Here is a 144,179-nt window from a genome sequence, read left to right as displayed (position 1 = left end):
TAAAGAAGTCTATTATGCAAATTTATGTCCCAAAGTGTCTTTTCATATTTTACCATGTGTACTTGGTGAGTGATGTTGGTATCATTTATAAAGTTTATGAAGCAGTGCCAAGTATTTAATGCTATAGTCTTTATCAGGTGCAATTTAACTGCAAAAAGCTATTCTCCAGAAATACCACCATGCAAGTACTGCAAATCGTTCTTACATATTTATACATCCTTACATATATATAGTTTTACAAGTGCTTCAAATTGCATCCTTCCAATGCAGAGCATAATTTGAAACACATTTTCTTGTTCATTAAATTCCGTTTTGTTCTCTGTGATCTACAGAGACCAGCAGACACAGCGAGTGTATAAACTAGCACTGGAAGTTCACTATTTTTTTGTTAAAATGAGTAACCCTCTGAAAGCCTGTTCCAAGGAGAGGCTGCAGTAGGATGCAGGAATGTCAGAGGACAGGTCTAAACCTGAAATGAGGGCTAGCAGTCCAGTGGATTGGAGGGAGAGTTAGATTTGTCTTAGACTAGGAATGAGAAAACCTGGAGATTTAAGGAGGCATGTCGGAATGAACGGTGCAACACCATCGGTAGGAGGCAGTAATAGGACCGTTGGCCTGGCTTTGCCAATAGAGACCAGAGGAGGAGGCAGGTGAGGAAGATGACGACGGCAAGGAAGCCTGTGCAGCTTTTTCTGCAGTGGCACCCTGACTCTGGAACGAGCTCCCCAGAGAGGTTCACACGGCACCTTCACTAAACTTTTTTTAGGTGCCAGGCAAAGATCATTTCATTCTGCTTGCTAATTTGCTTTAAGTAGTATTTTAACTGTGGGGGGTGTTATCATTTCTGCACATTTTATGCTGGTTTTAATGTTTTATTATTATTGGTAATTTCTGTTTTTATACTGTATTTTACTAAGTTTTTTGTTGCTGTAACTTTCCCAGGGAGCCATATGGCTAATGGGGCAAGTTAGAAATCTAATTAACAACAACACCAACAACAAGAACAACAAATACAAGAGGGAAAGATGTAGCCATGGCAATGAAAAGCAGGAAGGAAAGCCGGTGTGTTCTTGCGAAGGAGAGTCCTTTCTTCCTTTATTTTTCTCAGGTTATAAGGAATTTAAGGGGCTATTATGAGCAAATTAGGAGACTCAGGAATAGAGGACCACAGGAGACTGGCTTATTCAGATTCAGACCATTAATTTATCCAGCCAGTTTCTGCAAGATTATTTGAGCATTCAAGGAAATTTTCCTGACATTGAACAGATATTCAGAATAAATTCAGGCTTTGCACTTAAAAATAAACTGGCTTGTGCCTTATTGGTCAGAAACTATTCTCCTTTCAAGTAACCATATTTTGAAATGCCCAGTTTTAAAATGCCCCACTTTAACCCTGCATTTTAAAAAGTGAATTTTAAAAGGGTATTAAAAAGTGCACACTTTAAAACATTCTTGTGTTTGTGCTTTAATCAAAGGAGAAAGTGCACACTTTTAGAAATACATCAGGTTTAAAATACACAATTTAAATTCATGTTTTTTAAAATTTACATTTACATGCTTTAAGCAACTGATGAAAAGTGACCAGTGTTCTCTCTCTCTCTCACGTGCGCGCGCGCGCGCGCACACACACACACACACACACAGAGAGAGAGAGAGAGAGAGAGAGAGAGAGAGAGAGAGAGAGAGAGAGATCCCATTCAAACGAATCAGAAAAAGATGACTGGACTGAGCCAAACTTTGGTGAACTTCAGCTTTCCTGCTCTTCCAATCCTTAGCAGAAGAGTTCTGGGCCAGCAATTCATGTAGAATATTTTAGATTGTTCTATATTAGACTAGGAGAATAGTTTAAAGTGCATCTTAGAGTAGAATAGTTCAAAACTATTTCAAAAATAATTCTAAACCAAGGAGAATAGTTCTAAAATATGGAGGATGTCTTCCTATTTAGACAGATAGATCTCTCTCTCTTTCTGTTGTGATCTCTCTCTTTGTCTCTCTTACATTCTCACTATAAAACAAACTTTAATTAGTATTTCTAACAGGAATTCCTTGAAGATCCTCTGCAGGGCATTTCCAGTTCTCCCTTCCAATTTTGCTAAAACAAGTGCATTGTGGAATAGATACAAAACTACATAGTGCATTTGGGGAGTGTCTCTTGGGGATGGGGGTGAAGATTTCCAAAGCTACATGCCCCCTATTCTGATTAACACCGCCTCTTAAATTTCAGCAGTTTGAAAGGAAGGAATGGATTCACACCTTTTCCTTCTGCACCCCTGCAGCGATGCAGTCTAAAGTTACCATGTTTTCTCATTTATAAGTGTTGCTAAAGGAAGCTCCCTGGAGATGATGTGCCACACTGAACATGAAAGCTTTCACTGAATGGAATTTGCTGGGAAGAGAAATCTCAGCAAGCTGCAGCGGTAGGCCAGATTATGAAGCTGAGTTTGGATAATTAGTCTGGAAGGCTTCCCTTCTACGTGCAGCCAAATGCTGGCCAGATATGCCTGAAAGCATGTCAGGACTGGGCCAGGTGACCATGGAGGAACTGGGATTCCTCAGGATTGGAAAGCCCTGTGCTCATTGGCTCTGGAAGTGGAGACTGTGGTACAAGCTTTGATCAGGGAGCCAGAGTTAAAATCCTGGCTCTGTGAGGTGGCTTGGGCTGAGAGTCAGTGACTGGCCCAGAGTCATACCGTGAGCTTCATGTCTGAGCAGGGACTAGAACTCAGACCCACCAGGTGGCCAGTCCTGCAGTCTCATTGCCCCGCTGGCTCTCAACCCTATAAAGCCCTAAACAGCTTGGGTCCTGGGTACCTGAAGGAGCACCCTCTTCCCTATTTGCCCTCCTGCCCCCTGAGAACTGAGACAAAGGTCCTGCTCCAGGAGCCCTCCTTGAAGGAGATTAGGAGAGTGGCTACCCAGAGAAAGGCCTTCTCTGTGGTGGCACCCCATCTATGGAATACGCTCCCTAGAATGGTTTGCCTGGTGCCAATGCCTTATTCTTTTTGTTGTCAGGTGAAACCCTTTTTACTTTCCCACTATGTTAAGGTTTAGTTCGTTTTAACTGGGGTTTTTAATCTTGATTGCTGGATGCTGTGTTGTTTTGCTATTTTATTATTCCTTGTAGGTTGTCCCAAGACATCAAAGTGGTAGATGGTGGATAAAGGTTTCAAACAAACAAACAAACAAACAAACAAACAAATAAATACAGTGTTCTATGACAGAAAGATTCCAGGATGAATGCTCCCTTGTGTGTTAGCCTCTGCTTTTTGTAGCTTCTGTAGCAAACAGACCGCAAATCTCGGCTCAGGAATAGAGCTGCCCTTGGCCACGCATTATCTCTTAGTATGTTTTTGTACAGTTCTATTTCCGTGCTATTGCCAAGCATAGTATAGGAAAATGGGCAGCATATTAAAAATTTAAATGGCAGCCCAAACAGCCTCCTTCACGAGGTGGTTGTACAGAAAGTCCTATGTGTGCTTTGCTGAATCCACTGGGAGACGAGCAGGACATGGCTAGCAAGTGATGTCGCCTCTTTACCAATGGCGAGATTGAATTATCAGGAGTCGCAGGGAAGACCGGATCTCCTTGGACCCCAGCAGTTTTATTGAAAGGTCACCCAGGCCCTCTGCTGTTACTTAGGACAGCATGCTGCCGGGAAGGGGTCTCCACCACCAACTACAAGCTTTTAGAATATATACAGAGTGTTTTATAGTTTCTGAGTCACATGTTCACATGGGCCCAGCAGTTGGGCAGCTGATGGCGAAACAAGGTGAACACAGTCAGAAGAAGGTGAGGGGTCTGCAGAGGGGGCTCAATACAATGGCATTTGATTGTAGGAGATTATCATAACGATCATGGGATTATTGTGAGTCTTGGCATGTAAATAAGGGTGATTGCAATGTTGTTTTAACCTGACCGCCTGACCAGTTCTTACTGATTGGCAAAACAATAGCCCTGGCAGCTTCTTGGGGAGGCCATCAGGTCCCACTTCTTAAAGTTACAGCAAATGCCAAACAGTAACCTGGCTTGGAATTTTGGGTGCTTTCTGAGAAAGGGGTGCAGGCATCTTGATAAGACATAAGCAACTCTTTTCTGCCAGGATTTAGCCGAATTTTCCCAACACAAGCAAAAAAGGGAGCAATCTGCCCCTAGGCTTGCCCAGTTGGCAGCCATGGAGCCCAACCATGTCCACCGTTTATGTATTGCAGGGCCCCACATCCCTGGGCCCATGTGAACCTCCAATGGGGCAGAGAGCTATTCATCCATGTCCCCTTCAAACTAATGCTGATGCTGATGGAAAACATTAGTGTGCCAAGCCCTTCCTGTTGCTGAATCTGCTGCCACCCTAGCCAGTCAGTGCACAGGAAGAGAAAGCCAGGCGATGGTTATAGGGGAGAAAAGGGACAAAGCTAAAGGCTAGGAGACCCCCATAATCTCTTGAGAGACTCTGCAGAGCAGGGAGGGGCAGCAACCGTGGCGATGCAGTGGTGGGCAAATTAGTCATGGTGGGTCCTCCTGGTTAGGGTAGAGCCGCCACCTTCCCTCCATCCCCTGAGGCAGGGCATTCAGGGCTGGTCCTCAGAGAAGCCGCTCCAGGAATCAGGTGCTGGGAGGGAGCAGCAGGGAGAGGGCTGGGGCAGCATCCAGAACGTGGAGGACAAGGTTTGTGGCCATGTGGCCTGTCCCACAGACGGATGGAGGAAGCCTTTTTGCCACCTGCGCTGCAGTGAGATGCAAGCTGCCAGGCTTCTGTATGAGAAATGTGTCAACAAGCCATGTGTCTTAGACAAGCTCTTTTGGCACCAAAAAACAGCTGGTGTTTCTGTGCTGCTGCTGCCAGAGGGGAGCCTCACCCCCCCCCCCCACAAATCCTCAACAGCTAGGAAACACACTGCTTGGAATTTCCTATTAAAGAGAAAGAAAAGACTAGGAGATGCGGATCCACAGAAATCTGTAATAAAGAGTGGCAGAGCACTGGAGAACCACGAGGCATCCCAGTGGGACCTTCAGGAGCGCGGCAGCTTATACAACAACAGCCGAAAACACGTGATGCTCCAGAATCAGAAGCAAATATCACATCACCCTTCCAGACTCTTCCCTGTGGAATGAGAGCTGAGTGCTCTCTAAGCCTATGGTTTCGGCAGTTAGCCTTGAACTGTCTCTGCTCAGAAGAGCAATGATTTTCTTTGGAGAAGCGCATCCGTCATTAACATGAAATGCTTCAGCTTCGGCTTTTTTCTCCTGCCATAATCATAGCTTTTTCTCCCTCCACTGTCCTGTCCCTTTTTATGCATACCTGTCAAAAGACTCAGCAACACCTGTTTTCTCCCTGCATGCTAGCAAGTCCTACATTTTGTGTCGGAATTTTGTTGTGAAATCTGGAGCGGCATACAATTTGGGGGAGAGGTTTTTGTGTGACACATTCAGAATGGATGCACAGCTTTGAATATCATGAAATGTCTGAAGTCACTGCGTTTAAATCTACATTATGAAATAGTGCAGATTTAAAGCTGAAGCACGTGAAATTCTTTTGTGAGACAGAACAGCTGCCATTGCTAATTGGGGTGGTTTGGTCTGCTTTATACGACAGGGATCAACTGTAAACAAGGAAGCTAGTTTCCTAGGAAGGCTCTAATTCATGTCACATAATGCCCAAGGCTGTCAACTTTTCTCCATGTGGGCCAAGCCATGGGTTTTTGATGTCTGCAAAAATGGGTCCCCCTTCTATTTTCCCTTGCAACAACCCTGTGAGATAGCTTGAGCCAGGACAAAGTCATTTGCCAAAACCATCTAGTTTGTTTCAGCTGTACGTAGGTTGAACTGCATCTCTCTGATCCAGGTCTGTTCATTAGAGCACACTGCTGACTATCAAACTTAGTCTTTTATGGAACCTTTGCAGATTGTTCTGCAAATTATGTAAGAGGAACCAGTGTCCGGCTATTGCTGTAAATGGATTATTAGTCACCAGTGCAGGAAATTGAAAAGCAATCGCCTTCCTATGGAGCATCTTATCCAACCTGGTTCCTTCCAGATGTTTTGGATGTTGGCTTCTGCCAGCCCCAGACAGCATGGCCAGTGGTCAGGAATGCTGGGAAATTATGGTCCCAACTATCAGTTGGGCAGCAAGGTGGCTGATTTAGAACCATAGATTCAGGCCCAAGGGTTCCATCTTGTCTTTTTTCGGCTTCACTGGATTTTTTTCCAAAAAACAGAAGTAGAGCCCTCCTGGGTCAGACCAAAGGCCTGCCTGACCCAGCAGGCTCTCTTCACAGGGACTAGCCACCCTGGGAAGCTCAGAAACAGGGAATGAGTGCGATAGCGGCCCCCTCATTCATGTGATAAAAGAAAAGCCAAACTCAGCAACAGCAGAGCGTGAGTAGAAGCTGCTGAACCCACCCCCCTCTGGGCAGTGGCCACCCCAGTGCATCCTCCCCATACTACTTTTTAAGGGGGATTTTTTTAAATGTCCCAGTGTCTTCCCTGTATCCTCAGCCAGCCCTGTAAGAGATGAACAATCAATACTGAGGATGCCAATTTTGATCTGAGATGGGCCCTTTCCTTTACCTCGTCTTGTCGCCTGCCCCTGCCGAGGCTGAGGTTGGCTTTGTAGCAAACAGGACTTTATGTAATATGTGCTGTGAGCTTTAGAAGGCACTCCAGAGCGTTAAATCCAGTGTAGATGGTTGCCATAGTGATGCACACAGCAATGACAGTTCTGGGTTGTCTAGGAGAGGTCCAGCATGGCTGCTTTTCAGCTGCACTCAGGGCTTCTTATATGTCAGGCTGGAGCATCTCAGGAGCCCTCTGGTAAGGAAGTTAGACAAAGGAGGCGCTTGCATTGTAAAGAAGGGTACCCAGAGCACTAAGACACCAGCTTGACATGTTCCATGTCTTTCTGGGGAGATAAGGATCTATGGCCTTCCAGATGCTGTTGGGGCTGAACTCCCATCAACTCCAACCCACATGAGAGATGGAATGCAATGGGAATTGCAATCCAGTGGCACCTGGAAAAATACAGTTCCTCATATCTGGCATGCTCCAAGCTCCAAGCCCATGTATGCTCATTTGCCTCCTTTAGAGAACTAAAAAGTGAAGGGAGAAGAGGAGCAGGGAATGAAACAAGAGCTGCGTGAGCAGGAGATGGGCTGCAATTGTTGACATTTCTGAGATATCAAAGGAGTGATTCAAAAATTAAGCAAAGCATTAATAGAATTTATCCCAAAGAATTTATCCCCTATAGAATTTATCCCAAAGATTACTCCTCCTCTCATTTATTCTTTCTTCTTCCAAACAATCCTTTTAACCATCTTTAAGAAAATAGAATCATATGAAGAAGGAAAGAGAACAAAAAAGCAGAGAAGCTGGATATAAGGGAAATGGGAATGAAAACCCTGTGATAGATTGATGCGATCCATCCCTCAGAGGGGAAGGGTCAGCACTCAATTGGCCAGCAGCAGCACAGAATTTAAGTGCAGATCAAACACATGTTGCAGTCTTCACTTCTAGACTACTCTTCATCCAGCCTTCCATGGGCTGGTTCATCCAGATGGAGGCACCCATGCCATGAAGTTCATGAGGTTCGTGGCACTGGGGAAAGGCACGCAACCAACCCAGTTGGAAGGTGCCCATGGCATAGACCGGCACCTGCACAGAAACTGTTAGTGTGTGCCTGGGGCCATCATGTATCAACTCACCTTCCTACAATCCTAGCTGGGATGCAGAGCTATGGAAGACTAAAGATTCTTTTCCTTGGCATGGTCGCATAGGAGAGTTTTGCATCTCTCAACTTTGTACTGAAACCGTGCTACATAAGGGCATGCACCTTATATAAGCAAGCAAATCTTGTGCTCCTCCCGCCCTTCTACACTTGGGTCCTTCCAAAAAATATTGTTTTGGAGCACAGGTGAGTGGTACAAAATAGCTTTTGGTCTGCGCACAAGAATGCACTTAGCACTTGAAGGCTGTAATAGGATGGAACACATTGCTCATGAGGCAGCAAGCGCCGCCTGAGCGTAAGAAGCGGGGGGAAGGGAGCAGCCCGCTTTCCCCCCTCATATTTAAGTCTTATGGGGGCCATCACTGCCCCTGGTTTAGTGCTTTGTCATGGATCCAATGGGCTTTTTGCAGCAAGCCCTTATTAATTTATGGATGAACCTCCATACCTCAGGCCATTACATAACCCCCTTAAGCCCTGCATTACATTTTGTATAGCAGTGTTCTTGCGTGCTGGGTTTCTTCATCTCTGTCTGTCCGTCCATCCGTCTGTCTCTGTAGCTATCTAATGGCACAACAGGGGCTTCCTGGTGCATTTGTTCCATGTCAGAAGGAAGATAAGTAAGTTAGAACCCCCAGATCTAGGAAGATGGTCAGATGGAAATTTCAGATACATCCTGGGGCAGGGCAGGGGGAGTTTATTGGTTCCCCTGTCCTCACAGTGACGCAATTGCTCCAGCCTCTATTTCTTTTGAAAGGCCACAGACAACCATCTTCTCTTTGAGGGGATGATGTATCGAAAGGTGCTGTCTGTCCATTCTGGATTAAAGATGAAGGACCGTAAGAATGGTTGCCAATGAGACCTTACCTCATGGATAGCAGTCCCCCTGCCCCCAGGAGGCACCGATTAACTGCCAGTCTTCTGCAGTAGAGAGAGATAGATTGCTTTCTATTTAAAAATGATAGTTACTAATAATTTTACATCTGGCTGTCATCATGTGCTGCCAAACCATCTGCAATTTAGGGCAGCCCTGTGGATGAAAGCCCTCTAAATAATTTTGCATCTCCACTCAAAAATTAGCATGTGTACATTTTGGGCAAACCACTCCTTTTGCTGGCAACCTATGGTGAGGCCAAATTTACTCTATTTTGAAACAGTCTAAAGTCTTTGCAAGCCTTCACCCCCACCACCAGGATAGCTTTTGCTCACAGCTTCCTCCTGAGATATTCTAAGTGTCTGTTCAGCCTTAGATTACCAATCTGCTAACAAACTGTAAATAGTTTTCAGAACAGGTAAACAATTACAGAGAGAAAATCCCAGGAGGACCATGAGATTTCTTTGAGTAAATTTGAGTCCCCCCCCCTTTCAATGTGTTCTTGTGTGTTTGCTTTCATTTGCATTTAAAATAATGTTTTGGCACTGAAGGTGAGCTTTAGAATTCAGAAACAACAACAAAGAGGAAAGATGCTAAAGGCATTCTAAGAACATCTTCCTAGTTGGAGCCATCTGTGGATTCTTCAGCTCCCCCAACTTTAGACCTAGGCATCATTTCCATTATGGGGTATATGGCACCTCTTCAACATTACCAATATTACCAGAGAAATCACCATAGTATTTCTGGAACTGGGCATGAGAAAAGCACCCTTTTTTGTTTTTTTTTTTTGTTTTTTTTAATGTTGCTGCCCCTGTGCCTTTACTGGAGGCCTGACATGCTGAAATTAATCTGGCCATGTTCTTCCTTGGTTGGAGATAAAATGAACAAAACTTCCCTTACTTCATTTCTGCATGTCAGGCCTGTTGTAAAAGGCCAAGAAGCAAAGCCAACCTTGGCACCAAGGACAAATGTCTTCTCACCATGGATTTATTGCACGGACCTGGGAAAACCACATTCTCTAGCCATCCTTGGGTCTTCATCTTACACTGGGAAAACTCCCTCACTGAGCAATAAGGGGGATGCATGAGATAAAATGTAATGTTCATCACAAACCAAAAAATAATTCCAAGAAAAGAGTTGTAAGTAAATAGAATTCAGGTGCTTATAACTTGGTTGAATGTACTGTGGTGTAATGAACAGACTGTTAAACCATGCTATATCCCAGAATAAGGGGGAGCATTCATAGGCTTGGTTTCCTCCACTGGCATTTTGAAATGGTACAATCCTATTATGGTGCCAGCATGCACTGAAACTAGCAAAATTTCTGACTTCTAGATAAATAAGATGGTCATTTATAAATTGCCAAATGAAAGGAAACAATTCACAAAAGAGCGCACTGATTTGCATAGGTTAATTTATATGTATAGATGCAAACTTAGAATGAATTATTATGGCTTAAATAGAAATACTGCAATTCTTACCATAATGCAGAAGATTGTGACATGGTAGTGACCTCCATGCCTTGCTCTGTCACTGTCCAGGTTCTGTTGATGGGCAATTTCAAGACCTGCCTCTTTCTTCAAATATTTCACATCAAACTGGAGAGACCTTCAGTGAGATGACACATCCAAAATAGAGGGGGGGATCCTTTGGCAGCCCTTCAGATAGAGGACTGCCCCTATGTAAAAAGAACAGGAAAATGGACACATGGGTCACTCTGTCATCTCAATTTTTGCTTATTTAGTTGTTTACAGTAACTTGATCAAGTAGACCAATTTAATTTGCAGCTTGCGGATAGTTTGCCTATACTTACCTTGTTCAGGTCAAGACAGGTGAGATTTAAATAGCAGACGTCCTGGTTCAAAGATGTCTGCCAATCCTATGCACAAAAACCAATCCTATGCTCAAATTTAACTCCTGCTAGACTTGACTGGGACTTACTCTAGTGTAAGGGTGCATAGGATTGCACCCAAAGCAATCCTTTGTAAACTCTGGCTGCACCCATTTTCCCATTCAGGTGGTCAATTAGCAAGTTGGTGGATACAAACCAGTGCAAGGAGGGAAAGTACCAAATCTGTTGCACCACAATCGGGGCCAAAAGGCCAAGAGAAGAAATGCCAGTGGCTGTCATCATTTTATGCAGAACACAAATTAATTCATAGTCAAATTGTAGGGGGGTGACCCACTCACTCTACAGTCAAATTAGAACAAGGCGAACCCAAAGGGGTGGCGGTGCAGCTGCGGAAGGCCTGCAATTAAATTGGAACAAACACCATGTAATACCTACAAGGGATGCTACTTTTCCACATGTCTGGTTGTAAGAACAAATTTATTCAGACACACTCCACCTGACGTTTCCATAGACATCTTTGTCTTGCCTGACACAGAAGAAGCCTATCATTTATTAGCAGATTTTTAGACTGTTCTTTATCCAGTGCATTCAAATTGCATATCCCCAGAGTACAGAAAGACATGGACAGAAAAGCTTCCCAGATGGCACCTGTCTTTGTCTGCAGTCGAAGTACATTGTTTTCTAGACTGATTTAACTTCATCATCTAGCATCCACAGTTGGAAATGCCCACCTACCCACCTCCCTGCATGCCTAGCCATGGCTTGGGAAATGGATACTCCTTCCTGGGTTTCTTCCTTTTCTAGTGCTGTTTGCGTGCGTTGAGGCATCGCAATAGTTGAGCTCTCTCTATGCTAATAAATGCCACTTGCATGCTGCAGGGAAATGCCTTATGCTGAACAGCTGTCTGCTTAATAAATTAAACACTGTGCACTCAAACTGATGCAAAATTTACTGCTTTCAGGCTTGGCTCATTATGGGTGTTTGGGCCAATGTCGTGTATGCTATTTCAGCTTTCTGGATGGTGTGGAAAAACTTCAGTTGACCTTATATTCCCCAGTTCATTGAAGAGATAGGCAAATATCCCACTGAAAAGTGAGCACAGCGGTCCTTTGTTGAAGCCTGCTCAGTCGCGGCATCCCCTCTATGAGTGCCCTCCCCAAGGTGCCATGCAAAGGGGAATATAACAATGCATCTTCAAGGATCTAAAAACAATTTCTGCAGTGCCTGGGAAATTATGAAGGTTTTCACCTGAAGCCCAAAAGTGTATGGCATCCACACCAAGTGTGCCTCTCTGTTCTAGTGAATTAGAACTTTTTTCAATTTTAAATGTATAGCCCATCTTTTCACTGCCATGTTCAAGATAGCTTGCAAAATATATTGATTGAATTGATTTTTTTCATTAATAAAATGTCTAAACAATGTATAAAAAGAAGTATTCATACAGAAAACATGAGGATCTTCCTGGGAATGACTCTTAGAAAAGATATGTTCTCTGTGGATGCTGTAAACCCAGAAAGATCTGCCTATTTTACACTAGGAAATTCTAGAGAATTCATGATGAACAGAGCAACAAAGCAGACCATTATCACACAATGGGGTGCCTTAAGTAGTCTGGTCCTGTCTTGTTTCTCATATTGAAAACTAGTCCCAAAACCTTATACCTGGCCTAGAAACATATAGGCAGTCTCTCCAGCAAAACTGTACAAAATTTGACTACCAATGTTCAGCTCTCTGAGACATGTGGAAGTACCCAAAATATATTGTTACCTCTTCATGAGTCAGTGAATCAGTAAATGTAACACATGCTAATAATAAGGTGCATTCAAACCATAACATTGCTGTCTTTGTCATGACCAAAAAAATAATAATAAGCTTGGTATATGAAATAGTCAATTGCTTGGCACAGTGTGATAAATTTAGGCACTTCCTACCTATAAGTCAAGGTTTTACCCACTTTACTGCAGCATCACTAACAGTAAAATAAATTAGGGTTACTCTGTTCCTTATGCATGAAGTCACTGCCATGATTGCCCAGTTCATGGAAATTACCTGCTCTGGTGGTGAAATACCTCTGCTTAATTTATACAAAATACATTTGCTGCCCTTCCAAGTCTTGGCTTCTTCAAAATTTTTGACTGCAGTGTCTGATTTGATAATTGAGTAAAAATACGTACTTTTACCATTTCGGTTTCTTTAACTTTACTGTTTATAGTAAAGTTGCATAATTCTTCCACAGTTATGATTTTTGGCTTTCTTAATGATTGGCTGCAGTCCTGCTCTTACACTTTCTTCTTTCGCTTTCATAAAAAGTGAATTCAATTGTCTGATGCTTTCTACCAATCATATGGTATCATCTTCACATCTCAAATGATTATTGTATCTTCTACAATTTTCCCCTTCTTCCTCTGATCCTAATCGAGCTTTTCTTATGATATGTTCTGCTCTATAGTTTTGTTGGTACTCTGTCTAAGTGCTTTATTTATTCTTTTCAAGTGCTTTCAAGAGCAGCTTTAATTTCTAATATTGCAGCTTCTCCTTATAGGATTCCTCTTTAAAGGAATCCTCTTTGAAGGTCATCCTTTCATCCCTTCTGCATAGTCCTTCCATATATTGTTTCCACCTTCTCATTATTTTATCTTGGTCAGATGGTACTTTTTGGTCTTTCAACATTCCTAATCTAGGTTTAAATTTCCCTTTGATTTCTGGGATCATCCTCCGGAAGATGTCTCTTGTTTTCCCTCTTTTGTTTGGTCTCTTTGATTTCTTTGTCCTGTTCATTTTAATAGTTCTTTTTGTATCCATGCAATACTTGCTAAGAAGTTGCATTCTGGATTCTGACCCTATTTCTGTCACCTTTTACCTTTGTTTCCCACCTATCTTTAGCAGCTGACCCTGCTCTGGTCCCCCACCCTTATCAGCTGTGAGCATTCTTCCTCTCCTCCGTCTAGGCCATGGGTCCTCAAACTATGACCCGCGGGCCAGATCTGGCCTGCCATGCCCATTTAACTGGCCCGCCCCAGGGGTTTTGCACTCGCCATGTGAGCAGGCACATGGCTTGCTCGTGAAGAGATCGTTTCAGACTTGCTTGGAGAAAACGATGTCCTCGCAAGCAAGCCGCTTCCTCGTCCCATGTGCCCCCCGCCTCACCACACGCACACACACGCACACGCACATGCACACCCAACCCCCTCACCAGCCCGCGCACCCCCACCCACACCACCATGGCAGCCCATGCCCACCGCCGGCACCTTTCACCCTGGCCTTCTGTTCCAAAAGTTTGAGGACCCCTGTTCTAGGCTTTTCTCTTAGCTGTAGGAATTGTCTATTTTCATTCTGTTCTAATCATGTCTCTGGATGCAGTTCATCAATTCATCTAGTCTGTGGTCAACCAAGTTCAAGCAATGCAAATCAGTTCTTTATATGGACTTTATATTCCTCCAGAATCTTATTTTAGGGGCATTTGGTACTATGCTTCTGTTAGCGATCTTTTTCAGTTTTCCTCTGATTTTTCCTCTTCATGGTCACTATCACAATCTGCTCTTGTCCTTGTTTGGCAGCAAGAATACAACTTGCCCATCTCCTACTTCGAATTACATATTCTATTTCATTTTGGATTGGCCACCTGGTGCTGTCCATGTGTACCATCATCTGTTCAGTTGCCTGAAATAGGTATCGTCAATAAACAGACTTTCTGATTCTCTAACCAATTGTCCTGCTTTGATTCCAACCCTCTATTTTGTACTCCTTTCTGTAGTGAAAATGACACTCCCCAAAATGAATGAATTAGCAGGCTTGGAGAAGCTTCAACATTTGCAAAACTATAAGAAAAAATGGGAACCCCCCCCCAAAAAAAGGAGGGGACCCCAAGGACTGCGCATGAACAGTGAGCATTTCTTGGCGGACAGGAGGGTGTGTTGTGGAAGAAAGCATGGCTGCAGTGGCTCCAGAGAACTGCAATGGCTGCTTTCCTACTGTGGCATTTGCTACAGCAGAAGAGTACCCAGGGTGGCTCATTTTGAGATGAGTCATGGCATAGTGGTGTTGGTAGCAGCAGGATAGTGGACCGACAGACAGGATCTGCCATCCTTCCTAGGCTACCACCTGAGATGGATTCACCCTACCTCATGGGACGGCCAATCTGAAGAACAGAGGATTGCTTTGTGTTACTTTTTTACTTACCCCTTAAGATGTAATATCTGCAGTATCCATGAAGATGATAGATCTATACTTCTAGGTTATATAACAGTGTGGGTGTCTAAATCTATTTTCCAGTGAATTCATGTACTCACAGCTGTGTATAACACTCAATTTGTGCTTCTAGTTAGATTGAACTTAGGCATTTTTCATGCATAACATTCACTGTGATTGAAATGATTACTATGGGCAATGGAAAGGCTTAGGGAATGTTGTGTGTGTCAGCATCAGGATATACATTACAAATTAAATTGTTCATAGCTGTTCAGTTCTTCCAAGGATTGCAGTGGGGGAAAAAAATCCTGTGCCCCCACCCACCGCATTCTCTAGGAGGGCCATAGGATAGTTTGGGTTCCCAGTTCCAGGATCAGGGGCAATGTTCTATGCTCAGGGTTGGGCACTGGTGTTCAGAGCCCTCATCCCTGCCCTGTCTCAGGTGATGTGGAAGGACCCTCACCAGCTGCACTCTGAGGTCAGAAATGTAACCTCAGAGAGGGGATCAAGGGGGCAGATTTCCTGAGGCTGCTCCAGCTTCTTTCCTTCTTCCTCCAAAGCATCCTAGCTAGATGCGATGGCCTTCTAGCAAAGATGCAGAATGGGAGGTGCAGTGGAGGAGATTTTTGCCTCTCCTGTTCTGCATCCCCACAGGATTGACCCATAAAGCTGCAATCCTGTACCCATTACCTGGGAGTAAGAGTCAGGGAGAGCCAGTGTGGTGTAGCGGTTAAGGGTGCTGGGCTGGGACTCAGGAGGCTTGGGTTCTACTCCCCTCTCAGCCATGGAACTCATTGGCCAGTCACTCACTCTCAGTCCAACCTACCTTGCAGGGCTATTGTTGTGAGGATCAGGTAGAAAGGAAGAGAAGAATTCTGTAGGCTGCCTTAGGTTTGGAAGGAAAAGCAAGAGGGATATAAACAACATAAACAAATCAAAAATGAGACCCACTGAATGTAGTCAAATTTACTCTGAGTAGGCCTATCTGTAAATGTACTAGAGGGTGGCCTGATCTGTACATTCAGCTGGAAGTCTCAGAAGCCTGAGACAGTGGCAAAAAAGAAACTCCCTTAAGAAGCAGCAAGCATATAGCCATATATACCTACCTGGCCTTTGAGATCTATGCAGGAGGCGCTTCTGCGTGAGCCATCCCTTAGGGAATCGAGCAGGGTGGCTGTTGGGAAGAGGACCTTTTGCTATCTCTATATCTGGAACACTCTCCCCAAGGAGATTCGCCTGGCACCCTCTCTATACTCCTTTTGGCACCAAAGACCCACCATTAAAAAAAATAATATCTGATGCCATGAACCTTTCTTTGTATTTTATCTGTATTTTAATTGATGTTGTTTCTGGGTTTTAGAGGGTTTTAGTTGCATAATTAGTCTTTAATAAAGGTTTTTAATTTTTGTGAGCTGCCTAGAGATGCTATGGTGCAATAAGCCACATACAAATGTGACAGACAGATAAAGGTAAAGGTTTCCCCTTGACGTTACGTCCAGTCATGCCTGACTCTAGGGGGCAGTGCTCATCTCCGTTTTCTAGCCGAGGGAGTCAGCGTTTGTCCACAGACAGTCTCCGTAGTCATGTGGCTGGCATGGCTAAACGCCAAAGTGCATGGAATGCTGTTACCTGCCCACCGAAGTGGTACCTTTTTATCTACTTGCATTTGCATGCTTTCGAACTGCAAGGTTGGCAGGAGCTGGGACGGAGCAATGGGAACTCACCCAGTTGTGCAGACTCAAACCGGCGACCTTTCGATCAACCAGCCCAGCAGCACAGCGGTTTAAACCACTGTGCCACCTGCAGTCCCCTAGATAGATAGATCGATCGATCGATCGATCGATCTAGCCTTCTGGCTCATCCTGAATAAAACTTGACTAAGGGTTTGTCCTGCCAGAATAATTTAAGAACCAGGCCATTTAGCTAATAAATATCAGAGGGGCTTTGTTCACATGCCTGCAACACTGAGCTACCATTTTCACTAGAACCCAAACTTGAGGTCTAATTGTGCCTTTCCCCTTGCCCTGACTTAGAACATGCACTTTGTAAATTTTCTTAGAAATAAAGCAAAATTATTCAAAACTCTCAAAGTAATGAACTTATATTAAAAAGGCCTTGTGGCAATGAAACAAGCCAGATAAAACACTTTCTTCATGTACAAATCTGGAATCAGTTTGGGAAGTGCCAAAAGTGATCCATACATTAGCGTCCCCATTTAGGAAAGTCAAGGTGATTCCCTGTCTTGTGAGGGGGATCATGGTGTGGGTGGGCAAACATGCCTGCTTTAGCAAGCTCAGGTGTCTTGAATTAAGAAAGGCATTTATTGGAAGGATTACTGGCTCCCTGCTGTGAATGCCAGTATGGGGCATAAGCTTCAGAAAAGATCTGGTGTGCTGAGGAAACCAGGCTGAACAGAAGAAGATAAGCATGTATGGAAGGAACTTGGATGTTTGGGATTGTGTCCTGTACTAAATACACTAGTTGTGAGTTTATGGGAGACAAAAGGTTAACCCCGAACCACCTGTACTCACAAATGGAAAAGAGTTTCTGTGTGTGCATCCTACTAAAAATACTGGGGACACATAAATAGCACTGGACTTGATTGAACAGCAGATGTCTATCCATGGTTCCTAATCTGGCAAGAGGGCTCTTTTTCATCCTTTCTGTAGGTCCTGGAACTGGGGCTCTTGGGGGAGCCAAAGGATCTGAGGTTCCCTCCCCTTGCTTAGCAGGATGGGGTGCTCAGCTGCAGAAGATGTAGCAAAACTGCTACACAGAGAGACTGCTCCAAACAGCCATCCTGTGAAGAGATGATCTCAGCACACTGATTTCCAAAGCCTCTGGGACTCCAAAGGAGCAGGCTGGTTGCAGAATGAAGGTTGCCATGTACAGGGTGATGAAAGCTAGGTAAATGGGGCTCAGTACAGTAGAGAAATGGGTGCAGAACCCACCCACCCCTGCACACAGTGCTGCTTTTGCTTCAAAATGGCGTCTTCCAATTGGAAGTGAAGGCCTGGTTCTCGAGCCCAGTACGTGGTTTCCCAGATGATCTCTGCTTAGCTATGAGGAAGCTTTTAGCCTGCATTCCAGGAACTTAACTTTCTTAAACCAGGAGATTGTATTTCATTATTGTGAATGTATTCAGTATGTCAGGGGAAGACTGACTGTCTGGTTCAACACAACACACCAGATGTTGGGCAGCAGAGCAAAGTCTGCAGCCAGTTCAGGAGCTGAGTGCTAAGAAGCTGCCAGGAACCAGGTCAAGCCAGTATTACCTACCCTGACAGGCAGCTGCTCTCCAGGGTCTCAGGCCAGAAGGTCTTTTCCAGCATCTGCTCCCTGAGTCCTTGAACTGGAGAATCGGCCAAGGACTGTGTGTGAGCACTTGTGTATGCAAATCAAGCGCACCATGCTTCAGTTCCCTCCCACTAGCTCCTCAGCCCTGCACATGTAGATAAATATAATTTTTGTTTTATGGAGGAGTAACTGTAGCAATATTGACTTGTTGTGTAAATAATTGAGTAGGAGAACACTTTTACATGACAAACGGTCCTCTCCGGTTTTGATTAATTTTGTTTTAATCCTATCTCTAAAATAAATGCTCACGGCCCTGTGGATGAAGTGCATAATAATTTTCATGCGCAATGTTTCTGTCCCCTTTGCTGCTCTGAAGGAATAAGGACTCACTTCCCCTGCATTTTGTCATTCTCCAAATACAACCCAGCTCTAAGTATTCAAGACACTCACGGCTGATAAATTGCTCTTCCTCCACCACTTTTGGACTAATTTCATTTCCATGTTGTTTCATTCTGATTTTCTGCATCCTGGGGGAAGACTTTCCCAGACGAGTCGTCCACAGTGAGAGATAAGCTTCCAAGATGAGTTTAGCACATGTTGATGCAGCCGTCTGTCTGTCGTTGTCTCATTCGTATGAGGTCTGCAAACAGAAAAGTGGCACTCACCGCATTGCCGGGGCATTTGTATCTGTGTGCTTCTTGGTCAGCCTTTGGTGTCCTCTGGCTGTGTTGGACTACAAACCCCATTCTCATTGGCCATGAGAGCTGCAAATAATGCAGGCTGTAGTGCCAGATATCTGGAAGGCATCAGCTAGGAGGGAATCCACATGTTTGTGAAATGGGTGGTGGCAGTGAGCTGAAGCTTCTATTGGACTGAAACATAGAAACAGAGTGAGTCAGAAGGGGTCTCCCGGGCCATCTAGTCTGACCCCTGGCTCCAGCCAGTTCCACTCAGGACATGCCTACCATGTGCATGTCCAGCCTATCCTTGAACACCCTCATCAATGAGCCTTCAACCACTTCCCATGGAAGCCCATTCCATACCCTGGAAGCCCATTCCTACCGATGGGATGATAGAAGGCAGTAGGGATGGATTGAGGCACACCCGCCCCCATCCCAGAGAAAAGTCTCTTTGGGTGTTTGCTTCCAGGGTTGGGTTTGCGGGGAGGGGTCACCAATTTGCCTGCCTACCTGCCTGTTCAGCTCTATGAAATCAAAATCAAAAATGGATGAGAAATTCATTTCAGTTTGTTTTTGATAAGGATTTACTGAGTTCTCACCTTCCATACTGGGCATGGACTCAATGGTGGCCCGTGGGTGGAGTCCACACAATTCCAAGCAGGCATTACGATTTGAAAACCAAAGTACTCCCAAAGGGGTGTATTGGGCGTGATGTTTAAGTCTGAACCATGCATATGAAGAAGTATGTACTTTTGAAAAATGTACACAAATATTTTTTAATCAATGGAAGAAGAGCGTGTACATTTCAAAGATGCGCACCACTGAGAAGTACATTTGGAAAAGTATGGATGAAAATAACAACTTCCATGGGAAAAGAAAAACTAAGTTGATACAGATAGGAGACGGGACACACTTCAAGGCACAATTCAGAGTTCTTCAACAAAGTTGAGTTTTGTTTGTTCGCACATTGCTAGTGAAAGTGAGTGTCAAAACTAGAGCTGACTTTGTAAAGACAAGCATAAGGCTGTCACACATTGGACAGCCAGAATCTCTTCTCAGTCATTCTAGAGTGCAGGATATGGAATAATGGGCCCATGTTACAGGAAGCCAGATTCCAGCTGAACATTGAAAAAGAAGAAGCTTTCCTGATTGCTAGAGCAAAACAACAGTGGGACCAGTGGCCTGGGGTGATTGGAAGCTCTCCTGCACTGAAGCCATTCGAGATCCAGCTGGACAGCCATCTGGGAGGGATGCTTTAACTTAAGAGTCCTGTGCTGAGCAGAAGCTGGACCTGATGACCTCTCTGCCCCCTTCCAACCCTTCCATTCTATGCCTCTGTATGTGCTGAGTCCCTGAGCACTTAATCCTGGTTTGCAAAGCCAAAGACGCATCTCCTTGCTAATAGCTCCCCAGCCTCGCATCTGCTCACTCAGACTGTGAATAGGTGTCCAAAAGGGTGAGGTGCTCTCCTCTGAGAACCAACACTTTTCAGCTTTTGCTCCCTGTCACAGACTCTGCACTCCTGGGTAGGTGGGGTGGGGATGCATCAGGACGCTCTGTGCAATACCCGCCCAACTCATTTTTACTGCCAGTCAAGTCCGTCATGCCATGGAGCTACCAGATGTGAGGGATGTGCTAGCCTAGCTCACACCACTTTTATGACCTTCTGGGGGAGAATGCTTCCTGTTTTCCTGGTGATCCATCCTCATTCTTCTTGGCTAAGGTGCATAAGCAGGATATCTCATGCATACAAGGGAATGCACATTGCGTGTCTATCGATTTCTTGGAATCTCCACAACACAATGCACTGACTAGACACAAACATGATGCTGTCTTAGACTGTAATAAACCAGAGCAGGCCATGAGGTAAATCCAGTTTTGCATTGCTCTTGTTTTTACTGTTCCTGATTCCTGCCTGAGGGGCAAGAATTCCTCCTGCCTTTCTACGTTTCTTCTTCATCCTGCCTAATGCAACTTCTGCCTCACTTCTCTTTTGACTGTGCTGAACCTCACCCTGCTCTTCAACCCTTACCTTCTTCAGTATCAAGAGCAACAAGCTCCTTGCTGCTGGTGGGGACAATACGAAATAAAGCGATGCCAGTCAAGACTTTGAGCAAGGCTGCCACTTTGCCAACTCTGCAGGCTCCAACATTTCCTCTAAGCTGTTTTGCTCAAGCAGGAGCCAAACACAACTCCAACTTATGCAGTGGCCCACAGGAAGAGCTGTGCTTATTTCCTGTTGAACCTGCCCCACTTTTAGTCTCCATGAAACTTATCCTATAATGCACAGATAGCCAAGTAGCATCCACTGCCTTATTTATCTGGCTCTTGGGCACTTTTCTGAATTTTAGTAAGGGTACCATTAAATATTTAGCTATGTTTTCAGTCATTTTTAATAAAATCATGCACTGACGTTGCACTAGGCCAGGGTGGAAAAAATTTTGCCAACCAGGTGTTGTTGGACTGAAATGCGCATCAGCCCTAGTCAGCATAAAGGTTAATGAGGGACACTGGGAACAGTAGTCCAGCAACAACTGGAGGGCCACATGTTGACCATCCTTGCTGCCCGAAGGTGCCCCGTTTGTACAGCAAGATCTCCTTTTGGTCTCCAGACATCCAGTTTGCCCATTCCCCGTATAAACATTCACTATCACTACTCTTAAGAGCTCCCATTCCCAGTCCTAGAATATTTTTGTCTCTCGGAAACTGATGTCTGAGCACTGTCTACTGTGCTTTGTATGTCTTTAATTGCTGTGCACTCCCACTGAGTATGATATGTCTAGAGTACTTGGTTTTTTTGAAATTCAGGGGCAGAAAGATTAATTTATGCTATAGAAAAAGCAAGCTTGAATGTTCATTAGTTTTCCTTAAAGTCTGATAAATGTTTTCCAACAAAATCTTATCAACTTCAGCACACACACACACACACACACACACCATGATCCTTAATAGTTTCTTCATGTGTGGCTTGAATAATAGCATTTCCATAAGTGCGCTCTTTTTAAAAACAAAGAATGCAAAGGGTATCTGTTACTTTGCTTTTGAAACATTTCTTGTATGCCACTTTATAAATGTCGCATCAGCTGTCAATATTTTTCTTATTGGTATTTTTAATGAGTTGAGCAAGGCTCACCATAATGCAGCAAGTCAATTTATCTTATCATGCTAAATTTTCTGCCTCAGAAAATTCATTGCTGCTTCCACTCAAATGTCATTCCATCTCTGACCTATTGGAATGGTTTAAAGGCAACATTCTTTGAGCCTCTGAAATTTCACAGTCCTTTCAAGTTCTCTTCCCATACCTCCAGCCTCCTAGTGCCTTCCATGAATTTCACATAAAACTACCTTCCCTAAAACATGGGCCCTCCAGGTGTGGCTACTACAACTCCCATAATCCCCTGCCAGCAGGGGGATCATAAAAGTTGTAGTTCAACATAACTGGAGGGGGCTGGTTGGGCAGAACTGCTGTAATGCTTCCTCCGCCACATGCCCCTTCTCTTTAGGAATTCAGAATTTTTCAAAATCAGACTTACTAGTTCAAAAGATTGTCCAGAATAAAAGAGGCACAAGAATGGAGGCCTGCATCACCTGTAGGAGGCCTCATGCCTCCTTCCTTTTACTTCATTACTGTGCTGATCATTGGGGTTCTAAAGGCATCCTTTTCAATTGGCCCAGTCAGCTATGGCAGACACTGGATTTTTCTTGGCATGGAGATGGGCTGCCTTACAGCAATCTGGGCAACCTGTCCATTCTGCTACCAAATTCTTTATATTTGGCAATAAATCCTGGATCTTCTCCATGCAACTCTGGACTCTTCTCTGGGATATGGCCCCTTTGTGATTTTTTTCCCCACTTGACTCATTTGGTTAACTGCCCTGCTGGATTTCAGTCAGGGCTGTTGCAAAATAAGCTGGGGGATACATCAGGCCAAGGAGAGCTTTCTGTCAGAAGCAACAGTCAGGGAAAACCAAGACTGTTCCAAGGACGAGACTGCCCTTTGGTGTAAAAATAAGTGCTAACTAGGCAAGAGTATTCCATTTGCACCTGGGAAATGTTTGGCGGGTGCAGAAATGCAAAGCAAACACTTGCATTGAGTGACCTCCTTGTGGCAGATTTCCTCTTCATCTGGTGTCGTTCTGTATCTCACTAAACAAAATCCTTTCGAATGTGTCATCATAACTGAAGCTTCCTGTGTGGGGTTTGCCTGCTAGAAGAGTAGCTTTTTCCACAGTGTTTCTAAAATAAGGGAAACCTTTCCACATCCAAGTTGCATTCCAGAGAAACCCTGTAGAAGGGCTAAGGGAGTCCCCATGTGCTGCAGAGGATTCTGGGCCATATTCTGTGGGGTATGTTCAGTTCACATGGAGCCACCGCCAGACCTGGCGGGTCTCAGTGTCTCAGTACACATGCAGCAATGACTTGAAGTTCTCTACTCCAGGAAAGTGTAGAAACATAGAAAAGGAGCGAGTCAGAAAGGGTCTCCCAGGCCATCTAGTCTGACCCCCGGCTCCAGCTGGCTCTGCTCATGACTTGCCTACCATGTGCATGTCCAACCTATCCTTGAATACCTTCACTGATGGGGCTTCAACCACCTCCCTGGAAGCCCATTCCACACCCTCGGGTCCTGACTGTCAGGAAGTGCTTCCTGGCATACAAATGGAACCTTGGTTCCCTGAGCTTGCCTCTGTTGCAGTGCGTCCTGCCTTCCTCTGCAGGGGAGAACAGGTCTCTACTCACCTCCATGTGATACCCCCTCACGTACCTATATGTAGCCAACAGATCCCCTCAGAGTCTCCTCTTCTCCAGGCTGAAAAGACCCAGTTCCCACAGTCTTGCCTCATACAGCTTCCCCTGCAATCCAGCCACCATCCTTGTGACCCTACGCTGCACCAATTCTAACCTGAACACAGCTATCTTCTCATGAAACCCCATGGTTTTGAAATGGAAGCTTCTAGACTACACATTTCCAAAGTTGTATACTATAAATCTCTCCATTAAGTTCTCTGTATTCCTGAGAGGCTGAGGTGAAGAGAAGCCACTCTGCTGAGCCCTGAACTCTCAAAATAGGCAAGTGACCTATGCAGGCATCTGACGGGTTATTCCCAACACGCACACACAGTCCATCAACCCCTTTTCTGCAGATTCAATTCTGTGAGAGCCAAGCTTGAGAACACAAAATGCATTTTATATTGCCAAGAGCCTGAAATCAAAATGCTTTTAGGGAACAAAGCCAAGACCACGGAGTTACATAATTCTGCATTGATCTTCTGCAATCAATGTTACATTATTCCATCTGGATGGAAATGCTCCTCCCTTGTTTTGGCTTTGATGTGCTCTGCAATCAACAAGGTACCACCAAGTTTGGTAAATACTCTTACATTTTACAGATTTCAAGTGAGGCAGCTCCCCGATTCCTCTCTCTGTGCGTGAGAGAGAAAGAGAGAAAGGATCCATTTTATTTAAGGATAGGTTTGTTTGGGTTTTTTTAATTCACTCACAGCAAGAGTTTGGTTACAAATAAGGGAAATCACTGTTTGCTTGTTTATTTGTTTGTTTTTTCTAGTGATTGATGATTCAGGCCTGTTATCTTTAATCATTAATGTTGTTCATACAGCTAGTGAATTCAGAGATGCTATATCCACATCCCCCGGCTTACTTATCTGGGATCATTGCATATTTGTGGTGAATTCTCCTCTTTCTAACTAAAGGGTGCTAATTTTTGTACACACGTTTTTTCAACAGTGAAAAAGAACCCTTCGCTATCAGGTGTCTTTTTTTGTTCCTTGGCCTCAGATAACTTCCGAAGCACATCATATACTTCTGAAGTGTATGGTAGAGGCACCTTGGAAAGCAGAAGTGTGACAGATAAGATTTACACTCCTCTTAAGAGCAGAACACACAGCTTAGATGTTTTTAGCACTATAAGAAGCTGTTATCTAAGAATAATTCATTATGTGAGCAAGCCCTTTCATAAAGTATGCTTTTCCCCTCCTTCCCCTAAGATTGCCTTCCTCAGCTTGATGCCCACAAGATGTTTGAGACTTATGCTCCAGCATGGACTAGGAATGATGGGAGTTGTAGTGCACAGCTTCTGGGCAAACCAAATTAGGGAAGGGTGTTAGCAACTATCATGCTGTAGGAAATATTCAGACTTTGAACATTCTCTGGCCCCCTAGGCCTGGTGGGAAAGTAGACCATGTGTATGTCTTGAGAAGACAATTAGTACACATTCTGGAAAAGACTCAGACCTATCTGTGATAACAGTGTCATTTGGGTCTGTTATATCTCACATTTTGTTTTGATGAGAGATGGAGCGTGTGCCCGTTGCAAATGAACTTCAGAGATAAGATGAGTGCTTGTTGATTGGTGCATGCATGAATGCTGCCATTTGCATTCTGTCGCAATTCTACAATTTCCCATTCCCTTCTGTTTGACAGGAACCCTATAGAAGCAAGGAGTTTTCTTGGAGAGGCACTTGATGGTGTCAGGGGACAATCTGACGGCTTCAACTCTTCCTGAACTTGCTGATGTGTGTTTTAGTAACCCAACTTACCTGGATAAACCTAAATGCAGAGTGAGGTCTTTTTTTCCACAGTGCCCTAGTGAATGGAGCAGAGGAGGTACAGGAACATGCAGGGCAGGAGTACCATGTTTGCAGTACAGCAAAAAATGCTCAGCTATTAACTTTAACAGATTTTCAGCCAGATTTTCATATCCTCCTTCAGCAATTATTTGCATTTTTCCTGGTGTCAAGATTTCTTCTGCAAGGGCAGCCTGAACACCTCAGCCCTTTCTCAGACCTCATTACTCTTAACATGGGCAACACACCCACACTAACACACACACACACACACACACACACACACAATCCATTGAGGGGTGTGTTTCCATTCCAGCACAGGTAGCCAAAATGATCCTCCCATTCATAGAACTGACAGATTGGATGCCTACAAGCTGAGCTCTCCACCGGTATTTGGACCAAAAAGATTGCTCTTTCACCAGCAGAAAGACTTCAAGGTATGCAAGAGATATTCTGCAGGAATGTTTCATAATGAATCTCCTCTCCTGGCGAAAGTATGCATGAAATCAAACGTGCCAGTTGGAAAGCAGCCTAGGCAAAGGAAGTCACTACCACTGAAACTACCCTTGACCTAGCTTCCAAATCCAAAACCACATTTTGGTTCATAATCCAGTCAAGATATAATTCTCTCATTCGGCTTTATTTTATGTTACTCTGTTTTTGTTCACGATGCGTGTGTGAGGTAGAGAACCTGGATCTTGCTCATGGCTCTGTATCTACCACAACTTCCTGGTTCATCTCTCTCTCTCTCTCTCTCTCTCTCTCTCTCTCTCTCTCTCTCTCTCTGTGTGTGTGTGTGTGTGTGTGTGTCTACATCTGAGCCCCAGCAGCATTCAGACAGACCTTGAATGGTTTTTGCTCTCAGGCAAAGGCAGAATGAACTGCTCTACCAGCAACTGATTTCATCATGGAACACAATAACCAATCCATACAAATAGCAAAGATACAAACTCTGGTTTACGCTCTTCCTGCTGACGGGTTTATCAGAGCTCAAGATTCAATGGACAAATAAATTTCTCCCCCACCCTGGGGGGCAAGTCAGACCATTAAAAAGGCCATCTCAAATTCTGGCAGCCAAATGGATTTCAAGGAAGCCTGTGAAACAGACAGCAGATGGTGACAGCTTCTAATGACTGCAACATGGGCTGGATCAGGTTCAGCAAAGCATGGTTCACAAACTTGTCATTATCCATTCTCAGCCCTCTCGTTCTCTGCAGAGACCCCACTGACTGAAGCAAATATTTAGTTTGGGGCTGGATGGCGCTAGCAGCCCCCTCACACAGTTTTCCAGAAAAAGGAAGAGTATTTCCTTTCAGGTGGGGAGAATGAGTGCAAGGTCTTTTTTCCTTGCAAAGACTGATTAGGGATAATTTGCCAACCATTTATCCAGTCCAAAACCTGCAGCCAAGTTTCACCATCAGACTCATTTCTCAGTCTCTGTATATTGCATCAAAGGGACTGAAGCGACCCTTTAAGGTGGAAAGGCTCTTCCAGTCTTTGGCAACTTTATAGGGGAGAGATTTCAAAAGCATGGGCCTGCATATTAGCCAGAAACATTCAAAGATGTTTTTATTCCAACTGGATTTTGATAGGCGGGGTGGGGGGAAAGGTGAAAACCAGAATGTTAAATCCAACATTGTGCTGGTGGACATCCATTAGCACAGGAGGTGTTTCTCCCTGTCTCCTTGCCCCAGGGCCCTCTGCAAAACCTGGAAAGTGGCTCTGAAGGGGTTTCCTGGTCTTTTGGAGCAGATGCTAATGAGATACTTGTATTTGCATAAATGAAAATGGCAAGGGAACTTAGCAGGAAGAACCTCCCTGAAAGAACAGTGATGGGCCTGCTAAAATCTGACACAACCAGAAGTTTATTAAAGGGAACCAACCCCCTCTCCCCCTTTCCCTCGGTCTTTCCAACTGACCTTTATAAACTACATTTGGATGCACTTAAAATCACAAGTTGTCATCTGTTCAAGTTATGACCTATAAAGCCCTCAACGGCTTGGGCCCTGGGTATCTAAAGGAACATTTGCATCCATATATGCTCTCCCTGCCCTTGAGATCAGCAACAGATGCCCTTCTCCGGGATCCCTCTGTGAATGATATTAGGAGGGTGAGTGCCCGGAGGAGGGCTTTCTCTGTGGTTGTGCCCCACCTATGGAATGCGCTCCCCAGAGAGGTCCGCCTGGTGCCGTCGTTATTTGTTTTTCAGCAGCAGGCTAAGACCTTTTCATTTAAAACTTATTTTAAGCATTAATTTATTATATAGGATTTTTAAAAAAAATTAAGCCGAGATGCACCGGGTTTTAATATTTTTAGTGTATAACTTTGTTTTCGTATAATTTTGTATGTTTTTGTTTTTGTTGTGAGCCGCCCCGAGGCTTTGTTGCGATGGGGGTGGCATAGAAATGTTTTAAATAAATAAATAAATAAAAATTCAACCCTATTTTGTCATATAATCAATATTAGGTTCTAAAAATGCAGTGGAAGCCATGTTTCATCAGGTTGTGGTCTCAAGCACTCCAGATTCACTCCAGGTGTACCAGGATCTACTAGATTAGGATCTACTAGGTTGGGTGTCAGACCCTTCTAGGCTTCATCCCAGTTATTCCCCGGCTCCATTCCCTGGTGTCACCTGCAGGAAGGAATGTAGCTCAATGGTTGATCACCTCCTTTGTGTGCAGCCTGTCCAAAGTTCCAATCCTGGCAGTGCTAGTTAAAGGATGAGGAGACAGGTGACCAGAAAGACAGCCATGGCCAAGTAGATCAGGTAGACAGGTTTTGGCCTCCAACTGTTCTGGATGCAACTCCCGGCATGGGTGTGGGTGAGGGATGATAAGCGTTATAGGTCAAAAAAATTCTGGAGGGCCACAAGTTGTCCACCTCTAGTATGATATCACCTGAGCTGTTATGCGACAACTTCCCGTAAAGTAGCATTTTTGAAATCCAAGTTAGCAACTAGAGAGACACATATGCATGAAACACTAAGTGGGGCCATCCAGAGTTTTAGAGTGCATTGGCAACTCCATTTCTCCTTTTCCTCTTCAGCAGGTGAGGCTGTGGATGAGATAAATGGTGCCAGGCCACAGCCATGGACTAGATGAAGACGAACAAGCCAGAGAAGACCAATGTGCTGTTAGTGGGTGGTTTTCCTCACTGGCTGGATGGTGCTCAGCATATTCTGGATGGGAACACACTCTCCTTAAAGGAGCAGTTTGGGGGTTCTCCTTGATCCAACTTTATCACTTGATTTGCAGGTGGCCTTCTACCAGCTTTAGCTGGTGGCCCAGCTGTGCCCCCATTTGGACAGGGATAGTCTATCAGTAATCTCTAATCTAGTAATCTCTAAACTAGATTATTGTGATGCCCTCTACATGAGACTGCCCCTGTTGACTGTACAGAAGCCACAAGTTGCAAAAAATGAGGGAGCTGCAGAAGGTCCAAATTGTTGTTGTTAGTTGCGAAGTCATGTCCGACCCATCACGACCCCATGGACAACATTCCTCCAGGCCTTCCTGTCCTCCATCATCCCCCAGAGTCCAGTCAAACTCACACCAACTGCTTCAGTGACTCCATCTAGCCACCTCATCCTCTGCCGTCCCCTTCTTCTTTTGCCATCTATTGTTCCCAACTTTAGGCTCTTCTCCAGGGAGTCCTTCCTTCTCATTAGGTGGCCAAAATATTTGAGTTTCATCTGCAGTATCTGGTCTTCTAAAGAGCACTCAGGGTTGATCTCCTCTAGGACTCACCGGTTTGATTGCCTTGCGGTCCAAGGGACTCGCAGGAGTCTCCTCCAGCACCACAATTCAAAGGCCTCAGTCCTTTGGCGCTCAGCCTTCCTTATGGTCCAGTTTTCACAGCCATACATTGCTACTGGGAAAACCATAGCCTTGACTATATGCACTTTTGTTGACAGGGTGATGTCTCTGCTTTTTAGTATGCTGTCTAGATTTGCCATAGCTTTCCTCCCCAGGAGCAAGCATCTTTTAATTTCTTGGCTGCAGTCCCCATCTGCGGTGATCATGGAGCCCAGGAAAATAAAATCTGTCACAACCTCCATTTCTTCCCCATCTATTTGCTAGGAAGTGAGAGGACTGGATGACATGATCTTAGTTTTCTTAATGTTGAGTTTCAAGCCAACTTTTGCACTCTCCTCCTTCACCTGCATCAAGAGGTGCTTTAGTTCCTCTTCACTTTCTGCCATGAGAGAGGTATCATCTGCATATCTGAGGTTGTTGATATTTCTCCCGGCAATCTGAATTCCAACTGGTGATTCATTTGGCCCGCCTTTCTCATGATGTGCTCTGAATATAAGTTAAATAGGCAGGGCAACAGTATACAGCCTTGCCAAACTCCTTTCTCAATTTTGAGCCAATCAGTGGTTCCATGTCCAGTTCTCACTGTTGCTTCTTGACCCGCATATAGGTTTCTCAAGAGAAAATAAGATGGTCTGGTACTCCCATCTCTTGAAGAACTTGCCACAATTTGTTGTGATCCACACAGTCAAAGGCTTTAGCATAGTCAATGAAGCAGAAGTAGTTGTTTTTCTGGAACTCCCTAGCTTTCTCCATGATCCAGCGTATGTTGGCAATTTGATCTCTAGTTCCTCTCCCTCTTCAAAATCCTGCCTGTACTTCTGGTAGTGCTCGGTCCACATACTGCTGGAGCCTAGCTTGTAGGATTTTGAGCATCACTTTGCTAGCATGTGAAATGAGTGCAATGGTGCAGTAGTTTGAACATTCTTTGGCATTGCCCCTCTTTGGGATCGGAATGTAAACTGACCTTTTCCAATCCTGTGGCCACTCTTGAGTTTTCCAAATTTGCTGGCATATTGAGTGTAGCACTTTTACTGCATCATCCGACTTTCCTTTCACCACCAGATACACCTGCAACTGAGTGTCCTTTCGGCTTTGACCCAGTCACTTCATTCTTTCTGGCGCTACTAGTACTAGCCCTCCGCTCTTCCCCAGTAGCATATTGGACACCTTCTGACCTGAGGGGCTCATCTTCCGGCATCATATCTTTTTGCCTTTTGGTACTGTCTATGGGGTTTTCATGGCAAAGACACTGGAGTGGGTTGCCATTTCCTTCTCCAGTGGATCACGTTTTGTCAGAGCTCTCTGCTATGACCTGTCCGTCTTGGGTGGGCCTGCACGGCATAGCTCATAGCTTCATTGCGCTGCGCAAGCCCCTTCACCATGGCAAGGCAGTGATCCATGAAGGAGGAAGGTCCAAATATATAAGGCCAATTCTGGACCACCTATATGCTTCTGAGCCCTTTTCATGGCACTGTTTTTAACCTATAAAACTCTATATCACTTGGAACCTCAATGCCTCCCCCAATCTCAATCTACAGGGATACTACAATCTACCTCTGAGGTCTTCCCCAGACAGAAGCCTTCAAGGGAAGCCAGAAAGGTGGTCACAAGGAGGAGGTCTGTCTTAGAGGCAGACCCTCAGGCCTGAAGCCATCTCCCCACTGAGGCCCGCCTGGCGCCAACTTTGTCATCCTTTCAGCGCCAGGCTAAGGCTGTCTTGCAGTGCCAGCCATTTAATGGCACATGAAGGGATATGTTAGCTGCTTTATCACATCTAGTTCTTACTGAAATTGCTTTACTTGTTTAAAATATTTTAAATTTTTCATCTTGGGTTTTTATACTGCAGTTTATTTCATTTGCATTTCTATTGTTTCTCTTTTTGCCATGGGGTTATGAAGTATTCTGGCCCACCCATACAGCTTTGGTTATTGGGCAATAGAGAAATTAAATTATTATTATTAATAATAATAACACATAAACTGGATTAAAATATTCTGTTCCCTTATACCTCTTTACAGAGCTTCTTCCTTTACACATTAGGGCTTGAAAGAAACATATGTTACTGTTGCTAATGAAAGGAAGATTATTAGAGTTTTAAGATGCTTAAAAAGTGTGTGCGTTGGGGGTGCAGAATAAGGCAAAGAAGACTTTACTTTGAGTTATAGACCCCAGATATTTCTTTTGGTTTGTCAATATAAATGTTAGTAAAATGGAATATGACTTTAAGCAGGTTCCTGAGCATTCTCTTGTAATGACAAATATAGATCTTCATTAGTTCATTGAGGTATATGTTAGAAGTAATTATATGGTTGTAAAGTAAATAAATGCTTGTTAAAATAGCCTAACAAATAAAATGATTTTTTTTAAATCCTCAGTAAAGCACAGTACTTAGCTATGTAACTGCATAATCAAAGCTATATATTCTGTTTTATAGAGAAACTGCAGGTTGCATTATGAAATGCAAATAAGCAGCATGTATGGGATTCCAATTAAACTCCCAAGGCAAATATTTATGTGGGCACTGAGACAAATATTTTACAGTATCCAGGCTAAAAGGAGGAAAACCTGAAATGTCCTGATATTGGGCAGCACGATCCAATAATCCTGCCATGACAGTAGCAGCAAATGCAGCCAGAGATGGTTCCTCTTTTACTTTTTCAACCATGATACAAAATGTGGCAGGGGAATTGGGGATTAGACTTAATGTTTATGCAAGCAAAGGCTCAGGATATCAGTGGTCCTGTGCCCTTGTGAATGCTCAACGGCAAAAGTCTATTCATGTTTACTCAGAAGCAATAGAGCTTATTTCCAACCAAAAGTCCCCTGGATTGTAGCCAAAGTCTTTTAAACTGGGCGTCCAGAGGAGAAGATTTGGTGGATTTGTGACCTTTCTTGTTCTTTTGATGTACAATCCTTTCTAATCTTATCATGAATAATCTTTGAATGCATTCTGGGGGAAGGACTGAGGGCAGTAAAACTGTATAAGAAAGAGTTTGGAAAGTTAATGAGAGAGAAGTTGAATTCATTTTGTAGTGAACGGACAAATTCAGGGCAAAAAACAAAGCCAAAGATAGTTATAAGTTTGGTTGTCTCCCTTGGACCTAGAATTTTGTATAACTTGGTTTTCATGGTATTTTGGCTAGTATGTTTCTCCAGCCTTTTAAACATGCGGCTTCCCAGAGTTTGAGGCTGTGAGAAAGAACAGTAGGATAGTTTCAAATGAGATAGGGTGCCTGTCTTCACACAATGCAACAAGCAACCCTGTGTGGTTAAGTTTGTGATTTTTTTAGCTTGTTCTGTCTGACAGATGCTTGACTGGTTTTTACGTTATCATGGCTTTCGTCCTCCCCAACTCAGTCCTCCACAGTTGGCATGTATCCCATCAGCCACCGTGCCAAAAATCCAGTCCAGAGGTGCATCACTCCCTGCCTCTGTCACCTGCCTGTTCCTTGTTGGTTTGCACATAGAGGCTGGAGTGGCTGGAGTAGCTCCCTCAGTTGCCACTCTTTCCAGAGGACTCTGTGGTAGTTGTATACCAAGATTCTTGGGTTAGGATGATACAGTTGGCCATGGTGGTATGGAGAAACCATAGAGCAAACCATTGTTCTTATTGTGGCTTCTAAAGAACAAAGCTTACCATGGTGCAATACCACAACTTGGTTTGAGCAACATGACAGACCAACAATGGTAAAAACAAACAAACCGACAAACAAACAAACAAACCCACCATGGTTTGTTGTATTGTCTGAACCCAGCTGGTCAGTCAGAGTACTGCCAGTTTAGCTGGAGCCTATAGGTGGCTTGCAGGACCTTTTTCACACTAGAAGCTTTATGAGCTGAAGGTTAATGTGAGACCCTCTCTCCTCAGTTCCTCCTTGGAATGCATTGTTAGAGGCGATGTGGTGCCCTTGAACTGTTCTGGCCAAAGCAATTATCTGGGTTTGCCATGGTTATTTTACTGGAGTCTTATACAGGATCAGCAGCCATGCTACCTGCTTTCAGAGTCTGTCTGTTCTCCAAATGGCCTGCTGCATATCTGTAGCCAAAGCAGATGGGACAGAAGCACCCCTAGGTTGAGGAAGCAGGCCCTGCAAAGAGGCGATGGCTGGTACTTCCTGCTGCCAGCAAAGCAGGGTGAGCTTTCTCATTTTGCTTGCTGTTAGAAATGAACAACAAGCTAAACAGTTTCTCTGCATCTGTCTTTTTCAGCACATGCAGGGAAAGAGAGAGAGAGGCTTTTAGCCATTGTTATTGCTAAACAGCCAGAAGTCACGACATTTTTATTTACCTGTATCCACCCTTTCCACCAAAAATGGCACTTAGCCCTTCATAATCTACTCCATGTCCTCCAGAGATCAATCAGTAGATCCTGTTCTACATTTTACTTGTCCCAGACCAGAATTAACTTCATCTGATTCAGGACCTGGAGGAGGAACAATGCAAATGAATGCTGCATCTCTTAAATATCTCAATTGCAGCCATTTATTTATTTATTTAAAACTTTTATATGCCGTCCCTTATGCATGGCATCTCAGGATGGCTTACAATCATTAAAACAAAACACAATAAAACAACCATCTCAATAGAATAAATAACAATTAACCAGAAAATATAAGTTAAATAAGTTAAATAAAAAGTGACTGTTGAACATTAAAATTAGTTTTTAAAATAACAAATAAAAAGGTTTTAACCTGGCACCAAAAAGAATATAAGCTTGGTGCCAGGCCAACCTCTCTGGGGAGCGCATTGCACAATCTGGGTGTCACCACAGAGAAGGCCCTCCTCTGAGTAGATGCCCTTTTTGCCTCCTTCAGGGAGGGTTCTCAGAGCAGGGCCTCTCCCGCAGATCTTAAGGGGCATGAGGGCATATAAGGAAGGAGATGTTCCTTCAGGTATCCCAGTCCCAAGCCATTCAGGCTTTCTAGGTCAAAACCAGCACCTTGAATTGGGCCCGGACTTCAACTGGAAGCCAGTGGAGCTGCTACAGGACCAGCGTTATATGAGAATTATAATCAAATATAAACATATAATGAAGGTTGTTTTGAACAGCAGCTCTGCATCAAGCAGAGAACCTATTTAGTCTCCTGATTCTAAATGAAATCTTTTCAAATGGATTTTTTAACAAAGGGAAAACAAGTTAAAGCACAAAAGACTATGGGCAAAATCCCTCTAGAATTAGGCATTTTAAGATCCAATTATTCCCATACAAGGGAGCTGAGCACGTATTTAATTTTCTCACTGATATCAGTAGGGTTTTTAAGTACTTCAAACTGGTGGTGTTTTTCCTAGAGCTTGCTCTGATGAAGAGCTCCTGATCAAAATTAGGGAATGCATTTGAGATTCACGTTATGGTGTGCTAAGTGAATGATGCAATTTGTAGATAAAGGAGACAAAATCAAGAATGCTATTGTGAAGTTCCACTTTTCTGAGCCTGAGTACAGAAATGTTGTGTGGTCCTCGATATCCCATCAGTCACGCAATACCAGTGTGCATTTATCTCTTGAGTTAATGTGAGGCTAGTTTCTTGCACCACCAAATATTTGGCAAGGTGATCTTTGCTCTGGCCCTTGATGAAAAATTCTCCAAATCCAGTTAGACTCTTTCTGAAGGCCAGGTCATTAATTAAAATAAAAATACACTTTAATTCAACTTCTACTAAGGCAAAAATATGAGAACTGAAAGTTAAACCATAGTCACTGAGGTTTTTTTTAAGCTTGCCTAAAATGGATCTGGGGTTAATGAGTGAGAGCATGGAAAGAGAGCCATAAAAGATGGAAACAAGTTAATCAAATTCAGGAGCATGGGTCTAGTTCATTATGTCATACATCTACTTTTATAGTAGTTCCAAATTTCAGCAAAAAGTTTATATGTTCATGTAAATGCTATATTTCTCCCTTTTTTCTGAGTTCTCCAAATACCTGTTCTGCAATACACAGAGAGATACCTGTAATAAGATAACCAGATCCAAAGGGACCCATGTAACCATAATCTGTACATACCACAGAAGTGGATCTTGGTTTCCAAATCTCATGATCCCTTGCTATTAGCCATGCTGGCTGGGTCTGATGGCAGGTATAGTCCTAAATGCCTGAAAAGGACTCGGTTGCCAGCTTCTGCCATATATGTTGGCTCACAGGAAAAACTGCTGTGAGACCTTTCCCATAACTGTTCATAAGACTGCGGAATGTGTAGAAAAGCATACATAGGAAGGTGTTGGGAAATTAGCTGCGTCTGTTGAACACCCCTTTCGTATGTAGCAGCAGGATCCTCATTCTGGCAATCCCAACAGATAAAGGTCCAAAAGAGAAAGATGTAGGCAAGTCCTAACCTCAAAGCCTCTTTCTTATAATCTAAGACCTACCAAAAACTTAATAGTTCTGAATCGAAGAGATACAAGCACATTGCTAGCTTTCTATAGCCCATTTGGAAGTTCAGGTCATATGTGGATTAAAATCACTCAATTGTCCATTGGCTTAAGTGAAGCACAAACAGCCCAGTTTTTGCCCACTGGCTTACAAATACATTGAGCTGGGTTGGGGAGGATTACTCTCAAGGAAGTGTGCACAGGAGTTTCATCGAAGGAGGTGTAGTTCAGTGACATAATGTAGGCTTGGCTTTCATCTTTGTTGTGAGCCGTCCTGAGCTTTGGAGAGGCAGGGCTCCTTTTTAAAAGAAAAGAAACGTGGTCCGTCAAAGTCATCTGCCCTGTTCATAGAATCAGCAACGTTTAGCATCTAATTACTGTTCAGTGGCTCATGTAGAATGAATTGGATACGCCAGGTTGCTGCGCTTTCCATAATCTTGTGTCGTCATGGGAACTGAAGAAACCCCTGTAGGCAGCTGGATTGCAGGCCATTTTTAGTTCAGTGTCTTTCACATGGGAAATCTAGAGACAGGAGTGACCAGGGCCTTTCCATTAGGCCTGACATGGAAAGAGCTGGTTCAGTTATTGTTGCTGGTGAGCTAGCTGGCTTCCAGAGGAAACCAACTTCACCTGGTCTTCACTAAACCCAGCATGGACCTGAGGCCACATTCAAGTCTTACGAAGAGCCACACCCAGTGTGATGGCTTTGGGCTGAAGGGCACAGATTTGCACATCCGGATCAATACCTCTGAGAAGGTGATGGTCGCTGTGGTCAAGATTTATTATTGATTAGCTTTTGAGCCTGCTGCATTAGCCACACATTAGCCACAGGACTGCTGTGGTCTGTCACTCCCAGGGGACTGGAAGAGTCCAGGTTCCTGTGGTCACAGCTCCAGGACCATTCGATTAGCAGGGGTGATGATGCCTCCACCCACTGGCTCAGGGTTCCTTGTTCCCCGCCTCTGTTACAACCTTCCCAGCAAATGGAGAAAAATGGATCTGCCCAGCGACATATCCCAAATGCACAGTATTCGGAGATGGCTTTGACCTGAATTGGCAATTAAGTGGACAAATGTTACAAGGACCTGCTCCTTCTAGAGATAAACATGGCTAGAGATGGTTCAATAGTTGATGGTTCAAATTTTGGAACCCCTCTGGAGTTCTGGCTGTAGGGGCTATTGCAACGAGTGGCTTCATGTTAGCATTGTCCATCGTTGTCCACTCTGCTTGGTTGCTCCCTGTGGACCTGGAAGCAGGTGGCATATTCGTTAGTCTTCCTGGTCAGTTATTGACATGAATGCGCGACCTTGAGAAAGCCACCCGTCGGGCCGTCAGCTAGAGCTGGCACTGCCTCAGATTCACAAGAAGACCCGGCAACAAACTGAAGTGTTGCAGAACGTCTCGCTCTGCACTCTGGGAACCAGTGGAGCTTGCAGGAATGGGCATGCATAGTGTTGCCTTGGTAGTGAGTCAGTTACCTCCCTCTTAATTAATCAAGTAAATAATTAATTGGAATACCACTAAAACTCCAATACTGGCCCCTTTCTGAAGTAAAGTGTGCTTCCAAACCAACAACTCCTGGTGCTTCCAACTGAAAGAAGTGATGATGTTGAGCTTCGTAGTTTGTCACCTTCTTGGCTGGAGCTCATCTATTCATAAAGCTGAGCTTTGTAGCAAAGTCTGGATCAATGTATTTCAAATTTATTATTTGGATTGGATTGGTCTAAACATGCGTTGGTTATGTCTTTAACTATTTGTCTCACTGCCACCACAGTCCTGGATCTGCAAAGAGGAGATTTTTCCTTCCCGAGGGTCTGTCTTTATCCTAAAAGTTTTAAGTAAACCTTCCATGGCACAGTCGCATAGTCAGGCCACGTGAAAGCAATCACACAACAGTCTTTCCACACTACAGCTTCCAAGACACAAATTGATATTGAATAAGTACAAAAGCTCGTATACATGGAATGACATTTGGTATAAAAGGATAATTCTCAATCTGAGCTCACACAGACAATTGCATTGCTTTCAGAATAAATAATGAATTCGCTTAGGGTTAAGTGTTGATCATCATGGGTCAAAGTAAGTGCTGCAGCTATTCTGTCTGTTCTGCCTTCATGGTTTTTCAGGAGTTAGGAAAAAAGATGGGAGAAACTTCTGGAGGAAAGCACAAGTGGGTTTCAGAGGATAATGTTGTTTGTTCATAATTTATTGATTATATTTTTAACCTGCCCTTTTTCCATTTCAAGGAACTCAAGGTGGCTTACGTGGTTCTCCATTCCCTCTCGATTTTATCCTCACAACAACAACCCTGTGAGGTAGGCTGGGCTGAGAGTCTGTGAGTGGTCCAAAGTCACCCATTGAGCTCCATGGCTAGGAGGGGGCTAGAATCCAGAGCTCCTAGACCCTCAGTCCCACACTATTAACCAATACACCACACCAACCTTGTTGCCTGCATCCCCGTGAATAAAAGCAACAAAGCGTGTTCTGGCTCCTTGAGACTTCAGGTTCTTTGCTGTTCTTCTTGACCACAAGCATAGGCCACCCCTCTGGAAATGGCTTAAGAGCTACAGTACCTGCCTGGGGTTATTCCCCTCCAGATTCTTTCTTATGAAACACCGCTGGGCCAGAAATAGACACAGGTTTCCTTGATCTGCAGTCACATTCACTAAAAATGTCCCTTATTAAGAGTTCTCTCCCATCGGAGAGAAAGCCCAAATCATTTCTGTGCCAAGCTCAGAAAATCAAAATGGCACTCCAGTTGTGATAATAATGAGATAAAGAACGGATTAATTAACCATTTGCTTTTCTCTATAGCGGTAACCCAAAATCAAGCAACCGAGGAGAGTCACTATGCTCCGTCAAATGGCAAGGTACTTTCCTCCATTTGAGATGACTGTACTGATTCAGTGTGCAGCCCAGCTTCCGTGGCATGAAAATAAAGCAGGTGGCCCAAGCGGGAGAAGCCAAGCCTTCCTCCTAAATTACAGACTCAATTCAATTCCCTTTAAGGTCACTGAAACGACTGACACTGATGTCTACTTTACTTATGAAGTAGATCCATGTAACCTTTTTCAGAAATATTGCCATGACCTTTCTTTAGTGTATGGGATCATTTTATTTTACTTAAAATAATCTTTGCTTGACATTTACACATTGAAACTGCAGTGAGTTAATAACCTTCCTTGTGGGAGGCTTTTCCTTCCTAAACTTAATAGCAAAATGTTGAATTTGACTGGGTGTGAGACCTTCTAGATTCACCTTCTGTGACTTTCCTTAAGAGTCATTGCAATTCTTGTATCAAAAAGGTCTCACCTTCCCCTTTCCATTTAGCTTTTCTTTTCCTAAGTTTCCTTTGTAGTCTGTTGTGACAATGAGTCATGGGTACAATTATTTTCCCAGCTAAAAAGTGACTTTCTCAACTGTCCACATGAGGTTTCTCCCAAATGATGTTGTTATTTGTTTTTTAAAGAGAAAAATAGCAGAGGGAAATTATATCTCACATTGTTACCATGGTAACAGGGATGGGAAGCTTCCGGCCCTAACCCGCATGACCAACAGTGAGGGGTGTCATGAGTTGTAGTCCAACAACATCTGGAGTACCACTGGTTTACCCACCCCCGCTTTATAACATTGAATGGGAGATCCCACCTTGTTGCAGTGGAGAAGGCCAAACTTGGAATGCAGAAGGTCTCAGGTCTTGATGTCTCCACTGGAAGAACCTCAAGGACAAGACTGGGAAAGTCCCTTTGTCATGGGCAGCTGCTGTCTGCCAACAGCAGGCCAAACAAATCTACATGCAGTGGCTCCATACTTGGCAACGTTAATGTTCATGTCACTGAGAACATACATTCATCTGAGACCTAGATTCTGAAGGTACAGAGCAAGAACAGACAGTTTGTTTTGACCTACAACTCCCAGAACCCAGAGCAATTGGCCAAGCTGACTAGGGCTTATGGTGGTTAAGGTCCAAGACTTCTGGAAGGGACAATTGTCTATCCCTGGTGTAGTGGGAACCAGAATGTCCATGGTTATTCTCTTGCTTCACCATTAGCCCAGCCTTCCTCAGTGATTACATCTGCAAGAACCAAGACAGTGGAGGGTCCGTGTGCTGGACAATTGCTGAGCAGATTCCATTTCAAAGCCCCACTCTTTGGGGCTTTGAGCAATGCTTGTCTCCACTTGCTGGGATGAATGATGTTCATTGGGTGAAAGATGCTCCTTCTTCCTTCCTTCCTTCCTTCCTTCCTTCCTTCCTTCCTTCCTTCTGGCTTTTATGCATCATTTAATTATGGGGGAAGAAAGAATGGTGTACAAAAACTTAAAACCATCAAAACACATAGTATGCGCACATTATATCAACAGGGCAATTAACGTTCAATGGAGCATAACATCAAAAACCAACAATAACAATAAATAGTAACAATAACACAACACACAGAAGTATAACCAGTTCATGGAATGCCAGTGGCAATCTAGAGAAAAGCCAATATAAAATCAAATAACATTATTCAATGCCAAGAAAATAAAAAATGGTTTGACCTGATGCAAAAATAGAGAGAGAGGCACACCACCCTAGAGAGCTGATTCCATAATTGGGGTGCCACAGCCAAGAAGGCCCTTCCTGTGGCCCACCTTCCCTGTGTCTTTTAAAGGTGGATCCTGGAGAAGGACTTCTAGAGATGATCTCACGGTCCAGTTAGAGGTATATGAGAATGCTATCTCACAGGGAGGTTGTGAGGATAAAAGGGAGGAGGGTGAACCAGGTGCGGTACCTTCAGCTATTCAGAGGAGAGGTAGAATATAAATGTAAACAATTAATGAACGATAATACTGGCCTACCTTGTGGAGTTATAAGGTGTGTTTGTCCAGCCTTTTCTTGAAAGGTTGGAGACAACTAGGAACTATGGAGATAATGAATGTGAAATACTTTGAATGTAATGAAGTGCTGTGTAAACACTTACAGAACACTCCTATGCATACCTACTCTGAAGTCAATTCCATTGAGTTTAATGAAGCTTATGCCCAGATCAGTCTTGGAGTGAAATCTTTTGCACATCTATGCCCAAGAAAGTGGCCATAGGATTGCAGCCTTGTAAGTATATATTCAATATCAAATAACATGTATCTTCACATGGGTTGAAACAACTTTTAAGGTGATACGACATAAGCAAAGTTGTGCAGCTCTCTTGGCATGCCAAGGCCCAGCCCCTGCCATGGTGCAATTCTATAGGTCTCTGAGGGAGGGGTCTATCCACATCATTCCCCTGAGGAGTGAGGGACCACTGCATAAGTCTGTCCTTCAGGCTATTCTCCCTAGGCTTCAGACTGTGTTGACTGCAAAGAAATGGGCTGGCTAAGGAGGCCTGCCACCTAGTGACTGGCAAAGGTATTGCGGTTTCACTAAATAATTTTTATTAAACAATTTTTAAAAATGTAAATTTTAAAACCCCAAACACCCTGAGATGGGCACCCTTAAGACCCTCTTAGCAGGCATGTCAAGTTTCAGGCGTCTAGGTGTCATGTTCTTGGCCCTATAGTGCTGACAGACAGATACAGATCATCTTTTATTAGTCTAGAACAATCTTTCTGACCCATCCTTCATCAAACAGATCCCATGATTGTGTACAAAAGTGCTATTGTTCTTTGTCCAGGAATTATTTCCTTAGATTTGCTTTCTCAGACTACATTTTTCACATACATGCACAGACTGATGTGTGTTCTTCCCCATTCTAATTCACTCAGTTGCTCCCTTCTTCCCTTCCTTGCTGGAATTCTTTAATTGTTGAACTTTTGAACTACTGCCGCAAATGGGAGTCTGGGAGTTTTATTGAAACAAAACCTGCATTTGTGCTACATCAAAGGAGCAGTACAAGTTCGCTGTGGTTGGCTAGGGAGGCAAAATCAACACAGCCACACTGCCTTTGTTGGATGCAGAGACAACCGCAAATAAAAGAGACTTCAGTTATACATCCTGATCCCCTCCTGTGCCCCAGTATTTCAGTTTGTGAATATTGCAAAAGTCTGTCCAAGATTTCTTTAGCACAGTTGTCTTCCTGAGTGAGTCTCGAGAGACAGAAATTGCCACTCTAGCAGAGTTCCATTGAATCCAATTGCTGTTAATTTCTGTCTAAACATGTATTGGATAAACTTTGGGCAATGTCGTCATTTTTAAGCAGCAGGAGATCAATCGCAAGTATGTGGAAGTGGAATCATGAAATAACATGACTCAGGAGGAACAGAAAAAGCTCAAATTTGACCAAACATTCCGTTTACTGGATTGCTGTTAAATTATCCAAGGTGTTGAGCTTTGAGTCTGGAGAGTTGGAGAGAAAGCAATCAGCTAGAGAAAGCCGCACAGCAAAAGTGGGTAGCCATTATACACGCTGCATTTCCTTGCTGGAAATCTGTTGGGGGTCACACTCTGGGTGAAGCTGAGCAGGCAGAGCCAGGGGCCAAGCGGGAAGCCCAATCAGCATACTGAGGGGTAGAGGGAGAATCTATGGATGCTGCTTTTGGAATGCCAGACTGGTCTAGAAGAAGACTTCTTTCATGCAGGACTTAAAGGTGGATGATGCAGCTGATCCACCGTGTATCACAAGGACCTGAGTGGGTGAACATGTTCGAGTTACATAGAAACAGAGCAAGTCAGAAGGGGCCTCCTGGGCCATCTAGTCTGACCCCTGGCTCCAGCCGGTTCCGCTCACAACATGCCCACCATGTGCATGTCTACCCTATCCTTGAACGCCCTTTAATCTTAAGAGGTAATCTCTTCTATCTGTGTACACTGAGGGACTTGGTTCAATACTACTGGCTTTCTGTCTTTTTGACCACTAACCTTGAGCGCTTGCATCTGTTGATGTACTGCCCATCTGATGCGCAGAAGACTTCCTATCTGAACTGAAAGAGTTAGTCTTGGTTGCAGGGCTGAGGTCCTCCAGACTGCTGTTTTTGGAGGATGCTTACCTCTAGGTGGAGAGCATCTATGTGGACAGCTCAGGATGGCATGGACTCCATGACAACCATGGGATTTCCTAACTAGTCATCATCCCAACACAGGTAACACTGGATTTTTTTCTTCAGCCAGGCGTGGGGATAGTGATCTGAAAGTGGGGGCTTGGAATCTTTGTCATGGCTGGATCAATGTCAGTTTAGACCAATGGTGATTTCCCCTCTGCAAGGGTGGGAGACCCATTAAAATGGTCCTCTCCAGAGGCTAATGGATCCAGAAGGGGTTCATCAGGGGTCAATATTGTCCCCCATGCTATTCAACCCCTACAGGAAACCACTGAGTGGGATTATATAGTGTTTTGGAGTACATTACCATCAGTATGTTGATGACACCACTTTTCATCTTCAGCAGGTGAAGCCGTGGATGGGCTAAACTGGTGCCTGGCTAAACCAAGCTTACCAGCTGTTATTTTGACAACTCCCACAGTTTTGCAATCCTAGGCAGGCAAACCTGCCTCATTTCCAAGGAAGGCTGCTTCTAGGACTCCTTGTGTCCTTGTTAGCACCATGCAGATTTTCCTACTCATATGGATAGTTCCCTCACCGGGGCTAGATGCTCTGAAGGAATCCATGCCAGGCACGCAAATGCTCCGCATTATCCAGAACCATCATGTGATGAGCTACATTACACATCCCAGCATGGAGAAGACATGATGGGCCTGCTTCTCCAAGCAGTCTCTGTGGTTCATGCTCACCTGCATGCTAGGGGGAAGGCAGACCACCTCACCTGAATTTTCCGAGTCCCGCAGCCTAATTTCCAAAGTCCTCTGCATGTGATCAGTGCTGCCCTCTTGCCAAAGCGATTCCTGTCTTCCCTGCCAGCTAAGCTTCATGGGAAGGAAGGGGGGAGAGATAAAGGAGGGTGGCAGAGAGAAATTGGTGAGCTGGGCAGGGTAGACAGAGGAGCAGAAAAAGAAAACAATTGACCCTCCTCGCAGTAGTGCCGGCTGCACCCACCTCCAGCTTCTATCAACTTGCTGCTGACATGAGGCCCCCCGTGGATTAGGTATTGCAGCACTCAAAAGAAAAAAGAGCCCCCCACCCCTGACCTAAGGATGCCCCAAAGTCCCATGGTATAGCTCCCCCGTGCATTTGCATTGCGGAGTATGCATTGCGTGGACCTGCTTTACCAGTTCCTGCATCACTGCAATGGGAACCATTTGCTGCGTTTTCACTCAGCTTTCCTGCCCACCTTGTGCTTAAATGGCCATTTTCACACCAAAGTTGAAAGGTGCACCTGGAAGGATGTCCTCTAGGTGTCGTTTCCAGTGTTGCTTGATTTATTTCCTCTTAGCGCTTGGATCTTTCCACCTTCTAAGCACTCGATTCAGCAACATGCAATGCTGGCTGTAAAGACTGCAAGCAAATGCGCCCAGATTCAGCAGCTAGATCAGTGGAAAGGTGCCATTGAAATGTAAGGAAATGAGGGTGAAGACTGGCACTTACCAGGGACTTATAATGGACGTGAGTGCATGGAACAGCTCTCGTTGAGCCTACATCTTGCAGTTCCTGGAGATGCAGCTCACAAAAACAGGTAGAATAGGCCCCAAAAGCATGCTGCTTCCCATGGACAAGGCAGGATCCCTTCAGAATTTACGAGGTGCCATGGAATTCGGTCAGTGCAAAGCTGACTAAGGGTGCTCACTTGTACAAACTTCCACAGTTGCTCAGATTGGCACCTTTCCCACCCTCAGCCCTCTGAGGATGCAGCACATGGAGTGCCGGAAAGAGAAAAGGCAATACTAATAACAGCCTGTATTAAATGACCGAGGTGCAGTCCTCTGGATATGTAGACAGAAACATGGCCCACAGCTCCCAACATATCCCAGTGAGCATGGCTGGTTTGCGCATGCTGGGAGCATGCTGGATTGCACCCCTCAGCGGCTCCTGTCATTTTCAAGAGTTCTCACAACAGAAAATCAAGTTGCCTACTTTCAGTTCATTCCCTGAGAATCGAATTCATTTTTATTTATTTCTAGCATGTATTAGTCTATGTATAACTAAACATGATCAGGGTGACATAAAATCAAATCAAAAGTAAACCCAAAAACTGAATGCCCAGAGCACATGATGAAGGGTGCAAACTCTTAGGAAGTTCCTCTATAGGAATTTTCCTAAATCCCATGGAAATGCCAGAAGAATGAGTAAAATGTTCAGTTGCCAGAGAACGTCTAGCTCTCTGAGATGGCCCTGACTATTCTCTCTACCTCCTTTTGGGCTGCAGGTATGGAAAGTCCTTTCCAAACATGCATACAGAGGCAGGGTGGTGTAGTGGTTGGAGTGTTTTACTGGGGATCTGGTTCTAGCCCCTGCTTGGGTCATGGGTGACTTTGGGCCAGTAACAGATGCTCAGCCTAACCTACCTCACAGGGTTGTTGTTGTGAGGAGAAAAATGGGCTAAAGGAGAATTATGTAAGCTACTTTTGGTTCCTCATAAGAGGAAAAATGGGTGGACTATAAATGCAATATAATAATAAAGAATACCAACAAGGGGATTCGAGGAGGCACTTACACATTTCTAAAAGAGAGGAAACATGGCACCAAAATGAAGGCATACATTTTCATAATGTTTTCATGTGCTAAATTATATGTACAATGCAAATACAAAAATATTGTACTTCGAATAGAAAAACAGTACGTCTCTCCTTAATGAGAGACCAACATTGACAAAGCCCCTGCTCTCCCTTCTTATCATTCTTGGTCTTTAAGCTGGACTTTGACCAGAAAACCTTTCACATAGATAGTGGTGTCAACAAGAGAACTGTCCTCTTACAACCCCTCAAATAAAAGACTGTCTACTGTAAGGCAAAGGGTGAGGCCACCTGAGCATTGCTCCTACTCCCTCTTTTCCTTTTCAAAACCTAACTTTTCCTCGAGGCCTTTGGCTTATCCCTTGAAACCTCAGCCCATTCGTGGTGCCACATTTCTGCACTGTAAACTCCTTGCTCACGAAACTCAGTCAAGTGGCATAGATATGGGTGAGTTGGTACGAATAAAGAATACGCTTGTGCAACTTCCGTTCACTCCCATAGCGACATCTCAGGGGAACCCTCTAGGAAATTAAGCCCCCAAAGTTTAGGCTATACCGCACTGTTAACAGACCACATAACAAGCGGCAGGGAGGCAAAGATCAGACAGGAATCTGTCTCTCTCTTGTGTGCCAGTCTTCTGTCCCATGCTTGCCCCTGGTCAGGAAGTGAGCTGAGATCAGGTCTGTGAACGCTCAGGAAAGCCAGTGGCTTCTTTGTGCAAATCATGCAAAGTATTTATCTCTTTGTACAAAATATGCAAAGCCTACAAGTCATGTGTATGGAAGCTGAACTCTGCCGGATCTCCTTGTGGATGTCCATGCAAACATTTGGCAGGAGGCAGACTCAGGGAAGAGAGGGAGTCCAGAGTCAAATGGAGAAATCCAACAAATTCCAACCCCCAAACTGGATGCTTTACGAGGGTATCAAAGAAACTCCCTGCAGTCCATTCCTCTAGCATTCTGAGAACTTCCTCTCTTGCTCAGCCCAGTCTTGCAAAGCTATCTGGGCCAAGGGGAAGCCTATGAATGAAGGTTGGGCAGCCGGCAAACTTCTTCTGCTGCAGGTACAGTAAGTAGCACAGAGGTTGCAGCAGGTGGTATGAGAGACGGAAATTGCTTGTGCCGCAGTCACACGGGGCTCTGTTTCTGGAAAGCCTGGTGCGACCGCTGCTCAAGCAGTGTCCCTGTTCGACACCCCATGCAGCAACCCTCTGTGCTGCTGCACATGGCATGAAGAGAGATGCCGCTTGGGCGGAGGTGACGGATCCCTGTCCCCAGTGGATTCCTCCGCTTCTCTATTCTGCACACATCTGAGCCCACGGCTGGTCCCAAGCTTGAGGGCTCCTTGGTATAATGCCCATAGTGGCCCTGTTCTTATAGCAGGAACTGGCCTCCTCAAATGCCTTCCTGGAGATGGACACTCTAATAAGTGGCATGGAGACCTGGAGCAGCCGTGTCATTTTCCCATGATGCCCCAGAACAGCACTGCTGAGGTGCATTGTAGGAAACTGAAAGGGCAGCTCCAAGAAGCTGAGGTGGTAACTGAAGTGCCGAGGAAAGAGAGCCAGGGCAGATGCTGGTTTTGGGCTCAGCCAGGACATTCAGCTTCCAGCAACTGCTTGAACATACTGGCTTGATCTGAACACCCAGAAGCAGGCCACCTCCACAATGCTCTCCATTTGGAAAGAGAGAAGTCATCGAAATGAATCTCAAACTGAGTTTGATTCCATGTCATTTCAAACACTTTTGAGGGGCAGTAAGTCTCATTTTGATGACTGCTTGGGTTCCAGCTGCAGAGCCACCTGTAAGAATCAGATGGCAAAGAGGTGCTTTGTCCCACCTGGACTGGAATCCATCGTATTTGGGTAGACTTGACCTCACTTATGGCAATAGTGAATGAGAAATATGTGCAAAGAGCAAGAGCCCTTCATCTCACAACATGCCTCTGTGTTGACTCTGCACACTGAACAAACTGCCCATCACACCCAGAAAATGGGCAATAAAGTTCACATGTTGTCTTCATTTTGTATTTTTCAGAACTCAGGCTTCTGGCATGTTTTGTTTATTTAAATTGAGAAATTATGATTCCCCACAAACAGTGGACTTTCAGGTGGCCCCCAGCAAGGTAAAACAGGGCAGGTTTATCAGCAGTTGTTCAAATTTTCCCATCAGTGGAGAGTTTATAAAACTGAAAATAGAAAATATGTGGATTTGGAACTCAAACAACATAGGAGTGTTGATGAACAATGGTGATGACAACACATTGAATTCCCTGGCCTCCAAGCATGGATTTCTGAGGGTAGGCCTCTGCTGTTTATCTTCTTCCCATGACTCTTCTAAGATGAGAAATAATTTTTAAATTACCACCAGGAAACAGACAGAGGGCTTCTGTTGATCCGACAATATTTTGTTTGCCAGCTGCAATCAGAAGCTCTCTTGAGCTAATGATTAGACAGCTGCGGCTGCGGTGGAATTCAACAGCAACAGAAGCTTAGCGCCAACATTAAACACACACACACACACACTACCCTGAGGTTGTTTGTATATTTCTCCACCCAGAAGACTCTCAAAATGTCCTCTTGGATTTCTAGTAGGAAATGATTTCCTGGTATTTAACACACTTTCTGTGAAGTGCTCAGGGAACAGATTGATCCCAAATGAGGTGTAGGGAGGAAAGTGAGATGTAATTAATTCACCAAGATTCTTTCTGTCTCTCCCTTATTTAAATGGGAAACACCTCTGAATAGGGCTTCTTGCACTTCAGGAAAGTTCCTGCTGCCACAGCTTCAGGCCAAGGCCCAGGTAACTCAGGTGAGCTTCAGGTGCCCCCTTAGAAGCCTTCTCAGGCCTCACTGCTCCATCCCATCAAACCTTCAAACCCTTTTGAAGATGCTTTATTATCAGTGGTGGTCGAGCCAGAATTTCCATAGCTACAGATATTCCTATTATTATTTTCACTTGAAAAATATATGTTCTTCTTTGACAGCAAAGGGGTGCTTATTCTCAAGCTACTGTGTTCAACCTCAGGGCAGAAGACACAAACACCTTTTTATTTCTGAAGTCACAGTAGGGCTATGATTTAAGTGAGTATAAAATGAAAGATCGCACATGTTCAAAGTATTTCTTGTTTTGTTATCAGGGGGTTCTCTCCCCTTCAACATAGGGGCTTTTTTGGACCTTTGGGCACATTTGACATTTTAGAAAAGTTCTGTTTTTCAACATTGCATGGATTAAAGGGGTCGCTTAAGTGCTTTTTCAGATCTGAGACCCTCCTTTAATAATAACTTGTCATGTGGAAATTACAACTGGGAAATATACAGAGGGCTTTGTTGATCCACCAGTGGAATGCCTTTCTCCATATAGAAACATAGAAACAGAGTGAGTCATAAGGGGTCTCCCGGGCCATCTAGTCTGACCTCTGGCTCCAGCCAGCTCCACTCATGACATGCCCACCATGTGCATGTCCAGCCTATACACTCCTACCCTGTCCTTAAGATCTTCTGAAGATGTCCTTCTCTGAGAATCATCTCCTAAAGAAGTAAAGGGGGTGATGGTTAGGATAAGGGCCTTCTCCATGGATGCACCCCATCTCTGGAACGTACTTCCCAAGGAGGAGCACCTTCTCTGTCTTTGTTTCCTTTTTGGTGCCAGGTAAAAACCTCTTATTTACCAGATGCTTTAATGGATAGATTGGGCTTAAACACTGTTTTCACTGAACTGCTTTTTTGCCAAGTATTAACTTTCTAATTTTGTCAGGAGTTACCTTGTTGTTGCAATTGGTTTTAACAAATTCTGTCACTTATGTAATATTATTGTGGTTACATATTTGTTAACTTGTGATATGCAATATGCCTTTCAGCTGTAAACTGCCCAGAGAGCCCTACAGGACTATAGGGTGGTATACAAATGTAAGAAAGAAATAAGTGTGGAACCCATATCAACTTTGACCTCTACGTGTCTGTCTTTCCCCCCCTCTCCCCTCTCTGCCACTCTAGTGTCTTTCTTTTGCTGAAAAAGAAAACATCTTATTTGATTTGACATCATCCACTTTAGTGCAGTAATGGACCATTTTGTGGTCCTGAGCTACATGGGTGGGCAGCTGCCTGCAAAGGGTCCACATCCCAGAAAGTGTTCTCCGATGAGAACCCCTTGGACTTGTCCATCTTCTTCACCATTACAACCTACCTCTCGCTTGGATCCAGACGGCACTGTGGGGTGGGAAGGGGGTCCCAGTCCACTTGCTCACTGGCTTTCTGCCACACAAGCACGCACGGGGTGGAAATGATGAGAGGATGACGAGCAAGGGCAGCTGGTAACAGTGATGTTGGAAGAAGGCTTCCTGAGGGAAGGGTCCCACGGAGGGTCCATGACACCTCAAAAGCCTCAAGCTGGCACTGATTTTATGAGATCACCAGGAGTGACTGGAGCTTCTGTCCCATCTGCTCAAGTACAGCCATTTCTCTATCAGTCAGATAAACACAGATATCTTTTTCCTGTGAATTTAGACTGTTTTTACATGCAGCCATTGATCCGGTGCCTAGTTCAGTATGCAAGTTATATAACTAGTTCTCTCTTCCTAGGATATCTTGTGTTTTTTGTGCTGTCCTAACTTGCAGGGCACATTCTTTTTCACTCAGCTGCCTTCCTGGAAGGGAATGAATTGGGATCTTCTGAATGCCTTATGTAACCCATTTAGAGAACGTTGTTGTTTGTATCTTTCTCTGCGTTTCTTGGACAGACTTACTTAGCAGCAAAGTATAAAGGCCAGTTGGAAATCCTAGTTGACTTTAAAACAGCAGCGCTCAATTGGTATTCTGAAACAAGGCAGGCTGAATGAGGGCCACCATTGTGCAGAGGATTTCTGTAGACAGCCTTGCTCGTATCTTCTCAACAGAAGCGAGGTTTTAATATGTATGCGCTTGGCTAATTTAAATGGAATGTGTGTTCCCCCCTTAAATCAGAATGCATTTTAATTCTTTATCAGACTTAATTTAAGGACAAGTGTTCCCAAACTGTCTTTTTCAAACAAGAGAGACTGAAAAATTACCCTTTTATCTGAAAGCTGCTATACATACTTTACAGAGAGTAACCATGTCCTGAAAGAATCGAATTTTCATTTAGAAGAATTTGGATCCAGCACAAATTTACAATTTTTGTTCTTTCTCAAAGGTTGAAAAGTTTACTTATTTATTAATAATTGTATATGATACTCTTCACATATCTTTTTCTAGGTCAGTTTATATATGTTATACACCAAAGAAACATTATATATTGCAATAACACAAGAAAAATCAATAGTACTAGAAGTTATTCACAGAGTAGTCCCAGGCGTGTTTACTCAGAAGTAAATTGCATTGAGCTGCCTGTGACATTCTCTAGTGAGCATACGTAGGGTTGTAAAGATAAGGAACTGTGAGAAGGGGGAGTAGCTGGACCTTGAAGCTGCCCATCCACTAGGCCAGAACAAAGGGCAGTCAGTCCCGGTTCCCTGGACACAGTTACTCTGCCTTGTTCCCCCATCCATGGACCTGGCTAAGGAGAGCTGCACTGTACTTCTATGGAATTCACAGTTGCTGCTGTTGTTAGTTGCAAAGTTGTGCCTGACCCATCGCGACCCCATGGACAACATTCCTCCAGGCCTTCTTGTCCTCCACCATCTTCTGCTTAAGCTCACACCAACTGCCCCAATGACTCCATCCAGCCACCTCATCCTCTGCCATCCCCTTTTGCCATCTATTGTCCCCAGCATTAGGCTCTTCTCCAGGGAGTCCTTCCTTCTCATTAGGTGGCCAAAGTATTTGAGTTTCATCTTCAGTATCTGGCCTTCTAAAGAGCAGTCAGGGTTGATCTCCTCTAGGACTGACTAGTTTGATCATCTTGCGGTCCAAGGAATTTACAGTAATCCTTTCTAAATGCAAGAGCTTTTGTGGTGCACTGGTCAAAATGTTGGCTCGGGGACCTGAAAAATCCAGGCTTGAGTTCCCACTCAGCCATGAAGCTCATCGGGTGACTTTGGGCCAGTCACAGACTCTCAGGCCAACCTCCCTCACAGGGTTGTTGTGTGAGGTTAAATGAAGCCATGGAAACCACCTTGGGTTCATCACAAGAGGGAAAAAGGCAAGCTAGCAATGCAATGCAAGGGATAAAAATACATTTATATATGTACAGATTAATAACTCATGTAAATATTACACAAATCTGTATCTTTTTCACTGCTCCTCCTGTGATGCATCTTCTCCTTTTCTGTCCATATGTAATGGCCCAGCACACTAGGAAAGCTGGGTAGAAGAATAAGGAAACTCACAAAGAGAAAGGTTAAATAATACTAGGATTGTGATCTTTGCCAGAGCTGGGGTGTCAACTTCTTCTGCAGGTGATCATTCCTCTGAGCTTCATTGCTGCTACTGAAGTTTGACTGAAGACATTTCAAGTGAGTGCAAAACATCTGAGGGATTTTGAAGGAAGCCCAAAGAAATGACACTGCTTTGAATAGTATTTGCATATGCTAATTTAAGTGCAATTTTTAGAAATGATAGGCATTATACTTGAAATAGAAATGCAGTGCAGTATAGTTCAAAAGACAAGGAATCGGTGTCTACAAGTTTTATTGTACTTGTGCAGCTGACAGGCAACTTCAAATTCCAGGGCTTCCTTCTGATGGTTTTTGATCTGTAAACTGGACCCACTCTTCAGCCAGATGATGCCTCAAAATAGAAGGCAATCCGCCACTGCTTCTTTCAAAAAGTGTGAGACCGTCTAGCAGAGACCCCATTTTAAGGCAGCCGCATCTGTTTTTCTTGACCAGCTTTGTGCCTTCAGCGGCAGCACAATATACAAGAATTTAAGAGCAGCGATGAGTCCCATACACAGGAATTTAAGTGCAAGAGGAGTCTAGGAGTCCAGCACTGTCTAAAACTTTGCACTTCTTTGCTCCCTTGTGCAACCATCTCTTTTCTCATTTGGCAGTTCCAAATCCCAAAGAAATGTCTTCTTTGATTCATTATAATTTAGGACAAAGACATGAGAGACTAAAATGGATTGATTGACTTGGTGGAGAGGGGGGTCAACTTGCAAAGATGTTTGTTATTAATTATCTTTATGAACTGGAAAGGACTCTGCGGGCATTGTCAGAGTTTCCTAGGAAATGAATAGTGTGGCTTGTTTGCAGCTTAGAGTTTTGACACTCAGGAGAGGACCCTATATGCTAGTTTAGGTGTCAGCAGCCTGGAGTTCCTGGGGTGGGTGTAACAGCTCTGTTGCCTCTTCTTTACAGGGCTACTCAATCAGATCTGAAGGTGGTTGTAGCAATGCAAATAGGTGTAGAGCATGTGGACAGGTATTCTCTTTCAGAGAGGACAGTGTTTGAAAAGCTGCCAAAGGATCTTCCTCTATTTGAAGAACCCTAAAACCATATGCCCCTCCACAGGTAGCAGGTGGGCAGCAGACCACTCAGGTGAGGTGCAGGGCACCTGGTTACAGCCTTCCCAACCATGATGGGATGTATTCTTTGCCTATTTGACTTATACTTATTTCTAACTCTGAATCCAGACATCTCAATTAACCCTGTGCAAATTTCACTCAGATTAGTGTCCTCCTTTTTGGTGACACTTTTCATCCTTATGGGCAATTCAGAAGTGGTGGGAAAAGGTGCACAAACTCTGTGTGCTAAGTCTGTGTATTTGGGTACTTTTGCTATGGGTTCCCACATGGGTTCCTAAGTTCAATGGAGGGGCTGGATGAAGAATCAGAGGCTCTTGGAATTCAGCCTATTATTTTTCCAGAAGACATTTAGAAGGAGGGAAAGGGCAAACAGATGTAGAACATGCCACATAGCTGGGTTACAAAGATTCTTGCCATGTTGCATGAAGAAATGCATCTCCATGGAACTTGGAAGGAATTGCAGGGGGAAGCTTTGCAGACCTACGTACAGTAATTGGCTTTTCAAAAAGCAGGGCTTTGATGTATGTGCTCGATCTTCACCTAGTAATAGATCCCCTTGAAGCACTTTAGCTGCGGCTTCAGGAGCTGCAAACGCTAAGGAGGCATCATCAATCTGCTTAGACATGAGCTGGTTGGAAGAGGACGTGGCCCATAGCCTTCTTCGGGATGAAAAACTTTACATGGCTCTCCAGGAGTCCTTTCTAAATAACAAGTAGTGACCGGGTCATGATAGAGCAACATCAATACTTATTCCCTGGAGGAAAATTGCTTTGATATAAACCTTCTAAAAAGGAGAGGAAGCTCAAGGCAAGAAGTATAGATTATTTTTGCTTATATTGACCCTCCAAAGCTTGGTTCTGAGAAGTCTTACAACTATGTGCCAAATACTACCGCCTCTCTGGAATTAGCTTGCGGCTGGGTTCACACAGCCTGGCAAACAGCTCTGCACCCTTTCCATGGCTTGCATTTTTTCGGTCTTGGTTTTGCACCTTTTTTATCTACTGGTCACATCGATTCCTTGTAAATGTGGGTTCCAGACTCCTGCTGCATCCTTCTGCATTCCAGCAGCCCCCACAAACAAAATGCCCCTCTTTACTATATTGTCCCCTATGGACCTCAGCTACCTCTTCCAGATTGGTCTGCTGAAGTTCTAAGGTGGTTTCTCATGCTTTCTCCTCCCAATTGTATCTCCATCCATTTAATGCTTCCTAGCCAATCCCACAGGGTTCTTTCTTACATTCAAATAAACTCATTTACTGTGACTCCCTCTTCTCTCTACAAGCATTTACCCTCTAGCAGAAAGTAAAGAGTGTGATGGGGAGGGTTGACATGTTGCTCGGAAGGTGTGGGTAGTGTGAGCAGCCCCTTCCATTGCTGTTCTTTCCGCAGGACTCTGTTTTTTCATCACAATGGAAAATTGAGCTTCCAGGTCTGAGCAATATGAGATGCAGTGGTGAAGTGTGGAAACCATACAGCAAACCGTTGTTCCCCTCTGTGGGTTTTGGAAGCCAAATGGAGCATGAATGCGTTTGGATGACATGACAGACTACCATGGATAAAAAACCACCCTAGCTTCTCATTGCATGTGAACCAGGCCTGTTTGTGTGCCATGCTTAACCCTTAAATTTGTAAGCAGAAACTTATCATGACTATGCCATAATATTATTCTCTAGAAACAGATGGTAGGAACCTGGTGGTTATGCGACAGATTATGTGGCAGGGGTGACAATTTTAGAGCTGTATTTTGAGTGGAGCCTGAAACCTTGTGGAAAAGAAATTAGGAGGAATTACTGCAGGGGTCAACAGAAGAAGGTGCTTGGATAGACCAGCTAACATCCTCCTCTCTCTTCTAATTCCCTCCTGTCCTGGGGGAAGCACCGTCCACATCTTAGTAAGAGATGGCAGGCCATCCCTTGGAACACATTTTGCACTCTGGATTGCATGGTCTGTCTTCTTCCTCTGGCTTCCCTAGAGGGCCACCAGCAATTCCTGGAAGAAGCAAAGAACCTCCCCGTCCCACACGGAGGTCTTATCATGAAGACATCATGTATTCTTGTCCGAACTTATCAGATGTGGGGGCGACGGTGAAGTGGAGAGAAGCTCACAGGGGCAAAGCACTGGGATATTTTGATTAGCTGGGGAAAGGCTGTCTTCTGCCACCCTTTTCTGGCTCCTCTGTTGCCTTTCAGTTCGGCTAGAGTACTCACTGTAGCTGGGAGGAGATGGATTTTTCCAGGAAATAAAATACTGTGGTGAAATATCAGTTATTATACAAAATACTTTGGTGAAGCTTAGTCTTGAATTGTTGATAAAGTCTTGTTAGCCATAAGAAAGATGTACAAAAGACATTATATACTGGGGGAGAGAGACAGAGACGGAGACGCAGACGGAGATGGAACTGGATCAACACAGATAGCTGCATTTTTAGATTCTCCTTGAGCTGTGGCTATAAAGACTGCCTACACTCCTAAATTTATAACTCCACCACTGGCTGAGTAGTCACTCCTGAAAGATGGGGTAATGGTTTCAAGTTTAGGAGACTTTTAAAAGAGAAGAGTTTGGCAAAGTTAAGGAAGACAGGTCTGTGAGTGGCTATTGGCCATGACAGCTCAATGGAAACCCCATTTTTGGAGGCAGTATACCTCCAAAAACAGACATATACTGTTTGCAGGATACATCTAGGACAAACCATAGACTCACAGAATCATAGAAGAACAGGCTTGGAATGAGCTAAGAAGACCGCTAGGTCCATCTCATTGCTCAGTGCAGGACTCTAGCTTAAACCATCCCTCTCAGAATGCTGTGGGGCTGCATCTTGAATGCCTCCAGTGTGGGAGAAGCCAGAAGCTCCCTAGGTAATTGCTTCCATTGTCATACTGCTCTAACCAGCAGGAAGTTCTTCCTGATGTTCAGCTGGAACTTGGCTTCCTGTAATTTGTTATTCCATATCCATCCCATTCATTTGGGATGAATGAAAATTGATCTTGGCCTTCCTCTTTGTAGCAACATTTCAAGTTCTTGAAGAGTACCATCCTATCTCCCTTCAGTCTTCTCTTCTTGAGGCTAACATGCTCAGTTCTTTCAATCTTTCCTCATAGGGTTTTGTTTCTAGTCCCCTGATCACCCTTGTTGTCCTCCTCTGAATATGATGGCACAATATTCATTTTTTATGTTGGCCTTCTGCACTGTTACAGAAAGCTAATCTGCTGTTCAGAGAAGCAGAATATGGGACTGGATTGCACTCTGTGGTCTAATCCAGGAAAGCTATGCTTTGGGCATCACTCTCAGCCTCGTCTACTTCACAGGACCAATGTGAAGGTAAGTGGGAAAAGCCCACATTGACCTTGCTGGTCTCCTTGTAAGTATATTGGAGAAATCTAAAACTGACTGAAACGAGTTCATGTTTCTGCTAATCTGGTTTGTGAGTTCCATGATCTCTTGAGTCAGGCAGATTTTGTGGACATATGTGCTGTTGTTGTTTATAATGCCCCAAATCATCATAAATTAATTTGTTGACAAAACTGAAATTTTGATTAAGTATGTTAAGCTATTTAGAAAAGTTATAGTTATATAGTTATTATAGAAAAGTTATATATACTGTATATAGCTCTCTCTCTCTCTCTCTCTATATATATATATATATGTGTGTGTGTGTGTGTGTGTGTGTGTGTGTGTGTATAACAAGGTTTAAGGCACTAAACAAATTTCATTCTTCACTGTGAATTTATTTGCATTATGTTTAGAGCAGGGGAAAATTATTTGTGGGCTTACAGAGATGGAATGGACAACTCCATCCAATCCACACAGATCTTGTGGAAAGGATGAAACAAAATATGAACATCCCAACCTCCTTGAGGACAGGACGAGATATAAACATGGCTCTCTTCATTCTGTTTATTTTAGGAACATGAAAAACATTATACTGAGTCAACCCATTTGTCCATCTCATTCAGTATTATCTTCACTAAGAGACACTGTTTTTTTTAAGGTATTGGGCATGAGTGTTGGCCAGCTCAGCCTTCATGCAAACCACGTGCTCCATCATTGCGCTATGGCTCTTGCCTTTGCCATTGAATTAATGGGAACATTCAGCCAGGTCTGTTTGCATAGCCCCATTTCCTCACTGAAAGCCACCCTTCCCTGGCTTCTGCTTCTTGATATGATGCTGGAGGATGGCACAGTTTTGAGAACTGGCTATTATTTCTGTTTTATGTGTCATCATACCATCTCTGACTTATGGCAGCCCTGTGAAGGAGCTCCTGTCCTCTGCTCTTGTAAAGTCGAGACTGCATCTTTCTTTATGGAGTCAATCCATCTCAGAGTTGTTCTTTCTCTTCTCCCTCTGCCTTTGACTTTTCCTAGCATCGTTGTCTTCTCCAGGACCTCGTGATGTGCCCAAAGTGTAGCTGCTTCCATTTCGTCATTTTTGCTCCTAGGGCAAGTTCTGGCTTTACAGTTTGATTACTCTTGATAATAATATGTTCTTAATTCTGTGCTAGCTAATCTCAGTAAGGAGGCAATATCAGATATGCTGTAGTGTAAAATTAGGTATAGATTAGGTGAGTTGTTTGTGTCACACAGCAGTGCTAGGAATAACACAGACGTTTGAAATTTGCCATTGAGAGCAACTTGTCCTTGATGTTAGACGGTGTTGCCCGTCGGGGGAATTGCTTGTTCTTTGCCACATTGCATGGCTCTTTCTTATGATCTAGCCGTCCATTGTGCATGCTGCTTATCACTGCAAAGCAGTAAGAGCATGCAGAATACATATGCATCACTTGATTTAAATGGCGGGGGTGTTTTTAAAAGAAAATCAACATTCTGTTTAACCGTGTTCATTCAAAACAACAACATCTCTTTGTCTTTCAACCTTGGGCAGGGGACTGTGAAACACAGATGAATTGGAGGACTCCTTCCCCAGATTATGACTTTTTAAAATACCCAAGCAAAGGGCACTAGTTCAGGGTAACACAATGGAGCTTCATAGTAGAATTCCCGAACTGAAATTAAGCCCAGTTTCTTTCACTGGCCCTCAAAAGTGATTTCAATGCCAGCCCTGGAGGAATAAGTAAAATTATGAGTGCTTCTGTCTACCTGAAATGTGTGCGTTGGGAGCTGTTTCTTCCTCCATGGGCTCAGAGTCACAGATCTTTTCCTTGCAAAGAGTTCTTTGTTGGTCAAAAGGAATCCCTCAGAGCTATCCAATAAGTAGACACGGAGCAGCTTTTTGAGCCCAATCTAGTAATCACTTCCAGGACTCTCCTTACGAGCATGCCTGGGTCCCATCTCTTTGGGAGGGGCCTTTTGAAAATGAGCACACCTCCTTGCTGCACACCAGTCCTTTAATTGGGCCACTCATCATGGAGTCAAGAGCTGAGGGCCTCCCATCTGTGTCTGAGAAACTCCAGTCCCCTCCTGCCAACTGTACTTCCTGGTTATTCACAGAAACTGCCTGCCCACCTGGGGAGTCTGGCCTGAGATAAGCATCTTTGCTTCCTTCATCTCAGTAGCTCAGCTTGGCCCACATTCCTCATCTGATTCTGATTCTGATTCTTCGGAAGCCCAGCCAGCAGCCCTTGAGAACAAGTGACCAAAGCAGCCATCTTTCATACTCTCAATCACATGTACATGTGTGTGCATTTTAAAAACAACCACTTAGAACTGGAGTGGCCAGTTCTAGAATGAGAACTTAGAATTAGAGCTACATAGAACTAGAATTGGCCACATCCGTCCCACACACAGCTAGGGTAAGGAGAACGAACCCGCAGCCCCTCTCATTTTAAGAATAAAGCCCTACAATTGTATCTCCATGGGGAAGGGAAATGTGCAGGGTGTGTGGCTGTCCAGTGGATGGACTGTCCCTCCCATCATACTTGCCAGCATAAGCCCATGGTGCAGGATGATGGCAGTTATAGTCCAACAATATCCAGAGGGCCCCACTTCCCCATTCCTGTTCTAGCAGAGTTGTGTGGCGAACTAGAAATTGCAATGTAGGTCAGAGAGCAGCCCACTTCTTCCCGGCCAGGGAAAGTCCCAGAATTTCCTGCAGAAGGATAATCTTGGACAAGCCGGCATTTATTCTCCCGCAGTGCAATGTGTGCAGTGGCACAGAGCATCAGCTGAATGTGTGTGCCAAAGAGCCTAACAAAGGGCCTTTAATCTTTATCCTATTAATGAAGAAAGCACTACAGCTGGAAGAAAAAGCAAAGAAGTGTTACGGGCTGCTTTCTTCAATATCTGTTTCAGGGACTGTACATAAGAGCATAGATGGGAGAGACGAACCTGAAGAGCAAATGGCTGGAGGGGTGGCTATTATTCCTTCTGTTTACTAACAGCAAACTTGTTCTTCAAGAGCGGATCCTCATGAAGCCAAAGCTGCAGACACACAGAGGAAGGGAGGCATCGGCCGCTCCTGGGGCAGTGTATGGGGTGCTCAAGGTTTGTAAAAGTACCAATAATATTTATGGGGGAAATGGAGGGGAGCAATCCTCTGGTGTCGACATGACTGAGGGGGTCATAGGATATTGCAGGTATTTTAAAGCCACTTTGCAGGAGGAGGGTGCTTTCTGGAGGGCAGGGAGGCAAGGAGAGTTGGAAGGCCTGGACATGAGCTATCTTGAGCCTCCTCCAGCAGCCCTCCCTCCCCCTCCGAGATGCCCCAGCTACTCAGCAAAAAGACAGGGAGGGAAGAGCACCTCTGGTGATGCTCCTGTTCTGTGTAGGATGTCCATAAGTCTCTGGGCTCGGGGCGTATGGTCACTGCAATCAGATTGTGCCCTAAATGGAGGAATCCAAAAGATGCCACTGAGGACTGAGCATGCCCAGGGAGCCTGGAATGCTGACTTAGGAGGAGAAGGGGGATGGAATGGAGAATCCTTGGAGAAAGCTGGCCTGGCCTGTCCTGCGATTCACCATTTTGGTTGCAGGTCTTGCTTGCCCCCATTTAAAAGCCACACCCCAGCATTCCACCACAATTCTGCAACATTCTGACTCTTGGACCATCAAGAAACAGAATCCAAGACGGGACTATGGAACTGAGTACAGGCTTGATCCTTACCAATTATGTAAGCAGCAAAGGGCCTGACTAGATTGGAACCTGGATTCCAGATTCTTGACTGGAATCTTCTTCCATCTTTATAAGTGAATCAAGGCCAGTTATTGCTACAAGGCGAAGTCACTGGCTGCCCTTCCGCCCATCTGATCCCTGGTGGCCTGCAGTCATCCTCAGAGATGCTTGGCCAGATTCAGGATCTGCCTTCTGTGAACAGAAGGGCTGCCCTTGTTAAAAGTGTCTAAAGTGTTTTTTGAGGGATCCTGGCATCTCCTGCCACATCACAGTTCTCCATGTTTCCTCAACCCTCCATGAAACCTTTAGGGGGTGGGAAACGTCTCCCAGCCCACTTGTGCATACCTAAATCCAATCCTAACCCCCTATTATGTGGGGAAGGAGTTTGCGTATGTGCTGTACAGATCCCCAAACTCCCCACTCATCAAAGGCTTTTTCTCTGCACTGAATTGACCTTTGTTTGAATCGATGGTGCTTCTTTCAGTTGTCCTGCGAGTGTCTCTTTAAGAGCCCTGACTTTTGAGTGGCTGGACATGCATGGCATCCAAGGATGGGAGTCAACCAGGCTGTTCCCTTGACTCGGCTCCACCTCTCTTCCCTCCCGTGCCCACAAGAGGCAGGGAGCTGGAATACAGGGGACCTGACAGTCAGCATGCCATGAAGAACTCCATGGGAGAGGAACCAGGAGCAAGGCCAGCTGCAGCTATCTGAAAGTCGCTGTGTCCAGAGGGGGTGAGAAGTGAGTGTGGGGTGTGAATTAAGTAGGGGAAAATAAAATGGGGAGCTGTTGGGAGAGGGTCATGCATAGACCAAAGAAACCCCAATGGTAGGACTAGACTGAGACCAAGCGAATACCAGTCAGGAAAAACTCCTGCAGTTACCTGCATGTTTGTTTTGGGAAGGGCAAACTACATGTTAAGTTAATTGTGGGGAGCGTATTTACAGCTTAGTTTTAATTTTACTTCAATATAAGTGCATTTGAGCCTCATTTGGATTGGGAGCATTGAATACCAGGGGGGTAAGAGTTAACCCAGCTCATTTCCCCAGTAGCCCCCTCCCCATTCTGCATGGGTTTTTAAAAAAAGGAAAATATCCCTCGATGTCAGTGAATGCCTCTTTTTTATCCATGTTTCTGTCATTTCATGAAGCAAAGTGTGCAACGGGAAGGAGGTTTAATCAACCCCTACTGGTGCCCAGTGCTCCCAATCTGAATTAGGACTGTGCACAATTTTCTACATGAGACATCATTAACACAACCTGTTGTGTGACATTGTCCATCCGACAATGTTCATTTGGAGTTTGATTACAGGTGAGCATGTGTAGGAGTGAGCAGGATCAAGAGGTGGTCCACAGAAATAAGGAGCACTGCATTGGCAAGCAGTTCCTTCTTTCTTTCTTAGCGTACAATCCTGCCAGTTTAGGCAGAATAAAGGCCTACAATGTTCAGTGAGCGGGAATGCATTTTATCAAACCTGTAACTGTTTGTTTATTTAGTTTATATTCCACCTTGTTTCCTTTCAAGGAACTTAAGACAGCTTACATAATTCTCCTCCTCTTCTCAGTCTTATCCTCACAACAACATCTCTGTGAGGGAGGTTGGGCTGAGAGGCTGTGACTAGCCCAAAGTCACCCAGTGAGCTTTAGGGCTAAGTGGGGACTAGAACCTAGATCTCCCGAGTTCCAGTCTAGCTCTCTTAACCACTTCACCACTCTGGTTCTCTGTGGTAAGGGAATGGGATAGAAGAAGCATTAGGAAAATATGTGATGGCTCCAGGAGGAAGACAAGATTTGGATTTGCTGTAAAATTCTGTGAATCAGACAGGGTGATGGTATGAGAAAAGCCCTGTTTGGAAGGACTCTAAGAACTGGAAAATGCATTCTTAGCACAGCAAATAGCAGGAATAAACCACAATAGTATTGGTACAAAGTTCTGCAAAATTCATGTCTCGTGGAGTTATAGGCATGCTGAAATTAATTGAAGATAGCAGTTACACTCAGCCTGACCTTTGCTTTGGATGAGAATCTCATTTAATAGCCTGCATGTTTTCGTCTGAACGTGTGTCTTTAAAAGAGCAATCACAGTCAAACACAGCTTCTTCTTTTTAATCCAAATCAACAGGAGAGCTCATCCACTTCTCCAGCTGCTCTGAAAGAGAAGGAGAGAGCCATTTCCATGGAATGAGTAAGTCTGACTTTAAAGACAAACAACTGCTTGTGTTATTTATGAGGAAAGTTAGAGTGCCCTCTTTATGGGAACCTTCAGGCTATTCTCAGTACCTAGTTCCTTTTTAAGAACTCTCTTTCTTCCTCAACTGTACCGCTTTCAGCAGCATTTCCATGAAGTATATGGCTTCCTCTATCCCCTCCATAAAAGCCTTCTCAAAGAAAACCAGATCCTTAGGGAGCAGGGTTTTAATTCTGCATTCTCTCAGACTTGCCTCTTTTCTATATGCAGGGATGCTTTTGCAGGCAGGGGGAAGAATCCTCAGTTATGCAAGCTCCAATCTGCAGCCCAGAGTACCCTGGCTTAGGCACAGGCTGATCACCTTGGAAAACTGGGGCCTTAATTGAGCAACAAGTGCAAACACTATTTTCCCTGAAATGTTGTGTATGATGGGCCTCAACCCAAAGTTGAAAGGCCAGTCCTCAAAGGGGGGTTGAGAAGAGATCAAGGGAAATGGTCAGGGCATGCAAAACAAGTCCTCTAAAAGAAAGATTGAATAGGCTGGGAATGTTTTGCCTAGAGAAAAGATGATGGGGTGGGGGAATGTATGTGAGCACACTTTGAATGCATGAGGAGCTGCTGCAAAGACTTGTGCTAGATCTAAGTGGCTTAAGTTATAGGAGGGTAGATCTTGGCTGTACATTGGGAAACGTGTTTTCCTGGAAGGAGGAGTAGTTTGATGATAGAATTAGTTCACAGGGAGTAGTATGCTTCTCTCGTTGGAGTTCTTCAGAGTAAGGCAGTCATCTCCTAGGCATCCTGTTTATTCCCAGTGACTCGGAAATTCATGCAATTAAAACATGTAAAATACACAAAAGTTAAAAATAGAATTAAATCTTTTTAATAGAATTACATCGACTAAATATTAAAATAAACTCCTACCTAGATTAAAAACACTACAAAAATATCAACAGCAAAACTAATTCAGTGCAAACTCACAGGACATTCCCAAATAAATGTTTTTTGCCTGCTTGCAGAACCCAAACAGGGAATGCACTACCTAGTCTCCCTAGGAGGAGAGTTCCCGGGCCAGGGGGCAACCACCAAGAAGGTCCTCTGCCATGTTCCCACCAGGTGTCCCCAGAAGGGTGGTGGAACCAAGAGAAAATCTCCAGAATATCTTCAGCTCGTATAGGGAATATGGTCTTTCAGATAGTCTGGACCCAAACTGTACAGGGCTTTGTAGTTTCTCCTGAACGTAACAAGGTTTCCTTCTTACTTCGTCTGCATAGGCTTGCACTGTTTGGGATTTTGTCACCCAGGTGAGATTTGGGCTAAGAATTCCCCATGCTCAACTTAAGCTCATAGCCACATCAGCTTGCAGAAATGGTACTATTAAACTGAAGTACTTCAAGGAGCTCTTATTTCCTTGTCATCACATCATGGGTGGTCTCCAATGTGTTATGACATGAAAACGGACTAGCACTTATGAAGTAATTGAAATGTGGAACAGTTTGCAATATTTAGTTATATTATTAACTCACGGACCTTTCATTTCTGCTTGTGAAATTCATGTGTATAAAGAATTAACTCCCAGCCACTAATATGGGTTGGCCTGTGTGGATTTAAATGACTATATATTGAGTTACCCACAGGGCTTTTACAATATTATAATGTTCCTCAAGTTTTATGGTGGGGGAGATGGAGAGTCTCTGGTGGCTTGATTTAAAATTAGATCGGGGTCACTGACAACAGTGTAATCAGCTAATTATGACAGGCAATGGGCAACTTGATCTACAGTGTGTCGCCTGAAGCCAATTCCCAATTGCAGTAAAAGGGGTCTAAGTGGGCCTTCATCCAAGCATCCTCTGTAGCTGAAAGGCACAGTCCTGGAACGTGGACTGCACAGTGAAAGCTGGGTTGGAACATGAGACCCGAGAGTGACGCTCTGCAGCAGCCTCCGCCAGCCTGGTGTCCTCTGGGTGTTTTGGACTTAGACCTGAGAGGGATGCTCTGCAGCAGCTCCCATCAGCCTGAGTCTGTGTGGCCAATGGCTAGGAATGTTGGGAAAGGCAGTATGAAACAAAACAGCAGGCTAAGGAAGGCTCTTCTGCAGACGCGATATACAACAACGAACCCTAAGGGGGCCAGTTCTTGCCGACTCAAAGAGACAAGGCACCAGTCTGCCCCAGGAATGGTGGCAAGCAGAGTCTGTCTGGTATGAGGAGATGGGATGGGGCCCTTCCCATTGGGGTTTTGGCCTTCGCACCTGACCTGCTCCGGTTCAACCTGGGGCCATCCAGGTGAATCGGGCTACAACTCCCACAGTCCCTGACCAATGAGCACACGTGCTGGTGAAGGTGAAGTCCAAGCTATGTTAGGGCAGCTGGTGGGTGAAAGTCACTCCAACCTGTCGTAGCTCAACAAGTTTCTTTGCTGGCTTGACCAAAACTGAAGGGTAGGTCCTTGCACCTCAAGGTTTGGTGGCACCATGCCACTGAATGTACCCAGGCATTGGACCTCGTGTGATAAGATGGTTAACTCTTCCGTGATTTGTGGTGTTGTTTGTGTACAATACTTGTATTGTTCCTATGTACATGGTTTTATATTATGTTAGGTTTCTTAGGGAGATCTCCTTGACCAGATCCACTGTAGTGATTGAGGAGGCCTCCTGTGTTCTTAGAACTGGCTATTTTGGCCTACCCCTACTCTGTGCCCTCCAGATGTGTGGGACTGTAATTCCCAAAATTCCCCAGTCTTCAATCAGGGGCTTGCAGGGGTGTATGGTCTGAATCTCCATTTCCTATCTTGTGTGCCCAAGTTCAGGGTCGGGTCCAGGATTAAGTCATGATACTACAGATTCTGCTGTTCACAAGGCAGTTCACATTGTAAATGATTTCAAACTATTTTAAGCATTTATTTCTTAGATTATATTCTGTCTTTGGATGGGCAAAGCACATTACATCATGCTCTTCCCCCTGCTTTCAATCTGATCCCCACAACAACAACCCTGTGAGGCAGGTTGGGCTGAGAGACTGGGACTGACCTAAATCACCCAGTTGGTTCCATTGCTGAGCGGGGACTGGAAGCCGGTTTGCCTGAGTCCCTCTCCCATGCTTTTAACCACTACACCAGATGGGCTCTCTTGTTTTAAATATAATACATAAACCCCGAAGCCATGCAATTTAATTGCAACAGAATAAAAGCCCTTAAAGAAGAAAATTTAACCATAGCATGTACATATTTAAAAATAGAAACTGGTTAAAATTAACCCAGTGGCTAGACAGAACTAAAATTGTTCAGGCACGTTTTCAACTTTTGAACAGCAAAGGAAAAATCTGTAAGTGCCTTTCCTTTATTACAGAGTCTCTCACTTTCATACATGAAGACTAGTGCCTCCATCTTGTAAAGTATTCATCTTGCATTGTGATCTTTGCTCCAAAACCTAATCCGAATATTTGTTTTCTGAGGATTCTATAAAAGATTGAATATACATCATTGGGGTCATGTGCAAAGCCCAAGTCATCAAATTTTCAGTAAGGTTATATAAATCATGAATGATCTGACACAGGTTTCTAGAACTGAAATGCCAAGTCATGGTGTGTTGGTTGAGAAAAAAGAGCACAAACATAGGGAAGACTCAGAAATCTGAGCAGAGAAAAACACCAGAAGGATAAAGGGAGGATGCTGGGCTTTATGCTGTAGGAATTTCGTACTTTCATATCCTACAGGGATGGAAGACATGTGACCCTTCACATATAATTTTTAATATATTTTCTGGGGGGTTTGGCAAATAATACATGTGGCCTGTCACATGTTCACTGAAATTTGTATCCTGTATCGCTGGTCCTGCTGGCCTGACAGGATGGAAGTTTCAGTCCAGCTTTCAGCTTTCCAAAGGACCACATGTTCCCTTGATTTGCTTTATTCTAGATCTCCGCCACTTTGTTCCACACACATTTATATGAGACAAAACTTAGAATCCAGAGAATCTGAGCTTTCATTTGTTTAGAACCAGTTAATCTCTAGACCCCACTATGTAAGAGAACATCTGATCTTAGTTGCACTGTAGCATCACCCCTACAGTTTCTGGACCAGGAAGGATCAGATGACGCAAGCAGCCAATAGGATCCCTGTCTGGCTGCACACATCTCAGCCTGGGCAAGTCGTCTGTCAGGCATGGACTGTACCATTCAGCTGCCCACCTAACGATCTGTCTAGTACTTTTATATTGAAAGAAATGCACTTCAGGGCATGTACCATTCAGGTACTTTTATGATGTTGTCCTAATTTTGACAGTTAGCAGGTTTTAGTGTGTGAAAGTCGCCAAATATATTTTAACTTCTTGCTTGTCATTAAGAGTTATAGTTGGAAGGGGGCCATTGGGAGAACTAAATGATAATCACATCCAGATTGTAACTCTTTTAGGATGTGCATTAATACAATATTTTTAAATAAGGTATGAGATGGGCCACTTGTTTCCTGCAATGTTCTGCATGCAAAACAGCTGCTCACAAAAGCAGAGAGCAGGAATAAACTAAGAGCAGAGAGGTGAGAGATAAAGCAGAGGTGGGAGGGAGAAGGAGTGGAGGACTAAATTGGTTCCAAAGTTTATTTCTGAAGCTGCTTTCTCTTTCTTCCTTCCTTCCTTCCTTCCTTCCTTCCTTCCTTCCTTCCTTCCTTCCTTCCTTCCTTCCTTCTTTACGTTTTAACCCCCCCGCCCCACCACCAACAATGCAGTGTAATACAATAAAATGGTGTCTTATGGTATCTAAAATATAATTTAAAAATGCATAAGTAAATTGTATAAATTTCATATATAACTATAAAAGAGTGCGTGTGTGTGTGCAATAAAAAGAATAACAAATATCCCTGTGCACCCACACCCCAGGAGACCAATTATTACCTCCATTTCATTTCATATATAGTAACAATTAGCAGTGTATAATTAATAAATTTCATTTATACCCATATCCCCGCCAAACATTCATATATTCATTTTAATTGTTAACAATATTTACTTATTTATCTGGCCAGGGCGACTTCTTTTCTTTTCTTTTCTTTTCTTTTCTTTTCTTTTCTTTTCTTTTAACTTCTTTTATATCGTTTATATTTCTTATTTATTTTATATTATTAATTTTAATTTTATATTGTTATTTTTGTATTGTATTGCATTTTATTGTGTTGTAAGCCGCCCCGAGGCTTCGGCAAGGGATGGCATAGAAATGTTCTAATAATAATAATAATAACAACAACAACAACAATAACAATAACAATAACAATAATAATATTCTTGAATGGGCTTACACCCTTTACCTTCCTTCAATGCTACTTTTACAAAATCTTTCCATTTTTCATTATATTTGTTAACTTTTATTATCCATTTTTTATTTATGTTGTCAATTTATCATTAATTACCATATTCCATATTTCGTTATTCATTCCTTTGCATGACCCAATTCTGTTTCCAATATTTAACCACCACTAACCTGGCGGCCATTATCAAATTTAAAATCAATTCTTAACTTCATTTATATCTTGTTTTTCAGTCAACAACAATAACACAATTCCTGGTGACATTTCTAAATTTATATCTAAAATTTCTCTAATTTCATTAAACACCATGATCCATAGCTTTTGTATATTATCACAATCCCACCACATATGTTTGTAAGTTCCAATCTCTTTCCCACATCTCCAACAAACATTAGAATAGTTATCATCGATTTGATTTAATTTAACTGGTGTTAAATACAATCTCCATATCATTTTATATCCATGTTCTTTAATTCTAATTGACATATTCTTATATACTCTTCTATTCCAAATATTCTTCCAATCTGCTTTCTATAAATTTGTTTTTACTACTGTGAACCCCACATATGCTATCAGTGCACCTTTATGTTTGTATTGTTTTAGCTTCAGATAACAGCAAAACAGCTCTAGAATTTCTGGATAGGATTTATATCTAACCTTTCTTTTCTTTTCTGAATCAACACTTCCCTTTCTTCTAACTAACCTTCATCTAACCTCACCATCGTACCCATGCAAGCATCATCAGCTAGTTGTATCTGTGTGGCTGAGGTGAGGGTAATGAAAACTGGATAGACTGCAGAAATTAGATGTTTACATTCCTCCCCTGCCCTCCTCTCCTCTTCCCTTTTTTTTTTTTTTTTTTTTTTTGCAGATTGCCAGCTTGTAAATAAAAGAGTTAACTTAAGAAACTGAAGGGCTTCAGTCTTCAGAAAGAAAAAATTATCACCCTGTTCAACCTTTCTGAAGATGGTAGAGCCTTAAGGCTGAAGTACCTGAATGTCACAATGAATAAAGAGATCCAGATAGCCGACTCATTGCTCATGATAGAAAATAATGCAGCAACTGAAGGCAGAAAGAGTGCTGCAAGGAAATAATTGCTAGGGCATAGAGGGTCAGTAAGCTCAGGTTAAGTGTGTTTGAAAATGAAGGTATTTCCCTTGAGTTTTCCGCATCTTAATTTCATCTCCCCCCCCCCCCACCACACCTTCTCTAACCCAACTTTGGACTGAAGTTTAAAATCAGCAGCGCAAAAGTACAGCTTATAGCCTTACTTTGAGTAGACCTATTGAAATGAATGGGACATATTAGACCAACATGGGATATCACATCATGGGATATCATATCATGCTGATAAAACATGGAAGCCGATGCAGGTGTCCAGCTTTCATATTTGATGTAGCGGGAGTAGGCAGCAGGTACATCCACAGATCGTTTGGGGACGTACCACTCATTTTTGATGCTCAGAACAAATCATTGGCTCGGAACTCTTTAATGACTCTTGTCCCAGCTTCATTGCTGGATCTCAGAATTCTAGTGAAGAATAATTCTGCAGGCCTAAATTCTGCTTGCCACTGCTTTATGATACACTTTGGATATGCTCCTTGACCTGGTTCAAAGTGCTTAGCACAATCCTTAAATGTTTAAATAGGTCGGGATGGTATGTACCATAAGGACTGTCTCTCCCCATTCCTTGCATTTCCCATATCCCAGACCAATCTTTGTGGATTCTCACAAGGCTGGCTGCAGCCACCGCGTGACCCTGATACTCTTTATGTGGCAGCTGTGGGCCCAGGTGGCGAACTGCATTTAGCAGATTCAGCACTGGAACTTGCATCTCGAGAGGTCCACCGAAAAGCCAGTTATGGAGATCTTCTGGAGTCCAGGTGCAGAACCTAAGTCTGGGGGTCAAATTTGACCCAGTAGGAGTTCCAGTCCTGTTGTCGGTTGCTTCCCACTCTCCCTTCCCCGACCACCCATTTTTCCTCCATTATATAAGGTCCAAATGCCTTTCCTAAAGCTGTAGGATCAACCAGGCAACAAGAGGTTTAAGATCAACTAGTCTGGTGGTTGTAAATGTTTGGCCACACCTCTTTTACCTGTAGCCCCACCCATAGCCAAATGAGGCTTATGACTGGATTGTGCCCCCGCCCCAAAAAACCCCCCTAACCTTAGAGGAGCTCTGCACCTTGGTGTCAGAGAGGAAGAGTGGCCTTCGTGCAACCGGGCATTTCGTGGATTGAGACGGGATTCTTTCAGCTGTTTCAAGTAAGGTGCTGATGGCAGGCATAGGGCATCACTCAGGGTCATCTTAAGACAGCCTGCCCCAACTGGCGGTCTTCCAAATGTGTTGGAAAACAACCCCCATTGCCTTGCTGGGATGATGGGACTTGTAGTCCAGACACCTGGCAGGCACTACATTGGGAAGGCCAGCCTAAGGCAAACGGGGTTAGAAGTCCAAATGAAGAAATAAATCTGCAAGCAAGAGCTGGAGGCAAAACCTTATCATTATTCAAAAATTATTCACTCTCAAGTTTGCATAAGAGGGTCTGTTCATACAGACGGAACTGGCAGTGCCGGGCTTGAAAAATGCATGCACAAAGGGGTGGAAGACCATTCAAACATTTCAGTGGTGCTCAATGTGGATCGTCACTCCGTTTACCCTCCCGCTTTTAAAATATGCTTCAAGCTGGGGGCAGGAGGGAACTACTGATTCAAGAGCTTTGGAGGAATGACTTTGTGGGCAAACTAAACCCTCTGACCCAGCCCTCTAGGATCAACAGAGGCCCGGCAGATGCTTCATATACAGCCATGTCCAGGGCTTCTCCTTCATACATCTGCAGCAACTTGTGCTCTGAATGTAACAGCCATTGATAGACCTCCAGTAATGATAGCAAGCAAGAACCTAAGTTTTGCACAAGGGATGCTGGGTTGCCGGGAATAATTCTGAGTCACACCAGTGGAGAACAGAAATGAATGCAGCAGCCATTTTGAATTGTGCTGTTTGTTCCTTGCGTCGGCCTTATTTCGACTCTCTTTTTTATAAAGCTTGCAACACTACCTCCAGCTTCCTGCACAGCAGTTTGCTTTCAAATTAAAGAGGCCAGCCAAAATTCGTACAAAGTCCTAGGAGTATGTGGAGGCTTTCCTGTGCCCATCTGTGTGTAATCTGAGTAATTTGCTCCAAGAGCCCTGCTTTCATGTTCTCTGGTCTTTTTCCTGCAGCAGAATTAGAGGAATTCTAGCCCCGTTTTCAGCACTTGTTCATCCTTTCTCCACACCCTCCAAGATGGAGCAGTTTAGACGGGAATGGTGGATACATGTGCACCACCTTGCAGTCCTCCAGGTGTTTTGACCTACAAATTCCTACAAATTAGCTGGCTAAATTTGACCTACAAATTAGCTGGCTCAGGCAAAGGTGAAGGATCATGGGTGTTGCGGGTGAAAACTTCTGGGGGGCCAACCTAGCACAACAGGGATAGGGGACTGCTGGCCAGCGTCAGTCTGCTCCTCACAGGTTCCGGTCGGTACTTGAGCAAAGAAACTTTTAACCATAACGGTCTCCCCAATTGCAGGTATTATTCAGTCTCTTTTTCCACAGCCTGAGCGGTTCAGATACTTTTCCTGCCCACATTCCCCAGTTCTGCTTCAGTAGAACCTCTTTCTTGCTACCTCATTGCCTTTCCCTGGCTCCATGAAGCACATTTCATTGGCTTCCCCTGCAGTGGAAATGCAGGGCTATTTCTGTGGAAGGCAACCACCCATCTCTACTGTACCGAGAGATTGAGGAAGTCAAGCAACACCCTGCAGGGCAGCAGCTACAGCAGCCAGACTGGGCTTGGGCATGCGGGAAAGGAACATGCTGCATCAGCCTTTCCAGGCCACAGCTATGCCATTTTAATTGCAATATTTTTGCTAATGTGGGAGGCAGCCTGCTCCCTGACTTCAGGGTTTGTGTGGCACAACCAGGGATGGCACCGGAAGCTTTAAAAGTCCTGTGAACCCATAGCCTACAGTTCAGAAAATGGTGCTGCTACCGCAGGGTTGTATGTGCGCCAGAATTGTACCTCACCTGCGGCACCAAAATCCCTTGAGGCAGTTCGGCATCTCCTCTTGCAATGCCAAGGCCCCAGCCTCGTGCGAAGGGAGCACGTCCACCCTGGATCACACCTCCTCACATCTCAGGCAGAAATCTCCCTTCCCTCATTTATTTTCTCCTGCAGAACTGGGCTCTGTTTCCCCTGCAGCAGTCTTCCGTCGGACTGCTGTATACTCAACCAGTGGGGGTTAGTTAACACACTGACAATCGCACTGCTGCTTGCGCAGAGCCAGGCCACTGCCGAAAGCAGAATCGGTGGTGAGAGTTGCAAGGCTGCTGTCTCACATTTCATGTTGGGGAGTGGGGCTGACACAGATATTCCTCTTCCTCTCGCTCTGCAAAGGAGATTCTTGGCAAGGTGAAAGGGCTATACATTGGATCGGTTAAAGATGAAACTGTCCCTCAAAGGGGGAGAGGTGTGCTTTTAAAAGCTTTTGTTTTGGTTGCCTTTGTATATCTCCTCATGACTCTAATATGCTGGCCAGATGCATCAATTGTATGTCCAAGGATCCCTTTCAGTCTGGTTTCTGGTGAGTTTGGGGTCAAAGAGAACTTTGGTCATTCTGATGGGTGGATGATGCCCTGAAAAAGATTGGGAGAACTGTGACTCTTCTCCATTCTTGGATCTCTGATCTCAAAGCATTGGACGAGCAAGGGTTGGTAGCATTACTTTGTGGAAAATGCCATTCAAGTCTTGATGACTCTTGTTCCCCTCTGTGGGAGTTACCCTATGGGATTCCTTAAGGATCAAGTCCATCTTCTGTGCTTGTAAACATCTAGCTGACACTGAGCAGGTAAATGAACCTGTGATATAACATGCAGAGTCATCTATGCTCTGCTGATGCTTATTTCGGTTTGTTTGTTTGTTTGTTTGTTTGTTTGTTTGTTTAGAGCATTTCTATGCTGTCCCATCGCATAGCCTCGGGATGTCTTACATAAATAAAATAAAACATAATACAGATAAAATCCAGATCCACCCTGGCTGCATATTAAAACCTATAAACTGACATTAAAAGTTATTAAAATATTGTTGAAATAAAAAGGTCTTAGCCTGGCGCCGAAAAACAAATAATGACGGCGCCAGGCAGACCTCTCTGGGGAGCGCATTCCAACCTGGTGAGGACTTGATTCCCCTGGATTCAGGCTGAAGATTGTTAATGGACTTTGTGAGGGTGAATTAATATTTATGCAGTCCACGTTTCATCCTGCGGGACATGTATTAGAGGAGAACCATCAGTTTTAGATGGAATGCTTTTCTTGAAAAGTTAGGCTTGTCGCTTGGTGGTAAATCTAGGCTGCTTCTACACAAGCAGTTTAATCTGGAAAAATATTTGTTGCACTCGTTGCAGCTACTGTTTTGGACCTGGCTCCTGTACTTGGGCCTTGGGATGCTAGTGTAAAACAAAGCTAGATCACACAGGCTGAAGTCACACAAGCTGATTACCTAAGAAAGACAGAGATGAATGTTCATAGAGGACTATGATAAATCTTTGCTTCTGGCTGCCTGAATATATGTGGGTGGGAGCCTATCAAATACAAACTCAGGAGGACTTCCATCTGACCAAGCATGCTTCTAGCATCTTTCCATCAGCATCTACGTGCTGGAGACTTAGGCAGACGGTTGTACAAGCTGTGAACTCTGATTTCTGAATCAGCATCTTCCTTGCAGTCATTCTCTGTAAGCTGCTAGAAATCCACCTGACTGAGCAGCAGAGAAATCTCTTTCCCTGGATTCCTTCCCTGAACCAGGCCACGTACAACTTTTCATATGCAGAATGCAAGATGCACTTTGCAAATATCTGTACACACTGCATTTTGTAAACATCCACACTGCAAATTAACTTATCAATATTAATGATTTTCTGGGCAAAGGGAAATAATTAATCATTTATCTGGAATTCATTTTGCAAACCACTTGTTTTTCAGATCCTCTGTTTTGTTGGCATGCATTTTTATGGAAAGATCATCGTATTAACATATTTATGAACTTCTCTAGCTTCTGATGTTAACCATGACCAGTGGGAAGGCTCTTACAACAGACAACACAAGCATCATGAATGGAATGGTTCTCTCAGTCCCTTGTTATTTTGGCGTTCAACCTATCCCCTTCCTCCCGATTTACTGTTACATAATGTCAGATTACATAAAGCAAGAACAGTATAATTTACATAATTGGCAGTCCTATAATGTGATGGTCACAACTGACACATCTTTGTCAAATGCCCAGAGCTAAATATTGACTATGAAGACTGTTGGCTCATGGATTCATTATTAATATCGATGAGCAATGCAGAGCCTGGTCAAACGTCGCCAGTCACTTCTGAAAATAGGAACAAGGCATTTTAAAATAGTCATTAAAAAGCAGGGTGTGTCGTGCAGACCATAACAATTTGCTAGTAGTTCCTACTCACTATTAGATTGATGGACGCAACCAGTAATGCAGATGGGAGAAGATCATATGAAAGTTTTGATCTTTTGGATCTGTACCTATTCAGCTACTGTTTGCCCCCATGATGCGTTCCACCTCCCTTTTGCAGTGCTACTTAAGACTTGGCTACCACTGGTGTGGGAATCAGTTCCTTGTGATCTGCTCCCTTATTACTCTGATAATGTCTTTGGGAAGGAAATGCATCATTCGGCTGGAGTATGTTGGACTGGCTCATGGGGAAGGAACTCCTTTGTTACTTTGACTTCGTTTTCCTAGAAGAGACATTGAATTCAGCCAGCTTAAAAACACTTCACTTTTGGCTCAATCATGTCCAGGCTGGTTTGGCTTTGAGTCAAGACTCTTAGTCAGTGGTAATTTATAGCTTATGGTAATACGACAGAATTCAGTTTGGTGTTTTAACTACAGAGTGTAGTTACTCACAGCATCCGTGCTTAGAAACCAATTCCAAGCTCATAGAGAAGGAGATAATGTTGGGTTTGCACATACAATGAACAAAGAGCCTACTGTTTAATTAATTTGGTCTAATTGAGAGCTCTCACATTTTGGGTGTCAATGACCTATAACTGATAAAGCTATGACTCAAGGCCTTGAGAGTTGCAAATGAGGCTTTCTTCGAATGTTGCCACATACATAGAAGGGTTTTTTCCTGCCAAAGAGGCAACAGGTCAACTAACAAATTCGGGCAGGGTGGAGGGGATCTCCTTGAAATTTCTGATGGGTTTAACCTGGAAGTTGACATTCAGATCTGCACTGATTAGCATAATAAGGTAATTGGAGCAAAAAGGCCATGCACAATTTTAAACAGGCTCAGTTGTAGGTTACAGCAGTGGAGATCTTTTAGCTTAGAAAAAAAGACAACTAAGGGGAGATATGATAAAGGCATACAAATTATGTGGGTGCAGAGAAAGTTCTTAGCAAGAGTTTTTTTTCTCGCTCTCCCAGGCCTGGTTCAGATGTAAATATGACTTGTTTAGAGCAATGTTTTCAGCACTAACTGCTGGTCAACATGGGGTCAGCAATTAATGTGATTAATTGCAGCCTAAGATTTAGAGGTTCCTCAAAAGCTTGTCAGGGTTTCCTCAAGGAAAAAATCAGTAGAGGCTGACAAATTTATTGAGTGGAGAAGACTAAATATGCTGAAATGGAGAGTTAATGTTGGGAAAGCCCAGCTTCTATGGAAGTACTGGCAATTTCAGTGTCAGAGCAGGTTTAGTGGATGCCACATTGATCTCAAATTGATATGTGTTGGCAGTGCTTTTTCCCATCCCTATTTGTCATGCAGACCATACCACTTCATGGAGAAGGGGGAGTCTCATAATGCTGATCCATGCTCTAGGATTGTCCTAGGACATTCTAGGATTAGCTGCTATCATGCCATCTGCATTGGGCTGGCCTTAAAGACTACTTGGAAGCACCCATAAGTTGCTTCTTGTAGAATACCTGGAAAGGTCCACATGCTTGGAGCATCCTTTCTTCATGCGATCCTTGCCATTCTTTTCATTCTTCTGTGCCTTTCACCCCTGCATTTTGCTGAATGTGTGTTTCCTAATGGAAAAAAAGCTGTGACAGCTGAATGGATTTAGAAGAAGAGGTTAAATGTATTGAAACTGAATCTAGACAACAATGGGAGATCCAGCAAGGAGAATATTCTGAGGTCTTTGTCACAACATGACAACCCAGAGAATGGGATGAATATGGGTTTCACTGTACTGTGGGTTGTTGTATTGTATGAACCCAGCTCCACTTACTAACCATGGTTTGTTCCCATTAAAAACTCATGTAGAGAACTCTTGGTTTGCTGTCGGACTGTGAATTCTGGGTTGTTCATTAAAAAATCATGGTTCATTATTGTAGTGTGGTTGACTCAAGGCAGTCACCTATGACTGAATGACCGTCCATGATTCAATGGCAATCCCCATTGTGAGAGCAGAACTTTATTTGCAATTAGACTGGGGCTATGGAATCATCAACCCTGAATAGACTGGGGGCTTTTCCTCTCTTTTCTAGCCTTCCCAGGAGCACATCAAGAGCAATCCTGTTTGTTTGTTTGTTTGTTTGTTTGTTTGTTTAGAAGGCTTTTTATGATTGGGGCTGAATTGAGCCCTACTGCTGCAGTTGCTATAGTACTTGTTTGAAGAAGAGTTTTGCATTTTTATTTTACTGGGGTTTCATTCTGTAATTTTTCTCATTCTAAAACTTCGTTGTGAGCTGTTTCAAACTCTCTGTCTCTCGTTCTTTCTCTCTTGCTATATCTATATACTCTTGCTTTCACATGTGCGCATGCGTGTAATTATAATAAGTAAGCAAGAAAGCTTCATTTCAATAAATTAATGCGGCTTATCTATCAAGGCTCTCCTTAGATGCATTCTAAGGAGTGTTCTCAACAGGGTTCATTAGGTGTCAGCTGAACTTTGGTAGCCAACCATTATTTCTAGTTGTCAGACAAGTGTTTCTTCTAACTTCCTTCCTCACAATCGCCTAGTACCCACTGCCCAACCAGAGGACTTTGTAGGAGACAAGCAGGTGGGAAAGTGTGTATGAGGGATGAATTGCCGGAATTCTTCTCCCACTGCTGCTGGATCCTCACCCAAGGCACATAAGTGTAGAATTCTGGGAAAGGAACTGATCGTATTCCCCTTGTGTCTGGTGGTTTAAAAAAATGTTAATGTTCTCCTGTGCTGGAAAATGCTGGAAGCTCTTTCCTACTGCTCAGGAAAATGAAACTTCTCATTTGTCATTGGTCCCACCATGAGCCCCTGGCTCTCCATTTCGAACATGGTGACACTACAACAGAAAGGAATTGTTAGAGGAAGTTCAGTCTTCTAGCAAATGGGTGTTTGTGAAGCACTAAAAAAACCCCCAGGGAAACCAGACAGTCTGGACAGAAAGCCCCCCCCCCCTCAAATTAGCAAAGAAAGAGGGTTTGGGGACAGACGACTGTGGAAAATAATTTACTGTTATATTGTAATATCTTTTCTCCTGCATTCCTCCCCATCTGCAAACATGAAAGCATGGAAGTTCTAACTTCTTACCATGCCATCACCGCACCGGTTCAGTCAGTAGCTCATTGTATTAAACATTTCATTGTTTTAAAGCAGTGCCACATAAGTGGTGTTAGCCAAAAAAGAAAGAAAGAAAGAGATACATTTCAGGTAAAAATGAGAAAGCCTCACAGCAGAAATGTGTAATTACTTTTGCTTAACACGGATGCTCATTTATTTTCAATTTAGGAGTGGAAGACCATTGTATGAATTTGAAAGTCCTTAATGCCATCCTAGAGAATAGCGTCTTGTTTGCAAAAGTAAACATCCGTGAAGAAAGCCAATGGCAAAGATAGTTATGTAATAGTTGAGAACCTCTGCTTTGTAATTCATGGGGAAATCTTTCTGTAATAAACCATTGCAACACTGATTGTTGTTTAGATGTGGATTCAGAAGTCTCTAAAGAACACTTTGCTGTTGAAAATGGGGAAACATAATAATAAAGATAGTAAAAGTTGATTGAAACCTTGATTTAGGGTTGGTGTTCAGCCTTGAACACATTTGAGGAGCAGAATTTCATATGCCAAAGGAGAGCAAGTTACTTGCATAGATTCATCTTTATAAGTAGTATATTTTGCATAATATTTTAATGTATATGGCAGGCATAATAGACTTACCTGTCCCCTACCGAAGGCGTTGAGCATCACTCTTTTCAGTGCATTTCCCACATGGCTGCTCTCTTTTCCTAGTAATCCACCTAAGGGAAAGATTTTAGATGTTCTCAGACTGGTGTGTGAGTCACTGCAGGAGAGGCAGCTATGCTGCAAATAGGACGACTTCTAAAAAGCTGAGAGTTAATTTCAAATGAGAAGTATTATATATATCTTGCTAATAACTAATAAATATAATCCTCAGCATATTTATTCAGATCTGCTGCCTTCTTCAATAGTTTTACTCCCTGATAAGAGTGCATAGACCTGGGCTGGGCTTTCCCAAAACACGTAATGAGTAGAACTCACCACCTGTGTTGGACCATTCGATTGGACAAAAATACTTGGTCAACAGGTCAGATATAATGGAAAGAGAGAGACATGTTGATTCTATTTAATTGTGCATTAGATTTATATGCTGCTTTTTTTCTTACAACAAATTCAGAGTGGCTTACTTAAGTCTCTGCCTGTTGCTCTCAATCTTATCCTCACAATAACAATCCTGTGCGGTAGGCTGGGCTGGCACTCTGTGACCAGCCCAAAGTCACCCAGTTGGTTCCATGGCTAAGCAGGGATTAGAACCCGGATTGCCTGAGTCCCAGTATTAACCACTGTACCAGACACAAAAACAAAACACAAAAGCAAAAAACCTCAAGTGATAAAGTATTGTTACATTAAACATTACATTTTTGTAATTGCTATTGTCAGTTAACTGTTGCCATGTAAATGTACATGTGTGTAAATAATATTCAAGAGACTGAACAGCCTGGCGCATGGGGCATCCCAGGGCTAATCGCAGCATTTCTGATGGAGCCATGACATAATAGACAATGGGCAGGTTCACTCAACAAGCCATAGTGGTTTCTTGAGCAGGATGGTCTGATCAAACTCTGTTATGGTGTTTCAGCATGGTATGTTTGGTTTTTAGAAACCATGGAAAGAAACAAATGTCTGTTCCGTGGTTTCCACACTTCACCATGGTTCCTCTGGTTATCTGAACCTGGCATTGTGGTTTCCATGGTCCTGGTAAGCCACTGCTCCAAAGCCCGCTGGAAAGAGCAACAGCTGCAGGAGTTGTTCCAGTCATCCAGTGTGAAACTGAATTTTAGGCATGGTGGTTGATGGGGTATGTTGCAACAATGAAAGGACTAAGTGAGGAGGGTGGAAGCTACACTGGAACATAAGCCACTTGATCATCTGCCATACACATCCAAGCAAAAATCCATGAACCATGGAAACCATGAAGGGTGGCTTGTCCTGATGTGTAAAACCAGCCAATACATCAGGACTCACTCCCCATTTCTAGAGTTGTTTGATGGATCCAGCACAACAAGTATTATCTAATAGTGGCGCAGCACCAGCATTAATGAGGTGCACTAGCACAAGCTTGTGCTAAGATGCTTACTAGTGCAAAGGGGAAAAGCAGTGATTTGCGGTCAAATTTTGACAGTTCAGTATTTCCCCCTTTGTGCTAGTAAGTGGAATGGATGCTTCAGTAACATTGGTTTACACGAGCAAAATGCCTTTAGTGCTAGCACTGCTTACCGTCCTTTGCATGATTTTTCATCATAGCCTTGGGGAACACTGGGAAATGAGATGGGGCATGTGGTCTCTGGATCACACTGTCTTTTAGGAAGTGTTCACACTGCTTTAGATGGCATCAACTGTCCTGCATTTCCAGAAGCCCCTTCCCTAGTATTTCCCCAGGCATAATAAATGCATGTAATATGTTGATAGTAACACACTCAGTAGAGCTAATTTTAGCAGGATGCTGTTCTTCCCAGGAGGATTTTTATTAAATATAAGCAGCAAAAATTGCCTCTCCTCACCCTTCTGCTTGTACTGGCTTCTGATACAAATTGTTTTAAAATAGCATATTTTTCACCTAGAACAAAATGGCTTTATCATTGGAACGTTTGACATCTTGATCAACATCATTGCATTAGAGCAGTTTTTAAATGAGGAAAGAGTCTTAACTTTGCTGTTCTGGTTGTCTTTGAATAAAGAAAATTGCATTTGTATTGTGAGAAGTGGAAGTAGCAACACTTCATTCAGAAGAGAGAAAAGGTCTGGCTCTGCCGTTTCTTCTAGCAGGAACTAGAAGATGAACTGAATCCAGTTGTGGTATCTGTGAGGCATACAGTGCGTGACCAATAATGCTTCTCAAGGGGAATAACAATTCAAATTGGACCAAAATACAATTGAATAGATCAGATTCTGGCCACCGACTGACAGTAATTAAAAATGGTAGTCTATCCATCCAAGCACAAGCACCTGGTATGCTCTCATAAAGATTAATAGTACTGTGTTTAATATCTCTGTAAACAGCACAGAAGATAAAATGCAAATTATGGACCTAATATGCCAGGTAACACAATTCTTCCTTCAGTAGACCATATGGAAATTGTTCTGTTGCCAAACTTCCTTTCACCAATGAGACATGTAAATCACAAATGGAGAATGTTACCCTATTTCTACAAACCACACAGATATTTTCTTTTGGTTTTCCCTGCAGCAACTCCAAGCCTTTCCAAATTATCAAACCGCTTCCCTTCCCCAGGATACAAGGCAGATTCGGTTTGTTGGAGTAAGTGATCCCTACATGGAATTAGATATCATAGCCGTTAAGTGCAAATAATGCTTTGCTAGGATACAAATGAGATATTATAAAAGAAGTCCAAGATTCTCTAACAGAGTTAATATATGAATGGGTAAGAAAGGCAGAAAGGTTCAACATTAATGTGCCATGTTTGGTCACTGGCACAAGACAAAGGAACCTTCAGACAGTTCGTATCTATTCAGGCCACATAGCAATTCCCTCATGTTGCCAGAACTGCTTTTGAGTTGATTTCAGGGTATCTGGCAGTACATATTCCGTGTGGAGCACAAAGCAGCTATCAGATCGGTTCTGGGAAACCATTTCACATTGTACGTGCAGCTTAATTCTCAGTAAGGCCTGAAACTGCGGGGGGAATGTTAATGGACAGAGATTCAGCTTCAGTCTTGCATTGTCATCCGCTTCTTAATCAAAGGGATTACAAATTAAGTGGCCAAGCGGCTTGCTGAATGGCTGTAGAAAGTCATGTGATAATGTTTGACGCTTATAGATGCCTTTGGATCAGCCTTTCATTTGAACGAAGGGACTTGGTTTGGTGTTGTCCTTATCGTTGTGTATCCAGGTGCTCTCCTGCCTTGCTCCCAGGATTTTGATCTCCAGGCTTGATACAGGCAGTGAGTCCAAAAACGGCTTTAAATCAGACTAGTAGTTTGTCTACATCTCCAGATACAGAAGAGGTGGAACCCAGTTGCCCAAGGACTGCAATCCCACCACCTGCCTATTGGACCCTTGCCCATCTTGGCTAATTAACAATGTCAAGCATGGGATAGGGACCTGGATCCTGGAAGTGGTTAACACCTCTCTGAGGGAGGGCCGGGTACCTGCCCCTTTAAAGGAGGCGGTAGTCCAACCAGTCCTAAAGAAGGCATCCCTGGATCCAGAGATGGCCACTAATTATAGACCAGTGGCCAACATCCCGTTTCTGGGCAAGGTGCTGGAGCGGGTGGTGGTGGGACAACTCCAAGCACTCTTGGATGAAACTGATTATCTGGACCCATTTCGGTCCAGCTTCAGACCTGGGTACAGTACTGAATCTGCCTTGGTCGCCCTGTAGGATGACCTGTGCAGGGAGAAAGACAGGGGGAGTGCATCCCTGTTGGTTCTCCTGGACCTCTCAGCGGCTTTCGATACCATCGACCATGGTATCCTTCTGGATAGGATAGCAGAATTGGGGGTTGGAGGCACTGCCTTGCAGTGGTTCCGCTCCTATCTCAATGGCCGATTCCAGAAGGTGATGCTGGGGGACTATGGCTCTGCGCCATGGCTGTTATGCCATGGAGTTCCGCAGGGGTCCATTTTGTCCCCTATGCTGTTTAACATCTACATGAAACTGCTGGGAGAGGTCATTAGGAGGTGTGGGCTGCGGAATCATCAGTACGCTGATGATACCCAGCTCTACCTCTCGTTTTCAACCAATCCAGGTGAGGCAGTGGCTGTACTGAACCGGTGCCTGGCCAAGGCAATGGGCTGGATGAGAGCCAATAGACTGAAGCTCAATCCAGACAAGATGGAGGTCCTGTTGGTAGGTGGATCGGGCTTCAGGGAAGGGGACCTTGACCTTGTCCTGAATGGGGTTGCACTCCCTCTTAGGGACAAGGTCCGCAGCTTGGGAGTGCTCCTTGATCCAGAGCTTTCGCTGGAAGCTCAGGTGACAGCGGTGGCGAGGAGCGCGTTCTTTCAGCTTCGGCTGATCCATCGGCTGCATCCCTACCTGTAATTTCTCTTAGTTTTTGCATGGGTTTGGTTAAGATGCTTTGTGAAGTTGTTGATTGGATTAAAATGCAGAAATAAATGAACCATTGTAGTATATTACTATACATAAGCAATGAGGGAGGGGTGGTTGATACGAAAGCATTAGAGTTTTGAGCTTCTCTAGTTTGTGCTGATTAAATCCGATGGAGGGTAAGCAATAAAAGGGGAGGAAGGCAGGAAAGTACGGAACACATTTGATGGTATTTGGGTAGATTTTGTGACTTCATTTGGGCATAGCTACTCTCAGTTTTATTACCTTTTCATAACTATCTTAGCTTCTTATGGAAGAGGATCCTGGGGTCTGTAGCATACAGTTACCAAATGGCTTTAAGGATATGTGTATTTAGATATAAAAAAAGTCTTACATCTCCCAGTGTCATGGCTGGCTGGGGCATGCTGCGAATTATACGTCTTTTTCTGTCTAAATAGGTATAGAATTGTGCCCTAAATCTGTGCCGTATAGACATACACATGATATAAGATATATAGTTACAGAATCACAGCAGACACAAATCGATATCCAATTTCCCTTCCTTTCTGTATGTTTCTATTGCATGGGGAAGGTTAATTTAGGGTTTTAATATTTTGGCTGGTCATTGTCTGTGAACATGACAAAACGAAGTTTCCAAAAATGGTGGTAGCAATGAAGACTGTGAAATGGTAGTGAAACCCTTTCAAAATGTAAACTTGTTTTGGGCATCTGAAAATGTTTGCATAAGAACAGTTTGAATGTGCGATATTGCCAAGTTCTTTCCAATTTCCTCTTTTCGCTCTCCTTCCTGTGAGTGTCATCAGTCATTGCCATTGCTTAAATTAAATTCTTTCCCAGTCCCAGTCTCATTCCTTTCCATTTTAGTCTGCATAAACTATTGCTTCATTTATTTATTTGTTTCCCTAACCATTGATTCAGTGCCTGTCCTTTCAGGCTGTAGCTTCTCATTGTATCTTCTCCATGACTCATCCTCAATTTTTTTGCATGGCTCCTTTGACTTTGATCCCATTACTCTTATTTTTCTCTCCCTCCCTGCCCCCATGCATTTGTTTAATTACTCAAAATCCTGGAGTAGAGAAAGAAAGGACAAGGGACAAAACAGGGAGTTCTTAGAGCCCCTTGTCTCCCATTCTTACTTTGGTGCTACCAGAAGCAATTACGGGGATGTGGTACGATTGCATGGTTTGACTGCTTATTTATTTACTATATTTATTATGTCTATAACATTCCTCCCATTGTGGAACTGAAGGTGCTGCATTTGGTTTCCAAGTGGTCTCCCCTCCAGGCTCAGGCCAGCCTCAGACCTGCTTAGCTTCAACATGCTGGTTGTCTTACTGTATGCGCCTTCCGACCATACTCTGCTTCCCATCTTGAAATTCCAGAAACTCTCCATGCAGATGTGCAAATACTGCTTGAACTGTGATACAAGCTCTTGTGTCCTGAAGAGCTGCCCCAGCATTTTCATTTTCCCTTTATTTTGGTTGACATTCTTTTCTACAGATACCCACATAGCTTGAGAAAAAAAATATATTGATGTATCATCACAGACTGAAACCTAGTACAGTTATTATGAGAATTCTATTGTATAATGGCACGTAAAGGGGTGGCCAAGTCTGTAGGCTTTTCAATAGCTTCATTGCTTGCTTTACGGGTAATTTGTTTAGAACATTTACAGACTGCTCTGCTTCTAAGCAGTTTCTGGAGCAATGGATGACAACAACAACAACAAAAGATTAAAAAATAAATAAAAACACCATAATAGATGTTTTTGAACATCTCCAAACTCAACAACAACAGTTTATTACAGTCAGTGACCACCTCATTCTTAATAGACAAGTTATTTATTTTATTTATTTATTAAAACATTTTTATGCCGCCCCATTCGCCGAAGCCTCGGGGCGGCTTACAAGCAATAAATAAAAGCAATTATAAAATAAATCACACACATATAAACATTAAAAATAAGCTGCCCTGGCCAGATAAGATCAAATAATATTAACAGCTAAAATACCGCTTAAATAAAAAGGTCTTCGCCTGGCGCCGAAAAGCAAATAACGACGGCGCCAGGCGGACCTCTCTAGGGAGCGCATTCCATAACTTAGGCGCCACTGCTGAGAAAGCCCTCCTCCGAGTAGCCACCCTCCTAATTTCTCTCACGGGGGGCTCCCGGAGAAGGGCCTCTCTCGCTGATCTCAAGGGGCGGTTGGGCATATATGGATGTAAGCGTTCCTTCAGGTAACCAGGACCCAAGCTGTTTAGGGCTTTATAGGTCATTACCAACACCTTGAATTGGGCCCAGACTTCAATGGGAAGCCAGTGAAGCTGACGGAGAACTGGAGTCATGTGACCATAACGCCCAGTCCCCGTCAGCAGCCTGGCACCTCTATTTTGAACCAACTGAAGTATCCGGACCGTCTTCAAGGGTAGCCCCACGTAGAGCGCGTTACAGAAGTCAAGGCGGGAAGTCACCAGTGCATGTGTCACTGTTGCCAGGCAGTCGATGAATCAGCCGAAGCTGGAGGAAAGCGCTCCTCGCCGCTGCTGTTACCTGAGCTTCCAGTGAAAACTCCGGGTCGAGGAGCACTCCCAGGCTGCGGACCTTGTCCCTAGGAGGGAGTGCAACCCCGTTCAGGGCAAGGTTCAATTCACCCTCTCCGAAGCCCGATCTGCCAACCAACAGGACCTCCGTCTTGTCTGGATTGAGCTTCAGTTTATTGGCCCTCATCCAGCCCATTACCTCGGCCAGGCACCAGTTCAGTACAGCCACTGCCTCACCTGGATTGGTTGAAAACGAGAGGTAGAGCTGGGTATCATCAGCGTACTGATGATTCCGCAGCCCACACCTCCTGATGACCTCTCCCAGTGGTTTCATGTAGATGTTAAAAAGCAAAGGGGACAAAATGGACCCCTGCGGTACTCCATGGCATAGCTGCCATGGCGCAGAGCCATAGTCCCCCAGCACCACCTTCTGGAACCGGCCGTTGAGATAGGAGCGGAACCACTGCAAAGCAGTGCCTCCGACCCCCAATCCCGCAAGCCTATCCAGAAGGATACCATGGTCGATGGTATTGAAAGCCGCTGAGAGGTCCAGGAGAACCAACAGAGACGCACTCCCCCTGTCCTTCTCCCTGCACAGGTCATCGTACAGGGCGACCAAGGCAGATTCAGTACCGTACCCGGGTCTGAAGCCGGACTGAAATGGGTCCAGATAATCCGTTTCATCCAAGAGTGCTTGGAGTTGTCCCGCCACCACCCGCTCTAACACCTTGCCCGGAAACGGGATGTTGGCCACTGGTCTATAATTAGTGGCCATCTCTGGATCCAGTGACGCCTTCTTCAGGACCGGTCGGACTACCGCCTCCTTTAAAGGGGCAGGCACCCAACCCTCCCTCAGAGAGGCGTTAATCACTTCCAAAATCCAGATCCCAATCCCGTGCTTGGAATTCTTTATTAACCAGGACGGGCAAGGGTCCAATAGGCAAGTGGTGGGACGTACTCGTCCAAGCACCTTGTCCACATCATCGGGCCGCAATAACTGAAATTCATCCAATAATTCTGGACCAGACGGCAGCATTGGCGTCTCCCCAGAAACCTCTGAATCAATAGTGGAATCCAGCTCGTGACGAATCTGAGCGATTTTCTCCCTGAAATGCCTGGCAAAGTCGTCACAGCAGGCCTTTGAGGGTGTAACCAGGTCTTCTTTCCGGCCTGGATTAACCAGGCCATGCACCACTCGAAAAAGCTCCGCCGGACAGCATTGTGAGGAGGCAATGGAAGCGGAAAAAAATCTCTTTTTCGCCACCCTCACCGCCACAGCATAGGCCCGATAGTGGGCTCTCAAGTGTGTTCGATCAGATTCATCTCGTGATTTCCTCCACCTACGCTCTAGCTGTCTCCCAACCTGCTTCATCGCCCTCAATTCAGGAGTGTACCAAGGGAAAGAGCAGGCTCTGCCTGGTGGGAGAGGACGCTTAGGAGCGATCGTGTCTACAGCCCTGGTCATCTCCCCATTCCATAGTTCGACCAGAGCCTCGACAGGAGCACCAGTCTTGTCAGCCGGAAACTCCCCCAGGGCCTTCAGGAATCCTTCCGGATCCATCCGGCTCCGGGGGCAGACCCACACAGTCGGGTCCGCACCCTTACAGAGGGAGAGGTCGCTCTTGAGCACAAACCTCACCAGAAAGTGATCTGACCATGACAGGGGAGTCAAACATAAATTTCTCACCCTCAGACCACCCTCCTCCTGCCCCGTCGAGAAAACCAGGTCCAGAGTGTGTCCACGTTCATGGGTCGGGCCAGTGACATGTTACGAGTGACACCATAAATTAAAATATTCCAGTTATTAATTAAACAAAATAACAATAAACAAATGATATCAAAATGTTTAAAATTGCCCATTACCATTTTTAAGTTTTTGTTTAAATATTACATACATCATCTTTGCAGATCTTAGAAGCAGCTGCAAAAAACCTTGCACAACAAGCTGTTCACTGGACATTGATGCCTATAAGGAGCTTCCTAGCAAACTCAACAGCAGTTCTGCTTGGCTCTTCTCCAAACTCTACTACCAATAAAAACTACGGCTGGTCCATCAAAGAAGCCTTCTTGAAAGACAGATGTTTTCAGTAGCCATTGAAGAGCTCACAGTGCCTGATTTCCAGAGTCAGGGAGTTCCACAAAAAGGCTGTTTGGCTCTGAAAGATGTCCTCTGGGTGGCTTCCAATCAGGCCATCGTTCCATGCAGAACCTACCAGAAGCTCTTCTCCAATGAGCTCAGTGACTGGCCAGGCTGATAAGGGAGAAGGTGCTCTCCCAGGTATATTAATGATGTTGAATAGCTGGTGGTTAGTAGTGGTTGGACTCATAGCACATGCCTGGGGAGGAAGGCAATACTTTGCTGTTTTTATAGTGTAGCCAGTGAAGGAGATGGTGAAAGGTAAAGGTACCTGAGTTTTGCATTGTCTAGCAAGAGAAGCCTTGATTTCTAGGCACTTGCTATTTTAAGGACTTGTTCTCTCTCTCTCTCTCTCTCTCTCTCTCTCTCTCTCTCTCTCTCTCTCTGATTGCTCATCTACTTCTCCTTGAATATTTGTAAAGAGGCATTACAAAAATACCATACATCTCTAATAGTCTCTTCCTAAGGCAAGTGACCCCATTCCCCTTGGGCAGGCAACAAATGTAAAACTATGTTCATCTGAAGACGTTCTGGTATTTTCAAGAAGAGTTACACTGAGCAAGATAAAATGTTCATTTTTCAAAACCAGAATTCACGGACTGCTTCTAGTCCTAAGGGAAGATCCGCCAGTGAAAGATGCCAGATCAGTTTATTGGAAAGTGAATTGCTATTTGCTAGGAAATGGACCAAGACCAACTCATTTCGGAGGTGCCTGCTGGACAGCTGGTAGCCAGTTCCAGGCACAACTGAGCCCCGATCAGCATTTAAACCACTGACCTAGAGTTGCAAATCCCCGTATCTTGTTATCACCCCACTAAGCCACGATGCACACTAGAATCTGTCATCTTTAATCTGTATTTATTGCCTTTTAATCAGAAGAGGAACTGAAATATTGTCAGCAGTTGTATGTGTGTGTGAATTCATATCAGACGTCTCTGCTGGTGCTTCTGTTTTCCTGTTCTTTCCTCCTCATTGTTATTCCTGGAATTCTAACAGCAATTTTCTAACAAAAGGAAACAGCAGCAAACGGTAACAACAATGTTATTTTTTTAAAAAAGCAAAATAGAAAATGAAGCCATGTTTTCATCTAAAGGATACAAAAGACTAGTTCAGCCTGTTTACAATGCATTTAGCAATCCTCTGTGCAGAACACATTTTAGCAATGCATTAGCAGTCACAGTCCTCTGATTTGCATACTGAGGACTGTCATGGTTTTTCAGTCCCCACTTCAGATATGTTACTAAATTGTTGTTTAGTGTTACTGTATTTGCATTGTTTTTATCCTCACTGCTCTATTGGATCCATGCAGGCCTGAGTGCTTGACAGCTGATGTCTTATTTCTCTAGCCGGGTTTGCAAGCTTTCTCTTGCTTTTTCCGAATGGAGCAGTCCAGGCAATCTTGGACATGCAGCCATCTGACCTGGAAGCTGCTTTCTGGAATCAATTCCTCCAATGATGATGGCAACCAGAGATATTGTGGATCAGATATTACTTCCAGCATGAGACTGCTTTCCTGAAGATCATTCCTTGTGGTGGAAGTTAGTGGCCTGTGGGAGAATTGGCCTCTGTTAAAAAATGCTGTGTTTTGAGGGGATCCAAAAGCACCGTCTGTGGTTTGAACCATGAAAGCTTTTTCAGACTTGCAAGGAATTGCTTAATATTACAGCCATTCAGTCATAAATGAGGCCACTTGCCTGAATTACAATAAAGGAACAATCCACTTCCACGTGCAAAACTATACTGGTCCTATTGCAATTCTTTGTATAATCTTAGAATTGTCTTTAGTGGTAATCTCCAGATTGAATTTGTGGTGAATTTTGCTTGCATTGAAGCTGCGATTTAGTCAAGAAATGTGCAGTAATATCCCCTCCCCCACTCCAAGAAAATCTAATTGTTTTATCAAACATCTTTTGGCTTTCCTCAAAAATTGTCAGCTTCTTTCCTAGTGGAGGAACTGTCAAATTCACATCCAGCTTTTGTTTCCATTGTACTTGCCCAGTACCTGCCTAATTTTGGGAGCTAAGAAAGGTTGGGCCTGACTGAAACCTGGATGGGTGACTTATCTTGTGATCCAGAGAGCGTTGGCTATGAGTAGAATAGAAATGTACTAATAATAGCAGTATTTGTGCATTGTATTTAGTTCTGATTTTATTGTGCTTCAAATTTAATAGTTGCATTTTTTCATTTTATATCTTGTGGCCTTAACTTCTTTTATTTGGAAACTGTCCAAGGAACCTTTGGTATTAGGTGGTATAGAACTGTGTAAAGAAAGAAAAATTAGGGGCAATTCTACCTTTGAATGGAAGAGATTAGATGAGTCAAAGCAAGCTGTTCATTCTTCCCTTGAACATCAGAGAAGATGCATAATGTTTGAACTGTGCTAGTTTGAGCAAGTTGGCTGGATCAGTTTAGTGGAAAAGCCTGAGCCATGAATGCAGATGAATGGTCCTGCTGAATTCACCTGATATAAATTGCCTTACCTGTCCAAACCTATTTCAAAAACACTTTCAGTTACAATTCTAGAAGGGAACAGTAAATAATGCAAATAATATATCTATTACACTTACTGTGCTTATACCTTGTATATTTTTAAATTTTCATAGGATTGCAGGATCCTTTATTTCTTGAGTCTTTGGCCTTACCTTAACGGTGTTTTCCTTTTATATGTTGTGAAAACAGATCATGTATCTGTGCTGTGAAAGATTGGGGGTGGAGATAAAGAGCTGAATGTGTAGAGTTGTTTGTGAACGATGAATGTTTTTGGATTAATTTTAGATCTGGCAATTCTGGCAAAAAGGGTGAGTTCTGTGAGTTTCTAGTATGAGGAGGTGATCTACAAATAGTTCTGGAGGGGATGACATTAGCAGAATGAGAATTGCTGTCAGGGATGAGGGACTAAAAACCTCTGGCTATGTATTATGGGATGGTGTTTAAGAGTCAGGGGAATATAGTGGTTAGAATATTGGACTGGAAATTGGGAGATCTGGGATCTAGTCTCCACTGAGCCATGAAGTTCACTGGATAACTTTGGGCCACTCATTAATGCTCAGCCTAATTACCTCACAGGGTTGTTGTGAGGATAACATAGAGAAAGGGAGGACTATGTGGGTCATTTTATGTTTCTGCCAAGGAGAAAAGGGATATAATAAGCATAATAATAAATGAAACACGAGATGATTATGGACAGTGGAAGATAAGTTTGGGACAGGTAGGGTCACAACAGGTGCGATAGGGTAAAAGGTGCGATAGTCAAGAAGGTAATTGGGCAGCAATGGCCACTCCAGGATTTCAAAAGAGAAAATCAGATTATAACTATTTTTACAATTGCACTTATTGGATGTTTAAGCTATCTTTCAGGATATACTATCCTTTCATGAAATTAATCAAGGTGAAAAAACAGCATGGCAGTATCAACACAGCACAGAAAACAATTTAGGCACAGATGCTGACATTCCTATACCAGGAATTCTTATTCATATACCAGTATGCGCCATCTTCACTTCTTTTGGCTTCTGCATAGGGTTTTATTTTGTCATGCTTGTGGTGTGTTTAAAAAGCTTCTCAATGATTATATCGTTTCCAAAGGAATGACCAGTTCAATTAATTCCCAGCAACCCAGCAGCATATTGCAACACTCCTAGCGACACAATTGTGACAATTGCTGTTGCCGAATCAAATGCTCGTGGAATTTGTCTCAGAAAATAAGTTAGCAGGATTCCAAGCTTCATTCCAGATCCATCCCATCAGCTCAGTGGACGGGGTCAGGGGGAATCAGGATGCCCTGCATTCCTCGCCATTCCTAGAATTCCAGGATGATGATGATGGTGGTGGTGGTGGTGGTGGTGGTGGTGGTGGTGGTGGTGGTGATGATGATGATGATGATGATGATGATTGTGGTTTCCAGCGGGCGAGGCTGGGGCCAAGTTGCATGTTCTCCCCACAGTGGGAGCAGCGAAAAAGCGGGAAGGCCACGGGGGTGGGGGGCGACCGGGAGCGCGCGTCCGTGCGTGCGTGCCCGCGCGAGCGAGCGAGAGCCCGCCCGCCCGCCCGCCCGCAAAAGGTTTGGTTGGCTCCGCTTGGGAGAATTAGGACCTTATTTGCAGCTGCCCAGACTGCGGCGTTTAATTCGCCGATAAACCCATTACATAAGGAGGGCCGGGGAGGCTCCAGCGGGCTGCCGCGGCTGCTCCCAGAGCGAGAGGCAGCTGCCTGCGGGGGGCGGGCTGCCATCGCGGTCCGTGCACGCAGGAGCGGAGGGCGGCGGGGCCGCGGGTGCAAGCGCCGGCGCCAGCCTTGACTCAGCGCCGGCGGCGCGCAGCCCCTTTAAGCGCGGGCCCCCTCCCCGGGCGTGCCGCGCGCGCGCGCGCGCGAGCGACGCCCCTCCCCACGGCCCCCTCCTCTGCGGTGGCGGGCAGCCGCTCTCCCCCCACCCCCGGCACCCCCCCCCCGCAGCCCGCGCCTGCCAATCCGCGCCCGCCGCCTCGCCAGCCAGTCCGGGAGCGAGCTGCGAGCGCGCCTCTGCTGCAGCGGGCAGTCCGTCGCGCAGCCAGCCTGGAGCGGGAGCGGGAGCGAGGCAGACGCAGCCGGGGCGAGGCGAGGCGAGACGAGAGCCGCCGCCGCCGCCGCTTTCGCGAAGCGCGCCTCCCTCCCTCCCTCCCTCCCTCCCGCCGCCCGTGCCCCCCTGCACCCCGGACAGCGCGCAGGAGTCGGCCAGGCTGCGAGCAGAGGTGGGGGCAAACAATGGAGGTGCCCCGCCTGGACCACCGCATGAGCAGCCCCACCAGCCCCTGCGAGGATGTGCTCAAGAACCTCAGCCTGGAGGCGATCCAGCTCTGCGATAGGGACGGTGAGTCGGGCTCGCTAGTGGCGGGGGCGGGGGGAGCTGAGCCGGACGGGAAACCTCCCGCGTCGCTGCTCCCCACCCCCACCCCCCTTGTGGCTAATGCAAAATTAATCCCCCCGGCTTTGCTGCCACCCTATTGCCCCCTCCTCCCCCCGCGCCCGCTCAATTGTGCGCCCGGGCAGGTGTGAATGCGTTTCTGCTGTTGGAGAACAAAAGAACAAGCCAAGAAGGGAAGCGGGGAGAGGGAGAGGAGCACATCTTTTAGAGGGGACCCCCCCCCCTTCATAAGAGCAAACGGGTCTACGCCTGGCAGCGGCTTCTCCTGCTTAAAGGACCGGGAAGGAGGAGCAGCTGGTTTCTAACGAACGTTTGCGCTTCCCCAGACGCGGGTCTAGGCAGACGTTTGCGCGCGCCCAGCTAGCCCGGGTCTGGCGATTGGCACTCCTGGCCAAGCCGGGCGCACGAACTGCTCCCACGAACCCCTTTGTGGCGTCCTGGGTGGTGCATGGGTGTCACTCCTGGGGAAGGAGACCGGAGACGCGTCCCCTCCAAGCTCTCCTCGCCCGTTCTTCCCTGCTCGTTCAAAAACTTGCGGCCGATTCCTCTATCTGCCCATATTTGTAGCTAACCCAACGCAACCCAAATTAATAACGGGGTGGTGGGAGGTAAGCGCCGGCTGGGGAACAGCAGCCGCGTTGGTAGAGGGGGAGCCTGCCTTGGGAAGGGGAAAGGAGAGGGCTGGTGTTCCTCAGCACCATGGACAGTTCCGGCATCCCTTCGAGGCTGCGGCTCCAAACCTGCCCATCTACGCGGACGTTTACTCGGTTCAGCCAAATGAAATGCCGAACAGAGGTTCGACGCGGTACATTTGCTATGCGAATATTAGGTCCTTTGTTCTGTACCCTCAAATGTTGAGTCACTGAGGAGATGGGAGTGGGGATCGAGAAGGAATCTTGAAAATCAAGGGATGTTGCTACAGCATTTGCTCGTTAATGCTGATTATGCTAAGTGGGAAGTTTAAACTGCCTGACAAATTAAGTTTTGTTTTAAAGTGTAAAAGCATTGTCTGAGCTGCAGAAATCCAGACACTTGCAAGTCTGTAATGAGGTTTGTGGAACAGCCAATTTGCATCTACAATGAAGACTGGCAATTATAAGTGTGTTTATTCTTAATTCTATACAATTATGCATCAACTTCAGGGAGGAAGCACTGTGCTAAAACAATACCAGAAGAACTTGTGCAGAATTAATGTACAGGCTACTCCAATTATGTGAACATAATTTTAGCATATCTCATTGTTTCAATTTGGGGCTGAATATAGCTTTTTTGGATATTGACTGTGCCTCATGGTTTTAGTACTCCTGAACATTTGGTAGTTTAATGCTGAATGCTTTTGTTGGTATATTCATATAGTTTGAAATAAACAGCTGCTACCTAGAAGCAAGTTAGTCTGTCATGGTCCTATCAGTGCCTGTTGGGTAACGTAGTCACTTCAGGACTGCAGAAGAAATAGTGCCTCCAGAAGTGTTGCATTCCATAAATGCTTTTCTTAGCAAGCATGTAAAAAAAATAATCTTTTATAAGTAGTCATGTTTGTTGGTACAACAGATATTTAGGGATGGGGCATATAGAAGATGCATTATGCAATTCACTCTCACTCATTTGCTTGTCTCCAGTGGAGTGGAGTGAAGCTTGCAAAGTTAATTGTGATAGCTTGCTAATTGATTCAGCATAGTCTAATTAATTTCTGTACAATGAAGTCCAATAGGAATACACTTCTTTGAGTAATTTCCCCTCTTTTGGTTTTTTTCCCAGTAACAGACGCTGGGAAGGTGTGGAAGCCAGCTTTATATCTGATAGATTGTCTATGGCTTGCTAGTGTGTGTGAGGATTAAACAGCCCTCATTCTGCTCCTCGGCAAACCTTACCAGGTCATTAGTGCCATTTGTGGGGAAGAGTGAGGAATTTTCATTGAGGCATTATTTTAAAATATTATTTTAAATAATATTTCTGCTCTGGTAAATAATATCTTACCAGAGCAGATATTTAGGGAAAGAAAATGCATGCCTGCTATATGCATTGAAGTTTTACAAGTCATGTATAGATCTGGGTGTGGAAAAGTACTTGAAACATAACTTGCTTCCAACAGGTGGCACTTAAAACCTGAGAATGCCTATGTGGAAAAGCACAAGGGAAGAAATGGGCCCAACCTTTTAGGAGAGGAGCATATAATTATAATGGGTAGCACCATAAAAATGACAAAGTAGTTCTTTGAAAGCATCATGGGGTGCCATCTATCAAATGGTGCTGCAGTACAACAAGCATTCCAGTAACTCTTGCTTCTGTGAAAATGCCATTGAAATGAATGGCTGTTTCACAGCAGCCGCTGTAAAGGGAGTTTGAGCATGATCGGTGCAATTCTCACCCTTTGAAATTACGGAGTGTTCAGCTCCTTCTACTTTCCCCCTTTCAATGTAGAAATGATTTCTTTTCATGTTTTTTTCACCCACTGGGTGAGTGCAAGCCTCACTGAAATAAAAACTACTCTATTGCACTCCGTATTTATTTTTCTGGCAACTTTTCCCATTGGGGAAATATATATTATTGGTATCTGTTGGTTTTCATTTAACTTGCACAAGGTAAATCTAATCATACAAGCAGTAACAATTGACTGCAATGATGTATCTAGAACATGTAAAAGATAGAGGACAATGTAATTCTGTTCAGTAGTTAAAATCAATATTTCCTACCCTTGCATATTTAAACCCATTGCTATGTTGTGTTGGTGCTAGTCTCCTAATTCTCTTTAAGACTGCAGAAATCTTTCTGCAGTCTAAAATTTGAGATGAAATAGTTCAGTTGATAATGACAAGAATTTATTGAGAATATAGTTTATATACTGTTTATTTCTGATCCTAAGTGTTTCCAACTCTTTCACCTCCCTGACAGAGAATTCAGAACATTAGCTCAGAAATAATACTGTCTATTCAAAAGTACTATTCAAATATTTTTTCTAGCAGAATGTTTCTCAAAGCATTTCACAGCAAATATTAATTAAATCAAATCAAATAGTCAGCCAGTATTGGTGCTACAACTACAACGAATTGAGCAGACATACCGAAAAACTAGTTTACAGAAATGAGAGAGCCTGCTTTACAGAATGTTTTAGCTAAAGTCTTCTAGGCACAGGCTCAAATTGGCCTTCAATCACTGCCAAAAGGCTCTGTTAGGTCTTCTTTATTTCAATGGTATCCTAAACAGAACCCCCCCACCACCACCAGTCGATATTAACAGGGCATGGCAACTTCTTCCATCTAGTCTGAAGTGCCAGACTGTGCCTAAGCTTAGAAGCTAAGCAGAGTTGGGCCTGGTTGAAATCTGGTTGGGTGAATTCAAATGTTTTGAACCACCCAGAGAACTTTGGCTATGGGTGGTATAGAAATGTATAATAACGATAATAATGGGAAACCTGGTAACCATTTCCATTTCAATCCAGAGCTCCACAGTTTTGCAGATTGAAATGGGCACATGGAACCCTCCATCCACCTTGACAGAATGAACAACTCTAGAATGGGATGTATTCTTAGTGATCAAGATGATAGTGGGGAATCACAAAAATGGAGGGTGGGGCGCAATCACTGTTGTCTCATGCCTTATTACCCCTGTTAATTTGTGATAGCAATTGCAGTAAATTGTTATAACATTGCAGGTTATTTTAATGCATCCAAACTAATATGCTTTCATTTCGTTATACTACCACTCTCACAGATTTTAGGCATCTGTAGCCTCTAGCTTAGCGGTGCTTCTGAATTGCATTCGCATTACACACACACGCACACACACAGAGAGAGAAATTATCCAATGTTTCATGGTCTCTTGGTTCCATTCTGCTCTCTTGCTGTCTGCTCAGACATCCTGTTTGTTGAACCATGTTGGCTGAACATCCTAGTTGCTCGTGACCAGGTATCTCTCTTCCATTATCGGAGTCCATCTTAAAAGTGATGTAATTCTGCTGGGGTAGGGGAACAATTTTAAAAAGAATTGATCCATAAGCTACAGTAAATGAGATGTGAATTGCAATGTAGGGTTTTCCCCTTACTGGAAGTGATACTAAAATATTTATTAGTCTAACACCAACCACTTAAGTCTCAAAACTCAACAGGAAAAGCTCCATATTGCAGGTCAGCCATATTCTGAAGGTACAAAGTATTCAGTCTCCTAATCTCTTTTTCTCCAGTCTCCTAATCTCTTTTTCTCCAGTCATAACTATCCCTTGCAGTGTCTTTTAAGTTCATCATGGCCACATCCCCCAAAAGGATCAATGTATTGATGGTGCAGAAAATAGGGAAGAAGGAACTCTGTTAGATAGCCTGTTCAGTTTCATCAGTGAGATCCAATGATGTCATTGTGCCATTGGAAGGGAAATGGCTAGCAAAACTGATTTCTCTGCCTACTTCCTGTACTCTGCAGATGTCCTCCAAAGAATCTGGGGACCCCCAGAATCTAATCAGGGATCATATGGGGCATGTAGGGAAAAGAGAGGCTGAAGACGTTTGGTTGCATGATGTTGGGTGCAGCTCCCTATCTGTGTGAATATTTTTTGGTGGAACCTCCTAAGCAAGTATGGCTTTTAATTTGTTCTGCAAGCTATTTCTTAAAAGAGATCTGCTGGATCAGACCACAGATCTGCTTCAGTATTCCATTTCTCATGATGATCAACTCAATACTTCCATGAGCAGGTCATAAAGATAATAGGACTTCTTTGCCATTGGCGATGCTAATCCCATTGAACTACATGGCTTATAGCAGTTGATAGACAAATTCAAGGTCAGAGGTGTGCAATCTCCTTTTAGGGCCATCTAAATGATTGGCCATCATCACATTCTGTGGCAATTAGCCCATTAGTTAATTGGACATTTTGTAAAGATTGAATAAATGGAATCTAGTACAGCAGAACTTTTCCAGAACAGTCCTTCAGAAGCCACAGTCCTCAGCTGTTTGTTTCCCTAAAACAAGATACATTTCTTTTGCCTTAATGAGGTCCCCACCACCAACGCATTCCCTTTTTCCTTACTTAGGGTCTTGAAGTACTTCAAATTCAGCATGTAAGCTGCCACAAGAACTCATGTATTTCTTCTATCTTTTTGTGCATCACTTGCTCTGATCCCCCTGGTAATCTCTGTGATTCTTTCTTCGTTTCCTTTCCAAACACGAAGCAAAACAAACAAAATTGAAGAAGACCTTTGCACTTTTTTAATTTTGGTGATACGGATAGTTTTCTGTAGCTGCTGATCCAGTTAGCCCTGAGGTACATGTTGAAAATGCTCCACGGACTACAATTGGATGGGAAGTAGTGCAAAATGTACTGTCATTGTGATGCCGTATCTTGGCTCCAAAGTCAAGTCTCCTCTAGCTGAGGCATCTTTTTCATCAGATATTTGCAAAGGGTCCCTTTGTATCATCTCCATTCATTTCAATTGGGTTTCTTGGAAAAGAGTTACTCCATGCGGATTTCACCTTCCATGCTTTGCTTGCAAAATCACTGCGATGCTTTGCTTCTGAAATTGTAGGGAATTCTTTCACAGTCTGCTTCCTAACAGGCAATTTTCTATGCCTCTCATTTATATTGTGTGCTTTTCCTGTCGTTTACCCCTCTGAATTATTCAGCAACTTGCTCTTCTTTCTCTTTCTTCTTTTGTAAAGACCATTTATATAAAGTATCCACCCTTTTGCATATTGAAGTCACACTTTCCAGTTCAGTGGTAAAGTAGCCATCATGCACTCTCTTTCTTCTGGACCATCAATCAAGCCTTTCCATGCATTTAGAACTGTGCCCAACTTCTGCGGTGCCTCACTAAACACCTGACTTTAATCCCTGCCTTTTGCCCCAGTCCTCTGCTCAGGTTGCATAGATGCTATTCACTTATACATGTCGGTACTCCCATCAGATAAGACTTTGCGATGGCCAAAATGTTGCAGGCGTGGGTCTTCCCACTAGAACAAAAAGTAGCTTCTGCCAGAGTTCAATTGTTCTTCACTGCTGGTCAGTTCATATTGCAGCATCCTTGCAAGAGACCAGTCCTCCTTGAGGCTGTCTTTTTTTAGCTTTATAATCTCCAGACAGAGACTTATATATGGTATAGTGGTCAGAATGTTGGACTGGGAGGCCCCGGTTCTAGTCCACACTTGACCATGAGGCATAATTACTGGGTAACTTTGGGGCGGATTAGTCCGCAGTCAAACCTATTTAAGAGGTGGTTGTGAGGATAAAACTAGAGCTGCATCATTATACAAGCCACCTTGAGTTCCGTCAGGGGAAAAGGCAGAATATAAATATAATAAATGCAGTACATAACACATCCTGAACAATGTGTAGCCACCAAACTGAATGAAGTTCATCCATGCACGGTCACTTAGCAAGAGGCTAATAAACTCCCTCTTTGGCAGCCTTCCTGGACTGTAAAAGGTCATGTTGCAGCATTTCTTTGGACAGACAGCAAGCGGCACCAGGTGGAGTGGTGAATGAGAGGCAGTGAGATGGCAAAGCAGAGCACTGTGCATGCCAAGAAGTCTGGCCTGTATCCCCTAAGCCGGGCTGCACCCTCAGCTGCAGTGCAGGGCCCTGCCTGATCATCCAGAGTTAGATTCACCTGCCCAGCCAGTTAGTGTCTTTGCAATGACCCAGGGCCTCTGGTAGCAAAATACCTTGGGTTTAATTCTGCTCATGTCAAATGCCTGCCGTATACAAAGAAGCGAAGCTACTGCTGAACAAACTGGTTACTAGTAAGGGGCTAGCGTAAAATATCAAGCTTTCTGGTAGCCTGCTTCTCTGTCCTTCTCTTCCCTAAATGCAGCCCTTCCCTGGATTCTGGTTCTCCTTGTGAACAGGTTCAGTTTGCTGTGCCCCCTCCATTCTTTAACCAGTCTCACATCTGTTGGGCCTTTTCCTACCTCATTAATTTTCCATTGCTTTTCATATCTGAAGTAATTTTTCTTCTCTTGTTCAATTTAATTTCATTGCCTACTTTCTTGCTCTTAATGCCCTTGTGTAGCATCCTCAGAAATACGTTTTGCAGGGGATCTGTTGTATCCATGTGTTTGTTCCTGGAGAAGTAGCAACTACAAGATGAATGAATGAAAATTCTGAAAGCCGAAATCTGGACATGTGTTGACAGAGAAGAGTCATCCAATTGCTGCAGTCTGGCGATGAGTGAGGAATCTGGTTGGGGGTCAGAATCAGATGGATTTTCTCAGCTCAGATTGCTGGACTCCTGCCTGCTTTCTCTTTGCCCTAAGCTCAGCTCATACTGAGTATCCACGTGGGCATCCCTCAGGAAGTGAGTGCAATTGTGGCACAGGTATAACTTGGCAAGCAGAGTTTTGCTTCCTTACCTGTGCCTGGTGGGCTTTGTCCACTTTGCCCGAGAACAATTCAGCCCAAAGAAGAGGCCTGCGCATTTGTGAACTTCATCTAACAAGTGCAGGAAAGCAGTCTGGAAGGTCCCAGAGACTTAGATCCCATCTAAATCTACAGATCCCTGCCTTGCATGTTGTTCTCCCTGGAAGGGAGGGGTCATTTCATGCAGCAAAGTGTCCTGGGTACTTCCAGTCTACGTGCAAAGTAAAGCTTTGGGGTCGTGAGGGAAAAGTTTCTCATTCCTACAGTTTCTCAGCTGTACTTCTAAGGGAGGACCTGACTTCAGTAACCTGGACCCAAGTTGTTCAGGGATTTAATTGGGCTCAGAAGTTGGTGCAGTTGCCGGAATAGCGCTAATCCGATTACTTTCCACTCCCCACTCCCCACAACAACCTGGCCATGGCTAAGATCCCAAGCTGCCTCCTTTTGGATCCATTCAAGTATTGCAAATGCTACAAGAACCTAACCTGGATGCCACCAAAGTTTCGGTGCAATGCGCACATCAGGCAAAGCCAGGCCCAGGTGCTTCCAGCTTCATTTGCTGTCTGGCTACCCAGGAACAGTTGCTTTTAGGAACAGTCCCAAACCTGAATCTTCAAAGGACTGCAGACCCATCCCAAACTGCCTCAGCGAGGCTTCTTGCTTTTCCAAATAAATCTGTTAGTCTGCACCCCAACCATGCAGGGCTGAGCTGGGCTGAGACTGGGTAATGGTCTGCTCCCCAAGGCTTTCCAGTGAATTTAATGCAGAAGTAAGCTTTAATGTGGGTCGCTTTGACTTACACTTTTAACTGCTATACTTAAATGAACTCACGCTAAGTGATAAACAAAATTGGTTTTCCCCCAAACCACGCCCATCAAAATCCTTGTGAACTTTCTCTCTTTCTCTTCTCTCTCTTTGTAAAGTGAATTTTTGGCATTGAACTTACTTCCATTCCTTTTTATGTTTTAGGAATGTAATCATACGTAACCTGCAATGCAACACAAAAAGTTTTAGTTGTAAAGAAAGCAATCACCAATACTTTACTTGAAAAGCTTTCATGTTTTGTCACCCCCTCATCTGACCTTGAACGCATTTCTTTCAACATGTTAAAATGTGTCCTGGTATTGGTAGTGGAATCAATTTCCATTGTGGTGTTTGTAGTCGAACCATTAATCAATGTTAGTCTTATTGTTATCACAAAGTGTTCTTGTCTCTGTTCACGCTTGAATGCAAGTGCTATTTTGCATAGATGGTTTTGAAAACAATAATTGGACTTTAAAAACAAAGAAACCCATTGAAGGCTCCAGTGAACCTTAGCAATTTTACCCCGAGCTTAGAGAAAAATGAATTTTGTTAGAATACTGTAAAATGACTTGTTTTAACCACTTCCATGTTTTTGCCATTTGTTCAGATAAAGGGCATTACCTCATCTGAACTCTGTCATCTAAGCTTTGCTATTGATTGATAACCGGACTGTGCTGTGTTGAAACTTCCATTGGAAATAGGACTGCATTTTAAACACTATTGCAGGCTTCTCCTCTGTCAGGCAATATATCAGGATGGGACAGCATAGCTGGATTGGGGCCCAAGGGACACAGGAAAAAACTGGCAGGAGGAAGGTGTTCCTGACCAGGTGGCATTTAGAGCAGGCACTGAGTTCAGAAAGAGACATGCCAGAGAGGCAAAATAATTGAATTAGAAGGCACAAACAGCTATGAGGGACAGCCCAGGCATTCTTATAAGACCAGGCATTCTGCAGCCTCTCTTACATTATTTTATAGCAGGGTTCAGGAACCTTGAGCCAAGACGTGCTTCCATTCCAAGGTATAGAAGAGATGAAGGTGTTGGACCAAGTTACCTGTAATGGTGGCAGAGATGCCTGGCCCTGTGGTGTTTATGCCATGGGGTCTCTCCATTTGTCTCATGATTCTCAGCATTTCCAGTGAAGTTGCTGTCATATGTGGATTTGGAGAGTTGTGCCACCAATAGGCTGATGAATTTCAGCTCTCGTACTTTCTCATCCAATCCAGAAAAGGCAGTAGATGTGCAAAACTGAAAATGCTCAATGAAAGTTTTGACCTAGCATGCGGCTGCTGTGAAAAAAGGCCAATTTGGAGAAGAATTGAAAATGAAATTGCTAAGATCTTACACAAATCTGTGGTGTGACCACACTTGGGTGCTCAGTTCTTATCACCACACCTAAACAAGGGTAGGAGGAAATGCAGAAAGGGGCAACTAAACTGTCTGGAGAAGCTGCCCTATGTGGAAAGGTCACAGCATTTGGGATCACGTGTTTTAGAAAAGGGGATTAAGGGCAGACATGACACAGGCACTCCAAATGAGGCACGGTGTGTAGAAAGTGAAGCGGGAGATACCTTTCTTCTCTCAAAATAGTAGAACCATGAGGCAGATTGGTAGGAATTTCAGCACACATACAAGGAAGTCCTTCACACAGTCATAATTATACTATGGAATTCACTTCCACAAAATGGAGCAAAGAAAAGATGGGACAAATTCATGGAGGCCAAAACTATCAGTGGGTAGTTTTGGCCTCCGTGAATTAGAGGCATGATGCCTATGTGCAAAGTGGTGGGGGAACTTCGGGGTGGGGGATCCATGTCCTGCTTGTTGGTTTCCTGGGGTAACAGCATGAACAAAATGCTACATGAGAACAGCCATCAGATGAATGGTCCACCCAGTTCAGCAGTCTTTTCACACATGGGTAAACTAGCTGTCCACTGGATTCCTCCAGCAGAATGGGAGCAGGATTTCTCCCTATTCAAGCTCCCCAGCAATAGATGTAGATGAGCATACCATGGTCAGCATACACCACGGAGCATGGTGGGCTAGATGGACCCTTGGTCTGATCCAGGGTGCTCTTCTTACCTTCTTAAACAGTGGCCTCAGGTCAGTAATGGGGCTGGACAAAACCAACACAGGTTCAATTTAGACATAATGGAGGTACCTTTGTAGGCCCACTGACATGGTTAACCACTGGTTAATGTCTGCTGGAGAAAGTGTTGGTGCTTTACTTCAAAGGCCTTTGCAGCTTGGAACTTGAATATCTGAAGGATTGCAAGGATTGCCTGCTCAAGTATGAACCTCTCTCTGTGGGCAGGTCTGAGTGCACATCCTTCTGGCGTGAAGATGACAGGAAATTGATGAAAAAGCCTTCTCAGTTGTCATACTACATTTATGGAATGTTCTTCCCAGAAAGGTTCATCTGGCAGCTACTTTGTCTTGCTGGCACTGCACAAAAGCCTCTTCTATTCTCCCAAGCTGTGAGGACCTCTCACCGTTTTGTCCTGTTCTTTTATTTGGTTCTTGTGTGTGAAGCTTTATTGCCTATAATTTTGCAAGCCATCCTAGAAATTTGTTTACCTTGAAGATTAAGCTAGACATTTTGCCAATTTAAATAAAATCAAAATGCTGGTCTGCTTCCAATCACATGTAAAGCAGGGCGGGACAAAGTTTATGGCCCAAAAAGAGTTGGTGGGAAGAGCTGTCTGTGACAACCCACATCTCTGGTCTGATTATTTTTGTCCCCACTCCTTTCTTCATAGTTCACTTCTAGTGTGTTTATTTAATTTTCTCTTTCTTTTTTTTTTAATAAGTTTTATTTGAAATTATAGTCCTAAAAAACAACACAAAAAACTAAAAACAACATCCATCATCAAAAACATCGGGCCCACTGGGTCAGCCCCCACACCCTTCTTTTTTGATTTATGATAACTTAGAAACATATTTAAAACTATGTGAAGTCCTGTTTCTCTAGCCAATAATAAAAAGAGTCCCAAGTCTGATAGAAGTCTAATTTTCTCTTTCTAAATGCTGCTCTATAATACATATTATCAAGTTAGCATTCTAAAATATAAATAAAACATATTTCACATGTTGGAAGCAAGCTGGGGGCTGAAATTACCTCAAGGTATGGATTTAGAGAGGGGGGAAAGCACCTTGTAGGAAATGGGTTGAGTGTTCTTGTGCTTAAAACTGCTCCCCTTTCTAGTTTTGAACATGGAAGCAAAAGTGAAAAGATGCGGGTGTGCTGCCCACAGATGCACTTTGGCCCAGATGGCTGAAGAATTAATGTGGTAGCAGAAATGACACAGATCTGCAGCTCTTTGCTTTGCTGATGCGTACGGAAGGATCATCTTGCCTCCCTGTGGAGAACTGCATTGTGTGGTAGAAATCATGGACCCAGGAGAGAGGGGGTGGTGTGAGAGTTGTTCTAGAGGGTTCTACTCATATAGACACCACCACCTGCATGTGTAAGGGAAGAGTGCTGGACGGAGCAGATATCCGGATACAGGTGTGCAGGGGACAGTAAGAACCAACACAGCAGTTGCCAGAACCAGCTAACTTGCAGTGCAGACCTAGGCATAATTGCCCTGCCTTGAGTGTGCAGATGGATGCCAAGCTAACATAGCTGGTAGATATGGTGAAAGGACTCTGTGCAAAACCCAGTCTAGTCTCTTATCTAGATTGCTGCATTATCTTCTCTCCTGGCCTGCTCTTTAATCTCTGACTTCCCCGGCCCAGTCAATGAATTGTATTTTCCTTTGTGCCTTTGCACTGACTCCAAGTTCTTGTCTAGTTTTTAACCTGGAATAGTCTTCAGATCTCTGTCCCTGAATACAGCCTGCTCTTCACATGCAGGGCAATGAGGTCATAAAGTGTGTCCTTTCATAATGCAGACAGGCTGTGTGCCGCTTTTGATGCCCTCGTGTGTGTGTGTGTGTGTGTGTGTGTGTGTGTGTGTGTGTTTTAAAGCTTCTAGCTTAGTCAGTTACTTGTTGTGTTTTAGCTTTTAGTGCAAAGAGTAAAAACAACACAAGCACGGAGCATTCAGAAGCACTCTAATATGCTGACCCACCACAGTGAGAAGCAGTACAGTCCATTGTGCCACCATTAGTTGTTGTTATGTATCATCAAGTCTTCTCTGACTTCCATGGTGATCCTATGAATGGATGCTCTGCAGAATGTCCTCTCCTTCACAGCCCTGCTTAGCTTTCGTCATCTCAAGGCTGTGGCTTCCTTTAGGAAATCGATCCATCTCATATTCGGTCTTCTCTAGCATGATTGTCCTCTCCAGGGAGTCTTGCCTTCCCACGATGTGCCCAAAGTACTTCAGTTTTGTCATGTTTGCTTCCAGGGCAAGTTCTGGCTTGGCTTGAACTTGAACTGGGACCCACTTGTTTGTCTGTCCATCAGTCTGAGGCATCTGCAAAGCTCTCCTCCAGCACCACGTTTTGAATGCATTCTTTTTTTCCTACCAGCTTTCTTCACAGCCAGCTTTCCACCCAGACTGAACGATCAGGAATACAATAGCGTGCTTGGTCTTGGCCTTGGGTCTCCAGTGAAATCTCCATACTCTTGAAAGTCCCTTCATAGTTGCCCTTCCAAGTCTCAGTCTTCTTCCAATTTCTTAAAGTCTCCCTTTAAATTGATTTCTGAGCCAAGGTATACAAAATCCTTTGCAGTCCCAATTTCTTTATTGTCAACAGGAAGGTTCTGTAATTCTTCTGTAGTCATGATTTTTGTTTTCTTAATATTCAGCTGCAGTCCTGTACTCCTGTAGGGAGTACTTTATTCTTCTACTTTAATCAGGAGTCACTTCAACTGATTGCTGCTTTCTTCAAGCGATATGGTATCATCTTCATATCTTAAATTATTGAAGAATCATCCACCAATTTTTACCCCTTATGATTCTAATTCAGTTTTCTTTATATCTTCTGCATAACTAGAGTGTTGGATTGGAGGCCTGAAGGATCAGGGTTCTAGTCCCCAGTCAGCCATGGGCTCACTGGTTGATTTTGGGCCAGTCACTCACTCTCTGCTTAACCTACCTCACAGAGTTGTGGTTGTGAGAATAAAATAGAATTATTTAAGCGGCTTTGGATTCTTCAAAAGAGGAAAAGAGGCAGCATGTAAATGCAATGTAATGTACCAGTTTAATAGATAGGGAGATAAAATACACACCTTTGCCTATAAAAAACCTTTCCATTTCTCCATATTCTGCCCTAACAGTTCCTTCTTGTCCACAGTGCAGGTTATTCATCAAGCACTTGAAGGACCATCCATGACTTCTTGTGATCCACACAGTAAACATTTTGCTATAGTTTAGAAAGCACAGGCTGATCATCTTCTGAAGTTCTTTGGTGTGTTTCGGTAGTCATGATTCCACCTCCTGTGCAAACTTTCTGGGACTTCCTTTTGCACCTATGGAGTGGAGAGAGAGAGAATAAAAGAGGATGGAGGGAGCCCCAGAAAGTTCCATGCTGGGAAGAAATCTAATCATTCACAGCACTGGGATGGAGATGTCTTCACTCATTGCTGTCATTATGTGTCCTTTGACTCTTGGACTTTCAGAAAGCTGCATGTTGCACTGAACAACACCACCTGTGTTTTTCTGTGTTCCTGTGTCCACACTTAGTGTATCCTCAAAATATCCAATATTGAACATGATTGGATGCTGGATGTAGTCCAGACCCATCTGGCTTTTCTTAGGCTAGAATGAGTGCAAGTTATTTTGACTTTTTTAAAGACAGGACTTACTATGAAATTAGTGTTGCTTTCTGATCTTTAAATTAGTGGCCACTTCTTAAATGTTGCAGTCGCATTTTTCAAGAAGATAGAGATTCCATTCAGACAGGAGCAACTGGGACCCTTAAAGATCCATCCATTCACATGAACTCATGCCATGGAAAGATAATATGGAACTGCACTGGCATTCATCTGATTTTGCATGAACACATTTAGCCTTCAGTGAGAATACAGAACTCAAAATAACACTGAGCTCAGCTTTTTATAGATGCCTTTGTTTTCCTTTGCTGCTGTTCTTTATGAAGCTTGCTAAGTGGGGACCGTGTGATTTAGGGAACTTTCTTTGTGATATGTTTGGGTTCATTTGCACCAGCTGATTCTGGTGTGTTCAGATGAAGTCCTTTCTGTGCATCCTCCCATAAGGTGAGCTTATCAACAAGTCCATATGGCCCAGAAAAATCCTTACTAGGGAATCTGACTGCCGCATGCTAGGATTCCTCCCTTCACACCTTCAAAGCCACAGACCTTTCTTGCAAAATGTTCTTTATTGACCAAAGTGTTTTCCAGAAGCACAAACACCCAGAATGAATCTCTGAGCATGCACAGAGCAGTTAGTTGCACCCAGTCAAGAATTCACCTCTTGTTAAGAGATCCTGACTGATAGGTCAAGCAGTATAGTTATCAACCGTGGCTCAGCGATACCTCCTGAAAGTCCAAACTTCTTCAGCTTGGGCTAACCTTAGAACAATTTCAAATTTGCCATGAAAGTCTTTGCTTTAGTTTTATACATACTTGTACAAATGCTGTCACAAAAGTAAAATGATTACCTATTGATTTAGGATACAGCCAGCCCTTGTTCTTTAAGCAGCTGCAATCAGGATAAGAATTCCCCATATTGAGAGTTGGTCCAATGTATCTGAAAGGCATCAGAAGCAAGTCTGAACTATGGTTCAATGAGAGGCAGAAAGAAATTTGGGAGATGGCTATAAGACTTCACGTCCTGTTGAATGAACACTTGCTGTACTTTCACGGGCAGAGTGGAATTTGCCTTCCTCGATGTCTGTATTTGCTGAGCATCCACCTTCATTTTGCACAGCGCAGCTGCTGGGGTGTTGGTAATGAAATTGTACTGCGCAGAAGCTTGCAGCAATCCACACAGCTGTTGTCTAAGATAAACTCTCTTGACCCAGTAACCATCTATACCTCCAAATAGTCAATAGATTTCATAGTAAAAGTGTTTCTGCAGAGAAAAGCCATCTGTCTTCAGCTGTATAGACAAAATGGCATTTTGCCATCATCTTAGAGAATCTTTGCATCCAGTGTTTGGATCATGCCAATGCTCTGAGATTCTCTTGTCTGCAGGAATGCGAAGAATTGGTGCTTGTTACTCCTCATGCAAGGGTCCTACCCACTGGATTCTTTGTTTTATTGCCACATGTAGCTGCTGCATTGATTCTTTGGAGCCAATCTCTGCTAGGTTAAGGGGGAAAGGAGCGCTATTCATGAAAGATGCATTTGCAGCTCCGTGGCAACGCAAAGATGGATAGTGGAGCAGCACCTGATAGAGGCAGGCCGCACTTAGTGGGTATTTATGGCATTGGCTGCATTTATTCTGAATTGACTGGGCCCCAGATTTAAGGCAGAGCAAAGAGATGCCAAATCCATGCACCGTCTTTCTGTCATGCATTTAATAACAGGCGTCTGCCCAGCCCACACCTTGAATTTCATGCTACTTCCATGGAGTGCCAGTGTTTTTTGGCTTCAGTTAGGGCAAGTAGATGTGTGCGCATATGCGTGAGTCCATGCATGTGTGCATCCATCCACACATGTACAGATGCAAAATTTTCTCTCTTACTTGGTAGAAGGTCACCTAATATTTATCCTTTACATATCAGTTTCACTTCACTTGCTCTTTGCCAGTCTTCATTTTTTCCACTTAAATTGAAGCCATTTTTCATCATATATTCGTCAGCAGATCGCTCTTACACTTTTCTGTCACATTTAAAAAATGTTGGAGAGAAATGCGTCAAAGCAGCCTAGGGTGTTGTAGCTGTTGGTGAACCATTTGAGAGAAAGCCAGTTCCCAGGTAAGACACAGCCTAGTAGGACAAGCCTCTCTCATTCTCCCATCCGTATCCTTTAAAAAAAAACCTTTGTTTCATTTTAGAGAGATATTTTTCATCTATATACATATATACACACATATGCCAATAGTTTAGCACTTTAGTGCTCTTTTATGTCTGTAAATTCCTTCCTCTCCTTCCAAATCTGGAGTTCTAAGCAATGCTTTTCTTAAAATCAAAAACCAAAATTGTTTATCACTGCCCCAGTCATGCACTTTCCTAAGGCATCTGTGTGTTTGTTATTCTGGCCGCTCTCTTGCCTCCAACCTGCCCATTGACCTAAAGCTTCAGGGCAATAATTGCCTTGCTGCTACTTCATTCCCTCCTCTCCATTTTCCCGGCTGGCGTGATGAAAGCTGCAATCGTGGCCACCTTGCCAAAGCCAGTGTACGGAACACGGCACCTCTGGGGCACAATGCACCGCCCCTCGCCTGCCGCTGGATGAGTGCTGATAATCTACTTCCTCCGTGCAAAGGCTGCTTTTTCAAGGCTGATACAATCCCAAATCCCTGGGAATTGGAAGAGAAATTCCACTACAGAATTAAGCCACAACAGAACCTCAAACTCTCACGTCTCCACAATTCGTGTAGACTACAGCCCCTTGCAAAAAAAGTAGCTCCCCTTCTTTTAGCTGTTACCTGCTACTTCTAAATAAACAGGGGCTTTTTAGAGCTCCGTACAGAAGAACAATTAGGATGACGGTCAGGTTCTCGTGCTTCTGTATCCTATGAATGCTCTATGGAGCTCGGCTTAGGTGGTGATTGTGAGCATGTGTGCAGAATATTTATAGTGCAAGCTAAGTGGTTTAAGGAAAATAGCTTCTCCTCAGACTGCCATTGGAACTGTAGCTATCAGACTAATCTGGAGCTGCCAAATAGTTTATTTTATTTTATTTTATTTTATTTTATTTTACTTTATTATTTTTCATTTCATTTTATTTGCATGGAATGATCATTTTCAGAGTTGCCGTGATAGGTAAACTGGTTTACCGCTGTTTGTGCTAGCAGTATAAACATGCACTTATTTTTAAAGGTAGTGGGACTGACTTACTGACAGAGGAATACAACTGTGTTTAGCCTTAGTATTTTTATTCAATCAAGGCTCCTCTTCAGGATATTTCTTTATATCCCACGAGGAAACAAAAGGGAAGCTGAGAAAGCTGGGGTGCTTAACGGTAGCTCAGGCTAGCTTAAGGCTTTGAGAAGCAGAGGAAATACTTTTTTCGAGTATTACACTCAAATCTCTAAGTCTTTGGGGACACGGCTCCCTGTGGTAAACCGAGCAGCAACATGTTATTTATGGAGCCCTTGAAAAGAGTTGAGAAACATGATTTATGCAGACTGGTTTGCCAGGCACGAAGAGCTTGGATCTATCTGAGAACAAATATGCTGTATGTGTCTTAGAAATAGCTGCACTGCAGATCTGGGGGTTAGTCTTCATTCGTATTGCTTACAGAACAGTTCTCTTGTCCTTGCAGCGTTTTGCTGCTGGTGCTTTCCTGTGTCCTCTGGGCCTGGGCGCAGAACCCCGTTCACCACAAGGGCTGAATTCTGCTTGGGGAAGCTCCTGGGGCCACATTCCAGGGGGAACAGGGCGGAAGGCAGAAGAAGTGGGGTCAGAATCCCCCCTGCCTCAGTACTAGCATGTTTTAGTTTTAACCCACTGCTGGTAGTAACTGAGCTTTAGGGAAAGCATTTCAACCTTGCAGAATGGGAGGGGGAGGCACATGGAAGCCAGGAGGCCATCAAAGGCTTAGTGGTCAGGAGGGGAGAAGGGACAGGTGAAGAGGGCTTGGCCTTCTGGGGAACAGTGGGGGGTTGGAGATGCACCCCTGTTCTGAAGTTCTGCACACCATCTCCTTACTGTTCTTCCTTTCTGCATTCATATGTCCCAGGGTGCTGAGTCCCTTGGGAATTTGAAAACAGAATGCCAACACATACAGCTGTGATAACTCTTTTTTAAAACCTCCTCTAAGAGACTCCTTTAAAAATGCAAAATGCTGCATATAGGAATAGATTTCCCGTGCATTCAGAGTAGAAGCGCCTTGCTGGTGTGTGCCCATAATATGACTTTGTAAAGAGCAGAATCACCTTGCTGGCAAAGGACGGGTGCCATGCAGCTGAAATACATTTGGTAGTATGGTACGGTGTGGATTGTTTTCGGGAACTCTGCATTCCTCTGGCAGAGCCGAAGTCGCTGAAGAGAAGGCATGACTGAAGACAGTTCTGGTGTGAGGTGTGGCGGTGCTTTCAGTGTCTCATCATAGTTCAATTCCCTCTTTCTGGTGCATCGGTTTGCAAACAAAGCACTGGTTTTCCAAGAATGCGGGGTGGCTTGATGAACTTACCAAGAGATCCTGAATGAGTCAGCCCAGCAATGGCAGACCGACTCCCCTGAAATGCACCGTTCCTGTCTCTACTGATCTTTCCTGGAATGCGCCAACACTACAGGACTGTTGTGTATGTTATGGTGTGCACACTTTCAGCCAGACAAATATGATGGTGGGCATACTTTTAGCCCTGGCTTCAGCTTCCTAGCTTAACTTTTCCATGAAAGCCATTTGTTTTTTGAAAGATAAGCATGCCAGAGCTAGAGCTGTGAATAGCACCACACCTGGAGTTTTACCTGAAGCTTTGGTGAGACCCCAGAGACCTGGCCGATGACCAGAAGCCCTTCCCAGAATTCTCTGAGTGGAAGCAGAAGTAGGGAAGTTCCAGCTGTCGGGAAGTTCAGCTGTCTGAAGACATTGCCAGGGTGGCCAGTGGTCATGAGGTGAGAGATGAAGTGCAAAATATCTGGAGAGCCACTTTTGCTTGCCCTCGTTCTACAATGTGTTGGCATTCTTCTATTTATTTATTTATTTATTTATTTTCACTTTATATCCTGCCTTTTTCCTCAAAGGGCTCAAGGCAGCTTACATCATTCTCCTCCTCCCACAACAACAATCCTGTGAGGTAGGCTGGGCTGAGAGTCTGTGACTGGCCCAAAGTCACCCAGTTGGCTCCATGGCTGAGAGGGGACTAGAACCCAGGTCGTCTGAGTCCCAGTCCCATGCTCTTAACCACTACACCACACTGGCTCTCTTTTGGCAGACATTCCTTTGGCAGACATTCAAAGCTTCCTTTTAATAAACAAACGGACATGGAAAGAATTCCTGTTGGTACGAAATTCAGAAACAATTCTTCCATTTAAGTTCCAGAAATAATCAACTAATTGGATTTAGGTTTGACTCTTTCTGCATAATGGGCAAGACTTATTTGCATTCTTCTTAAATGGGATAACTTTCTCCTGGTCCATGTTGCCTACAGCTGGAGTGCCTTATTTGTTCAATCCCTTTAAAGTGCATCTTTCCCAGCACTATGAATTTCATGGCTGGGGAGACTAATGCGAAGCTAGAGACCATCAGTATTGGCATTTAAAAACTCTGCAGGTCCATTAGTCACTCATGCCCTTTCAAGCAGAAACCATCTAGAGAATGACCTTGTCCAACCGTGAGATGCTACTATTATGCAAGAAGACTGATCTGCTCTAGCTTGGGGGTTGGTGTTTTAGTGGTTGTTTGTATTCCAGGCCATGATCCATTCAACATTTGCCCCAGTGCAAAGCAGAGATCTAGGTGGAACTTGAAGCAATACCCAAAACTGAGGGCTGGAAGAGATGGGAGCCTCTCATGAGGCCATCTGTGATTGAGCTATACATTTGGATGGAGAAGGGAATATTCACCTCCAGAAAAGCACACCTTACACTTAGGATCTTTTTCTTAGAGCTAATTTAGAATCTCCTCTGGCCTATTTGTGGGCAGTATCTGTGTGTATTTATGTGGGGTATGGAGAAACCTTTTGGGCATTTTGTTTTCACCTCTACAGTCAAGTAGCAGAATCATTCTTGGTACTTTGCTTGCCTTGTTTCAATTGTGAGGGTGAGATCTATCCTTTCTTCTCATTCAAATCTTCCAGCCCCAGTAAAGCTATGGCTGTATATTCTCCTATGACCATGGAGAACTGGTAACAGTTTCTCATTAAATAGGCAAATTCCGGGGGGGAGGGGGAATGTAAACATCCAGGTTTAGATGTATGCAGTATATATCAGGATACTTCACAGCTCATAAATAAAACTAGCGGTTCTTTGATTAAATGCCAGACTGGCAAGGGAAGACTCCTAGCCATGATATCATCATTTCTGAAAACAGTAATGCTCGTGGAATATCATCCCTAAGCTTTGTGCTCTTCCCCCCACATTTGGTGGCATTAATTTATTTCCTTTCCAAAGAGCTCACTCCTAATTTGTGAATGATCTCCTCTTTATTTGGTAGGTAGATTTTCTTGTATGCAGTTTGGGAAATAAAGGCTTGTTTGGAAAATCCATGTTGGCGTTGTTTTGCAAGGAGTGGAATGAAGAAAGAATTTCCACTCTGTAGACTGAGTAACGAATTAGTAGCATCCTTTTTTGGAGGTAGACTCATGGGTTGAGGAACGGTCGGAAACATGAAGGCCACATTAGCAGTGTGAAACCAGATGTTGTTCTCAGGACAACCCCAACTGTCCTTTCAGTTTTGTGACTTTGCCTGCATGGGTTGCATTTTCAAAAGCCAAAGTAAATTAAGCACCCCTTCGGCATATCCCAGATGTCAGGTTCAGGAGGCAATGCCTAACACCCAACTACCCTTCCAAGAATTTTGCTGTTTTAACTAATTTTTATTTTCGTCCAGGTATTGTTCAGTCTCTGACCATAACAGGGCAAATGTGACAGAATTATATTGTTTTCCTTTTCTGTACAGTGTGCATTGGTGCTAATCAAACAGAAAGAGAATACCAGAATAGATGGAAGTTGCTTTGTTTGCTGAGTTTTGGTTCAGCTGCAGTTGGGACAATCACAACTACCTTAAAATTGATTAGACAATTTAACTTGAAATTTAACTCTGACTGTGGCAGAGAGATAAGCCTGTGAAGAGGAGCGTAAAACATTAATCTTTTGGTGGCCTTGCAGATCTTAGTAGAACTGGCAGGTTGTGTTTACTTTTTGACTGCTCAGTGGCTAAAATGTTTTACTCAAAATGTATGAAGTGTGTTCATTCGTTGGCTTTTGCCCAAATAGTGAAAAGTACTTTATGTGGCTCTACTTGAGCAAACAAGGCCTTTTGGCAAACACGGAAGCTTCCAGAAGTTTAAGGAGCCCACTGGCTAGAACAGAGGGGTGCAGAGAAGCCCTCCGACTGCATTTCAGGGGTTGAAAAGTTGGAATGCCTCTTCCAAGGCTTATTTGCACTAAAACATAGCAACATAGAAAACAGAACGAGTCTGATGGGGCCTCCCGGGCCATCTACTCTGACACCCGGCTCCAGCCGTCTCCGCTCACGACATGCCTACCATGTGCATGTCCATCCTATCTTTGAATACCCGTACCGATGGGGCCTCAACCACCTCCCGGGGAAGCCCATTCCACACCCTCGGGGTCCTGACTGTCAGGAAGTGCTTCCTGGCATCCAAATGGAACCTTGGCTCCCTGAGCTTTGCTCCGTTGGAGCACGTCCTGCCTTCCTCTGCAGGGGAGAACAGGTCTCTACCCATCTCCAGGTGACATCCCCTCACATACCTGTATGTCACCAACAGATCCCCTCTGAGTCTCCTCTTCACCAGGCTGAAGAGACCCAGTTCCCTCAGTCTCGCCTCATAGGCTATTTTATACTTTTGGGCTGAGCACTTGCCTTTGGTCTGCCTATGCCTGATGAAAATCAGAATTCTAGCCCATGCCTTGCTTAGCCTCGATGTCTTTAAAAAGATGTGGCAAACTCATGGAAAATAGACCTGTGAACATTCAGTGTCCATGATAAATGTCCATGCTCCAAGACATCACATTTTTATTATTTCTTAGGAACAAGGAGTGAGCGGAGTTCGCTTACATGCTCTCCTCCAAGCACCCTAGAAATGCCCAGCTGGCCATTGCAATGAATGGATAGCAAGTATTTGGTTCCTGCATTTTGCCAGTTCGTGGGTCTCCAACATGGTGCTAACAGACACTTATGTGTTCTGACACACTGCTCCTGGCCCCCTCTAGGTTTCCTGTTCATCCTGATTTTTTTTTTACTTAAGTTTAAAAAAAAATAGTTGGAAAGCCAACCCTTTGAAAAATGCAGTGCTGTTCTCCAGTGCTTTCTTTGCTTGGGTTCCAAAGGGTGGTTTTGTATTTTGGAGCATAGAACCCAGCTCTTATACTTGGGTTCTTGGGCAAGTTACTTATCTTTTGGGTGCACAAAGTTGCCTTTTGGGAAATGAGTGTTTTGCTGACATTTCTTCCTACTGTGGTGGCAGCCATTTTAGAAGTGGGCAAGCTGCCCATGGCAGCCATTTTGTGAGAGCAATTGTACATCTCCAAATGTGCTCTCTGACCCCACAGAAGTTAGGGTTCTGTATTGTATATACTGGATATTTTCTCAGTTTCTTCAGATTGGCATTTCCCACTTTCAAAGCACTTGTAACTACAATATATTCTTAATCCCAAAAGGGAGTCCATGTGTTCATGAGAGAATTGGGAGTCAAAACCGTAAGAGGTGCGACTACCCATTGGAAAGGCAACTGTCAAAGAATTAAGTAATTGTAATGGCATCTGGTAACCAAAGGGGAATGAAAAGCTGCTTTGTTTCTAAGGCAGGAAAAATGAGCAGAAAATTGACTGTATAATGTGTACCCTTTCCAAAGGTTGTTCTTTTTGCAATTAAAAGTAATTTTGGAAACCTTGGGATGTTTGTTCTGGAAGGCAGGCAGTAATGAAGAGTGGGAGTCTACTAGCACAACATGAACTAGTGCTGTGTTCGACAGCTCTGACTCTTTTCGTCAGTGCTCATATGGATAATAACTTAATTATACAATTAGCCATTTATGAATCAGACATGTGATAGAATGCTGGTGGGAAGAACCAAGCAACAATTGTTCACAGCTTCCATAACTGATGCTGGCTCAGACATCAATGTGCCATATGCAAGTCTATGGGTTTGGAGTAGGTATATGCCGTGTTCCCCATCAGATATAGCAGTGCATGAGGGAAGTGGTTATTTTTGGTCATACGCTTAAAATTAGCACAGTGCCTAATATATGTGTGTGTGTGTGTGTGTGTGTGTGTGTGTGTGCGCTTTTAAAGAACAACCTGGAGAATTTTATGTGGCATTGACACGTCAGTGTGTAGTAAGGAGCACCATCCATACCAGATTTCACAGAACCTGATCAGGAATTGGACTGGGGCTCCAGCAGCCCAGAACCAAGGAAGAGAAGGATGCAGAGCACCAGCCTCATTCCCTTGCTCTCCCAGCTCTTCCCAAGCTAGAGGACTGCGGGGAAAACAGCAAGGAAACTCACTGCAAAAATTGGGCAGTCCATGAGAGGGCTATACAACTCTTCAATGTAGACTTACCCTCTGGTCTGAGCAACTATCAATTTGCTGTGTTTATATCCCACATTTCTCCTGTTGTGGAACTTGAGGTGGCTTGGTGCCAGTCTCAGGTGGTCTCCCCTCCAAGCTCCAGCCAGCCCTAGACTTGCTTAGCTTCAACATGGTGGACACCTTCTGTGCCTTCAGACCATACTCTGGGTCAACTAGGTTGAGGTTCCCTGTGATACAAATTGCTGTTGTGTTGGTGCTCCTTGTCCAGTCCTTGCTAGGAAAGGCATTTTTTGTGTCAATGTCAATTCTCTATTCATGTCTGTTTATGGGTTCTTTAGGCAAGTTCATGACCCACCAATTTCACTGTTGCATATAAAGAGCATTTTCACCTCTTTAGATAAGGCTTTTTTAGAGCGAGGAAATGCAGCAGTTGTGTGTTTTCACAGTTCTGCTATACCACAGTGCCACCTAGAGGTAATGTGCTGGAAAAGCAGGAAAGAAATGCTTTGTAGTACTTGAATCTCAATTGTGTGGCAAAGCTGAAATCATACACAGAAGATGCAGCCATATGTAGGAATTCACTCCTCCCTTTCTCTCCATTTTGAAAGGAATGGAGTTTGACATAAATATCAATCCATAGCCAAGCAAAGATAAATGTTGTTATTAGTCGCAGTCATGTCTGGCCCATCACGACCCCATGGACAACATTCCCCCAGGCTCTCCTGTCCTCCACCATCCCCCGGAGTCCACCCATGCCCACACCCACTGCCCCAGTGACTCCATCAAGCTACCTTAACTTCTACCATCCTCTTCTCCTTTTGCCGTCAATCGTTCCCAGCATCAGGGTCTTCTCCAATGAGAAGGTTCCTTCTCATTAGGTGGCCAAAGTATTTGAGTTTCATCTTCAGTATCTGCCCATCTAAAGAGCAGTCAGGGTTGAAAAGATAAATAAGTATTTGCAATTTCTTGATGTTCTAGCTAAAAAAAAAAATTGGTCAAGGAGCAGTGCAAATCAAATGGCTGAAAAAGTGAATTTACAAACTTTAGTCCCCAGACATTTAACCCCCTCTCCGTCCATTTGTAAAAGTCCATTGCAGTTGGTTGTTTGGAGGTGAATTTTCCTCACAAGGTGCAAAGGCCATGCTAAATGCAAATTTATGGAGGGAGACAAGGACACAGATATTTGGCTGTGTTGTCAACTGAGTACTCCTGGAGATTTCAGTTTGGAGTTTCATTCCCCCACCCCTGACTCTCACCCCCACCCACAAGCCAATCTTATTGAAATTTCAGTTTTCAATGACATGTTCATCTTCTAAGCACAAGCTCCACTTTTCTTTGGCAATTTAGGCTCCTTTTCACATAATATAGAGCAGCAAATGTAGGTCTCCCATTCAACAGGGTGCTAAAATCAGTCTTAGCTCTATGGTGAATAGATGGATGGAATCCAACATTATGTGCAAAGAAATAGATTTCACTGTTCATCTGCATGATAAATCTTTCAGAACTTCAATTTTCCACATCCAAATGTTACATTCAAGTTGCAATGTGTGAAGCTGCACTTATGATGCAAAACATTCTGAGTTTTGCCACTATCTTACTAGAAAATTATCCCCCTCCCCCACCCCCCAAAACTACTAGTAGCAAATGTATTGCTTTGGCAAAACTTCCAAATAAGCTTTGGATTTTGTATTATGCAAATTGTGTTATCAAGTAATTATATGTAGTTTCTTAGCAATGAGATGGTTCTTAACTGAGTCATACATAAAGTAAGCCCATTGAAATTAATGAGGTTTAAAGTTTGTCACAACTTAACTTCCATTGATCTCAGTGGGTCAGCCATAAACTTCATATTTTCAGTTTGAAGGATTCCCCTCCCTGCTGTAAAATATTGAGGTTACCAATATCTGATATTTGGAATAAAAAAATATGGAGAAACTTGTTTCTCTTCTTATATCCTTTTGAAAATCACAGATATTTAATGTGAAAAGGTTCGGTTTTTCTGTTTGGTTTGTGGTGCATCCTTAGAAATTACAGATTTCTCCAAAGCATCATAGGCATTCTATTTGTTACCCATTTGCATGAGTTAATTCAGAATTCTTTTGTCATCTTTGTAATCAACTACTTTATTAAACAGGGAAAAGGAAAGCACAAATTAAAAAGGTGCTAGACCATGAAATAATGTGGTACGTCTATTAAACAGAAAATGTGCTGGGACAAAAGTTTTTTCCTCAACATCTGGTACAAACATTCCTCAAATCTTTTCTGCATGTTGTTTTGGTAAGTTCAGAGATCAATGTTAGCTCAGTGTGGAAAAGACAACTCTGCATTTTAAGGAAAGGCGTTCAGAAATACCAACACTAGCATGATCTGTATTGTCATAGAATAGTAGATTCATAGACTAGTAGAGTTGGAAGGGGCCATGAAGGCCGTCAGGTCCAACCCCTGCTGTTGCAGGACACCAAGTCACACCATCCCACTCAGATGGCTGTCCAGTTTCTTCTTGAATGTCTCCAGTGTGGGAGAGCCCACCACCTCTCTGGGCAGCTGGTTCCACTGTTGTATTCCTCTGACAGTGAGGAAGCTTTTTCTGATCTCTAACTTGAATCTCGTGTGCTACAGGTTAAGTTCGTTTTTCTCAGACATGCACTCAGGGATATGTGAGAAGTCTTTTCCTTCCTCTTTGTGACAGCCTTCGGAGTGCTTGCGGAGTGCTGTCATATCCCTCTCAGTCTTCCCGAGGCAGAATGTGCCCAGTTCTCTCAGCCTCTCATCGTAGGACTTGGTTTCCAGACCCTGGACATCTTTGTTGCCTTCCTCCAAATCTTTCTAGTTTCTTTGCATGCTTTTAAAACCTGGGTGCCCAGAACTGAATACAGTATTCCAGGTGAGGTCTGACTAGTGCAGAGTAATTTTGACTGCCCATTTAAAAAAAATAATAGTTTGGTATAAAGTTAAGGAATAGAAGGAAGAATGGCTGCAATCACCTGCCCATTTCTCCAGGAAGAAGTTCAGCTCCTGCACTGAAGCACCTTTTCATTTGAAGAAAGGCTTATGATGAGGCTCTGGCTCTTTCTACTTGAGGGGAAGATGAATAGCACTGAGCAGAAAAGAGCCTTATATATTTCTGAATGATGTGGCAAGAGTGAATAGAGAGAAAATCTGCTATCGTATTGTGGGACGTGGAGGTCACCCAAAGAAATTGAGTTGTCATAGACAGAACTTCCATATTGGATCACAGTCACACAATGCTTACTAATGGAACAGTCAGCTGCAGATGGTAGGAATGCCAGAGAAACCTGCAGTGGATTCAAGTGTGTGGACGTTTCTATGGAGCAGATCTGCAGAGTCTACAGGTCTCTGGGTTTTTCTGAGCCAAAGTTTTTAGTTTAACTTTGTGTGTGGGGGGTGGGGGGAGGGATTTGCACTTGCACTAATGACCGCTCATGCAGGTGGAGCAAAATTCTCGTACGGCCCTAAAAATATCTAACTTAATAAAAGCCTTATGGCTGTAGCTGCAAATCATCTATTTTTATGTGATCAAGGGAGGTAACTGCAAGTGCAAACAAGAAACAGCTCCAGTAACTGGAGATGCTTCAAGGATCCCGGATTTGGGGGTCCTGAATTACTGGTGCATCTTTCAAAGGTTTATTTTACTTTATTTTATTTTTAATTACAAGAAGACAACAAAGCAGCCTTCCCCAACCTGGTGCCCTCTAAATAGATTGGACTAAAACTGTCATCACTTCCAGCCAGCATAAGTATGACTATGTTGTGCTGGGAGTTGGAGTCCAGCCCATCTGGAGAACATGAAGTCGGGGAAGGCCGACTCAAAAGAAAAACTTCCCCTGTGATCTAGGAAGACAGGAATAAAATGAAATGTTGCCAGGGTTAATTTTTGTAAAAGTTTTCTTAGAGAGTAACTTTAAAAATATAAGTTGCTAGCCCTTAGGACCTTACTGTGTGTATCGAAGCATTTCCAAATACTTTCTGTGCATCAGGATCATTCTTTAACCATCACACATCCAGTTCAGTCCAGGGTATTACCATCTGCATTATTTTTTGTATATGATCGCCCATATCTTTGATATTTTCAGTCTGGTCCTCGAAATGGGGTGTAGCATCAAGAGCCTACTTCAAATGCAGAAATGGCATGTTACGCCCCTAGACATGGCCAGGCCCAGACCTGCTTGGCTTCAGACAGGAAACAACCCAGCATCTTAAGACCAAGCCATGCCTGTTCAGTGTCCTCACAATGATCTGATGTTAAAGCGCAGCAGGCGCCAGTCATGGCCATCCACCAAGAGAGACTGCAAATAGGAGAATGTGTTACTTTGCATTCACAGGACAGCTGTCAAATGGCAAGCTGTCAAGTAAAAGTTGCAAGAAAATACCTGCTTGCCAAAGCAACTGGCATGATTCTCTAGGGCCAGTCTGTTTGTTTGGTCCTGATAGGTCCCCATCTCAGGTCCCACCGTACCTTCCCCACTTTCCCCCAAGACTGTAGGTGCTTGGGAAAACCATCTTAGAAAGACAGCAATATGGCAAGCCCTTCCATTCATTAATGTTGCACACTGTTGGTTGACAGGCTTTTCCCGTTTCAGTCTCTGGAGTTTGCATCTCTGGAATCTGCATAGAGATGGTGGGGAAGTAGACACCACTGGACCTGGCAGCTGATGGGTGAAAGTGTCAGAAATGTTGCAATCACAGAAGAAATTTGAAAGCATTTTCTCCAGACTTTTGAATAATGCTGAAATGAGGAAACAGTAGTTGGAGAACCTACACAAATAAACAGTGGAAGGCAGTTAGCATCATCTTGAGGAATCCTCTTTTGTTAGGAAAGGTGGACATTTGCAGTACTGTTAAAAGTCAGGCTATCATCGGCTTGGCTTGAATAATGTTGTTTGGCACTTTCGAGGCAAAATGTTCTCACAACAGCTTGGTGCTGTTCACAGTTCTCAAGGTATGAAGTCACAAGTGCAGCTTCAACTCCTCATGGTAGGACAAGTGCAGCTGCCGTCGCTCAGTGCCAGCTTCAGGCTTTTGAAAGCCCTCGCATGAGACGCGGAACTGCCGAGAACGTATTCCCCTTGTCCAAATCTTTGAGGTAACTGCGCTTAGAATCTTGTGTTCAGTTTTGGTCTCTTTGCCTGAAATGGACCGTGCAGAGAAGGGCAACTAAAATGTTCATAGGGTGGAGCTGCTCTTCATAGCTTGGTCTTCATGGCTTGGTCTAAAGATATTACAATTGGAACTGTTTAGCATAGGGGGAAAAGTGAGTAAGGGGAGGCCTGATAGAGGTCTTTACAATGATTCATGGAGTGGAGAAAGTGGAAAGGAAGGCATTTTTCTCCCTCTGCCATAGTACCAGGCTCCAGGGTCATCCCATGAAGCTAGATGGGGAGAGATTTAGGACAGGGCAAAGGAAGTGCTACTTCACACAACGCACAGATCATGAGCTATGGAATTCCCTGCCACCGGAAGTGGTGATGGCCACCAATTTGAGTGGCTTTAAAAGGTTATTGGACACATTCATGAAGGAGGAGGCCATCCATGGCTTCTGGCTTTGCTGGCTGTGTGCTGCTTCTGTTACCAGGGGTGACATGCCTGCATACACCAGTTGCTCAGGTGCTTGGGCAGGTAGAACTCCAGGACCCCTCCTGCTTAAAGGATGCTCTGGAGAACTGGTTTGGCACTGTGTGAATGGCGTGCTGGACTGGACGGACCACTGGGCCAACCCAACTGGGCTGTTCTTATGTTCTTAACATCCTCTGTGGGTGCAGTCCTTCTGGTGGCTATGCTCTCAGCACTGCTCTCACCAGGTTGCTGCATATTCTCTTTCTCTTTGGCATTGCTACCACTTGCTTGACAGGCAGCAATCACTGAGCAAAGCACGAGGGCATCTCCTCCTCCTCTTCCTCCTCCTCTTCAGCACCATCAGTGTCTGGACCAGTGGTAAACATGCAGGTTGCAATAGTGAAAGGAAGAAGCAACTCCAAGGGGCTCATCAAAGGGGCCATGCTGGGGTGTGGGACCTTGGCAGGTGTGCAGTCATGCCAACCTTGGATGCTGTCACTCTTTTCTCAGTACCCTTATAATGGTTACCTCTGTATCTGTTGAATTCATGCCTGCAGTGTGTCTGTTCAGGGAACAAGCCTTTGTGGACTCAAGGAGACCTAGAAGAGGTAGAGAGCCGGTGTGGTGTAGTGGTTAAGAGCATGGGACTGGGACTCAGACGATCGGGGTTCTAGTCCCTGCTCAGCCATGGAGCCAACTGGGTGACTTTGGGACAGTCACAGACTCTCAGCCCAACCTACCTCACAGAGTTGTTGTTGTGGGGATAAGATGGAGGCGGAGGAGATGTAAGCTGCCTTGAGCCCTTTGTGGGAAAAAGGCAGGATATAAATTGAAAAATAAACAAAAATAAAAAAAAGATGCAGATCGATTTTGGAATAAGGGCCAATGCCATTTGGCTGGGAACTAATGAATGCAGCTTCCCATGAATGCCAAATGCTTTTGCTTGGTTTTCTCTAGGGATGTGCATACAGAGAAGCCCGAACTTGTTAAAATTCTCCATATTCTGCCTCAGAAGCTCATTCTGCCCCATATCTATACCAGATAGCAAGCCTTTTTTGCTTATACAGCAAAATTCATGTACATTTTAGTGCATATTTTCCCAGTAAATCAATTGTTCACTTCTCTGAGAAGCCTGCATTTTTCTCCAAATGACTGAAGCATGTTTGTGAGCAGTTTTCCATCATACGTCCGCCTTTGAATGTATTTTTTGGTCAGCAAATCACACTGTATGCTCAGAAATATATGGATTTTGACCACAGAGTTCATGCCAGTCTGTGGCCAGTCTAGGAGGTGTGAATGGGATAAAATCTGATAAGGCTATGAGCTGAAATGAATTTTCCCCTAGTTCTCTCCGTACCCCCATCTATCGGCCTTTTCATCTCCTTCTTTTTTAACTTTCCTTGCACCATGCTGTGATGTCCTTTCCATTCCTCCTTGCTCACCTGCCTGTTTCCCTTCTGCACTGCCTGTTTGCATCTCTCCTCCTCCTTATGCAGCTGCAGGACTGGCTGGTGGCATCACTGCAGGAAAGAGCTGGTATGCAGGAGAAAGTCTAATTTTAGTACCAGCATTGCTCCTTGTGGAGGTCAGTAGGCAATTGGTCTGGCTCTCTCCCTCCTTCCCTCCCTCCCTCCTTCCCTCTCATATGCGAATGGCAGAAATTTGATGGCGTATTCGCAGGAAACTGCAGTGCAATCTAAATACTGCAGGACTGCTCACCAAAGCTTGCAGCAGCAGAAATAATTGCTAGACATACGTTCACAAAAGCTCGGATGCAGTTTTATAAGGCACTAAATACAGCTGTTTGCAGAGCGTGGCTCGAACAAGAAAAAAGGCAGATTGCATTAATGGGAGATGGATTGTGCACTGCTTTCCATACTAATGGGCTGGTCCAAAGGGTTTTGCTGTCTTTGGGAGCTGAGCCAAAATAAATGTCAGAAAATAAATGTGAAGTTGCCACTGCATATCTTATGTCCAGCATTCACACAGAAAAAAAAAACAAAGCTAACCACATCCCCAGGTGTTGGGGGAATGCTTGAGGTTCCAGATTTTGAGAGGAATAAATGGAGCTTCGGAAGCCTGCTATCCAGATGTGATTTTCTGTCTCAATATTTATTAAGTGCTTTGCTGACAGGGAGGCAGCTAGTGCGTGTTTCATGCAAACGGTTATCACAAAACCTTACCTTTTGGAATCAAAACTCTCTCTCAAGCCTCTGATTGCAATCATACAGTGCATCTTTCCCCAGCTTGTGACCCTTTGGAAGCTTCTGCCTGTCCCTCACCATTGGCTATGCTAGCTGGGGCTGATGGGAGTTGTAGTCCATCTGGAATGCTCAAGTTCCCCATCCCTATCTGAATGCCACAGCTCCATTTGTCCTACATGTATAGGTGGCCCAGGCCACCTTTGCCAAGTGACCTCTAGAAGAGCACTCCTGAGGTCTTCAGGTTGAAAACAATCCCTTCCCCCTCTGCTAATGCATTGTTCTGGAGTGTCACTACAGCTCTGTGCCTCCAAATGCCACCCAAAAGATTTAAATCCTACCGATTTCCAGGGAACAGTAAACAGATCCTCAACTCCACACCTCTGCTCCAGTTGAGCATCTCAGGACAGAAAATGGTTTCACCCTGGTCTGGATTAGTCCTGCCTGTTTTGGGAGGGTGATGGTGCTAAAACAAAAAGACATGTAAAGAAGCTACCTGAGCGTGGTGGTGACCTGTAGTGGATCAAAGTTAGCCAGCGGTCTGATTGGCGCCTGAGTAGGGATGGGAGGGAAGGAATACATGAAGAGGGTTATGACTCAGTGGTGGGACACGTTCTTTGTGTCTACAAGGTCCTAACAGCCTGTGCAGCTGCTGCTTGCCTGTGTCAGGTATATGGAGCTAGATGGACCGATTCAGTCTGAGGCAGCTGTGTCCTTTAGGGTACATGCCAATTGCCTCCACTTTTAATGCCTTGGAACTCAGGTGCTTGAGTGCATGCTATGCCCTGAACAGGTGTCTGCCATGCCTCAGGCCCCCTTTTCTATCTGGATGGCCATTTTGAGCTGCTGGATCATGATGAAGGAGAAGGCACTAATGCCAGGGAAAGTCAAAGGCAGAAGAAGACTAGGAAGACCAAGTATGAGATGGTTGAGCTCCATCAAGGTAGCCCCAGCCTTGAGCTTGCAAGAGCTGAGCAGGGCTGTCATGGAGCGCACATTTGGGAGGGGTTACATTCATAGGATTGCCACAAGTTGATGACTGGAGGGCCCTAACAAGGACAAAGATAAAGTGCCACAAAGAGGAGAAGAGGAGCCTAGGACTCCAATAGTAATTGCCCTAAGCTTTGGGCTTCAGCCTCATCCCATCCCTGACCTCTGGTATGGGTCTTTTTCTCTCCTCCATGGTGCATTTGCTATCTTGGGAGAGGGACCTGGCCTGGTTCTTTCTCCACAATCTCAGGATCTTGGAGCTGGGACTTTGAACAATCCTATCAACCTCCCAGCAATAATGGGAGGCCACAGGACTGCATCAATTATAAATTAAATCCCTGGATCATCTTTTACAGTTAGCACAGAGTGCTTCATATAAGTGCTGGCCCAGATCCTCTGGCCTGGGGAGGTTGCAGAGTCCTCGGGCTGCTGCCGAGACTGCGGCTGCTAGGAGTGCCATCAAGCATTTGCATTCCCTCAAGTAAGCATGAAAGCCTTCATTATATCCCTGCTCAAAATGCACAATTAAGGTTCATTTTTGTCCTCCTTTTTCCAGTTGATTATTAGTGACTGGGGTTAGCTATTAAATTAACAAAGCAATATTTTCTGGAGCACTAACAGTTCTCTCTGACGTTAATTACTGCATATGTCTCTCCGGATAGTGAAGGAGGGAAGCATGTTGGCTTAACTACACTTTTTCTGTGATTTACTGCGAAGCGGACTGTGAAGCCTTAACTAACATCGATGACCATTTAGTCAAGCGGATAATCACACCATGTTAGTTGCAGGCACTGCTTATGCGACACCAAACACTTGTGCATGGTTTGTGAAGAAGGACGTGTCTTGGGTCCTCTTTTGTGACTTCTGCATCTTTGTGTCAGGTTGCAGGGTGGAGGAGAGAGGGCCAAATAGCAATGTATTGCTTTGGCTGGTAGCCATTTAAACGGAGTCTCCTTGTGCAGCAAAAAGTGGTGGCAAAATGAGCCATACTGGTTGTTGCTCCATGTGTCGTTCCTTTTTTGTGTTGTTCCTTTTTACAAAATTCAAGGCAAGCAAGGGGCGAGCTTGAAGAATTCTTTTCAGGTATCTTGCAAATGTGATTATGGAGCTCGTACACAGAGAAGCACTCAAAATGTGCACCCCCTTTAGACCAAGATCTAATCTTAAATTTGGGGTGGGGATACAATCCAGAAAGCCCTTGGTTTTGAAACCGGATGTAAACGTGTGGGGTTTTAATTGTACACTTGAAATCCAAATAGGAGGAAGGTCAACATATATATGTTCTTTTTTATTTAAATGGGATGAATACAATGTAATCAAGTGTGGTACAACCTATTTGACCACTTTGTTCGGCTGAATGTGTGCTCCGGGCTTGGGATCTGAAAAGTTCTCAGTTCTGCCAGACTCTGCCATAACCTTTTCATTTCTACTTTGCCCTGCAGCTGCGATTTCCGTTTTGGAAATCTTAAATTGACAACTCCTTATCCTGTGTCTTCTTTGAAGAAAATAATGTTCTTCCATTCAGCAAGAAAAGTGCAAGCATCAAACTATCTGTCATGGTGTTGTGGCTAACGAGGACAATCTTTGAATCATCTCTATACAGGGAATAAATCACAAGATAGTGGGATTGCAGAGATGGAAGAGCTTCCCGTTCCTCACAATATCAAGATCAGCAACATCACCTGTGATTCCTTCAAGATTTCATGGGACATGGATTCCAAATCCAAGGAACGCATCACTCACTACTTCATTGACCTAAATAAGAAAGAGAATAAGAATTCCAACAAATTTAAGCACAAGGTATGTTTTTGTCTGGAACAACAAAAGGAAATCAGTACCAGTAAGCATGAAATTCCACTTGCAGCTTTGATTCCTGTAACATTCTTGCTTGGGATATTTTGCTGGATGATGGCAATTTTACATCTCTCAGGGATATGTTCTACCAAAGGAGAGGCTTCCATTGAGTCTGTGCTCAAGCTTTTATGTGAGATGAGAGTTTCATTAAAATTTCAGTGGTGATCCGTAATATCTTTAATTGCTCTCTTTTGCTTAGGACATCACACATCGTGATCCAGCTGGGACTTAATTAGCCTCTTGGTTTCCTCGCCTGTCCAGAATTACAAAAGTGGAAAAGGCTAGCTAAGTCTGTGTAGCACCAGCCAAGCCACAATCTTGCAGTTGCCCTCATAGGTCTTGAAGTGTTCAGGCTTGGCCTCAGGGGAGAACCTAGAAGGGATGAATGGGATTTTTTTGTTATTGTTATTAACCTATGCTACAGGCATAAGTAGACTGAATCAATGGCTGTTACAAGTAGCTGATTTCCTCAAAACATGCATGCTGAAAATTCTTGTCCCTGTAACAGTTGTTAGTGTTATGTTAACGTGATCTTAACCTTGATCTGAAGTTGATCAGTCCAGGCTCACAAGGGGTTTTCACTGGCAAATGGGAGCTCCAACGAAGCTCCAGATCAGGGTGCTAACTCTGAATCAGAAATGTCCTCCATAGTTTAAGGATAGTTATGCCATTTTAAAATCACAAAGTAAGGTTAATCATAAAACACTCCTGCTGTGTACATATATATATTCAGAGTCCACAGTGCAAAGAGCCTACAAATGCTATGCAAGGGGGCCTGAAAAGGACACATCATATTTCTCTTTTGAAAGGTGGGGAAGGAAATGAAACTACAAGGCTCCTCTGGGACATCCTTCCACAGCATTGGGGCCACCTCAATGAAGACCCCGCTGCGGGATGCTGGCAATCTATCTTTGTGTAGTAAACATTAGGGACTAGGCTCCTATCCAGCAACAGAACTTGCATACCATAGAGCAGGGTCCAGCCAGTCTAGAGACTTTGTACCAAGCTAATCACAAGAACCCCTGTTGCACACTTCTGCTCCCTGCTGCACTGATAAAGCGGTGTCTGAAAGTGCCCCATGCCCAGTATCTTGGTAGGCCTAGCTCTGAGCCATGAGCATCTCTATTCAAGCATCAGAGACGAGTAAACCTGGCTCAGGAACTCCTAGACAATGAATGTCCAGCAAGACTTCCAGTTGTGACCTGGCTTCTTCAAGAGTTGCCTTAGCAGCTTTTATAGATGTGCACCTAAAGATGTCAGCTGATAAGTTGATCCCATTGGAAGTGAGAGACCAACACAAGCAACTGTGGGGGCAGATGCCAAATATATTAAAGGAGTTACTCCAGTGAAAAAGCTGCTACGATTCTCTTGAAGTGTTTTCTAGAAGCTGGGACACAACAGGAGGCATCACTGGGCAATTGCTGTCTAGGGCTGGAAACTGTGCAGAATCTCTGATGCTTAAATAGAGAAACCCATGGCTCCAAGCTGAGACCTCCTCTACTGAGATGTTGGTCGTTGAGCATTAAAAAAAAACCCCATAAGTTGCAGGAAGGAAAAATCAGTGCTGTTTGAGAAGATGTCCCAGGTTGCTCTGTGCAGTAGCATAGAAACAAGAAATTGAGAGAGTCAGAATGGGTCTCCCGGGCCATCTAGTCTGACCCCCAGCTCTAGCCAGCTCTACTCTTGACATGCCTACCATGTGCACGTCCAGCCTATACTTGAACACCCTCACTGTTGGGGCTTTAACCATCTTCCGTGGAAGCCCATTCCATACCCTCGGGGTCCTAATTGTCAGGAAGTGCTTCCTGGCATCCAAATTGAACCTTGGTCCCCTGAGCTTGGCCCTGTTGAAGTGCGTCCTGCCTTACCCTGCAGGGGAGAACAGGTCTCTACCTACCTCCATGTGACATCCCCTCACATACTTATATGTTGCCAACAGATCCCTTCAGACTCTTCTCTTCTCCAGGCTGAAAAGACTCAGTTCCCTCCGTCTCGCCTCATACGTCTTTCCCTGCAATTCAGCCACCATTCTTGTGGCCCTACGCTGTGCTGATTCCAACCTGGCTATATCCTTCCTGTAATGAGGGGCCCAGAACTGAACACAACACTCCAGTTGTGGGTGCACCAGAGTTGTATTGAGTGGCAGTAATACCTCTCTTGATCTAGAAGCCACGTTTCTGGCTAATAACCACCCATCTGCGTAGTCATGCATGGGGCTCCTCTCACACTCACACTCCTTCCCCTGTTTCTTCCACCCATGAGGGAAAGGAAAAGACAGGATCACTTCTCAGTGCCTCCTGATGGATCCTAGTGGGAAGCCACCACTTGGAAGCATTGCAAGGGTGCAATGCATGCATATTTAGGCAGAAAAAGCTCCTACAACTTTGGGCATGCTGAGAGCACCACGCCTTTTCTTCTATCTAAAAGTGTGTCCTAAATATTTTTGCAATGGGTCAGGAGCATTTCAAAATTATCTTTATAATTTTGCCTCATTTATATACTTTTCCTTTGCCATTATCTGAAATGCCTTTCAGCTGGAACCTAGTTAGCGATGATTCATCAGTTATGTAATTAGATTCTTGTTATAATGTCTGAAGCATTTAACCTTTGGGGAGCCCTAATCTGTAGTCTCGAGATCCATGAGCTTGGTTTTCGCAATTAAATTCTGTCGTGAGGAATAGCCAGCTTTACAATGGCCCTGAAAGCAAACACAAGTAATGGCTTTCTAGTGGTTATTCCATAAACTCTTCTTCCAGGGGACTCACTGTGTCCCTCTGCATAGAGGATGCTAACCTTGCCTTGTAAAATAATGTACAGCCTTTCAGCAGCCTGTCCCTGGTTAAAGCTGGTGCAGCTGCCCTGAGGGGCAGGAGGAAAACGAAAGGATTACATCATTTGTCAGAAGCCTCATTCTGATCTCAGCAGGCCACAGCTGAAGCCCCAGGACTGAGCAGCTCCCACAATGAGACCTGTTATAAATGAGCCCATTTCCCTGGGAGACCCACTGTGGACTTGGACAAGGGAGCCCCAGTCTGCTCATCAAACTCACTGGGCATCTTGGCCTGTCTCTGTCTCACAGTCTGACCTGCTTCCCAGGATTACTGTGAGGATCAAACAGGGATTGCCCACGGGTGCTGCCCGGGGCATCTTGGAGAGCAGGCAGGGTGGAAATGCGGTACACGGGCAGGACAAAATCAAGCAAAATGGGAGTGCAATGCCATCTCCAAGCTGCAGCCATTGGCTCTTGCAGCAGCAAGAGTTATTTTAAACTAAAGCTCCTCCTATGGCAGGGGTGGGGAGCCTTCGTGGCAGTCCGTTGCAGCCAGCACACTAGCAGTGGATGGGCCGAGACCCCCAGGGGCTCAGCTAGAGCTGAATGTGGACAGGCCACCCCTCCACCTTTCTCTCTGAGAGTGGGAATGTCTGAGCTTTTCAGCGGTTGGAACTGAGTGCTTGCAGGAGACCTCGAAATTAGGCTCAGGGCCTCATTAAATTTAGCCGCAGCCTGCCCACCTTTGTGCCACTGCCCTTTCATTCATTTATGGGCTGCTATTTATTTATTTGTTTGTTTGTTTATTTAGGGAACTTCTATGCCGCCCCATTCGCCGAAGCCTCCGGGCGGCTCACAAACATAAATAAATAACATCATACAAAACAATATAATTTAACAGTATAAAGTAAGTCACCCTGGCCAAAGAATAAAATAAATCAATAATATTAACAATTAAAATAACGTTTGAATAAAAAGGTCTTCGCCTATTTGTACCTGGTTTGCCCAACAGACCAAACCACTGTGGTTTAGTGCGTTGTGTGAGCCCGGCATGGTGTTGTCAGGGTGGCTTACAGCTGGGTCCAAGGTTGCCCTGAGGAACCACGGCTTGTAGCAGGGTTTCTGTCGGCCTGAGTCGTCGTGTCATCTGGAGCACGTGACCCATGGTGGATCGACCTCAGCTGCTAGCGGGCTGCTTAGCCAGAGTAGCCAAACCCTTGATGATCTCACCAAGGGGCTAGTGGGCCAGCTCCAGGGCCAGCTGCCCCAGAAGTGCCAAGCAGCACTTGCAGGCATCCGAGAGTGACGCCGCTTTTCCTGGCTGCAACCGTGAGCCATTTTTGGCCTGCCCTAGCTTCCCCCCATTTATTTGTTGATGGGGACTGGGAAAGGCAGTTGCAAAGCTGCCTTTTGTGATCCCTGTTTGGGCAGCTATGAGCCATCAGGCTCCTGCGACACGTGGAGGGGCTGCCTGTGCCTGGCCCTCCCCACGTGTTTAACTATTTGCTCACAACATATGCACGTAAGATGCACAGGTGCAAATCCTGAGGTCCAGAGGTGCACACATGCAACCGGAGGGGAGCCATGCAACACCTGCACAGGTAGGGTCCATCCAAAAGTTCCCAGCCCAGAAAAAGAAATGTTTAAGCCTTCTGCGTCTCACTTTAAAAATGGAGCTGCCACTTTTGTGTCAGTGGTTGGTTATTTATTTATTTATCATATATTTATTTAGATATATTATTTGTAAATACATTCATTCATTCATTCATTCATTAAAAGCCTTTCTAGGCTGTTCACTACAAGCGTCTTGGGACAGTTATCTGTCAAAGTAGTTACTCCCATATATGAGAATTCTTCTCCCCTTTTGGTAGAGTATCGGCAACAAGTGTTAAAGTGAGGGGATCCTTGGGAGTTATTAGTTTCTCCAGAAGGGAGGCAGGCAGGCCTTGAGAATCTTATACAAAGGGATATTCGAGGTGCTGTGACTAGTGAGGATCACTCAGACTTTGGAACCCTTTCATGGCTAAGCTTCTGATAGCTGTCCAATGGTCCCAAGGAGAGAAAGCTGACCTACAGCCTCAGGCTGAGCACTGCACAGGGTGATTAGACCTTGCCAGAAGCACCCTCCCTGCAATCGTCCCCATGGCTGCACCCCACATCTCCAGACTTCCGGATTTGCATGAATGCAGCCAGAAATATTAACAGAAAAGATAATATGCACAAATATTTTTTGCACATTATGCGGACTTTTTTCAAGGGGGAAGCAGCCATGGGCTCTTAGCTTAGCTGCCAAATAGAGTTGGCAGTCCAAAAAGACTTTGGCGGGGGGGGGGGGGAAGCTTGGCAAGCCAAAACAGTTCCTCAGAGAGCAGGGGGGCAATTCTGCAGTCGTCCCACCCTCCCGGGGATATATGCAGGGAGGTTGTAAGCTGTGATCGGCTACTAAGCACATCATGAGTGTGGAGGCAATTACCCCACCCTGCATGGCCTGTGCTGTAAAATGGATTTTCACGTGACCAGTCCTCACCCACTGATGTTATTTGTTCCCTCTTATTTTTTCCCCAAGCAAGACCACCCAGTTCCACTACAGTGTGTACTCTTCATTCTTTTGTGGAAGCAGCTTTGCAGAGTGTGAATGTCCTTGTGTGACCTTTGCAGTTTAGAAGTAGGTGCCGATCAAATCAGCCGTGGAATCTAAGGGTACAAAAGGGATTCATAACTACTTTTGCCTTCCCTTCTTGGACCAAATGCAGTGCCTGTGCTGTAAGATGGGGAACGGGGAGATGAAAATGATAGGCAATGCCTTAGAAATGTGTTTCAGGCTGTCGCCTTGGAAAATATTGCTTGAATTAGTGGGGAAAGGGGGCTGATTTTCCACTTGTACAGGTGCCTTTTAGGGAGGAAAAATGATTGGGTTTTTCTTACCGCCACTTGGTTTCAGGGTTTCCAGCCATGTTGGTCATTCCTGAGGGACACCTATAGCTCTGCTGAGGTCAGTGGGCACTGGTGTGGGGGGTGGGGTGGGCAGGAACAAGTTTAAAGTCTATTGCATGGCTGGGGGGTAGTTAACATGGCCTAGGTCCTAACTCAGTCTTGTAAATAAACCCTCAAAAACAACTAACCCATAGAAAATGTTTTAGCTTGCAGGACACTCGTCGAAGTAAGGCCAGCTGCTCAGTCCATCCTGCAGGAACCATGCTGGGGATCCTGCAGGTTGGTTTCTGTGCTGGGAACAGCTGCCTGCACGCCATCTCTGGAGGTCTCTGTCTACCAGGCAAATACTGGGATGCTTTTCCCAGGCTTGTGCCTCAGTACAGGGCTGCAGGAGCTGGGCATGCCGAAGCAGCAGGTCCAGTTTTTAAAAGGGTGGGGTTTGTTGCCAGCACTGGTGTCACCCTAGGCATTGTTACCTGGGAGAAAGCGCCGTTGAACTTAGAAACATAGAAGCAGAGTGAGTCAGAAGGGATCCCCCGGGCCATCTAGTCTGACCCTCTGCTCCAACCAGCTCTGCTCATGACATGCCCACCATGGGCATGTCCAGCCTATCTTTGAACACCCTCACCGATGGGGCCTCAACCACCTGTCGTGGAAGCCCATTCCATGCCCCCAGGGTCCTAACTGTCAGGAAGGACTTGCTGGCATCCAACCTGAATCTTGCATCAGATTGCACTGCTTGATTCCGGCTGTGGCATTTGCCCGGTTAGCACAGTCCAGGCGCTTTCTGCCATGCTGCACTGAAGCCTAATCACACCCCTCTTTTTTCCTTGGAAAAAGGTCCTGGATCCAGAGCTCTTTGCTACATATTATTGAATTTTCTATAACATCCTTTTTTTTTTTTTTTTTTTGATAATCAGGTATTCAGATAAAAGAGTGTTCTTCCTTGCACTGTATAAGTGTTATGGAAACACTCACTGAATTGAGAGGCAGTGTGGTACAGTGGTTAAGAGCGCAGGACCAGGACTCAGCTGATCCGGGTTCTAGTCCTTGCTCAGCCATGGAGCCCACTGGGTGACTTTGGCTCAGTCACAGACTTTGGGTCAGTGAGACTCACATCCTCACCCCAACCTACCTCACAGGGTTGTTGTTGTGAGGATAAGATAGGGAGCAGGAGAAGGAGAGTGATGTAAGCTGCTTTGAGTACCTTAAGAAAGAAAAAAGGTGGGATGCAAATAAAATAAATGAATTTGGGTAATAGGGTTCTTTGAATACTTGCAGAATGGAAGGTACAAAATGGGATCCCACAGTGGGGGTGCAAGTAAGATATTGGTGGCATAATACCGTTGTTTCCTGCAACAGGGAACGGGCACAGAGTCTCTTTAGCCAGACTAAGCAGAATGGCCTCTGATACGCATGTCGATGCTCTAGCTGAAGATCTTTGTTGCAAAACCACAGGAAACACGGGATGAGCCCATATAATTACAGCAAATCTCCTTTGCTGGGCTCTTGCCCCTCTTACTCCGCTGGATTCAGCAGAAGCCTTGTAAAATCCGGCCTGGCTTCAATAGGATCAGAAGAATGGCAGTTCCAGAACAGGAAAGCTGAAGGAAGATGCTTCTTCTTTCTCTCAGCAGTTAGCTAGAACAGTGTCACAACCAGGGACTCAAAAGATCAAGGCTTAAAATATTATTCCAGACAACCTGGTTATGGCTCCCTCTCTGCCCACCCCCACCCCCTGAGATAAAACATGGCAATGCCAGAGAAAGTTTATGACTCAACTGAGCTTCTCAGGCCCATACTTCCAGTGAAAATTGAGATTGCTGGACTGGGGGCCCGGAAGATCTGGCTTCTAGTCCCCACCTGGCCATGAAGCTCACTGAGTGATTTTCAGCCGGTCATTCCCTCTCAGTCTAGCCTACCTTACAGGGCTGTTGTGAGAATAAAATGAGTCTATCCAAGCTGCCTTGGATCCCTCATAAGAGGAAAAAAGGTGGGATAAAAGTGCATCCTCATCATCATCGCAGCAGCAGCTGCTGCTGCTCATATAAAAGCCTTCAGGATTGCTGCTGCTTTCCTACCACAGCCCAATTGGACCCTGTCAGTGCTGCTATGAGGAGTGTTGCCGGAGACAGCAAAGAATGCTGTTGCCATAGCAACAAAGCTCCTGGGCAAGGTACCAAACAGCAAGAGGAAATGAACGAAGGCTTAGCAAATTAGATCTCGAGGCCTGGGCTACCAGACTGCTTTATAATTCCAGGGGTACCCTGAGTGGGCAGATGGGTGGTTGCAGAAGTCTTCCTCCAAAAATGGACTTTTCAGCCCTCCCCTCTCATGCCATATTAGCAGGTAAGGCACACACCTTGTGGCTTCCAGAGCCGCTCAGCAGTACCAGAAGCAGGGCTTTCCAAACCGAGTTTGTAGTCATGAAATTAATGGTTGCACTTTCAGCCCAGCCAGAGCTGGGATGGTGCTTCCAGAGGAAGGCAAGGTGATCCTGCTAGGGTAAGAACTGCCCTCCAGGAACTATCAGACTTGGAGTGCAATTTTGCAAGCCTGTGACTGTTCTTTACGAAGTGGTGTCTTGGCGCTACCCACTTAGGTTCAATGCCAGAAAGCACATCAAAGTGTGTCCCCCGGATATTTGGATCAGTGCCCTGCTGGCCTACACTTACAAGGTGATCCGAGAGGACTGTTTTTCTCTGCAGCGAGCTGTGATTTTTCACTGCTGCTGTCCTTTATTTTTCTGGAGGGTGGAGAGCAGCCACTCAGCTCTAGCCAGGAGGTGGTGCCAGAGTTCTTCTCTCAGCAGATCCACATGGATTTGTGGCCACCTGCTTTCTTCCTTGTTGGCTGCAAAAGCCAAGTGGTTGGTTTGGTTTAGGGGGGAAATAGGCTGCCTTTAGTAACCATCTTCATCCAGGCTCCCGGACTGACTGCTGAGGAGCTAATTAATTGACCATCCCAGGCAACGTTAAACTGTTTGGTGCACTTTGCATGGCAAAGGAGCCCAGCTGGCCCAGGTGGTCAGAGATGTCTCCACCTCCAGCTCCTTCTGGTGCTTCTGGAATTAGAGGTTGCTAGCTGGACATGCTTCCTTTTGTTGCATGGGCTGGGATTAGAGAAGCCCTGTTTGAAGTGGCTGGGGTGCTGGATTGTGCCTCAGGCCCCCATACGAAGAGGGCTTGCTGCAGTCCTCACCCTCTGGAGATGCGGCCTCTGACACCCCTTCCTACTGCCCTGCAACAAACTCCTCGTATTCCATGATAATGGAACAGAGCAGGACACCTCCTCTTCCCCTCTGTGCATTCACGCACAACATCCTGGAAGGAAGGAGGACGAACTTCACTGGCTCCTTTTCCTGGTTTTTACTAGCATAAGGATTTGGGAATTCCCCCAGATTGAGCTCCTCCTGCCACAGAGATGGGACTCCTCCATTTTACGGTCCTAAGAGGTGAATAGGATTGCCTGGGTGACTCAAGATAGCATTCCTGAGCTGTGACTGTCAGTGTGAATGTAGCTGGGAAGCTGACCAGCTTAGAAACAAAAGGGCTGCAATGCTTGGAGAATGGAATCGACTGACAAACCCCTTTTGTCAGATTCTTTTAAAGTTCTGAAACATTGTATGAAGATTGTGAGTGGACAGGAAGGATCACCTTACAGGAGGCATTCCCACATCCTGCAGAAGGGGGTGTCGCTTCTGCCAAGGAAGAAGGGAGAGCTGGTCATCCATAAGGCATCACAGCAGCTCTGTCTATGGAAGGGGGAAGATATGGGCAATTCCCCGTGACTTGATGGCATGAGGAACACATTTAGATTCTGGGACAAGTAGGCTTCAAAGGCAGAATGGTGGTTGGGGTGGTAGCTGAAGTCAGACTGAACTTGGGGTATAAATGTGACGCGTTCATCATTGTTATTGTTGTCATCATCATCATCATCATTCGATTTCTTTTGATGAGGTGACCAACCTCTTCTCACCAACGTGCTGCCAGCAAATATGGAACTTCCAAACAGAGAGATCCTGGTGCTACCACCCACAAGGCACCGTACAACTCTTCTGCCTTTTTGTCCTTAATAGTAAGAAAGAACTGGGAGTGCATGAGATGGATATGAGCGGAAGTCATTGTGGTCTGGACTTCCCATAAAATTCCATGAATGAGGCAGGTTGTGAGCATCCGGCAGAACCTTGCCTGGAACCATCCATAATCTGCTAACTTCTAATCTCGAAAGATGCTTCCAGCCCCAGCCCTGTCCCTCCTACCCCTCCACGGCCAGTGAATGCTGAATACTGACCGTGAATTGAAGCATTGCCTTCTCCATTAGGACTCCAGTTCTCCCCTGCAAAGGACCCAGGGACCATGCACACACACAAACTACCATGAAAACATTGTTGCTGCGGCATCCCCGTGGATAAGTGTCAGTGTGTTTAAGCTTCGAGCAGAGGGAGAGTTGCTTTGTGCTTGGGTGGCTTGTCATGGTAATGGAACTCATTTTATACTGAGTTAGCACCTGCTAGGGAAAGTCAAAGGCAGAAGAAAAAGAGGAAGACCGAGTATGAGATGGATGAAGGAAGCCCCAGGCTTGAGTTTGCAAGAGCTGAGCAGGGTTGTCAAGGGCAGGTCATGTGAGAGGATGCCCGTTCATAGGGTTGCTCTAAATCGGAGATGACTTGACAGGACATAACTATAATAATATTTAAAAGTAATCCTCCACTACTCAGCCTGTTTTCCATAATTTTAAACATGGTTTGGCAAGTGTGCTAAAGTGTCTTGACTTCTTGAGTGGATAGCTAATTCTAAAGATGCTTTATATTCCCTTTTGTATCCTACACCAAGCAAAGGGTGGGAAATAACTTTTAAAAGACTGGCAAAGAACAAGGGCATGCTTGTATCTTGAGCACTAGATGCTGATTAGTACAGTTCTTGATTGGTATATGTAACACATGCTATAGAAGTTAGCAAAACTTTCAGTGGAATTTCTTTTAAATAATTATGGATTGTACCTTTATCCAACACAGACTTCAGGACAGTATGCCAACATTCAAAAGTTCAATACAATAAAAACTGCATAGTGAGCTTCAGAAGTCAGTGAGGGTGTTTGCTTTGCTTTGCTTTGCTTTGCTTTGCTTTGCTTTGCTTTGGTAGTTGCAACACAAGCATGCCTATGAAATACAAGGGTTATACTCAGCAAGTTTCTTTTAATGATCTTGTTGCATTGACTTGTGTTCTTTTTGGTGGCCTGGATTCCTTGAACTTTATCTTGATATACAGTCCCATGGAAAAGGATGGGGGTGAGAGGAATGTGGCCCTCCACGTTTTGAACCATATTATAAAACTGTCCATGGTCTGTGCAGATTCACACTGCAAGAGAGGAAATTGCTTGATGTGTATGCATTCCCTAAATTAAAAACGAACTCATCGTACATTTTTTTAAAAATGTCAGGAAAAGTGCCAGGGTAGAACTAGAGTTTCTTGCCTTCCAGGTACAGGAAATCTTTTGGTGTATAAGGGGAAAGATTCAGGTTTGATCTTTTATCTGCAGCTGATAGAGGTTCTGGAAAAAAATCTAGTAATTGTTTTGGTTAGGCCTCTTATGTTGTGCAAAAAAACAAAATACAAAAAAACTTTGCTCTGTGTTGCTCTTGTCCTGTGGACCCAAGACAACCTAATCCCACATCTCATATTGCTGCCTTTGTCATTCTAACAAATGTTGCTTGTTCTGCGAATTATCTGCTATACTTCATTTTATTCCATTGCTTTTACTTTTTTAGTTTTCTGCAGTTGTGTCTTTTTATTATTCACAACTAACTCATTAAGCCTTTTCACAAAAGCTAACTTGGCTCAATAAAGGATTAGGATCCATTGGCCACATTTTTAATTTTGTAATTAGAGCTCTTAATGCTTTATGGGAAGCGATGCCAGAAACCTAATGGCTGCAGTTGGAGCATCTCAGCCTTTTGTTCCAAAGTCGAAGCTTTGCTGTTGGCAAGGGAAGGGCTGTATCACTCAAATACTTTTTCATATTCTGCACTGTGAGGAAACTAATAGTCTGGTCACTTCGGCTTTTTTTCTTTTTTACAAGTTTGTGTATTTCGAAATAGAAATGACCCTCTGCCGCCTATGCACAGAGTATTCCCACAACAACAGATAATGCCATTCTGTTTGGTGTCATCGCCCACTTCATCACAAAACATTCACAGGACTAAAATCCCCAGGCAAATAATATTCCCTTACTCCAAGTCAACCACTGTATTAATTTTGTTGGATTGATTCATACAACTAGCCAAGCAGGGTTTATTCCAAAGAAAGTTTAAAAGAGGAAAATATCGGTGCAATTCATGCAGCGGCCTAAGCATCGGTAGAATGCTAAAGAATCAATATTTGTAGATTGTAACTGTGAGTGCTTGAGAGTTAGAGCTTTGTGGATTTCAGTATGAACTGACCGAATACACACACCCAACATTATCTGAATCAGTGTGTAGCTGTCGTCTGCATTCTGCACTTCCCGAAAGATCGGAGTGCCACACTCAATTCAAAGAACCCAAGAAGGGGATTTTTATTTCTGCATTTAGAAATGTGTATTTTGACAGAAAATGTGTTGTATTTAAATAGACGGGTTCATCGCTCTATAATTGTAAGCCTCCAAGCACAAACTTGTTTATATATTAGCACAGTCGTGGTAGGCACTTTAGACAATAATAAAGTTACACCTTCTTTTTCTTCTCTGTCTGCATTCATGAATCCCTCCCCTCACCCACCGCCCTTTTGTCTGCCCAACTAGGATGTGCCCACAAAACTAGTGGCAAAAGCTGTTCCCCTGCCTATGACGGTCCGGGGTCACTGGTTCCTGAGCCCAAGAACCGAGTACACAGTCGCTGTACAGACGGCATCGAAGCAAGTCGACGGGGATTACGTGGTGTCAGAATGGAGCGAAATCATAGAGTTTTGTACAGCAGGTGAGCTTTGAAGATGCAGCCCACAGAATAGAAGCCACTTAGATATGTCACATAGATTGAAATGATCTCCGTTTGCACCAAATGTTCTGGTTCATAAACGATGCCTTAATTCTTCAAGCACATCCTGGCCCCCCGCCTCTTTTTAGCATCACTTTTCATCTCCGTGCATGAGGGTGGAAAGCTGCACAGCCTCCTAATCTTCCCATTTCCCAAGGAACATTACTCTTTTTCAGGGAAGTGTGCCAAGATTGCTCTATTATTAATCCTAGCTTTCCTTTACTTACATACTTCCCCAGCTGTTCACTTAGCACTAACACACACTGAGTGAAATTCCAGAGATTGGTGACCCATTGTGTTATTGGGGTGTTAATGATTTTGAGAGGGAGCTCTAAATTGGACCTTGCATGCATCGGGGTCAATCCAAATCAAGGTAGTTGCTCGCCTGCTCTGTCTGTCTGTCTGTCCGTCTGTCTTTCAGGCTTTTCAAGACTTTCCATCTATTGGCATCTCAGGACAGTTTACAACAGAGCAGATGGTTTACAACAAACTTTACCCGTTGCAATCCATGTGGCTTGCTTTGGATCCAAACTAATATGTGTTGGTATATATACAGATGTGTGAATTTTGAGAAATCAGATGAAAAACCTCGTATCATGTAGAGCCCAAAAGGGCTGTGAGTCCCTTTTGACTCTTTGCTACCCCCTCCTCCTCAGTGTATTCTCAGTGCCAAACCAGGGTTTGTTGCTCTGTAATGTGTGAATCAGTTCCCTGTATAGTTCAGGGAATCGAGAGGCCAGAGATGCACCTTCTGCCTAGACCAAGGATTCCTCTGTACATTCTTTAGTAAAGAGCAAGATGTTGTTATGTTTTGGCAGCCTTCTCACTGTTACCAGCTCCAGAGTCCACTGACTCTGCCTGCCTCCAAAGAGAATACTTCACCATGCAGACTTCAGCAGCAGCAGCAGCGTTTTGCTTCTCACTAACAGAACATTTTGTATTCACAGATTATTCAAAGGTTCACTTAACACAGCTTTTGGAAAAAGCCGAGGTGATTGCAGGACGCATGCTTAAATTTTCAGTCTTTTATCGGAACCAGCACAAAGAATACTTTGACTACATCAGGTAAGACTACCAAGACCTTTCCGAGACAAGTGTCTCCACAGGGTCAACATGTCAGTCTCCATTTTATATGCGGCAAAAGAGCAATCTACATACGGACCTTTTGCAATATGCTCATTTAGCACCGACTCTCAATGAGTGGTATATGTAGGGATATTGGCTGATAACCAGCTTTTTCCTTTACAGATTCTATGGACTTGTAATCTGTCTTGTTCCTCGAAGCTCTGGCTGGATAAAAGTTTTGTAAAATTTATAAAATGAGGTCTCTAAACCAGAGAAGGGATGTTGACAGATGAAGTGGGGGTTCATATTTTGCCAACACTCGGATTCACTAAGGACAAATGGGACGTGCAGCAGACTGTTGCAATGCAGTGCCACACGACACTCTGATAAGCAAATTAGCAAACACTGGACTAGATGGAAAAACTACTCAGTGGATCAAAAATTGGCTGCTCAAGCAGACACAAAGAATGTTCACATGTGGGCCTACGAATACTGGCCCGGTGCTTCTTAGAGCTGCCATTTTTGCCTGCAAAACTATCGGAATGTCCTTCCTGAGTTTAGGATTGGAGAAAGTAACAAAATTGTATCATTCTTGTGAGTCGCGGTAGATGTGATGCTCTGCTCAACAGAGACAAACCCCAAGGTCCAGTGAGGGGGGTGCTTGTAAGAATTCGGATTCCTCTGTGCCCATTGGAGCCTGGGATTGTGAACCCCCCTTACCAGTGGGTGGAATTACGCTCACCATTCTCAGGGCTGCTGTCTCCACGGTCGGGACCGTACCTGCCTCACCGCCATTGGTCACCGATTTGCAGAATGGAAAGAGACTGAATCCTGTCCCTGCTTCCAAAATGATGATGAGCAGGTACTTCCTGCTGTCGGGGGCCATTGCAGCAGCCATTGTAAAGGGAGCAAAAGCCCACTCATTAGGAGGTAGATAAGGAGGGTTTTCAAAATGTTTCTTTTTAAACTCTATTTATTAAGAAAAGCACTTTTTAAACTCTATTAAGAATTTCAAAAACAGATTACATCACTTGTCTACATAGCCACCTTCCTTTGCAACGCATTTTCCCCAGCATAGTACCAATGTTTTAATGTCAACACACACACACACACACACACGTGCGCGCGTGCGTGTGTGTGTGCACACATGCACACATATATATAATATTAATAAAATATAAAAGTGTGGTTTTGGAAGACCCCTCGTAAGTCTGCCCATCAGCGTTCAGGATGCCCTCTGAAGTACACTTGCTTCCCTTGGGGTTTTTTGCCTGATTTCAAGATATCCAGCACCTCCTGCACAGAAATAAAATGCAACCTGTCACACAAGGACAAGGGCAGAGAGGCACACCAGAATTTGCACTCTGTATCCTTTCTCAGTTGCGCCTCCAGCTCATTCCTGCCATTTGCAATCCGGCAGGTGGATTAAACAGGCCTGCTTATGCATGCACATCCTAATAGGAAGTTTGCAGGGACCGTTTCTTCCGTTCTTCCTGCACACATTTAGCTTGTGCTATTGTGAGTAAAGCTGCTTGGTTCAGTGAGCTTTGCTGGCCACTGGATGTCGCTTTGCCACCATGTGAGAATGGTTTCCTGGTTTCCTTCCGGTTTAAGGACAGCATTTTTTTCAAATAATGTTCATCTCAGGTTCTGCAGTTTAGCTCACTGCAGTTGCTTAATCTTGGTTTGAAGCCCTTTCCTTCTCAGTTTTATTTTTGAAAATATAGAAAGGTGGGGATTTTGAGAGGTTAAACAACCCCTAAAGTTTTGGATGCAGGGAATCACCTCCAACTTGCGAAGTCAAATGTATTTGCAAACCTTTTATCGCAGCAGAATCAGCATACCTAGGAAGTGTGCACTGGACTGTAGCAGACACAGTAGAGGGAAGAAAAATGTGTCACTCATGAAGCCGCTCCACCCACCAGAGCATTTGTTAACTATTCTTGCGTTCTGTGGATTATTAATGCTACCGCTCTCAATGTGCAGCGAGGATGTGTGTGCTTCTTCATTTTGGCTCCTCTTGTACTGTCGTGTGCATGCATATGTGCAGATTTAGAGATTTACAATGTTTGTGGCAGGAGTGTATTTGAAAGAGAACGCGATTGAATTAATGGCACAGGTTTTGCTGAAACAGAGCTGAAATCCTGTGGGATGAATTGATGAGGAAAGGTAAGCTGTTGGCCAATTCTCGTCAAGGGAGAGAATGTGATTTTGTGTGGGTTACTTAGCATTTAACCATGAAATACTTAGGAGCCTAAGACAGTCCCTCTCTTGATAGAAGGTATCACAAAAGGTTTTATCCCACTAACTGGTCCAACAGTTAATGCCTGGATAGGTTCTGACACGTTTAACATGACACAGGGCATCTTCCACCATGATGTTTCAGCTGCACATTCTGTATTCAAAGGGTGACCTGGTTCACATGACATAACAAACCATAAGTAGTCATAGTTAGCTGGTTGTTGTCCAAACCCAGACCACTTCTGGCAGAATGGTTAGGCCTTTTCCAAACAAGTCACCCTGAGAATCCTCTTTTCACTGACACTTCTGACAAGCTGAAATAGGAAATTTGTATACTTCCCTATGCAAACTAGGCAAGTTTTGCCCTGCCTAAGTCACTGCTTAAAAAAAAAAAGTCAGCCTTCCCAATCACCTGGAGAATGACTGGTAGAATTGAGGACAGTGAGATCTATATGGAGATATGCAAAATTGTAAGTGTCTTTCAGCAAAAGGAGGGAGCAGCTCCCTCATTTCACAAGGAAAACTCTCAAGACTAGGCTTTCCCTTGGCAGCTCACATTTGACAGCTGTTAACTGAAGTCACCAATGAATGTTTGGAGCCTCTCTGGGCCAACATGCAGGACTAGTACCTGCTGTACTTTGATGGTAAGTCTCCTCCCCCTCCATCCACCCATGACACTGTCCAGGTGAGTTTTTCTTTTTTCAAACCTGTGAAAAGGTATACCTCTGGACTTGTACCAGTCCAACTAACAAAAGAAAATCATAAACTAATTCCAAAAAATGTGCACATTTGAGGGACATTAGCAGCAGGAGGAGACAAGGTTGTATGAGTTACGATGCCCTCTTGAATACTGGGTGGAGGGATGCAAGAGGAGGGGGAGAACCACTCATGGTATGCTCAGTCATCTCTGGGGTTCACCATGGGTGGTTCTGTGGCTTACTGCCAGGGTGTATTGCTGTGCAAACTCACCCAGTATCTCAAACTGGGAGATCTGCTATGCAAACTCATCCAGTATCTCAAAGGTTGTTCACTCCTGCTGCGTGGAACAGGACAGGCACTTTGTGGATTACTTCAGGTGTGTGTTCCCTCCAAGCTGTGCCTATTTGCCTTCCACTCGATGCTCTTATCTATTGCATTCCAGCTCCGTTTGGGATCCTGCCTAAGCCATGTCTTGCTTTCTGATTCCATTGTAAAATTTAACAAGATAAAAGTAATACATTACCCATCCTTCATTTCTAGAGAGCAGCATGGAAATGCTATGCAGCCTTCAGTCAAGGATAACAGTGGAAGCCATGGCTCTCCCATCAGTGGAAAGCTGGAGGGAATCTTCTTTAGCTGCAACACTGAATTCAACACCGGAAAACCCCCACAGGATTCCCCTTACGGAAGATACAGGTTTGATATTGCTGCAGAAAAACTGTTCAACCCAAATACTAACTTGTACTTTGGGGACTTCTACTGCATGTACACCGCCTACCACTACGTCATCCTCGTCCTCGCGCCCGCTGGGTCACCGGGGGACGAATTCTGTAAGCAGCGCCTCCCTCAGCTGAACTCGCAGGATAACAAATTTCTGACCTGCACTGAAGAAGATGGGGCCATGGTTTACCACCACGCACAGGATGTAATCTTGGAAGTGATTTACACTGACCCTGTGGATCTCTCCCTTGGCACAGTCGCAGAAATTACTGGTCATCAGCTAATGAGCTCATCGACCGCCAATGCTAAGAAAGATCCCAGCTGCAAGACGTGCAACATCAGCGTTGGACGTTAATTTCATGCCCTCCCTCTTCCTTAGGAGCCTTCTTCATTGCCTATTTCCATTGTCAGCTGTTCCCATCAGACGCATGCATAATGCCATTCTTACCAAAAGAAAACACCGATGATCAAAATTCTTCAATAGCATTCTCTGTGCAGTGCTACATATTACAGTTGCCGCAGGGCTGCCGCCAAAAATGACATCTTGTATCACATTTTTCCTTCCTCCCCAATGTTTTGGGATAGATGCACTTCCCCATGTTGCTGTCATGTTCTCCTCGCCATCATGACTTTCCCCACCCTTAATTAGCTGGTGGTTTTGGGAATCACAAGACATGATAGCATTACATTAAAGGTAGCTATTCCCAAACATTACAGGGGAGAGAGGAGGACAACTTAACATGAACATGATATTGGCAGTAGTCTTGTATCTAAGAGTAATATGTAGTTCTGCCAGTAGTATTTCTCCCCATCTTCCTTCCTTTCTGGTCCACCAGTGCTTTTCAACTGTTAGAAATCTTGGGTTTTTCTTTTTAGCAACCATTTATATATCTAGATGCTGCAATTGGTGTTAAATTTTCTTCTTTTTTCCCTCTCTTCATATTGCCAAATGTAACAAAACTATATAAACAAGCTTAGCAAAATAATAAAAACCCTACTGGCTTCTAAATGGTGTTTAAATATGTATTCATTTTAATCTACTGAACAACTTAACTGGGATATCGCCAAACAGCATGAAAGGGTGTAATTGCAGCATGATTTAACTCTCGCAGCCTAGAAAAATGTCAGCACTTCCAATGTGTTGTTTGACAGTGTTATTTATGTTATTTATATTAGCTAACAAACAAACAAAAAAAACTGTGTTTCAACATAATAAATAGAAAAATATTTTATTTGTACTGTTGTATAAAATACTATACAATCATATAGAATATATAGATTACATTTTAATAGCAACTGTATACATATGTCATGAAACCATTTTCCCTTATCAAAGATGTAGTTTGTAAACTTCAAATACTTGTGTATCTGTTCCTGTTGCTCTTACATGACTTTTAATTAAAACAGATTTATGAAGGAGACCATTCTGATTCAGTTATAAATGATCAAGCCAATTACACCGAAACATCAAAATTCATGAGCTGCCCCCCCCCTGCAAAATCTAAAGGTTAGTAGTGTGACATAATCCCCTCCCCTTTTCCTTTGAAAAGCTTTTTCCCTTTAAAAAATAATAATAATAATCATGCTTCGACTTTACATACAGCAGAAATACAAAGGGGGTTGCAGCATTGCAGATATCCTAAAACAAATTGCGTCTGTATAACTAGAGCAAG

General features: G+C 44.2%; 1 protein-coding gene across 2 annotated transcripts; it reads left to right on the top strand.

Annotated features, from left to right (window-relative positions):
* The first annotated feature begins 59,975 nt into the window (after positions 1-59,975).
* PHYHIPL (phytanoyl-CoA 2-hydroxylase interacting protein like) lies at positions 59,976-143,888 on the top strand. Of its 2 annotated transcripts, XM_044420347.1 has the most exons (6): positions 59,976-60,148; positions 61,529-61,591; positions 124,815-125,011; positions 137,550-137,724; positions 138,729-138,846; positions 142,327-143,888. In XM_044420347.1, the coding sequence occupies exons 2-6, from the start codon at positions 61,588-61,590 to the stop codon at positions 142,859-142,861; spliced, it is 1,029 nt and encodes a 342-aa protein (XP_044276282.1). In that variant the 5' UTR covers positions 59,976-60,148; positions 61,529-61,587; the 3' UTR covers positions 142,862-143,888. The 2 variants fall into 2 exon arrangements, with proteins under 2 accessions (XP_044276282.1, XP_044276281.1); XM_044420346.1 differs by lacking the exons at positions 59,976-60,148; positions 61,529-61,591 and adding an exon at positions 90,902-91,007.
* Positions 143,889-144,179: the final 291 nt, after the last annotated feature.

Source organism: Varanus komodoensis, unplaced genomic scaffold (assembly GCF_004798865.1).
Source record: "Varanus komodoensis strain SLA01 unplaced genomic scaffold, ASM479886v1 scaffold11, whole genome shotgun sequence".
Lineage (NCBI taxonomy): Eukaryota > Metazoa > Chordata > Lepidosauria > Squamata > Varanidae > Varanus > Varanus komodoensis.
The sequence above is the reverse complement of the archived record's forward strand: the minus strand, read 5'-3'. Positions and strand labels throughout refer to the sequence as shown.

What these genes read in the sequence shown, in the direction of transcription:
- PHYHIPL (XM_044420346.1), top strand. Translation starts at nt 90,902, where the DNA reads ATGGAGGTGCCCCGCCTGGACCACCGCATGAGCAGCCCCACCAGCCCC. An exon ending in CCAACAAATTTAAGCACAAG is followed by an intron (nt 125,012 to 137,549) that starts GTATGTTTTTGT and finishes CTGCCCAACTAG; the next exon opens with GATGTGCCCACAAAACTAGT. An exon ending in GAATACTTTGACTACATCAG is followed by an intron (nt 138,847 to 142,326) that starts GTAAGACTACCA and finishes CTTCATTTCTAG; the next exon opens with AGAGCAGCATGGAAATGCTA.